The sequence below is a fragment of the Alnus glutinosa genome, chromosome 2 (genome assembly GCF_958979055.1).
Source record: "Alnus glutinosa chromosome 2, dhAlnGlut1.1, whole genome shotgun sequence".
In the NCBI taxonomy this organism is placed as follows: Eukaryota; Viridiplantae; Streptophyta; class Magnoliopsida; order Fagales; family Betulaceae; genus Alnus; species Alnus glutinosa.
This window is the reverse complement of record NC_084887.1, coordinates 19596258-19740436: the sequence shown is the minus strand read 5'-3', so window position 1 is coordinate 19740436 and position 144179 is coordinate 19596258. Positions and strand designations below refer to the sequence as shown.

General features: G+C 36.5%; 7 protein-coding genes and 1 long non-coding RNA gene across 9 annotated transcripts; 2 read left to right on the top strand and 6 right to left on the bottom strand.

Moving 5' to 3' along the window:
* Positions 1-18302: 18302 nt before the first annotated feature.
* Positions 18303-20290, top strand: LOC133861255 (zinc transporter 8-like). 2 transcript variants are annotated; one of them, XM_062296998.1, is made up of 4 exons: positions 18303-18388; positions 18510-19109; positions 19620-19769; positions 19872-20290. In XM_062296998.1, exons 2-4 carry the CDS (start codon positions 18513-18515, stop codon positions 20175-20177), a joined length of 1053 nt encoding a protein of 350 aa, XP_062152982.1. In that variant the 5' UTR covers positions 18303-18388; positions 18510-18512; the 3' UTR covers positions 20178-20290. The 2 variants fall into 2 exon arrangements, with proteins under 2 accessions (XP_062152982.1, XP_062152981.1); XM_062296997.1 differs by lacking the exon at positions 18303-18388 and having other exon boundaries at positions 18441-19109; positions 19872-20289.
* A 9508-nt stretch (positions 20291-29798) lies between these two features.
* On the bottom strand, positions 29799-30717 carry LOC133861555 (protein CYSTEINE-RICH TRANSMEMBRANE MODULE 9-like). The gene is made up of 3 exons (XM_062297342.1): positions 30442-30717; positions 30148-30301; positions 29799-30021 (listed from the first exon to the last, which is right to left on the bottom strand). Exons 1-3 carry the CDS (start codon positions 30482-30484, stop codon positions 29976-29978), a joined length of 243 nt encoding a protein of 80 aa, XP_062153326.1. The 5' UTR covers positions 30485-30717; the 3' UTR covers positions 29799-29975.
* Positions 30718-47830: 17113 nt separating this feature from the next.
* On the bottom strand, positions 47831-48673 carry LOC133861556 (uncharacterized). The gene is made up of 3 exons (XR_009899032.1): positions 48466-48673; positions 48161-48311; positions 47831-48049 (listed from the first exon to the last, which is right to left on the bottom strand). It is a non-coding gene; the product is annotated as an uncharacterized LOC133861556 (long non-coding RNA).
* An 8668-nt stretch (positions 48674-57341) lies between these two features.
* On the bottom strand, positions 57342-58953 carry LOC133861754 (protein CYSTEINE-RICH TRANSMEMBRANE MODULE 6-like). The gene is made up of 4 exons (XM_062297552.1): positions 58727-58953; positions 57945-58095; positions 57741-57806; positions 57342-57521 (listed from the first exon to the last, which is right to left on the bottom strand). Exons 1-3 carry the CDS (start codon positions 58752-58754, stop codon positions 57761-57763), a joined length of 225 nt encoding a protein of 74 aa, XP_062153536.1. The 5' UTR covers positions 58755-58953; the 3' UTR covers positions 57342-57521; positions 57741-57760.
* Positions 58954-63300: 4347 nt separating this feature from the next.
* On the bottom strand, positions 63301-94168 carry LOC133861553 (twinkle homolog protein, chloroplastic/mitochondrial). Its single transcript, XM_062297339.1, has 23 exons — positions 93830-94168; positions 93271-93504; positions 92902-93035; positions 82525-82580; positions 82371-82428; positions 82157-82264; positions 80534-80617; positions 79964-80044; positions 78709-78774; positions 78510-78626; positions 77609-77656; positions 77439-77524; positions 77228-77288; positions 75098-75280; positions 70269-70400; positions 69245-69306; positions 68131-68214; positions 67421-67552; positions 65194-65290; positions 64988-65122; positions 64840-64907; positions 64003-64091; positions 63301-63727 (listed from the first exon to the last, which is right to left on the bottom strand). The coding sequence occupies exons 1-23, from the start codon at positions 93987-93989 to the stop codon at positions 63723-63725; spliced, it is 2280 nt and encodes a 759-aa protein (XP_062153323.1). The 5' UTR covers positions 93990-94168; the 3' UTR covers positions 63301-63722.
* A 16017-nt stretch (positions 94169-110185) lies between these two features.
* On the bottom strand, positions 110186-113297 carry LOC133859585 (UDP-glycosyltransferase 82A1). The gene is made up of 2 exons (XM_062295027.1): positions 112603-113297; positions 110186-111206 (listed from the first exon to the last, which is right to left on the bottom strand). The coding sequence occupies exons 1-2, from the start codon at positions 113069-113071 to the stop codon at positions 110290-110292; spliced, it is 1386 nt and encodes a 461-aa protein (XP_062151011.1). The 5' UTR covers positions 113072-113297; the 3' UTR covers positions 110186-110289.
* Positions 113298-114198: 901 nt separating this feature from the next.
* On the bottom strand, positions 114199-116700 carry LOC133860341 (uncharacterized). Its single transcript, XM_062295967.1, has one exon. The coding sequence runs from the start codon at positions 116698-116700 to the stop codon at positions 114199-114201; it is 2502 nt and encodes an 833-aa protein (XP_062151951.1).
* Positions 116701-123780: 7080 nt separating this feature from the next.
* Positions 123781-138762, top strand: LOC133861548 (OVARIAN TUMOR DOMAIN-containing deubiquitinating enzyme 11). The gene is made up of 10 exons (XM_062297333.1): positions 123781-123932; positions 124891-125092; positions 129644-129717; positions 131058-131112; positions 131229-131303; positions 133710-133783; positions 133900-133948; positions 137282-137366; positions 138314-138370; positions 138465-138762. The coding sequence occupies exons 2-10, from the start codon at positions 124925-124927 to the stop codon at positions 138506-138508; spliced, it is 681 nt and encodes a 226-aa protein (XP_062153317.1). The 5' UTR covers positions 123781-123932; positions 124891-124924; the 3' UTR covers positions 138509-138762.
* The last annotated feature ends 5417 nt before the right edge of the window (positions 138763-144179 follow it).

Below are 144179 nucleotides of genomic sequence, written 5' to 3'. Positions count from 1 at the left end.
AATTACAATCAAGCTTCCTTCAACCCAAAATCTCAGCAAACTTCAACCAATCAATTTCAATTTCTAGGATTTACCAAATTTCAGTTAAACCAACAAATGGGTATAACAAAAACAACAAATAATCAATTTAATCTCAATCTATGATAGAACCCAGAATCTCACAAGAAGAAAATTTGAGAGAGAGAGAGAGACGTGATAGAGCAGAAGATTTAATTTTCTTTAACAACGTCAAACAATAAGTTTGGTTTCATTTTCTTATGGGCTTAAAATGTCACCGCTTCTTTTTTTCTTTAAGTGAAAACGTCATCGTTTTAAAGTACAGCACAGAAGCCGGATCCATAAAGCTAATATTGCAAATCTAAGGAAAATATTGTTCAGATCTTATATAGAGTTACACAAGAAATAAGTAATAGGTCGCTCAGGAAAAAAAAAAAAAAATAGTCTGTCATGACCCTAAACCCACACTAATAGGAAAGGACACACGTGGTACAAACTTTTATCCGATTTGATCCATTTTGAACAAACAATAGATATTTTATATGAGCATTCGGTAAAATAAGTTAAACTGGGCGTTTTTGGTAAACAAAATACAAAGCTTAAACCATACGTTTTTTGTAAAAAAATATTACACTTGTATTGCATCGTCTTTAAACTTGGTTTGAACTCTTACCTAATCATCAAAATGTCTGAAATTGTAACATAACATTGGTGTGATTTGTGATTCGTGAATTTTGATCCCTCTTGAGCCCCCTCCCTCCGCCCGTGCAAAGGCTATGTGTCTTTATATAGGGTGAGTAAGTCGGACGACATGAATCCAATACAAGGGAGAAAAGGAGTCCAATTCTAAGTACAAAACGTAAGGTCTCCAATACCCATAAAGAAGAGGAAAACCAATAGGCCCCACACATGTTGATGGTTGAAAAGTCACCCTACTCTTTAACAAGTACACTCTCATCCCATCTTTATCACATCATGCTGATGTGACAATGCTTAACAATCGTCCTTGATTTTTTTTTTCTACTGATGTTAATTTAATAGCTGATGAGCACTGTCACATCAGTCCAATAAGATGAGGGTATAGTATATATTATTACTTAGAAAAATGATTTTTGCACATCTATTGTACATCTTTTGTACATCACTTTTCTAAATCAACCATTTGATTTGTAGGACCCACGAGGATCCACATGTGGGTCCTACAGATCCAATGGTTGATTTAGAAAAGTGATGTATAAGAGATGTGTATGTATCATGTCTCTTTTACTTATGCTATAAACCATACTTTTATCTTACTATTATTCCATTTTGTTGACATAATGCTAATCATCCCTCGATTTTTTTTTTATTTATTTTTTTTTAAAAAAAAAAAAAAAACAAGGGGTAATCGAAGGGCTACTTCACTTTGTCATGTAAAAATAGTGAGATAATAATGAGTTAAAAGTACAGTTTTTAGTATTATTCATTTTCAAAACATAATTATACTTAGTATGAAATATATGGATTGGGTTTAGGTGCCGTAAAAAACAGTTTTTTTTTTTTTTAAAGGTCCACATTAAATTTACACCACCTTCTTGGATTTGCAAAATGTTCTCATTTTAAATTACGCTAGCTTGCCTTGATCTCAGAGAGAGCAATCATAAAGTTCATCACAAAAACCTAAACCGGCCATTACGTTCGGTGGACATTATCAGCTATCAACAAAGAAATATATACGTTTTTTTAATGCCATCTGGCGTTATCAAGATGCTCAACGATGAAGAAGTTTTGAAAGAGAAATGTTTTTATGGAACAATAAATTAAGACAGTATGAGTATGAGGAGAATCAAATACTACAAATTAAACACATCGTGAAAAGGGATTAGGATTTATTAACGCACAACACACTCCTAACTCTTCTCTAACACATAAGAGTTCTAGTGAGTGTATTGATAAGACTTCCGGTAGTTCACAACTCCTAGTGACAACCGGTTCCTAGAGATAAGAGTCCTTCTATTGAGTGAAAGAGTTTTACTTGTATTTAAGTTAGTTTTAGATTACTGATTACAGTTTGTATTAGATAAGACTTATCTCTAAGAGATAGTATTAGATCAGGAAGCTAGAAGCTAGAAGTTAGAAGTTATCTTGTATTCTATGTAATCTCTATATATATTGAATAGACGCTCACTAGATGAGCAAGCATTCAAAGCCAAATAATCTGTGTTTCTATATATATTGAATAGAAGCTCACTAGATGAGCAAGCATTCAAAGCCAAATAATCTGTGTTTCTAAATCCGAGCACTACTCCAAATGCTCCTGCCACCATAGCAAATCCATAATTTTTAGCTTGGTGCCAACGTGATCAGATGCTACTCAGCGTGCTCATCTCCACGCTTACTGAACCACTTGTTGTTCATGTTGTTGGTTGTGCTACCGCGCACCAACTTTGGACTACCTTAGTGTCCATGTTTGCCTCTCAAGCCCGATCCCAGGTAATGCAGATTCATTATCAACTTGCTACCTCCAAGAAGGGTAGCGCATCAATCACGGAATATTTCCAAACGTTCAAGGCTCCATGTGACAACCTTGCTGCTGCTGGCCAACACCTTAACGACTTTGAACGAACATCCTATTTCCTAGCCGGTCTCGGGACAGATTACGATCCGTTTGTTACCCCCATCACTAAACAGCTGGATCCTCTGACTCTCAATGAAATCTACGGCCATCTTCTGGCGCATGAGATGCGAATCGAACACCATTTCACTCTTTCTGAGACTGTCGTGCCTGCTGCAAATTTTTCATCATGAGGTGCACCTTCCAGCGGTCGGGGCTATCGCGGTCGTGGTCGCACCAACAATTACCGTGGTCGAGGATTTTTCTCTCCTAGCCGCGGTAGAGGAACCTCCTCTTACCCTGACTCAGGCCAATCTTCAAGGCCCATCTGCCAGCTCTGTGGAAAAATTGGGCACACTGCCCCTATATGCTATCAACGTCCTAACCCTGCACTTGCTGGACCTCCCTCCCAGTACCAGCCTGCTCAAGCCTATTACTCTTCCCCTACTCTTCCTCCAGAAGAGAACTGATACCCGGATACTGGTGCAACACACCACCTTATCAGCAACTTGCAGAATCTGAAAATATCCTCTGAGGAGTACTCTGGTCAAGATCAATTCCGAATAGGTAATGGTATAGGTCTGTCTATCTCTCACTCCGGTTCTGCATCTCTTTCTTTATCTCGTCGACAATTTCTCCTCAAACAACTTCTTCATGTTCCTCATATATGCAAGAATCTCCTCTTTGTTCGTCAATTTGCCCTTGACAATGATGTTTTCTTTGAGTTTCACTCTTCTATTTTTACTATTAAGGATTGCAAGACCAAGCTCTCAGTTCATCACGGCCCGCTTAAGGATGGCCTTTATCACCTCTTTTCGTCGCCAGTGCATTCATCTCAATCACAAGCACTCGTTGGTGAAAGGACTTCTCCACATAGTTGACACCACCGTTTGGGACATCCCACTCTTCGAACGGTCAACTTTGTTCTATCTAAATTTCAGCTTCCTGTTTTATCCAATAAGGCAACAGTGCATGCCCGGTCTATCCACAAGCAAAGGGTCACCAATTGCCCTTTTCAGTTTCTCAAACTTCTATTTGTAATCCATTAGACTTAATTTATTCAGATGTCTGGGGTCCTTCCCCATCTATTTCAATTAATGGAAATCGATTTTATGTTTCTTTTGTGGATGCTTTCAGTCGATTTACTTGGGTCTACCCTATTCAGGCCAAATCTGATGTTGTGCCAGTATTTATCAAATTTCAATCCATGGTCGAACGTCTTCTTAATGCTAAAATCAAATCTGTCCAAACTGATTGGGGGGGCGAATATCTCAACCTCCACCAATATTTTCAGTCCATTGGCATTCTCCATCGTGTTTCTTGGCCTCACACTCATCAACAACAAGGGTGTGTGGAAAGGAAACATCGACAACTCATCGATACAACCTTGGCTCTCCTAAAAACAAGCTCACTTCCAAAGAAATTCAGGGATGATGCGTGCTTAACTTCCTGCTACCTCATAAACCGACTGCCGACTCCCCTACTCAAAAATCTTTCTCCTTTTGAGAAACTTTTCTCTCAAACTCCGGATTATAAGTTTCTTAAGGTGTTTGGTTGTCAGTGTTTTCCTAATCTTCGGGCATATAATTCTCACAAATTCTCACTTAGATCCAAACCCTGTATCTTCTTAGGATATAGCACAAGTCATAAGGGCTATAAATGCTGCCACCCTGAAACTGGCCGCATATTTATCTCTCGGGATGTCATCTCCCATGAAGATGTCTTTCCCTTCTCCGCCACTACTCCAGCTCCAGTTCCTTCCTCTTCCAATTCTGTTTCTGTTTCATTAACCCCATATATTCCCAACACCCTAGCACTCTCAACTCCACCCACCAACCCTGTTCTCAATACACCATCTTCCCCTACTAGTGTCAGTATTTCTAGCTCTTCTATTTCTTCTGATTCATCTCTTGTAGAACCGAATGTGTCATCTTTGCAACAACCTCTCCGTGTACATCCTATACGGACCCGATCTCAAAATAATGTTAGGACCATCAGACAGCTCACTGACGGGACAGTGCACTACCCTCTACCTCAGGCATTTCTTTCTGAAGCTGCTCTTACAGAACCTACATGTTTCACCAATGCTATCAAGGTTAGTGAATGGCGCACCGCCATGCAAACTGAATTTAATGCCTTGCTCAAAAACAACACTTGGACACTTGTTCCTTCATCGGTTGCGAAGAATGTGGTTGGCTACAAATGGATTTTTAAGCTTAAAAGGAAGGCAGATGGGTCTATAGAACGTCATAAGGCCCGATTGGTTGCAAAGGTCTTTCACCAACATGCGGGCATTGATTTTGGTGAGACATTCAGCCCTGTTGTCAAACCAACTACCATACGGACTGTGTTATCACATGCCTATTCTGCTGGATGGTCTATGAAACAAATTGACATCCAAAATGCATTTATGCATGGTCTTTTATCCGAGGATGTCTATATGGAGCAACCTCCGGGGTTTGTTCATCCTTCGTATCCGCATCACATCTACAAACTGAAAAAGGCTCTCTACGGCTTGAAGCAAGCACCACGAGCATGGTTTGCTCGCCTTAGTGGGAAATTGGTTGACCTTGGTTTTATTGGCTCAAAAGCAGATTCTTCTCTGTTTATCTATCATACCGCAGCAGTCACTATGTATTTACTTATTTACGTTGATGATATTATTATTGTTTCATCTGTTCCCACTGCCATTGATGAACTCTTACAGCTATTAAGCACTGATTTTGCTGTTAAAGACCTCGAAAAGTTACACTACTTCCTTGGAATTGAAGTTATACCCGTGAAAGATGGTCTCTTACTTTCCCAGCAGCGCTACATTCAGGATTTACTCTCCAAAACAAATATGACGGAAGCAAAACCAATATCATCTCCCATGTCGTCTTCTGCAGCCTTATCCGCATTTACAGGTGATCCTATGGAAGAACCCTCCTTATATAGAAGCACGATGGGTTCACTTCAGTACTTGTTTCTTACACACCCGGATTTGGCGTTGCGGTTAATCGTGTGTGCCAATTTATGCATCATCCAACCAAACTTCATTGGCAAGCTATCAAGCGAATCCTTAGATACTTCAAATGTACCATCACTCATGGTTTGCTGTTACAAAAGACCTCAACAACTTCTCTTCAAGCATACTCGGATGCTGACTGAGCAGGATGCTCGGATGATCGGCGTTCAACTGGTGCTTATTGTGTTTTTCTTGGCTCAAACTTGATTTCTTGGAGTTCTCGTAAGCAGCCTACTGTTTCTCGATCTTCTACAGAATCTGAATACAAATCTGTTGCTAATGATGAGTGCCAAATATTGCATATGTAGACCCCTTAATTTGCATTTACTAAACCTTTAGTTTTGTTATTTTCTAATGTTTTTTGTTAGTTTAGGTATTTTAGTATTTTGTAGGTCATTGAGAGAAAATAATAGCTTTAAGGTGAAAGAAAGTACACTTTGAGAAGACCTAGAGGATGTGGTTATGTTCAACCAAATCAAGGAGAGGACTAAATCGGAATTTCTCTAATTGGAGTAAAAATCGGATTACAATTCAGATTCTGCACATGTCATAGTAATTTGTTCATAACTTTCAGCTCAAATATTTGATTGAGGTGAATCAAGAAGCGTTGGAAATATATCTCAATTTTATACAAATCACTGTGGAATAGTATTTTCCTAATTCGGACGTCTGCTATGCCAAATTTTCCCTGTAATAAAAGACCGCAAATCTGGACGGATTTGGAGTCCTTTTCCTTCTTGGATTGAGTTTTGAGTCTCCTATTCAAACTAGAAGACTAACCTCTGATTTTTCTAGGAATTCTAGGGCTTCTAGGATTTGTTTTCTCCCTATAAATAGACCTCTAAGGCTCAAGAAAAAAGGAGAGACGCTAGAGACCAAATATATTCTTTTCTTTTTAGTTTAGTTTTTCTTTAGTTTAGAATTTATTTTTCATAGTCATATGTAGCTAGATTTTCAACTAAGGTTGAGGATGAAGCCTCACCATTGAAGAGCAACAATATTTTCATGTAAGTTTATACTATCCGATTTTATTTGGTTTAATTTTTCCATTGTTTTACTTTTTTCCAATGTGTGGAATGATTCTTAGATATCTTTTCTGATTCAAGGATACATTTGATGATTTGAGATAATTTCACGTAATTGATTGCTTGGATTTTTATTTATCAAAACGTTGGATATTCATTGTGTTTCGTTCTACGGATACATTTGATGATTTGGTTTAAACCGGATATATTTTGTGATTTGTGCAAAGAACGGATTCATTGAATGATTTAATGATTTTTTGAAGCATAGTAGAACATACCTAAGATTTGTATGGTGAGAACTTCGGATGTGTATGGATGAACATAAGAATATCTTGCTATGATTTAGTGGGTGTGGATTCCAAAACCTTAGTATCTTTTCTTTTGTTTTATTTTACTTTATTTAGTTTATGTTTTCTTTTTCTTTTTTATCAAAATCTATTAATTTTTGGAACTAGGTTAAGATTTAATTAGTTTAGAAACAAAATTGTTTTTCAAGAACACAATTCCCTGTGGGATCGACCTCGCACTTGCAAAACCCTTTATTGTATACGATTCGTGCACTTGCGAGTACATTTAAAATTCACATCAGCTAACACGGCTGCTGAGGTGATCTGGATCCGATCTCTACTCAAAGAACTTGGTCTTACACTTTCTACTCCACCGAAGATATGGTGTCACAACATTGGTGCAACTTATTTGTCAATTAATCCTATTTTTCATGCTCGCACCAAACATGTAGCCATTGACTTTCATTTTGTTCGAGAGCTGGTTGCGCCCAAAGACCTAGAGATTCTATTTGTTCCAAGTGACGATCAACTTGCAAATGTTCTCACTAAGCCCCTGGTTTCAAGGAGATTCCATCATCTATCATACAAGCTCAACATCCGTGCACTCCCGTTAAACTTGAAGGAGGATATTAACGCACAACACACTCCTAACTCTTCTCTAACACATAAGAGTTCTAATGAGTGTATTGATAAGACTTCCGGTAGTTCACAACTCCTAGTGACAACCGGTTCCTAGAGATAAGAGTCCTTCTTCTATTGAGTGAAAGAGTTTTACTTGTATTTAAGTTAGTTTTAGATTACTGATTACAGTTTGTATTAGATAAGACTTATCTCTAAGGGATAGTATTAGATCCTGAAGCTAGAAGCTAGAAGTTAGAAGTTATCTTGTATTCTATGTAATCTCTATATATATTGAATAGACGCTCACTAGATGAGCAAGTATTCAAAGCCAAATGATCTGTGTTTCTATAGGATTGTATACAATTATTTGTCCGAATTTGAGATATATGACTATTTTGAGAAAATTCGGACAAATAATTATAGACGATCCTAATCCATGAAATATATATGGTTGTTTTGAGGGAGTCCTGTATTGTAAAAAATAATAAAGAAATGATTCTTTCTTTTTTCTTTTTTTTATGGTTCTTCTCCTATCCTCTCATTTTTCAAAATCATCAATGGATTTATAGGGTCCATAATATGTATTCCACACATGGTCCCACTGGCCCAATGGTAATTTTGAAATGGACAAGATGTGAAAAGGACCAAAGAATAATGCATAGCATGTCTCTAAATATAATCAACCTCTCTTACTTTATTAGTAACCATAAATTAAATAATATAGGGTAAATACAAAATAAATCCCTAAGTTTTAGCGAAAATCCTCAAAAACCCCTCACTTTTTCTTTTTCTTTTTTTCAACATTGAATCCTTTAGTTTTTCGCGAATTTGAAATAGGTCATTCCGTGAGTATTCCGTCCATTTTTCTAAGCTCCATTAGTGCCATGTCAGCATTTTCGCCACCTCATCTTAAAATATTATTTTATTTTAAAATATAAAATAAGAAAAATTGGGTTTGGGGGTGGCTTGCGGTGACCCCCAAGGCTTGGGGTGGCTTTCGGGCCAACCCTATACCCATTTGGGGGTGGCCCGAATGCCACCCCATGGCACTAGGGGTAGGGGTGAGCAACACCGGCCCGCACCCGCGAAACCGCCCCGGCCCGCACCACCCCGATCCGTGAATAACGGATTTAAGATGATTTTTGAAATGTGCAGATCCTAAATATTGCAACCCGTGTTTTATGGGGTGGGTTGCAGGATTAAAACTTTCCCCACCCGCACACCCACCCCGCCCCGCAATAGCTATACTTCTAATACCCATTAAAATTTCCCCCAAAAAACCCTAAGAGTCACAAACTATCTCGTATTCTCGTGAAAGTGTGAAACTCTCAGAGTTTGAAAATTGCAGTGCGCCTTTGAAGATCAAGCAGTTGCAGGCAGTGTGAATCACGTGATTCATTGATTTTGATTTGCTTTTTGGTGTGTTTGACCAGTTTTTGACTCTGATTTGGTGATTTACTGTAATTTCTCTTATGGGTATTTTATGTTTTTTGGATTCGAGGGTTATGTTGTTTGTCATGGATTTGGAGAGTAAATTCTTGGGGGAGTTTTGCTTTGGTTTTTGTGTGTAATATGCTATTTATGTCTTTTTTTTCCGTTGCCGATGAGCTGATGACTTAGACAAACTGTGAAATTGTCTGGCATGGGCTACAGAGTAGAATGTATATGGATTTGAACAAGTTAATTTATTTAACTATTCACTTGCTCTATTTATCAATTTGAATTTTGATTGTAATTGTGATTTTTTTTTTTTTTTTTTCATTCTCCTTTGTATAACTTTGAAGAAAATCAGCATTTTGCTTGATGATGATTAGTATTTTTTAAAAAAAAAATAGACAAACAGAATACCTGAACCCGTAGAATCCGCCCCCGATCCGTGCTGCCCGAGGTCCAGGGGATTGACCATTCACTATGCGGGTTGCGGATCCCGATTTTCTAATCCACTCATTGCAGGGCAGGTTGTGGAAAACATGTAAATCCGGCTCAATTCAATCGGCGGCCACCCCCAGGTGCCAAGGGTAGCCGCGCGGCCACCCCCGGCTACTAGAAGGTCACTCCCAAGGATTGGGGGTGGCTTTCAGGCCACCCCTATACCTAGGGGTGGGCAGAATTTACCCGTACCCGGGAAACCGAACCGACCCGCACGATCCGACCCGTCAAAGGACGGATATACGGCAAAGCTTTGAAAACACGGATTCATAAATTGATGATCCGTGTGTTTTGGGGCGGGCTGCGGTATTATTTTTTTCCTCATCCGCAGACCTGCCCCGCCCCACGTGCTATCTATACATGGTATGAAATTTCAGATTTCCCCTAAAAGGGCTAAAACGAAGCCTTGATTCAGTGATTCTCGTGAAACAAATTTTCCCTCAAACTAGAGTCGGCGACTCAGCGCCTCCCCATGGACCCCATCCATCCTCTGATCCTCAAACCAGATTTTGCCCCAAAAAAACCCTAAGATTCACTGATTCTTTCCAATTCTAGCCAATAATTTGATTTCTTTACAGTTTAGGGTTTGCAATCTAATGGGTGCTTCACTATTTAAAGCTTTGACCGTCGGCCATTGCTCATCTTCCACACAATTTATGCCTCGACGCCTCTGTGCTGAAGAAATCTTCACTCTTCAACTTCCACCGCCGGCTGTTGGTTTAGGTAGTTCAATCTCTCTCTCTCTCTCTCTCTCTCTCTCTCTCTCTCTCTCTCTCTCAAAAACAGCTCCTTTTCAAACTATATTATGATTATGCTCTACTGTATTATGTGTTCTGTTTCTGCAGAACTTGATCTGTTTAGTCAGTGTTTTTAGGGTTGTATGGCTCTGTTTCAGTGATGCAGTTGGTTGTTGGTTGCTGTTTTGTCCTTTGGTGTGAATGGCATGTGTTGAGTCTGTTGACAGTGTTGTTAGGTGAAATCCTTGTTGGCCTTTGGTGTGAAACCATGTGATAAGTGATAACATATTCTCTCTAAATTATTCAAATCTAATCCTAAAACCCCTCCCACTAGATCAATCATCAATGTGTGTTTTGTAACATGAAATAACTGAATGCTAGATATGATATATCACTGTTTAGTTATGGTGTTTTGGAGAGTATATATATATCCATCAATAACTGGATGAAGATGGGGTCTACTACAATGATTTCTACTTGTTACTTTTTTTTTTCTAGACCACCCAGTGATTTTCGCATTTTCTGGGCTGATTTCCACATATATACATTCTTTAGAAACTGATAAATTTGTGATGCAGATTTAAGGTCATCCATATAGTAGCCTTCTGGGGTTGTTGAGTAAGAGAACCCAGTGCCCACTGTTTTGGCTTTTGGTGTGAGTGGCCTGTGTTGTTGGGTGAAATCCTTGTTGGATTTGTGATCTAGATTTTATTGAACAGAGCATGTTTAATGTTTGATCCAAAAAAAATAAATAAATAACAGAGCATGTTTGATCTTTCTATTTGATATTCTTCAAAAAAAAAAAAAAAATAGAACATGTTTGAATCAGTTTGATGTTTGATGTTTCAGATCATTCTGCCATTCACTAGGTCTATTGTGTAGTCATTGTAGTGTGTGAATAACTGAATATGTACATCTTCCTAGCTGCTTTTGTATATTTTCCTCTCTTAAAAAATTTGATTTTGCTATAATAATATTATACCAGAGCATGTTTGATGTTTCTGACAATAATTCTTTTATATATTTCAGTTGATCTCGCCCCAATTCAACTTCAGTCTTTCAGTCTTAGAGTATCAACGGGTAACAAAATCTGATCTCATCTTGATGTGTTTTATTTTAATCCGTGTATATTTTGTTATAATATCCTTATTTACATATGTTCTTGAGGGCTTTTTGGAAAGATCATGTATGCTATGTTTAGAGAATCTTTAACATGTTAAATCTTTGTGAATTATGCAAATCCTAAATTTAATTGTATATGTAATCTGTTGGTTGGGTAACTTGGGTTATATGCGAATTATCTGAATTGTATATGTATTTGTTATGAATCCTTTTTATTTTATTTATTTTATTATATATATAAAGTTCAATATTTTATAAATTGTTGATGATTTTTTTTTTTTTTAAAAAAAAAAAACCAATTGTAGATTCATGGCTGGTAATGCGAATAATGGTGCTAAGACTATTGATTCTAGTGTTGGTGCTTCGGCTTCCCCTATTCCTACTCCTAGTCTTTTAGATAGCACTATGCCTCCCGTTAATACTGAAAATGTTGAATGCGTTGGTAATGTTGGTACTCAGAATCCTAATTCAGTTGAAGCTCTCCCACCAAAATCTAAATCAAATGTGCAAAAATCAATTGTATGGGAACATTTTACCAAGGTAGAGGGGGGTGATCCCGAAGATCCTAAATCAAAATGCAACTATTGTAGCAAATTGTTTAGTTGTCACCCCAGAAGGCTAGGTACTTCATCCATGTTATCACATATCAAAAATAGTTGCAAGAAATATCCTGCTAGGTTTGGCAAATTAGATAAGTCACAATCAACGTTGAGTTTTGATGCTAAGAATGAAGGACAAATGGGAGAAGGATCTGTTGGCAATCTTGTCATTGCGAAATATAATGTTCAAAAAATAAGGGAGGCATTGGCTAAGATGGTAATTGTGGATGAGTTGCCATTTAAGTTTGTGGAGGGTGAAGGGTTTCACGATTTTATGAAAACGGTTGAGTCTAGGTTTAAAATTCCTTCCCATTATACTGTAATGAAGGATTGTATGAAGATTTTTATATCTGAGAAGGAAAAGCTTAGGGCAATGTTTTTGACAACTGGTGCTCGGGTTTGTCTCACCATTGATACGTGGACTTCAATCCAAAACCTTAATTATATGTGTGTCACTTGCCATTTTATTGATAGTGATTGGAATTTACATAAAAGAATTATAAATTTCTCTTTAATTCCTAATCACAAAGAAGAGACTATTGGGAAAAAGATAGAGTCTTGTATGCTTGAGTGGGGTATCAGTAGCATTTTTACTGTCACGGTTGACAATGCTATTGCCAATGATACTGCTATTGAGTACTTGAAGAGAAAAAGTAGAGATAAGGTGGGCACCATATTGGATAATGAGTTTATGCATATGAGGTGTTGTGCACAAATACTAAATCTTATTGTAACTGATGGTTTAAAAGAGGTTAGTGACTCTATTGTGAAGGTTCGAAATGCAGTGAAATATGTGAAGTCTTCACCTTCAAGATTTGAGAAATTTAAGGCTTGTATGGAGAAAGAAAAAATTCAGTTTAAGGGTTTGTTGTGTCTTGATGTTCCAACTAGATGGAACTCCACATATAAGATGTTAGAAGCTGCTGAAAAATGTCAAAATGCCTTACATCTAATGGAGGAAGAAGATGGATACTTTGTTTCTACGTTGTTTGAGGGAGGGCAAGGGAGAAGGGGTTTGGGACCTCCCACTTTTGAGGATTGGGTAAATGTTAGGGTTTTTCTCAAGTTCTTAAAACTTTTTTATGATGTGACCATGCGACTTTCTGGTTCTTTGTATGTGACATCAAACATGTACTTCCAAGAGATTTGTGGCATCCAAGCACATTTACAAGCTTTTAGTGAGAGTGGAGATTATGTATTAAGTGCCATGGCGGAGAAAATGAAGATGAAGTACAACAAGTATTGGGGAGATCTTGATAGGGTTAACTTGATGTTGTTTGTTGCAGTTGTTCTTGATCCACGCACCAAATTGGATTCATTAGATTATTGGTTCAAAGAAGTTCTCAGTGTTGAGCAAGCAACTCAAATGATTACAAAATTGAGGCACCACTTGGATAAATTATATGACCACTATGACAACAATGGTGGGAGTTCCTCTCGGGTTCATAATGGTAGTGATTCGTCAACCACAATAGATGAAAGTGAGAGTAGTGACAATTCATTTCACTTCATGAGTAAGTTCCAAAAGTACCGGGCTTTTAAAAGTGATGTAGAAAGCAAATCGGAACTAGATCGGTATTTGATGGAGGATGTAGAGAAAATGAATGTTAATTTTGATATTTTGAATTGGTGGAAGGTGAATTCAACTAAATTCCCAGTAATTGCCCAAATTGCACGAGATGTTTTAGCAATTCCTATTACAACGGTTGCTTCAAAGTCGGCATTTAGTACTGGAGGGCGTGTTTTGGACCCTTTTCGGAGTTCGTTGGCTCCAACAACAGTTGAAGCCTTGTTATGTTCACAGAACTGGTTAAGATCAAAACCCATAAGCGGTGGCAATGATTATGATTCAGAGATAATTGATGATGCTGAAAGTTATAGGCTCGAATCAGGTAAGCTTTCTATTATTTAAATATTCACTTACTCTATTTATCAAATTTGAATTATGATTGTAAATCATTTTTTGTTCATTCTCCTTTGTAGAAATAACTTTGAAGAACGTCAGCATTTTGTTTGAAGATGATTAGTTGAAGATGCTGCCATGCAGGGTTTCTTGATTTTTGTTGCTGGTTTAGAGCATTCAATTGTTGATGGGACTACTAAATTACTTATTCAGTTCTTTTGTTGGCACTTTTAATTTTTGTTAGACCAAGTTTTTGTTTTTTTTTTTTTGTTGGGACTTTAAATTTGTTGGACTAAGTTTCTGTTCTTTTTTGTTGGAACTTTAAATTTGTTGGACTAAGTTTTGTTATTTTTTGTTGGAACTTTAAATTTATTGGACTTAATTTCTAATTTTTTTTATTGGAACTTTTTATTTTAAATTTGTTGGACTAGGTCCAAATACTATGGTCTACGTTTATAATATATGAATATGTATTACTTTTTAATTTACTTTGATTGCTAAATGCTAAGGAGCATGCAGATTCAGTGCTTCACCACCCCATTTATGGACTAATGGATCACATTTAGGCCTTTAAGGTGATAACTGGTAGAAAATAAAAACTGATTTTAATTCAATAATTTAGTAAGTTATTTTGGGCCTAGAAAGTTTTTTTTTTAAAAAAAAAAAAAAGAATACCCGAACCCGCAAAACCCGCCCCCAATCCGTGCTACCCGTGGCCCATCGGATTGACCATTAACTACATGGGTTGCAGATCCCAATTTTTAAACCCGTTCATTGCGGGGCGGATTGTGGAAAACGTGTAAATCCGCCCCAATCCGGCCCGCGCCCACCCCTACCTATACCCATTTGAGGGTGGCCTTCAGCACTGGGGGTGGCCGCACGACCACCACCAGGTGCTAAGGATAGCTGCACAGCCACCCCCAGCCACTAGGGGTGGCTGCGTGGGCACCGCCAGTGCCATGGGGTGTACTTTGGGCCACCCCCAAATGGGTATAAGGGTGGCCCGAAAGCCACCCCAAGCCCTGGGGTGGCCATGCGGCCACCAAACCCATTATTTCCTATTATTTTTTGAAAAAAAACAAAAACAAAAAATAATATAATATAATAAAAAAATAGTTTTTTAAGATGAGGTGGCAAAATGCTGACGTGGCACTAAGGGAGCTTAAAAATATGGATGGAATACTCACAGCATGACATGTTTCAAATTCGGAAAAAACTAAAAAGATTTAATGTTAAAAAAAAAAAGTGAGGTTTTTCAAGATTTTCACGAAAACCCAGTGATTTAGTTTTTTTTTTACCCAATAGTATAAATAATCATCCTAACGTAGATAACTGTTATAGACAGATAACTACTACTAGATTCATACTAACTCTTAACATGAGAGTACTTTATTTAAATAAAAATGTTACTTATCATCACAAATTTGAAAGATCTTTTATGGGAAAAATACAATTTAGACCTCTAAGCTACCAGCCATTCTCCAGATTGCCCCCCGAACTACCAAGGCTTGGACTTTGGTCCCATAAACTACCAAAACCTTTGAAAAAGACCACTTTGGCGAAATATCCCCATAATACCCATGCCACGTGTCATTTTTCTATTAAAACATATTCAAAATATTCAAAAAAAAAATTAAAAAAAAAATTAAAAAAAGATTAAAAAAAAAAACTAAAATTTTATTTCTAATTTTTTTTTTTTTTTTTTTTAAAAAAGATGGGTGTTTGGGGTGGAGTTATTTCCCAACTGTGACCCGATCTTCCTGACACCCCTTTGGTCACCGTTTGTTTACAACACCATGATGACCGATTTTATAACCTGGCTCGACGAGTTCCTATTCGCAATCATCAGCTCGCTAGTCTCGGCCGGGCTCAAGCTCACCCCGCTCTGGAAAATATCCTCCACCTGAGAGAAAAACTTGTGATTCTTGAGCCCCAAGTAACTATTGGCCAACGTTTTGAATACCAAAAAATCACAGAGATGAAAATAGATATGAACATCGACGAACAAGCTTACGGCCGTTGATTTCTCCATCAGAAACCAATCAAGGTCTTTCATGTTAGTTTGTGATTGGCTACATTCCGTTGGACAAAATCAATTCTATGTAATGATGCTTATTAAACAGGGATGATGTTATTTTTCAAAGTCTACATTTCAGTTATATGCTTCAAGAAAACTCTCTGCAGAAATCAAGATAATAAAGTTCAAGTCCCTTGCATCCGTCCGGACGCTCATCTACCAAGCATCATTCGTCCAGACGACAAGAACTTTCCATCCGAACTTCAATCTGTGTCCAAAAGCTTCAAACGGTTCCAAGTTGCATCCGTCCGAACGTTTCAGCAACACGTCCGGACGCCCTTCAGTGTTCGACAAGTAAAATGATTTCTTTCCAAAACATAGATATGAGAAGACAACTGCAAACCGTTCGTACGTCAGGTCTACACCGTCTGGACGCTATCCTTGATAAGGCAAGTCGTGTAGAAGACGTTCAACCGTCCGGACATCAGTTTACACTGTCCGGACAATCAGACCTTATTATGGAAATTGCGTGCAGCAGAAGTGCAACTGTCCGAACGCTAGGGCAACACTGTTAGGACGCAGCCCTATTCAGGAAAGAATAATCAACAAATTTGGAAAGCCGATTGCACAGTTGTCCATCCAGACGCTCTCAGCTAGCGTCCGAACGCCTCCTAGAGAAAACCAAATCAGTGTCGATTTAGGTCTTTTATAGCCTATAAATAAAGGCCTCTAGGCATATAATTTGCAAGAATTCGGTAGTAAATTTCATAGTGCTTAAAGAGTATATTTTAGGGTTATTGTAATGATCCGCTCACTCTCAAGCTATTGCCGTTGTGTGTTGCTGCTATGCTGAAATTAAAGTCTATCTTAAGGAGCCTTAAGGTAAAAGATTCCATTGAAGACCCCTTCAAGTAAGAGACTTCGTTGGGAAGCATTCATAATGGGTTTTGTGTCAAAGTAATAGGAATCGCTGCATCAGGGTATGTGAGTGTTACTTTCTATGTACTAGCTTTGTCTTCTGAATAGTGAAAATTCTGAGTTTGGCTGCCCCGAAGTGGTTTTTCTCTTAACTTAGTTTCCACTTCGTCAACAAAATATTTGTCTCTTTTAAATTTTGCAATTTAAATATTTTGTTGCACACTATCACACACTTAGTAAATTAAAAGTCAATTTTATTTTTCACTCCACAACAATTATAGACTTGTTTGTCATTTGTAACAAAACAAAATTCATACTAGAATCGTTCATAACATTCTAAATATCAATACCATAGACATCGAAGGATAGGAAATTAGCCATATCTGGATTTGGAGAGGGGAGGACGAGTTCGTCGAGCTGTAAGCGTGCATCGTGCCCAACGACGATGCTAGAAAAAAGCAATACGTCCTCGGGTCGATTGCAATATTTTTTTTAAAAATAAAAAAGAATTTTTTTTTTTTTTTAGTTTTTAATTTTTAATTTTTTTGATTTTTTTTTTTTTAATTGAAAAATGATACGTGACAGAGGTGTTATGGAATTATTTCGTCAAAATGGACATTTTTCAAAGGTTTTGGTAGTTTGGGGGGCCGAGTCTAAGCCTTAATAGTTCGGGGGTTTATCTAGAGAATGGCTAGTAGTTTGAAGGGTTAAATTATATCTTTCCCATCTTTTATTCTATAAGTACTACTATTAACCTGATAAGGGTTTAATAACTCCAAAATTTATGATTACATAATACTATTCCAATTGTTATAGTACTTAGGTAAAGACGTACAAACAAATTGTTAATTAACCCTTAATTTCCGACCTAAAAGGTGAACTACTGATGACCTAATTGCCTACCTAAACTATGAATAAATTAACTTATTAAAAGATTATATATTTGAATAGACTGTCCTTCCTTTCTCTGTGGGTGTGTGTGGTCTTAATGTCGACATTCTTTCAAAACTTTAAACTTATCCAACAAATCCAAAACTCATATTTTAAGATACGTACAATTAACCCCGTATTTCTCTTATTGTTTTATTTGTTACCACAAAAAGTGGTTTGCTAAAGAAGAAAATCTGTTTTTTCAAATCGCAGGTAAAATGATACTTTTTTTTAAAACGCAGAATTTTAAAGGCTAATTTGCGATTTTAAAGGCTAAACTGCAATTTTCCCAAACGCTTAACTGCGTTTTTAAAAATTTTTTTTTTTTTCAAATCGTACATTTTAAAATCGTTATTTAAAATCGCACTTTTAAAATCGCAAATTCATACGGACCCTATGCTTTTAAATTCCACATTTTAAAATTATTACTTTTTAATCGTACTTTTTACCTAAATATATTATGGAAATTTAACGCTGATTATCTTGGGATGTCCTCATTATTTCTTCAGCCTTAGCAAAGTGGCATTATTTTTCTTCGGCAAAATCTAAAAGTTTTCTCTCTAACTCTTTGTTTTTTTTGTTTTTTTTTTGTATTTCTTTCTCCTTTTCCAGCTCAAATTGAAAGTCAATGGGATAACCAAAGCAGGATTGTCGTCATTGTCAAAATCGCAGGGCCACAATGATTTCATGAACTCATATTTGTGTACTACTATAACTCTATAACTCTATAACTATATGTATGTATGTATGTATATATGTATCTCCCTCACAAACCCTTCTCATCATATTCTCTCAAATTGCATTTTTTCTTTCTAAATATTCAGAATATGTCAACTCTTCAACGATTCCTGTGCCTCCTCTTCCTACTCCCTTCCTTAGTCTTGGGAGATTGCACGTGCGAAAGCGACAATGAAGAGCGTGACAAGCGCCAGGCTCTCCAATATAAACTTGCCGCTGTTGCTTCCATACTCGTTGCCGGTGCAATCGGAGTCTGTATTCCGATACTGGGAAAGACTATTCCGGCTTTGCGTCCCGAAAAGGGCGTCTTTTTCATGATTAAGGCTTTCGCCGCCGGTGTGATATTATCGACCGGCTTCATCCACGTGCTTCCGGACGCTTTCGACAGCCTGACGTCGCCATGTCTTGATGAGAATCCGTGGAGGAGATTTCCGTTCGCGGGGTTCGTGGCGATGACGTCGGCGATTTTAACTTTGATGGTTGATTCATTTGCGACGTCGTATTACAGCAAATCTGGCTTCAACAAGGGTCAAGGAGGGATTGACGGCGAGGAGAAGGCCGTAGGGGAACAAGAGGGTGATCATCACATGCACGTTCACAGTCATGCAACTCATGCTCATGGCTCGTCTTCTGTTGTGGAGAACTCGGCTTCGTTGGACCTTCTTCGTCATCGAGTCGTGTCGCAGGTAATTATTTTCAATTTCCATATTTTTATTTAATTGCTTGTTTGACTGATTTGGTATAAAGGAAGCTAGGAATTTTTATTTACATGTCTTCCACCGCTCTTCTCCTAAATGGGTCGGCTACTTTTACTTATTTAGTCTTATGCCCATGTTTCGACGCCTATTAGCTCAACACGTGACATAGAGGCTAGCAAGTAAATCCAACACAAAATTTTACGCCTAATAGTTAGGAGTAAGAGGTTTGACCAGTTTAATTAGTTATATGAGTCGTCGGTTATAGTTCACTTATTTAGTCTATACTCATATTTCGACACGATCCTAACTCGATATGTGACATAGGGGCTAGCAAGTTAATCCAGTACAAAATCAGCAAGTTAGGGTTAAAGGGTTTGACCCATTTTATTAAATAAGTTGGATTACTGTGAATTGTAGTCGAATTTGGTTATTATTATTAATTTTTTTTCTCCTTTTTTGGCATGAAGAATAACTGGATTTTGACAAAACTGTACGTAGGTTTTGGAATTGGGAATTGTGGTACATTCAGTGATAATTGGAATTTCTCTGGGTGCTTCACAAAGTCCAAAAACATTAAGGCCTCTTGTAGCGGCATTGACCTTTCATCAATTTTTTGAGGGCATGGGACTTGGTGGATGCATCTCTCAGGTAATATATATATATTATACCTTAATTGACGAAAATCGATCAGCCGAATTTATTTAGCACATGTTTATATATACATATATGCATTTTTTTTTTTTTTTATAGGCAAAATTCAAGGGGGGAGCAACTGCAATAATGGTGCTATTCTTCTCTCTTACAACCCCAGTTGGGATTGCAATCGGAATAGGAATATCTAACGTCTACAACGAGAACAGCCCGACTGCGTTGATTGTTGAAGGCATTTTTAACGCAGCATCAGCTGGGATCTTAATCTACATGGCACTCGTGGATCTTCTTGCCGCTGATTTTATGAACCCAAGGATGCAAGCCAATTTCCTGCTTCAAATTGGGGCAAATTTTTCTCTCCTTTTTGGTGCTGGTTGTATGTCTCTCTTGGCCAAATGGGCCTGAGCTTGAGCTTCTTTTTCTTTTTTTCTGCTTGAATCCCCAGCCAGTGGCATAAATAAATAGGTTAACTGAAAATTTTTGTCAATGAAATTATGAAACATATTGTTTAGTACTTGATCAATCCATTCTTTTCTTCTCAGAAATATTGTTTACTTGGAAATTTTTATGAGTTTATCATTATGAATCAAATGTTTACATGCAATGTACGAGCTTGCATAGTCTGCATACAATTTTTACGATCGAGCAAGGAACATCAAAACTTTTCCGGCAAAGTAACCTTGGCTGAATAAGCATCCCCCATCCACCTCCACCCTCACCATTTTACGATGATGTACACCCAACCTTGGCCCAATTTATGGCCAAGAGTAGTAGACAATTCGCAGAAGTAGTTTCATGAATCCCCCAACCCGTTGGACTAGTATGACCGTGTGGAATGGTCTTTTTTGGAGGCAGCTATGTTAAAGATGGGTTTTGCAAGTAAATGGGTGAGTTGGGTGATGACATGTATACGGACAGTCTCTTACTCAGTGCTAGTAAATGGCAATCCTGTTGGAAGCATAAAACCTACAAGGGGGATAAGACAAGGGGATCCTATCTCCCCTTATCTTTTTCTCATTTGTGGTGAAGTTCTCAGTGCGCTTCTTCTCAAGGCTGAGGGAAAGGGGGTCATAACAGGGGTCCCAACCTCTCTAAGGGGTCCTAGGTTAAGCCACCTTTTCTTCGCAGATGATAGTGTCCTCTTTTGCAAGTCAAACAAGGTGGAATGGAGAAGGCTGCTTCGCATTTTGGGTATTTATGAGAAAGGGTCGGGGCAGAAGCTAAATATGTCCAAGACCTTTATTTTCTTTAGCAGGAATACTAGCCAAAGAAGAAGATCAGAAATTTTGGAGTTTTCGGGTTTACTAGAAGCACACCGGATTGATTCTTATTTGGGACTCCCTACGTTTGTTGGAAAATCCAGGACACAAACTTTTAAAGATATTATTGAAAAGGTATCAAAACGGCTAGAAAATTGGAAGTGTTCTTTTTTATCACAAGCAGGGAAGGAGGTCTTATTGAAGGCTGTGGTGCAAGCCATTCCTACTTATAGTATGGGAGTTTTTCAACTTCCCATTACTTTATGTAAGGAACTGAATCAGATGATGCAGCAATTTTGGTGGAGTCATATGTCGAAAAACTCAAAAATACACTGGATGAGTTGGTCAAAAATGGGTCGATCTAAAACAAAAGGGGGGCTTGGTTTTCGGGATCTTGTTATTTTCAACAAAGCCTTATTAGCAAAACAGGGCTGGAGATTAATGCAAGACCCAGATTCGGTGGCAGGCAAGATTCTAAAGGCCAAGTACTTTCCTCAAACTTCCTTTCTTGAAGCAAAGTTGGGATCCAAACCTTCGTACGTGTGGAGGAGTATTTTTAATGCTCAAGGGCTATTAATTGAGGGGCTACAGTGGAGGGTAGGGGATGGTCAATCGATAAAGATTTGGGGTGAAAAGTGGTTACCAACCCCTTCCTCATATTCTGTTCAGTCTTCACCACGAAGCTTAACTGGGAACTGTTTGGTGGCTGATTTAATAGACTATGACCTGAGGAAATGGAAGGAGGATCTCATTCAGGCAGAATTTGGGGAGGAGGAAGCAAAAACGATCTCAGGTATTCCTTTAAACCCATTATTGCCTGCGGACAAATTAATATGGAGAGGCACTGTGAATGGCGAATTTTCGGTGCGTAGCGCTTATCATTTGGGAGTGGAAGTGGAAGAATCAAAAAGGGGACAATGTTCAATTCCTGGTAAGGATAAAGATATTTGGAAGACATTGTGGAGTTTAGGGGCCCCTAATGTGGTTAAAATGTTTATTTGGAGAGCTTGCAATGAAGTCCTCCCTACTAGATGTAATCTATTTCAGAGGAAGGCGATAGAAAATAAAATATGCCCGTGCTGTGAAGTTGAAGATAAGGATGCTCTCCATGCCTTATGGTCGTGCCCAGCTGCCAAAGATGTTTGGGGGTGTTCTTCTTCTTGTTTCCAAAAATTTTGTTTTGCAGGAGCTGATTTTCAGAGTCTCTTTGCTTATTGTATGGACCGATGTACAAAGGACGAACTGGATCTAATGGCAACCACAGCAAGACGTATTTGGCTTCGTCGGAATGCTTGGATCTTTGAACAACGCTTTGAGCATCCTGATATTGTCTACAGTGAAGCTATGAAGGCATGGATGTCTTTCAAAAGGTGTAATATGATAGATCATGAAGTGTTTTCGAAGGTGGAAAGAAATGATGAGAACAGAAATAGACCGAATAAGTGGTCTCCTCCTCCTGCGGGGGTCTTAAAAGTAAATTGGGATGCGTCTATAAATGTGGCAAAGGATTGGGTGGGTTTGGGTATCATTGCTAGAGATAGTAATGGTCTATGTGTGGGTGCGAAATGTATCACGATACGGGCCCGGACGGATCCAAAAACAGCGGAGTTTATGGCAACACTACATGCGGTAAAATTCAGTAAAGAAGTGGGTTTTTGGGATGTAATTTTTGAAGGGGATGCGGCTCAAGTGGTAAAGGAGATAAAGTCTAATTCGTCAAGTTTTTCTAAAGTGGGCCATTTCATTGAGAGTATTTATTTGGAGAAGCAATATTTTCGGTCCATCAAGTTCCATGCTATCCCTCGTTCTAGTAATATGGCAGCCCATACTCTAGTAAAAGAGGCCTCTTCTAAGTTTGTAGATTTGTGTTGGCTGGATGACACTCCTATGTGTGTTAGTAGCATTGTTTTTAGGGAACAACCAAGTCCCTAAGATCCTTAGTTTTTTTGGATCATTATTTGATGTATTTTTCCAGATTTTAATGAGAGCAGTTTCTTCTCGTTCAAACAAGAAGGATGCTCAATGCGCGAAACTTTGCTAATCAACAATTCCGAATTTTCAAGGGACAGAATGATTCATGATCTCATGTCACTAATCAATTCATCACTAATTGGGATTTAGTAACATGTCGAAGTTGGCACGTCACTAAATTGTGACGTCGTAATTTTTGGACACGTCGCTACAAAAGACACTAAAAGATGGAATTTCATTACCGGAAAAGCTGTAGAGTAACATAAAGCAGAGTATCCCAGATGCCAATTTTTAAACATTCTAAACATCAGAATCTTCTAATACCTCATCCAACACATCATGAGGGTTTTGTTTCATCTGAGAAGTCCTTGATGTGGGGCTGCAGCTTCATATATGTTCCCTTTGCAAGGCTGGCATTCGTCACTTGCACTACGTCTCCCTCTTGTAGGAGCATGTTTTCCATCATCATATCTAGCAGTGAAAAAACAAAAGGCAGCACTAAATAAGAGGCAAAACATCAGGAGAAGCACAACAATTTTAGAAGATCAAAGAGAGAAATCAGTCCCTCATCAGGAACAAATTCTAGGACTCCACAATGACTAACTTGTCCAGCAGAAGGATTTCTTAGTTCAAACCCGACATGCATCAGCATTAGAAAACAGAAAGATAGGACAGGTTAAAAATAGATAAATTACTGACTTACCAAGGCGATCAAGAGCTGAGGGAGGCATAATAACTGGAAGCAAAAAAGAAACCTCACAAGTGATACTTCAGCTTTAAGAACTATCAAGAATTAATTAAGAGAAAATAACTATATAATTAAACAGATGATATTATCACAGAATTGGTCTAGCAGTAAACGTACTTTTATCACCCTTTTCCAAATGTGCCTGCAAAGATTCAGAGAAATAATAAATTTGGAATCAGAAAAAAATTTAAAAAAAAAAAAAAAAAAAAAAAAAAAAAAAAAAAATGCTCAACAACTATCAGCCCTGCGACAACCAAAATTCCTAGAAGGAATAACACCCAAAAATATCGTTCCCCTCCCCTCCATTCGGTTCTAGCCATGCAAAACTTCCCGCTACCAAAAACATCAACCCAAAACAGAAAACACCCAAAAATCATTCCCCTCTCTTCCATGACCTTTTAAAACAGTTTTCCTAGGTTTCTCTGAAAAACCAAACCAATTGCAAGGAGATTGCCTTATTTCTTAACCTTTTCGTTGGAAGCTGAGTATTGGCAACGTTTAGGAGAATCAGAAGCTTCGATCCAAGGGTCTTGATGTGCACAAACCCTAAGCAAGAGAGAAATTAAAATAAAAATAAAAATAAATAAAAACCCTTCGTTCAGATTATCAATACTTATTTTTCAAGATTCATTATTAAAATTAGTTGGTTAGTTCCAAAATTAGTGACGTGGCAATTTTCACACCTCACAAATTTAGGGACGCATCGTCACTAATTTGTGACGTGTTAAATATTACCATGTTACTAATATTTTAAATTTTAAATTTTTTTAAAAATACTATATTAACTTAAAATTTAGTGACATAAAATTTACCTCATCACTAATTAGTGACGTGACACATTTCACACGTCACTAAAAAAATAAGTGAAATAAGAGTAATTCTTTTATGCAGGACGTCAAACAGTCAAAAGTTCTCGGCCCTTTTTCAAAAAATGAGGTGAAATAAGAGTCATTTCTTATAAAAGACAACAAACAATCAAAAGTTCTCGGCCTGCCTAAAAAAGTAAGAGAAACGCTTGATATTTCAACAATTTCTTTAAAAAAAAAATTGGTTTTAACATAATGAGTCATAATCTTATGAGATTGTAACATATTTTTCAAAATAATAAATTTCATAGAATTGTGATATATTAGATTACAACCAAATTTCGAAAATAAATAAATAAATAAATGTTTGGCTATCTAACCTCCCTAAAAAAATAAAGTAAAATAAGAGTCGGTTTTTTATAAAAGACGATAAACGGCCAAAATTTGCCGTTTTCTACAAAAAGTTTTGAATTCTCGTTTCTAGAAAGATAAAGGATGGGGATTGTGTTTTAAATTCCGAAAAGAAGAAGTCTCTAGTCTTCTAAATCGCTCAGATCTCTCTCATTTCCAGTTGTCTCTCTCTCACTCTCATTTCCAAACGACTCCTACAACGTCAAACACATCAACAAAACCATCGTTGGTAAGCCTCTTTCCCTCACTTTCCCTTTACTTATTTTCCTGGAAACAAACTAACTCCACCTTCACTCCATCTTTCTCTCTCTGTCTCTCACACACACAAGCGCAACTCGGAAAGAAAGGAGAAAGAAAAAAGAAACGAAAGATTGAACGGATCAAGGCGGGGATTGCGTGCTCGATCATGATGTGACCGTCCTATGTGGTGAAGATCGAGCGGATTGAGGCAGACGGGCAAGAGGCCAACATAAAGGTCCATGTGCGATGGTACTACCGAGCGGAGGAGTATATTGGCGGCCGGCGACAGTTCCACGGCTCCGAGGAGGTCTTCCTCTCCGACCACTATGACATGCAGAGCGCCGACACCATCGAGGGCAATATTTTTTCAGCACATTCTTTCCATAATTATAGAGATCGTGATCAATGGGGAAGACACGGATTCGGGCGTCTTGCCATATCAGGTGATGAGCTAGTAATGAAGATTGGAGTTATTTCAGTGGGAGAATATAAGGAAATGAATGGTGGAATTAACTCTCAGAACGGTATTTTTGGCAACCAAGGCAAAAAGGGAGCGAAGGATCCTCTCCATTTTATTTAAAATGGAGATCGAGCATCCATTTAGTGATAATGATTATAGACTTGTTCCCCGCGCGGGGTTGTTAACTTAAAGGTACCAAAATTATTTCAGATTTTAGACATCCTTTATCGACTTTATTGACAAAACTTTCCTCTATGTTGCAGTAAAAGTTCACAATCTGTGAGGAATATTTAATTAGGCCAGACGAGATTTTACTTGGTTTGGCTGGTATTTAACGCATTTAATTAATTAAGAGGATTTGTAATTTTGTGATGCAGTACCATATATATATGTTTGAATTCAGAAGTATGACTATGTATTAAATAGACAAGCTTTCTATTTTGAACCGAACCTGTAGCTTTAATTTCATGTATGGCTTTGTTCAATTGGTGAATTGAATGATGAAATCAATGACTGCTTTGTCAACTAGGATAATGTCTGTAACTAATCATTTGCTTTATGATATTGTCTGTGTCTGCTATCAGAGGTGGAACCAGAATTTTTGGTGAAGGGGAGCCAACTTCAACTCCAACGGCAGAGTCAAAGCCATTTCCCAAAAACCCATTTCAACATTGATCTATGCCTTCTTTCATTGTATAGTTCAGCAAGGTAAAGAAAAAACTGTGCTAAGCAAATGGTACTACCCAGAATTCAGAAAAATAGCAAAAAAGCCAGCTCTTCAACTTTTGTTGCAGCATGTACACCTTGAGCTGTGCACGCCTGCAGGCTGCAGTCTTATTGCTCATAAACCCTTGTCTCTAGGCACATAAAAAGTGGAGATAGTTTCATATTTGACAGATGACATTAAACTTTTGGGAAGGCGAAGAGCAAACATTGGGGTGGCTAGACACAAAAACTTGCTAAAGTTAGAAGATGTTCAAAAATTGTAGGGGTTTCCAGGGCCTCCACCTTGCAGCGTGGCTCCGCACCTGTATGCTACAATAATGTCTGTAACAGTGAATTAAATTGGGTAGTTTTGGGGTTAATTATCAACTCTTAACAGTTAATTAAGGAAATAAGGATTAGTTCATCTCCAATATTTTGTTCGATTTCTTCTCTTTCTATAGGGTCTCTTCCGCGGCAATGCCAGCAGCCGTGTTTCTAAACATCCAAAAATATAGTTGGGTAAGAAACTGTTTAAAGCCAGCAAGTTCCTTTTTTTTTCTTTTTTTCTTTTTTTTCTTTTTTTTTTTTGACAGGAACCCAAAACAATAAAAATGAAATTTTACTTAGGGTCCGTTTGAGTTTGCGATTTTAAAATAGCGATTTTAAAATGTGCAATTTAAAAAAAAATTATTTTTAAAAACGCAGTTAAGCATTTGGCAAAATCGCAGTTTGACCTTTAAAATCGCAGGTTAGCCTTTTAAAATACTACGTTTTCAAAAAAGCAAATCATTGCCTGCGATTTGAATAAGCACTTTTATGCGTTTTCAAATCACAATTTTTTTAAAAACGCAGTTTCCAAACGATTTATTTTCTGCGATTTGATTTAAAATCGCATTTTTTCTCTACAAAATCTCAATCCCAAACGTACCCTTTGTGTGGTTATTAATTATTGCTAGATCTGCCTCCCAAATGAAGACAAGGAAAAGTTACCATGTGTTGAGATGGATAGATTAAATAAGGGAAGGACATTAAAACTAATGTTCTGTTTGTTTTGGCATAAACTTATTTTTGGAAAATATTTTGGACATTTTTTTTTGTGTTTGGAGAGGCCGTGAGGGAGAGAATAATGGTTAACGGAAATCATTTTCAGTTTAACAGTAAAAACTTCTTTAATTTTTTGAAAACGATTTACAGTTTAAACTTTTCATTTTTGCACACACTTTTGTGGGAATCCGCTACCACCGGACACTAAATTTTGTTGGTAACTCGACACTACCAGCGAAGATCCCCGAATTTTAGTATTTGATTGCCGGAATCCGAAAACGTTGCCGGATTCCGAAGGACCAGATTTCGGCCAAACTAGCCAGAATATGACCAGTATGGTCAGAATTTGAAAATTTCTGTTGGAATCCAGCCATCGTTGTTGGATTCTAGTGGAATAAATTCTGGCCAATCTGGCCGGAATCTGACCTGTACGGCCGGATTGTTCAGGTTCCTGCCAATTTGGCTGAAATCTGAAAATTTCTGCCAAAATTCGGCAGCCGTCGCCAGATTCTGGCGCACCAGATTCCGATCGGAATTTGGAAATTTCTACTGGATTTCGGCCAAACTAGACCTAATTCCGGCGAAACTAGCCAAATTCCTGCCAATTTAGCTAGAATCTAGTTCGCCGAAATACGGCGACTGGACATTGTCGGATTCTATTTTACGCCGTCAATAATTTTTTCGTAGAAGCCAAACGCTGAAAAATATTTTTAAAAAATTATTTTTTCTGAATATGGTTGAAAATATTTTATGAAAAAAAAGATTTTATGTCAAAATAAACGAAACATAAATGAAGAATTTTGTGATAACAACAAATTCTTAGTATTCGGGTGGAATTTTGTGGAAAGGGTGCTAAGTCTTCGTGGCTCTTTAGTTATAAAACAAGCTTTCTTTTTGTATGATGTTTATCATCTAATTAAATGCCAGAATGATTTTTTCATATAATGTTTATTGGGATCTGTTATTTTGTATGATTTTTAATTTGGCTATCAGGATCTGTTTATGAATTTGACATGTTTTTATCCGTATAACGGCACGATTAAACGCGCGATGTTTCTTGGCGTTTAAGACAGGATTTGTAAGAAAGCCGTCATTTTGTTGTCCTATCTTGAAGAACAAATGCTCTTGGCCCTGCTTTCGTCATATATCATGATCCGTCAGAAAGCCATCGAAAGCCTGTCATGACGATAAAGCATAAAAATGTCACGGCCTATCTTCGTCAGATAGTAGTCAAAAGCCCGTCATGACGATGTCGTTCGATCAAGAAGTTCTACGCTTTCTTTGTTAGGAAGCCGTCATGATCACATCATCTGCCAAACTTGCCAAGTGTTAGGAAGTTAGCGATGAACCTCTAGCTTTCGTAATGACATCGCAGGAAATTCTAGATGATAAAAATCAAATCTCTATCTCTTGTATTCAATTTTTCCTCTAGCTCTTAAGAGACAAGAACGTCCCCTTACCTTGGTGAATAATTTTTCGGTCTCAATCAACTTCGAATAACTCTAGAAGTTATTTCTCATTCGATCACCATTGTTAACCTCAAGTGATGTCTTCCGAAAGAGCTTGAAGCTTTCTACCATTTGGGCCTTTGTTCTTAATTTTGTTCAAACCACGTCATAGCCTTAGTCCACCAAAAAAGTATACTGAAGGGTTGGTGAGGAAAGACATACACTTAAAAAAGATTGGCTAGTTCGGAAGCAAACGGGAAGCTTGTTGTTATACATAGTCTTTTAGATTTACAAAATAAGGTTTTGTAAGTTTCTATGTTTATATTTTAAATCTTTTTCATGATAGTGATTTATCGAGTTTAGCTATTCCAGAATGATTTTTCCGATTGATGCATGTGTTTAATAGGTTTTTCACTTCATAACAAAAATATTGTTTCATGGTTGTGATGTTTCCTTATAATCATTGTCTGTATGTTTGTTTTGAGGGTTGAACTCGGCCTCATGTTCTTTACAAATTTTAATATCAACGACGTCAAAGCTTGTCATCGTTGATAATTATGATACCAGCAACGACAAGCCTTGTCGTCACTTACAATTTTGATGTCGCTCGATATATATATATATCAGCGACAACGTGTCTATTTTTTAGCGAGGATGACATTATTATTAGTGAATACAGTTTTGGTTCTATAATATACTTCGAGATGTCGTGTTTTGTTCTTTTGTTATGCCATATATGTTGAACAGGTGATTCCCTTTATTTTAGTCCCCTTGATCTAATTAACATTGTTACTCTTGTTGCTTTTCCTTGTAGATAAATTAATATGTTTCAGGTTTTGGTAGAGTTTTATTTGTTAGGTCGTTCATGGTGTCACATTAATTTGGTGACTTGGGAAGAAAAAAAATAATATATATATATAAACCAAGCAATAAATTAACCAATTAATGTGATTATCTATATAATAATAATATTAATAAACAACAACCCAAGAAGAAAATGAAGTGAAGGCCAATCACATGGTCGACTTTCACATACATAGAAAGAATACAAATTCCCTACGAAAACCCAACAAATAAATAAAATATATCGTCTCTGGAATTCTATGGATGATCAGAAGCACGCGTCCAGGACACAGCAGCAACACAAGGCAGCACAACTGCGCAGTCAACAAATTAATTAATAAGCAAATTAAATCAAAATGAAAAAAATGAATGAATCAATGAAGAAGAAGATCGAAGAAAAGAAATAGGATCATCAGGAGATAAGAGGGCTTATAGCTTACCATCCCTTCCAGAAGCCATCGCCCCTAGACTTGGTTTCCACCGGAGGAGGAGGATTCTGAGCATTAGAGTAGCCGTAGTCATCCTTTGTAGGATACCCAGCCGGTGGTGGAGCCACTACATAAGGACCTTGTGACGTTGGAAGCTGATACGCCGCTGCAAATTTTTCAAACCCACTCTTTCACTCAATACACAATTCAGTAATAAACTCATGAACAAAACAATTAATATTGGAACAGACCAAGAACAAAATTTTGGTGGAAAAAAAAAAAATTAAAAATTAAAACTAGCATTACAGTAATCTCTATTATCCTGCCCAAACTGACCACCAACACCCATAACAAGCTTATGAAGATCAAACTACTTTCCTCTTCTTCTATCTTACTTTCTTTTCTTTCTTTTTTTTTCCCCAAGGAATGAAGGAAATCAAATCAAACTCTGTATATGTGTTTAGAGATGTATAGCTATATATATATATATCAACCTGATAGCTAGGGATAAGATTAGGGTGAGATAAGTTTAGTAATTGCCATGGAATTTTAATTAAACTAATCCTAATGAGTTGTATAAAACCTATCTCACCCTAATTTTATCCCTATTACATAAACAAATTTAAAAAAAAAAAAAAAAAAAAAAAAAAAAAAAAAAAATCAAGAAATTAACCAAGAAAACATGAAAAATAGGCTAGCTAATCGAAACGGGCATTGACCAATTAAATACCTGAAGGCTGACTTGAACTCATCTTTGAAAGCGCGCTCTTCAAAAACCAACGAAAGATATATATGCGATAAGAGAAGATGAAGATGGAGAAAAGAATGGAGAATAAGGTTCGGGTAGACGGAGGTTTTTATACGTAAAGAAAAGCGATTGGTTGCTTCTTGGAACAACGACTGTACGCGTGGCGAGGTATAACAGAGACAACTGGCCGGTGGCACAAGCCAAATGTGCAGCTTCCTGTAACCGTGTCCAGGCTCTTTCTCTAATAAATATGTATATATCGCTGGCTTACGCGTCATTATTAGCGCGTCCTCATCAGCAAGCTGATCAACATACCAACACGTGGCCCACAATATCATATTTTTCAACGCGCGTTGGCATATGTGTCACGGAACTTTCGGTAAGAGAAATCCTTTTTGGCTTTTTGCATTTTTGTCCCTTCAATTATGTCTCACAAATGGGGCAGGTGTCCGTGTTCCTTAGTAACGAAGGACATCCTTTTTCCCGCGTCTTTCTGTTTGGTTCTTTTTCTTCGATCCCCACGGAAGATGGGAACAAATTGTGTGTGTACACGTGTCTCTGAATTATTTAACAATAGTTTTGTTACAGGTGTTACGCATGGTTAATTAGATTGTTTAATAATAGAGTTGAATCAGGTAAAACTAGCTAGAATTCTTCAATTGACTGCCCACCTCATTCCAACAAATGTGACAACGACTCTTGTCTTTATATTTCGTGAAAGAACGAAACATATAAAAATTGACTGTCACCTCATTCAGAAAAAGCAACATAACAATATATTTAGACTTTTCACATACTTACCGATTAACAACCCGCTGATCTATATTTTATAAAAACGCTATGTTCAACACAATTCCATCATGATGGGTGTCAAGTTAAGTGCATGTTATAAATATTCGCTCCAAATTGAGGGGAAGTGTTAAGGAAATGAATCTAATTAAAGAAGGAAAGCAAAAGCAATGTTCACTCTCTTAAAAATTATTTCATAAAAATTTAAGTTTCAGTCCAATTTAAAATATTTATACTTTTCCTCTATTTTTTCAATTACTCTTTATCCTACATTGAAAAGTTATGAGTTTTTTTTTTGTGCTTTATTAACATTTATCTTACTCTTATATTAGATTGGTTGTGTCACCAAGTGCAAAGTACTGATCGTCGCACGCACGCACATGTGTCGTTTATTCGCTTTGATGGTTAATTTAAACGCTTAATTTAGACGCACTTAGCACTTGCGCATTGTCACACACGAACTTATTATTTATATGTATTTTTTTGATGTGTACAACTGCTATTCTAATTGTTAGTACAGTTTCTGGTACGGTGACGTGTTGCCTTGTGATTCGTTGCCTTCCTTAATCTTCGCTCTCCTCGTAATCTGCAAAATAATAAACGGCTCGTCGGACTATGGTGGTGCCGACCGGACCCCCACTCCGATGCCTAAGTCAGTTCAAACTTATTTTCTGGAGAATATCAGTAATCTCTAGAGTTCAGAGAATCTGCTTGCTTTTTATACCTGACGCAGTGGTCTTATTTATAGGCTCACAGTTCACAGTTATAAAACTGCTAGAGTGCTTGTAGCATAATCTAATTAGGAGTCTGAGTCCTAGATCACATAGTCTTGAACCTTATCTTTCTAATTAGGAGTCTAGGTCCTAGATCACATAGTCTTGAGTCTTATCTTCATAGAATTCAAATTGGGTAGTAGAATCCAAACTGGATATGACACTCTCTTTAGCTAATGTCATTTTATTAGGTACCTTATCCCATATTTGATGGGATAGAAGTCTATCTTGAAATATTTTGAATATCCGTCTTTTTGGAGATAACGACTGGCCTTGTATTTAGGTCTAATCTGGCTGATCCAACCCGATGGGCTCAGCCCCTGATACTACCTTTGGCCCACATGTCTTTGGTGTTAATTATTTCTCCAACAGTTACCCCCCTAATTCTCTTATTTGAATTTAGAATGTAAGAGAATTAAATACCTCAATTTCTGAATCTGGATCTTCTATAATCTGTATCTTTGAATTGCCGCCTCTTTCAAAGTAATTATGACGAATAATGCCTCGAATCTTTGGAAGGATTAGAATTCCTGCTCCTTGTCGATCAAGAACTGCTGTCAAAGTTCTAATTGGACTCTGATCCTTTATTAGACTTCTAATCTGATATCTTCTTAGACTTCTGATCTGATCATTCTTCTTATCTGATTGGACCATAAGTCCTATCCCAATTCTTCCAGGGATAACTGATACCTGATTTCCCTGAAGTAGTTGCTAAATGTTTATCTCCTCCTTGGATCGGGTTGAGTGGATCCAACTTGTGATCTATCATAGTACTAATAGCAACTTCTCATAGATATCTTCTTCATAAATGCCTCTACATAATATTGTCGGTAGGGCCAAAGTTGTAAAAATGATTTCCTACTCTTGGCAGGAGATGGATCGGACTAATGTAGTTGATTATTGTGGTGAAATGCCACTCTGAGAGAACACTTTGCGTACGACTTTCCTGAGATCAAGGTTCTGTCTGACAAAAATGGTAAACCGTTGAAGAAAAGGCTTAACATACCCGAAGCTTCTTCCTCGGTAGCGCTTCGTAGACCGCTTCCACAAAAATCTCTCTTTGGGGGCTTCGGAGGCCCAGACTAGCGCTGAGACTTTGGTTGTCCGAGACTCATAACGACTAGGGGCTTCTGGTGGCCCGAGGTTTTGTGCTTGGCGTACTGAATCTTCTAATCTGAATACCATCTAGCTTGGTCTCACCTGTGAATATCTTTATTTTTGAACTTTGTAATGTTTGAATTCTTTGTTATGGAAAAACTTTCCATGACAAATCAATTCTCACTTATCCTCTAATAACTTGAACAAACAATCGGTTTGCGTAAGTTAATTCCGATGAGGGTAAGAAAAATCTTTTGTTTCAAAAATCTTTTTGTTTTGAACTCCGTGACTAGGAGAGAAAAAATCTTTTGTTTTAACCTCCGAGCTGAAGAGGGAAAAATCTTTTGTTTTGAACTCTGTGACTAGGAGAGAAAAATCTTACTTTGAGTTATCCTCCTTAACTTAAGCAAACAATCGGTTTGTGTAAGTTATGACCGAGGAGGATATGAAAAAATCTTTTAGAAGCGATGAACTTACTTGGTTATTTTTTGTAGAGGTGATATCCCCGTATGGTTTGTTATAGGGGTTGTCTCCCCGTATCTTTGTTCGAGTTGCTCCTGAGAGATCTTAATTTGAGAGTTTGGTGTAGCTTCGATGATTTTCCCTTTGTAGAAGCTTTAACTTTGTTGAGCTACCCCCCATAGCTTTAGTCCGCGACCGCGGGCTAAGTCGTTCGAGGCGGATAGTCAAGTCCTCTTGGTATCCTGGACGATGGTGTAAAAGAGATCTCGGAGTTCGGAGTGAGTCTCAGGGCTTCAACCTGTAAATACTTGAACTTTCCTTTTCAAATGTATCTTTTCTTTTTCATGTAAAAATTTTTTTGTAATGAACAAAATTTCAATGTTAATGAATGGAAGTCTTGAACTTTTTGACTTTCACTTTCCTTATCTTATTAGCCGTAGAACCTCATAATTTTTTAAACTGAATTGAACATCTTTACCTGGAAAAAAGTTTAAAGTTTCTCACTCAAAAAGTTCTTCCGAGACATATCTCGATTTCTTATAAATCTTACTTTTTATACTAGAGTTACCTCCAAAACTCGAACAAACAATCGGTTTGTGTCAGTTTTTTCCGAGGGAAGAACTAGTCTAATTTTTTGAAATTTAAGCTACCCCAAATATTTTGAACAAACAATCGGTTTGTTGAAAAATTTTACAGCGGAGAATAAAAAAACTATTTGCATCAAAGTGTTGAGTCTTACTTGATGATTTTTTAAAGAGGTTTTATCCTCATACCTTCCTGAAGCTTTTCCTTCCTGAAACTTTATAATTCTGCAGCTTTGTCATCCTAAAGCTTTGTCGTCCTAAAGCTTTTACCATCCTGAACCTTTGTCATCCTGAAGCTTTGTCATCCTTGAAGCTTTATCTTCTTGAATCTTTACTGAAACTCTTTCTGAAGCTTTATCTTTCTGAATCTTTATCTTTCTGAATCTTTCCTGAAGTTCTATCATCCTGAAGCTTTTTCATCCTGTTTACCTTTCTGAAGCTTTATCTTTCTGAATCTTTATCTTTCTGAATCTTTCCTGAAGTTTTATCATCCTGAAGCTTTTTCATCCTGTTTACCTTTCTAAAGCTTTATCTTCCTGAATCTTTATCTCCCTGGATCCTTCCTAAAGCTCTGTCATACTGAATCTTTCCTGAAGCTCTGTCATACTGAAGCTTTTTCTCCCTGAATCTTTATTATTCTGAAGTTTTACCTTCCTGTTTACCTTAATGAGCTACCCCCCATAACTTTAGTCTGCGACCGCAGGTTAAGTCGTTCGAGGTGGGCAGTCAGGTCGCTGAGCTTTACCTTCCTTTCTGAAATCTTTTAATTTCTTTATCTCTGAATGCTCCAATCTTTTAACGTCTGGAGACCTCCAACCGAGAGGTTTTCTTGTCTTGGTGTCCTTTCCATAACCATTTCGGGTCGTCCGAGGAAAGGACTCGGGCCGATTCTATCTTGGATGTTCTTGTCCTTCCGAAAACTTGCAATCCCGCCGTCGTATCCTTTCCATAACCCTTTCGGGTCGTTTGAGGAAAGCATTCGGGATATCTTTAACCTTATCCTTCGGAAACCTCCAACCGAGAGGTTTCAACCCTTTGTATCCTTTCCATGACCCTTTCGGGTTGTTCGAGGAAAGGACTCAGGTGGATTCTAATCGGGATATCCATCATCTTATCCTTCGGAAACCTCCAACCGGGAGGTTTCAATCCTTTGTATCCTTTCCCTGGCCCTTTCAGGCTGTTCGAGGAAAGGATTCAGGTGGATTCTTCTTTGAATATCCTTAGCCTTATCCTTCGGAAACCCCCAACCGAGGGGTTTCAACCCTTTGTATCCTTTCCCTGGCCCTTTTGGGCTGTTCGAGGAAAGGATTCGGGCGGATTCTAGTCCTCATCCTTCGGAAACCTCCGGTTACCTGGGGACTGTCTGTTCTTCCTTGCTCTCGGTGTTGGACTAACTGAGAGACTTTCCTTTTTTTCTCTGCAAGGTTGTCTCCTTGGCTCTCGGTGTTGGACTGACTGAGAGACTTTTCTTGTTTTATTTGTTGTAGGGGTTGTCTCCCCGTATCTTTTCTGCAAAAAGGGTTAACAAAGCACTGCATATACTAAAACAAAATAGCAAAATGCACAGTAACACTATATATCCTTTTCATCCGTCGAGATGATTTTGTGATCCTTTCACTCACGGCAGGAGTGAGGCCTCAACACACGAGTCTATTTTATCAAAAAAAAAAAAAAAAAAATTTCCTAGTTGATAAAAACCAACATTTATCCACAAATCATAGTTGTAAAAGAAGAGTATGAACTTATCTGGTGAATTCAATGAAGATGGACCGTCTTACTTGGAGCTCCTTATCCTGCACGCCACTCGATATGGTGCTCTTTGGGAGAGTTCCTCAAACTGGAACCTCGGCTCGGATTTGTCCCTCGGCACGTGACTGTGCACTTAGGAGGATGGCAAATCTAGAGGGGTCCTCAAAGTGTGCCATTTGGAACTAGGAGCTCGGGCATAGTCTCCTCGGGATAGTACCCTCGGAATAATACTCTCGGTATGTGTCATCTCGGTACATACTTTTCGCCTCGGTAGAATACCCTCGGATCAAACTTCTCGGATCAGTAAAATACCTCGGATCTAACTTTCCCCTCGGTATATCACCTCGGATCTAACTTTCCTAATATTCCTCTCTTTTTTCTTTTTTCTTTTTTGACATTTCTAGAATTCACATATTGAACACAGAGAACATCATAAATAGGATTGGATTAACCGGCTTTTGAATAAGAGAATGACCGAACTAGCAAATCTCGCCTCAAACAACCAGATCGGTACTAAGAGTCTTGCTTGCAGTCTTAGTAAATCCATATTTGGCATACAGGTTTTCAGGCTCGGTGGTCAAATAGATCATACCCACTGCTGAGGCCGTGCCAACTATATTGTTGACATAGCCTACACCTAAAAAATTGGGCTTCAAACCCATCACGAGAATCTGTTTGGAAATCCCAAGGGCTTCCTTCATTAATTAAGCCCTTTTGAAGAATAATCCGTAAACAATATATTTCAATAAAACCATGTCTGGTTGGGGAATCTCATTAAGTAGCTTATGTGAGGTCCACAGACAACTGAACTTCGCTTTGAAATTAGCCAAAATCTCTCTTCTTTCTTCTGACCGAGTCAAGGCCGAACCGCTCGGATCCTTCATCACCACCAAAGTCGTCCTTGCCTGAAAATCTCTAGATCGTTTGGGGCTCCAACGTCTCAGTGGGTGAAACCCGAAGTATCGTGGATTTACACTGAACGGATCCAATGACTGTGGCTACAACAGCGTTTTCAACTTTTCTGGCACCTCTTTCAAAAGCTTGACGTCACCCTAATTCTGTTCCACATCCTTTTCAATTCCCTTTGGTACCGAAGAACCTTTTAAAAACATCTGGAACAACACTAAACAGAGGAACCCAGCCATAGTACTGATCATTGGGCGTGATCCAGTTTTTTGAAAAGCAAAAACTTTAAGAACCTGTAATGGGCCTCGGTGTCCACATCTCCTTCCATTCTCTTCATCCTCGAGATCGAACCCAGGACTTTGGAAAATTTTGGTGATGGGCGACCCAAAGATCGTCCGAGGAAGCAAAACACGTACCAGTGTGTCTCGGTGAACCTGCAGGTATTTCTAGCAAAGCAATCCTCGACCCACTTCATGTACTCATCACCTGTTCATGGGCTCTATATGCAATCGGTAGTGGGTCTGCATCTTTTAGTGAGGATCAAATTGCCCAATGCGCACTGTGAAGACCTCTACAAAGCCCTCTTATCTGCAGTGCATCACGTTGAATCCAGATCGGGTAGCACTTCTGGAGCCGACTAGCCGAGGGTTCTTCCATACGTTCTTCGGGGAAGAAATCAGAACCGGACTGGGTTGGACATACCTGTCGATTTGTTTTTCTTGTTTACAAATTCTCGGTAGGTTCTGGGTGGAATGGAGTTTCGGTGGCACCTCGGTGGTCCAGTTCTTGAAAAAGACAGCCTCTCCGCTCGGGGCTCCGACGTCTCACTAGGCAAAACCCGAAGCGTCCTCTTCCCTGTGTGCTTGTTCAACAGCCACAGTAGATGATTGTACTGCCGAGCTCCGAAAATCTAATTGAAACTGACAGAGAGGGAACCATATCTGAAACTGACAGAGAGGGAACCATATCTAACGATGTCCCTCCATCACAGAGGCTCGAATTTCTTCTTCCCCATCTCCTCGGAACTCTGGGAGCCTCGAAAGTTCACGGTATCTAAGCTACGAAAAACAGAGCCCCGGGATTTCTGTTTTGATGTCCTATGGATCGCATCATTGCGGCTCTCGATATCACCTGTTCGGGGAGATCCGATGTGCAGTCTACCCGCAACAAATCTGGTGGTCACGGCGCTGGTCGATGGTCTCGGAGTCAGAGGGGAGGATCCGGAGCTGGACCTTCTCGGTTGTGGGTCCTTCGTCACCTGACTCGGCGTCACCTGTGTGGATCTTGTTTGAACCGAGGTGACTCGGTTTGGATCTTCCTGTCGCCGCTGCCTCGGAGGTTCAAAGGTGGAGTCTCTCCTTCACTGCTACCTCGGAGGTTCACGAAGGTGTTCTCAGGTTCGGAGGGGAGGATCCGGATCGGTTGGGCCCCAAGTCTATTCCATTTTTTTTTTTTTTTTGCTTTGTTTTGCTTATTGGGCCGACTCCCTGCCTCTTGACCCATCTTCTTCTTTTGTTTGGATTTTCTAGAAGTTGGAGATCACTTGGAGGAAACATCTGGAGCTTCTCTCTCTTTGATTTGTTCTTCAGAAACAAATCGACCCATCATCACTGAACAAATTATTGAGTTTGTGCACCCATGTAGAGTCGTTACTTCTGAGTATAGATCTAGAACATCTGTATACTGTCAGCATCGATTTGGTGTAATCAAATTCCGATCTATCATCACAATAATCTTTTTCTTCTTTTATAAACCCAATTATTTGTCTTGTAGTGCCAATAAAAAATATCAAAAATCAACAAGTATTAGAAGAGAAGCACCATTCCAACCAAAACTCATAGTATAGTTGAAAGGCTTCATGTTTTTTAACGAAGCGCTTGTAAACGTACAAGGCCACAATAATTATGGATCTTTGTCTAAAGAGAGTTTCAGATCTGACACTCCAAAATTTCTTATCATTGGATTTCATAATAGCACAGATAGTCATCCACACCATGAATTTCTTTCCACAATTTAACAAATCGAAATGAAAAGAAAAGTATGGACTTATCTTGTTTTTCTGACGAAGGCGAGCACTGATTCGATGCCAATTGAATACTGATACGTCATAGTTGAACGTGATCTACTATGTATGACTGTAGATCTATATAGATCTGTCTTGGTCTAGTGATGATCTTTGAAGGAAGAAACCACAGGCCAGTTTCAGCCATGATTTATCGCGTAGTCATCGTTGCGGATATTTTTTTTTTGCAAGAAACGATTCGTCGTTTCCCACAGACGGCGCCAAACTGTTGGTACAGTTTTCGGTACGGTGACGTATTGCCTTGTGATTCGTTGCCTTCCTTAATCTTCGCTCTCCTCGTAATCTGCAAAATAATAAACGGCTCGTCGGACTATGAGGGTGCCGACCGGACCCCCACTCCGATGCCTAAGTCAGTTCAAACTTATTTTCTGGAGAATATCAGTAATCTCTAGAGTTCAGAGAATCTGCTTGCTTTTTATACCTGACGCAATGGTCTTATTTATAGGCTCACAGTTCACAGTTATAAAACTGCTAGAGTGCTTGTAGCATAATCTAATTAGGAATCTGAGTCCTAGATCACATAGTCTTGAACCTTATCTTTCTAATTTGGAGTCTGAGTCCTAGATCACATAGTCTTGAGTCTTATCTTCATAGAATTCAAATTGGGTAGTAAAATCCAAACTGAATATGACACTCTCTTTAGCTAATGTCATTCTATTAGGTACCTTATCCGATATTTGATGGGATAGAAGTCTATATTGAAATATTTTGAATATCCGTCTTTTTGGAGATAACGACTGGCCTTGTATTTAGGTCTAATCTGGCCAGTCCAACCCGATGGGCTCGGCCCCTGATACCACCTTTGGCCCACATGTCTTTGGTGTTAATTATTTCTCCAACACTAATAGTCATATTTCTTAATATTTAACTGTTTTTCTAACTGTCAGAAACTTTTTTTTCAATAGTTATAAACTGTACTAAATTGCTATAAATTGCTTCTGTAATTTATAAAATATATTTTTTCCTGCATATTTTATGATCTTTTTTCCTTTTCTTCTTTGCTATTACAGAATTTCTTATTCAGAATTTGCAATCTGTACACTACATTTGGGCAGTATTCAATGACGTAGAGAGGGGGGGGCGGTTGCCCCCCCCCCCCCCCCCCCCCCCCCTCAACTCTTAAGAAACAAAATAAATAAATTAAGGTAAAACAAAAAAATAAATTAAGGTATTTTTTTTAGATGAATCAAATAAAGGTTTTTTTTTTTTTTTTTGCCTATTAGCCCTAGCAAGATTTTTTTTTTTTTTTTTCCTTGGCCCCTTCACTTTTATCATCTGTTCAACTATTGTCAAAACTTTTTCCTTTAAAATTTCACGGGTAGCAATGGACATGCCTGAGAAGGTAACAATGGAAGGATCTTTACAAAGTTGTAGAGTCTTTGTTCAAAGGAAACGAAAAGGGTTTAGTCAAGTAGTGCATTGGAAGAAGACAGTTGTGGATTTGAGGAGTCACAAGCTTGACCAAGCTCGATTTTCTAAGAATGTGTGAAAAAAATAACTAAGACCTTTTCTATTTTTATTTTTTATTTTTTATTTTCTGAATCTTTGGACAGCGGTTTTCTTTACCTTTTTTTTTTTTTTCTAAAAACTCTTTTCACTTTTGCTTATTGATTTTAATTTGAATGGAATAATAAAAATATCAAAACTGGGTTATGTTTAATTTACTTAAAATTTGCCTTTATATATATATACTTTAACCCCTACTTAAGAAAGAAAATTATTTGGCCCCCTCCCATTAAAATGTCTGGCTCCGTCCTTGACAGTATTGTATCCTGATAATATAATTGTTGTATTCCCTTTTGCAAAACTTATTATATAAGTGAAAGGCAATATTTGTCTAAGAGACAGATTAATATTCGTCTTACTGTCCAAGAGTTCAGTAATTTTTCCATACACTTTTTTATTTTTCTTTCATTAATATCTGTAGTTTCACATCTTTATTTCTAACACACTCACCTACCACACATCAACTGAGAGATGAAACTCCACCAGGAATTATGTAGCTCACCTACCGAGCTTGCAGAAAAAGGATAACATCTTCCTTTTTCAGCAATATCTTCCATGTATAGAATATTACAGTTAATTCGAATGTGATTATGTTTCCCAATTTTCTTGTATAAAAACCGGTTCATGTAGTAGATTAAACATTAAGAAATACAGATAGTTTGTACAAATATTTTGGTTGTTGTGTACTTAAGTCTACAGTTGACGATGTTAAAAGATTACTTCAAGAAGGAGATGTGTTATTTCTACATCACTTTGATTTACATTAAGTCTATATCAAGACATATTGAGTGTGGGACATAGTCATATGGAATCCACATGCATGAGTCTCACGCCCTATGTGTCTTAGTATAGAGTTGATGTACACCAATATGATGTAAAAAAAATTACTACCCAACTAGTAAACCAAGCAATAAACCAATTTGATTATCTACATAATAATCATAAATACTATGAGTGAAAATGCAAGCGGATAATAACTGCTTACATTCGTTATCCGCACCTATCCACTATCCGCACATGCGGTTACCAAATTAATCAATATATGCATAAACGAATGCAGATAAATTTAGGTTATGTTAGGTTTTTTCACTATCATATCAAAGTCATACCTCATTATATTTACATTTTGTTTTTCTTTTCTTTTCTTTGGTAACCTAAATCTCAATTACTCTATGAGACAATGACCATCTATGTCTGATAATCGCAAATTGTCCAACAAGTTAAATATTAATTTATTTAAGCTTACATGTAGTAATAACTACATTATTTAATCTTGCATATAGATTTAGATAGTAATTCAAAATGATCATTACCTCATATACGGATTGCAGATAATAACCGTATTTTAAAGATGTAGTTCGATGCAGATATTGTAAATAATCGCATTCGCATTCTAACCTCTAACAAATACATCCAAAGAGCATTAATTGCTCTCGCCACGTCAGCACTCTTGCAAACTATCTACGCGGGAAAGTTAACAGCATTATCATATCGGCGCGTGAGAGCACGCGCGTGACTATTCATCCCGTGTTCGGAGTGGGTGCCGGAGATGGATCGTTGGTGGCCGGTATTCAGGTTACTTCCTTTTTTTCTTGCGAATGTCTCTTATTGGATAATTCCTGTGGTTTTTTTTTTAATTTTTTTTTTTAATCCTTCTACTTTGTGGAGGGTTTTCGTTGTTTTTAGGGAATTTTTTTTGGAATTTACTGTGATTGAATGTGGTTGTAGAGTGTTTGAGAATGGCGGGGAAGCCTGGAAGAGGTAGAGGACCAGCGCGAGGTAGAGGAACCAATCCTGTAGGCGAGGTTATTGGTAAAAGTTCTGAGGAGATTCCTAATATTAAGGGATTGATGATTGAATCCTCCGAACTTAACAAGAACCTGTTTACGGATGCTAATTGCGTTGCTGAGAGTGTAGTTGGATGTGAAAGCCCTGTGCATGATCGTATTGATTTTAAGATTGACGGATGCGGTGCTTAATGTGAATAATGATGCATCAGAAATGGATTGTGAAATTGTCAGTGTTGATTTGGAAGAACAAGAAGAGCAAGAGGACTATGATAAGAATTGTGATCGTTGGCACCCTGATGGGATTTTGCTTGATAATATGGCCATAGGGTTATATATGATTCATGGAGCAAGGTGAATGCTCGGCTGGCCTCAGTCATTCGGGAAGGCCCAGTGGCATTGGCAAGTAGCCAGATCAAATAATATTGTTAAGATTCAAAGCAAATTGTCGTTGGTGGATATTGGAGAAATTGATCAAGCTATTTGGAGTTTTTCTAAAAGTGAAGTGTATAATTGCGCTGATACTTGGAGAATCATTTGGCAAAAGCAACCGTCTGCTGTTTGGTGGAAGCTAGTATGGTTTCCTTTGGCTATCCCTAAGCATGCTTTTAATGTATGGTTGGCTGCTCAGGATAGTCTAACCACATGGGTGAGATTGATTAAACGGGGCTTTAAGGGGAATGTGTTGTGTGTTTTGTAGAGGTGGAATCGAAGGAAGAGACCACTTGATCTTTGAATGTGGTTTTTGCAGAAGAGTGTGGGTGGCTAATCTGAGGAGTGTATGATTTCTGAACTTCTGTATGAATGGGATGATATTGTGGTGAATGGAGTTGAGTTCTGGAGTGGAAAATGATTGCAAGCTGTCCTTTTTTGTCTGGTTTCAAGTGCCTCTGTCTATAATATTTGGAGCGAAAGGAATAACATTAGGCATGGCAACCATATTCATATTGAGGAGCAACTTGTTTGGCAAATCTACTGGGATGTTAGAATAAGAATCTTGGATAGAGGTAGATTCTTTAGAAGTAAGAAGAATGGAGAAATGTACAGAAGATGGAATTCTGTATGAAGCAGGAATTGCTGTAGTTTCTTGTGTTTGCTGGAAAGTTGTTTCCTGCAAATTTTGTTCAGTTTCTTTATTGTTTGTAACGTTGGTTAGGGAGTACTGTTGGGTTAGCTCTTTCAGGTTTAGCTGTTGTATTGTTATGTCGCAGCTTGAAACTTGAATCTCTCGCTTATAGCTAAAGTGTATTGCTCTGTGTGTTTTCATCAATGAAATGCTTATTCATTAAAAAAAAAAAATTGATTATCTTCATAATTATAATAATAATAATAATAACATTAAGAAACAACAACACAAGAAGGAGAAGAAGAAATCAACCTCTGAAAAGAAATACAGTGGTGTAAAAATAACAAAACAATAAGAAAACGAAGTCAAGGCCAATCAGATGGTCGACTTTCAATTCACATATATAGAAAGAATCCAAATTCCGTATGAAAATCAATAACAATGGTCTCTGGAATTCTATGGATGATCAGAAGCACGCGTCCAGGACACAGCAGCAACACAAGGCAGCACAACTGCGCAGTAAACAAATTAATACACAAATTAAATCAGAATCCAAAAATGAATTAATCAATATTGAAGAAGAAAAGAAATAGGATCATCAGGAGATAGAGGGCTTAGCTTACCATCCCTTCCAGAAGCCATCTCCCCTAGACTTGGTTTCCACCGGAGGAGGAGGATTCTGATCATGAGAGTAGCCGGAGCCATCTTTTGTAGGATACCCAGCCGGTGGTGGAGCCACTACATAAGGACCTTGTGAACTCGGAGGATATGCCGCTGCAAATTTTTCAAACCCACCATCATCATCAGTCAATACAGAATTCAATAATACACTCGTACGAAAACAAAAATAAACCCCCCCAAAGAAAAACCGAACAACATGGAAAACAGCACCCAGAAACAGAGCAACATGAAAAACAGGGCTAGCTAAAACGGGATTGACTAAATACCGTACCTGAAGGCTGACTTGATGAACTCATCTTTGAAAGCTCTTCAAAAACCAACAAAAGATATATGTGTAAGAAAGAAAGATATTAAGAGAAGATGAAGATGAAGATGAAGAAAAGAATTGAGAGATTAGGCTTTATATATAAAGAAAAGGGATTCGATCGGGGGAGTCGTTGTTTCTTAGAAGACAACGAAAACGAGGGCGGCTTTACCGCGTGGCGCGCGGGGTACTACAAAGACGACTGGCCTGTGGCAAAAGACTAGAAAGGAAAGTTCCAAAGGTAAGCAGGCAAAAATGTGAAGCTACAATACTTTATGTAACCTGCCCCTTCAGTAATGTATTAGAGCATTTTACTATAACAGCTTCTTTAAGAGGAGATGAAGATGTAGAAAAGAATTGAGAGATAAGGTTTGACGATCTGGCTTGCATGCGGTAGTGAAAAGCTGCATGCTACAGTGAAAAACGGTACCGTTTTCCACTCAAAAAATTTGCTTTAAAAACTTAATAATAAAAAATTTATTAAAACTTAAAAATTAGAAGAAAAATAATAATAATAATAATTAAAAAGTAAAAAATATTTTTTGATGACAGATGTCACGGAACTTAGAAGATGACCTTTTTCCATTCGCCCCTTCAATCATGTCTCACAAGTGGGGAACCTATTCCTTACTCTTGCGTTTTCCTAAACGTTTTGTATGTGTCTGAATTCACCAAAACCTTGATATAAGTTCCAGATTAATGTTTCAATAGTTCACAAGTAGGGATCAGGTGACGGTTGGTGTAAATGTTAGGTTTTAGTCGTGTCGAGATATGGATATAAGACTATATAGGTCGAATTCATGAGCCTTAATCTTTTAATTTTTTGTATTGGGTTAGTGTCGAATTCGCGAGTCATGTCAAAAATTGACTGTCATTATGTCGCGTGTCGAGTTTTGGTCATGTCGAAATATGAATATAAGACTATATAAGTCAACTCTAACCCGACCCATTTAATTAAACTGATCAAACTCTTTAATCATAACTCTTTAATTTCGTGTTGAGTTTGTATCGAGTTTGCGGATCATGTAAAAAATTGTCAGCCTTAGTCAGAAGTGATAGACTACCTTAGAATAATTAATTTTAGGCTACATTTGTTTTGGTGTAAACGATTTAGTTATTATTGATCTTACCATTTTCTGCTATTTGTTTGTAACCATGAAAATGGTTCGACAAATATTTTTTGGCGTTTTGCTCGTACAGAAAATCAGCAAATATTTATTTTATTTTCATTCAATCATATTAACCTAAATATCAATTTTTATTGATAACATTAAAATATTAATATAAAACAACTAAAAAAATCAAACTAAAAATTATGATTAATTAAAATATAGACATGATAATAATAGGATGATATTAAATTAAGATAACGTGATGAATCATCTTTAGCCTTGCATTAAAGTAATATACAAGCAACCAATTCCAGCATCATGAATTAGGTTCTACAGTCTACTTGATCACAAAGACATGGCCGTTGAGGAAGTAGATGAGGTGGGGAAGACTATTTCAAAAGGATGTGAAGTGGAATTAGGTAGGATGGGTTCTCTCTAGTCCTCTTCTTACTTTGAATGCATGGTTTAAAAAGTACATCAAGATCGATGTTCACAAGAAATGAAAACAAAAGCTGCGGTATTAAAATCACCACTTATCTTAAAATATTTTTAATAATTTATATTTTAACACTTTTCTAAACTGTGGGTTCAAACTTTTCAATAATTTAATGAGACCCAACACGTAAAATATTTAATTAAAATGAGAGATAAATGACGAAGACAATGTTCAAACTTCGGACTTTCGCTCCAGTACCATGTTAAATCCTCATTTATCCCAAAAGATTAAACTGATAGAAAATGATTACATTTGTTGAAGTTGATGATGAAATATGAAATATATGAATAGTGGAAGGAAGAGAGAGAAAAAAAAGAACACAGTGAATTTTCAGGTGTTTCAGTTTTAGACACTTAGGTTCACCACTCTGAACTGCCCTTATAGCTACATTATGCTCTCATTGATTTAATTGTCTACATTACAAATGTTCTAGATTTGATTACAATTAACCCGTAAGTAGATAATATTTCAATATCAACCAAATATAATATATATTTTATATATTCTAACAAATTTAATCATTTAATTTATATTCTAATAAGCACGGTTTCAAATTGAATACTATGCTATTTGCAAACGAGAAACACGTGATGGTCTCTCAGGATATATAAAAAAGTTTTCGAAAAAACATAAGAGGCATCTCCAACAACCTATTAATTGGATAAAAAATTTCAAAAATGGAGAGAAGCCGGTTAGCGCATTTAGGAGGGGTAAAATAATCATTTTATTTTATTTTTTGGGCCATTGTACCCCCTCATCAAAATTACAAACGAAAAATCTATCCCTAAAAAGCTTTCTTTTGCTTCCTCGAATCCTCCTCACTGTTTAGTTTCAGATAAGTCAATGGACAGATCTTGAGGTGGCTGCAGAAATACATAAAAAAGAGACACAAGTTGATGGGATGTGCATGCGGGGATATGAAGGTTCTAGCCTTTTGTTTTTTTTTTTTTCTGCCATGGCCGAGAGGAGACAGGAGAACAGGGGCCATTTATTTTTTTAATTAGTTGCAGTTTTAGTAGGCGGATTTGGAGAAATATTATGTTTGATTGCTTGATCAATGACCCGCTGGTAGAATGGGACTCTGTTGTTAGTTCGGGTGCTGCTACTATGAAGGGAAGAAGTTTCAGAGCAAACTTATGTAGGCTTTGCTTTGGTGCGACTGTCTACCATCTTTGGAGACATCGCAACGATCTGCTTCATGGTAATACCCCGAGATCAGAGGAAGCTTTAGTGGCCCAGATCAAATGGGAAGTGAGGTCGAGACTTTTGGCTAACTGCTCAGCCAAGAAGATTGTACTATCATAGTATAGCTCTTGTTAATAGGAGGAATTTGCAGTCTTTGCTGCGCGTGTAGTTCTTGGTTTTGCTTTTTGTTCCTGCAGTAATAGGTTGTAGCAGGTTTGTTGTTCTTCTTGTCGGTGCTCTAAGATTGAGAGCTACTGTTCCAGTCTTCACTGGAGAGATTATTTTGCTGAGTTTGGTTTTATAGAAGTTCAATTCATCCAAAAAAGAAAAAAGAAAAAGAAAAATAAAAACAAGAACAACAAAACAAGGAGAAGAAACCAACCTCTGAAAATAAATAGTGGTGTCAAAATAAAAATAAAAAACAAGAAGAAAATGAAGTCAAGGCCAATCAGATGGTCGACTTTCAATTTACATATATAGAAAGAATCCAAATTCCGTATGAAAATCAATAACAACGGTCTCTGGAATTCTATCGATGATCAGCAGCACTCCTCCAGGACACAGCAGCAACACAAGGCAGCACAACTGCGCAGTAAACAAATTAATACACAAATTAAATCAGAATGCAAAAATGAATCAATCAATATTGAAGAAGAAAAGAAATAGGATCATCAGGAGATTGAGGGCTTAGCTTACCATCCCTTCCAGAAGCCATCGCCCCTAGACTTGGTTACCACCGGAGGAGGAGGATTCTGACCATGAGAGTAGCCGGAGCCATCCTTTGTAGGATACCCTACCGGTGGTGGAGGCACTACATAAGGACCTTGTGAACTTGGAGGATATGCCGCTGCAAATTTTTCAAACCCACCATCATCATCAGTCAATACAGAATTCAATAATACACTCGTACGAAAACAAAAATAAACCCCCAAAAAAAATCTCACCCAGAAACCTCACAACATGAAAAACAGGGCTAGCGAAAACGGGATTGGACTAAATACCTGAAGGCTGACTTGAACTCATCTTTGAAAGCTCTTCAAAAACCAACAAAAGATATATATGTGTATATCTTTGTAAGAAAGAAAGATATTAAGAGAAGATGAAGATGAAGATGAAGAAAAGAATTGAGAGATTAGGTTTTATATATAAAGAAAAGAGATTCGATCGGTGGAGTCGTGTTTCTTGGTACAGAACGAATACGAGGACGGCTTTACCTCGTGGCGTGGTATTGCAAAGACGACCGGCCGGTGGCAACAGACTATAAAGGAAAGTTCCAAAGGTAACCTACCCCTGCAATTATGTATTAGAGCATTACTATTAACAGCTTCTCTAATTTTATTTCTTAAATTTAAAAAATTAAGCTAATTTTGGCTTTCATATTCGAATAAATTTCACAATAGCTTCTTTTATTATTTTCTTATACCTTTTAAATTTTCTTCAAAATCAATTATAGGGAAAAAAGGAAGAAAGAAAAAACTTTTTTTTTTTAATCAAATATGTTAAATCACCACTTAAAAATCTTTTGAGACAAGTTGTGATTTAACAATATAAGAATAAATGAAGTTAAAGTGCTTCTCTAAATTTTAGGTAGCACCGTAGCTTTCCATTGGTTTAGGGAAGGAAAGAGAATCTACTAGAGGTGGATTTTTTGTAACTTTTAGCAATTTTTCCTACATTTAAGAAAGGGAAGAAAATTTAAACATCTGTTGCTAGTGTTCTTACAAGTTGCAAGTGTTCCTTAATCTGTCGCATTCCTAATGGTAACAAAGGACATCCTTTTTAAGGTTTCTTTTTTTCTTTTTTCTTCTCCACTTACGGAAGATGGGAAGAAAGTATGTGCGTGTCTTTGAATTAGACAATGCTAGGAATCATCTTTTTATCCCCCCAAAATTTGTGGCTTTTAAAATTACTGTTAAATCAAAATTTAATAGTGATTCATCCCAAAGCTAGCCAATAAGGATTTTAAAAGGCACATCAACTTTAGTAGAATACAAAATAAAAAATAAAAATGATTCCTATCATTATCGTAACATCGGCTTGTTACAGGTGTTACAGATGTTGGAGTCAAATTCATTGATGCATGGAAATATGAAATCTCTATGATTCGATATTAGAATAAAATTTAAATAAAACGAGATGAAGTTCATACGGGCTCAAATTGATTAAGACTAGTTCCATAGATTGTTAACACTCTGCCGTAAACAGAAATTAGCTACAAATCAGTCTAATAAAGTAACATATATTTTTAAAGCATATATGTGAGAAGCACATGTAATACTTTAGGATAACATTTCCGGTATATCTTCTTTTTTTTTTTTTTTCACCATGTAGGATGACAATTTATGGAGCATTTTTATATGCAATTTATGGCATTATAAAGCATTAAAATGCTTGGCACATGTATTAGTGTTTATTATCTATAAATTTTTTTTTTTTTTTTAAAAAGTATATATTATTTTATTGGTTTATCATATTTATCACTCCTATGGTGCTCATTTCTTTCAGGAGAGCATTCTACGTTGGGTGGCTCCCCAGGCAAAAAAATGGGGACCCGATGAGAAGAGAATTAACAAACTGGTGTTCATAGGAAGAAATTTGGACGAAACTGCCGTGAAAAAAGGTTACAAAGGTTGTAGGTCGTCTAGTATGATCAGCAAGAGTTTTGTTTTATTTTGTTTTTCATTTGGTGATTACTTGTGTTAGAATATATATATATATATATATATATATATATATTTGTATATTCTATATTTAGTTGATATTGAAATATTTTTTATTTACGGGTTAATTGTAATCAACCATATTTATACTTACTCATTACCCTATAAATAGGGATTTGTATTGTAAACAATAAAGCTAATGAGAGTACAATGTAGCCTTAGAGGCTATTCAGAGTAGTGGACCACAATCTTTTGTCTTTATTGCTTATGCTATTATTTTCATATTTTATTGATTCCCCACAAATTTTAACATGGTATGAGAGCCATTTTCCTGTGGAATCTGACATTCTCCACTATTTTTTCTAGTCTCCTTCGCGGTGGCCGGTGACTGCTCTAGAGTTCCTACCGGCCTATCATCCGATGCTTTACAAGGATCACAATCTTCCAGGCCCTTTGTCACATTCTACAACACATGTACGAAGAGCTTGGAAGGAGATCCACACAACCCCACCAGAATCAACCAAAACGAGCATGTCACGAGCCCTCACGCGCCTCTAGGTGCCTCCACACGCCCAGGGGCAGAGCCAACTTTTGCAATTTGAGGGGGTCAAATTGAAAAAAAATAAATAAATAAATAAAAATGGGGGGCAAAACTAAAAAAAAAATAAATAAATAAAAATAATAATAATAATTAGGGATAAATTTTAATTTTTTTTTTTGGAAAACCTTGGGTCTTGGGGGGCCAAGCCCCCTGAGCTTAGTAGTAGCTCTGCCCCCGCATACGCCGTCAATATGCTCCCACACGCCTCTAGAAGGTTTGGGTGCTCCATCCACTCGTTTCTCGCGCCACCACGAGCCAAACGAGAATTTTGTGCGTCTTCTTCACGCGCTCACATGCCGCACGTGCCTCAATTCCTACTCGTTACGCTGGCACATGCGCTGCATGGATCCAGTCAACCGGATCCGGGATGCACTACAGTGGGCTTCGGGTCAAACCGACCCATTTTGAATTCGATTCAATACCGGTTTCCAGTATTTCTCACATCAATTCACCGATTTCCACTCGATTCAGATCAGTTCCCGAGGATTACTCGTTCACCCCGATTCAAAGCCGGTTTAGACCTTTCTTAGACCGATTCAACCTAGTTTAATGCATTTTTGCTTCTATTTCAGCGGGTACAACCCGATTCAGCCCGATGTCATACCATTTTTTACCCGGTTTAATAAGTTCAAACCATCTTCAAGCTCATGAAAAGGAAAAAAAAAAAAAAAAAAAGAGCGGTCCAAACGGACCACAACATGCATGCCACGTGCGAGTCAAGTTTAGTACTCCGTCCCGATAATCGCCCAAGTGGGCTTATTGCTTTTGGTGTTTCAGGCACAAGTCGGCCCCTTTTTGGTTTGCCTATTGTCGGCTGGTACGCTCGAGTCTAGACGACTACATACGTGGATTTTAAATTTATAAGTTTTACCACTTCGCAATAATACGAATCAATTATACTATAATAAAGGTTATCGAACCACAAGGATTAAGGGGTTGATTTGAATAATGAGATATTCAAGGGAACATATTTAACTTAATTTAAAAATAAAAACAAAAATAAAGTTGTAGAATTGAAGCTACAACGAATCAAGTGATGAAAACAAAGAAAATGAAAACTAACTTAAAAGAAACTTAGGGTAATGATCGCATCAAATCCTAAACCAACGAAATGCTTAAAGTTTATATGGTTCTTCTTAACTTGCATGATATGAGCGCGTAATAGGCGTCAACCATTACGACGACCTCGACATGAAAACACTTTCGTTAAGACGTAAAAATAAAGCACATAGTTTCACATTAAACAACTCCACATAAAGATTAATCTATAATTGAAAAACGTTTACACTACAACACAGCTTACTACTCTATAAAACATTATAATAAGCATACACAATACATGAAAACCCTAATTAGGCCACAATGATAAGGTATCTAGTTTCACACCGATCTATCCCACATAAAAGTTACACTATAATTGAAAAATGTTTTAAACTACTAAAGGTGTAAAACGACCAGTGTTCCTTAGCATACCCTATAAGATAACTCTAATAGGTAAACATATATCATGTCAAATTAGAACCATTGCAAAATACATCGTTTTATTTCAAGAACGTTGGTTTTATTCAAGAATCCAAGAAAACTCATAAACAAGCAAATCCCTTTTTCATGAATAATTAGATTGGAATATTGATAACAAAACTTTTTAGCATAAGTTTTGATATCCTTTAATCTTATACAATCATGAAACATTTATCAAGAAAAATCTCAAGAACGCTTCATGGTTTTGGAAGAGATTTGATCAAACCCTAAGAAAGGGTTAGCTAGACATGAAGTAAACTAATCTAGGCATGAAATCAAAGGAAAACAGTAAAGAAAGCAAGATTGAAATAAATTAAGAACACTATATTAATATAATAAAATTCGGATTACAAAAGGAAATAAAAAGAAGAACAAAACCTAAGCTAGAACTTGAAATTTAACAAAGGAGGTTGCTCTCTGAATTTAAGCCCAAAAAACATGCATTAAAGGAAACTAAAAACACAAAAAATTAAGTGATACACCTGAGAAAATCCGAAAACCCCAAAAGATGCATGATTAAACCTAAATCCTAATCCTCGTATATATATAGAGAATTGGATTTACAAAAAGACTACAAGAGTTAATTCTAGCCAAGTATTCAGAGCAGTTTGGTATCCATTTCTATCCATAGAACTCAACTTTTGATTTGGATCACACAAAGATTTGGAAATATTTGGACCTTCTGGAAGACACGAAGTCGATCGATCGAATATAATGTTGATCGATCGAACTTCGATTGATCAATTTTATATTGTTCTGAGAATCGATCGATCGCATCTCGATTGATCGAAGTTGGGTTAGCTAAAAGTCGATCGATCGATCGAATTATTGGCAGTACAAATAACTGATCGATCGAAATGCCTTAGACAGTTATTATCTTTTCAGGATCAACCTTCAACTCTGAAAATGACCAAATTGCCCTTGATGTATTTTTTAGGTCTAATTCAAGTGTTTTGAACTAGATTTTAACAAAGACCTGAAAATAAGACATAACACAAAACTACAACAAAACATTATATATACAACACAAACTAGGTATAACAAGCGTAAATTAAGGGGTCTTGAATCGAATAATTCAAGACTTATCATCTGCACTTGGGCCTGTAGTCAACCCTTTCTTCGGTTTTTTGGCCTGTTGACGGCCGTTTTGGATTTTGGCCCAAGTTCGCCTAGTTTTTGGTTTATATTGAAATATTCTCAATTTACAGGTTAATTATAATCAAATCTTAGGAGTGTAATCAAATCCTCGATTTAATTATCATATTTGTACTTACTCATTACCTTTGTATTGTAAAAAATGAAGTTAATGAGATCATAATGTAGCCCTAAAGACTATTCAAAGTGGTGGACGTAAGTGTTTAACACCGAACTACCCATAATTTTCTTGTGTTATTTTCTCTCTTTTGCTTATGCTATTATTCACATATTTTATTAATTCCTCACATATTTTAACAATTTGGGTTTTGGAATGTTACAATTTTTCTTATGCTAGTTATTGATGCCAAGTTTTTATTTAAGTTCAATGCCATTGATGTTTCCTATGATTTAGAGTTTTGAACAATAAGAAATTTTGTTTAAACAACAACTTTTGTTGTAATAAATTTTTTATGAAATGATTAGTATTTTATTTGGTTGGAACACATGTTTTGGTAATGGTCATGTATGATGCCTTGCTGATGTGCCATAATCAGTACAAATTAAAGCAATTAGACACAAAAAAAAAAAAAAAAAACAAAAAAAACAAAAAAAAACGTTTATCAGTCATTAGTTAAAGTCGTCGCTGATGACATACTATTGTTTGTCAGTTCCAAGGTATCTTACTTACTAAGTCCTGGGTTCTTTAAAAGTGTGAGACATTTATTTGTCCTACAGTTTTAGCAGGTAGTAGCAGAGTTTGCATATTAAAGGTCTTTCATTAGGCTGAACAATGTTCACGAAGTCTTTATAAGGAGGATTAGTTGGATTTCTGATTGTTGTATTTTATAAGTACCATTCTTAGAGCACTAGCAATAATCTCCCTATATTGGTTCCATTCCCTAAATATAGGGAAAATTTCACAAAAACTCACAAAAAACGTCCCACAATAGTCACCCTAAATTTAGATAATTCGGTTGGGTAGCAACAATGCTACCCAATCTGTATTGGGTAGCAACAGTGCTACCCAATCCATTATTATATTCACACAAACTCTGCAAGACTGCAACGCATATCCTCTCTCCTCGTGCTTCTCTCTCTCAATTCTCTCTCTTCCCTCACGGACGCTCATGCGACTCCTCTCACCGCCACCGCCATACCCACCTCCTTCATACCCACCACCTCCACCATATCCACCCCCGCCACCTCCTCACCCACCACATCTCCCACCATGAACTCAATCTGGTACTCGAAAACCTCGCCCTCGCCCAGGATGCGGAAGCCCTCTGTGCGAATCGAGGACTAGTGCACGACCAGGTCGTCCCCTCTGTCATCGGGGGTTATGAACCCGAACCCCTTCTGGTCATTGAACTACTTCACCGTCCCGCTCAGCCTCTCGCCCATTTCTCTCACAAAACCCAAAGAAACTCTCTCTCTCTCTCTCTCTCTCTCTCTCTCTCTCTCTCTCTCTCTCTCTCTTCCTCTTTGTGACTATGTGTAAACTTTGGCGTTATAGGTGTGGGACTCCTAGGATCAACCAAACAAAATTACTTGGTGCGGCCGTCAGATCTGTGGAGGGTGAGGACTGCAAGGATCAGCCGAAGAGGTCGGTGTCGTTAGTGAATCCTAGAGAAGACGATGGCAGCAAGAGAGAGAAGACGAGAGAGCAAGAGAGAAGAAAAGAAATGAGTAAAAAAATAGAAGTAGGAAAGAGAAAAAAGAATAAAGAATAAAATAAGAGTAAGAAAAAGTATTTAATTGATATAGGAAAATATAAGGGAATCTATTGTGAAGTATTTTTTTATAGGAAAGCAAAAAGTAGTTATGTCCATAAATATAAGAAAAATGGTTGAGAGACTGCTGCTAGTGCTCTTAGTAAGGTGTTGTAATGTAGTTTAGATCATTGTATTTTCTTTTGCATTCCACTATCTCTTTTACTTTGGTAGATGTTTAGGGTAGTCTTTCCCACTTAAGTACTCCTTGTTAGTTGACTTGGAAATTTTTCCTTGTAGCTCTCTAAGTTGATTATTTCTATTAATTAATTCTGGTGAGTTATAAATAGATCCATGGGGACTTATTTACGTGGTCAATAGATCTTAAGAAGCGAACAGAATCAATTACTAATTTAATTAAATTCCGGGGGCAATACAACAAGCATTTGTTATTCAGCAGAATTGTCATTCCTCCTAACAATCCTATGATCTTGATCATCCTTCTCGGGTGTTGGCTTTTGATATGTCTTCTATAATCTTGGGAGAATTCTTTTCCAATACATGGACATACAGCTACATCATCAGTCCAGTCATTTATGGAGCTATGGAAGTAGATATTAATGGAGCCATTGTGGTTCTTGATGAATCCCAGTATTTTCACAACCTCATTTGATTAATTTTAATTCTTATAACCTTTATCTTTGATAAAGTTACTATCTTTTGGACCATCTTTGGTGCAAAAGAGTTCATTACTTAGTGTGTGTTGAATGGTTTTTCTTGACTTTTTCCTTATTATGGAACTGTTGTTGATGGAGCACCAATGTTGTGTGCGAGTATATTGTGAAATGAACTAATTTGCATCACCTCCTAATATGATTGTTATCCGGTCTTTTGATGTTAATAAGCCTGGCTTTGAGGTAGATGAAATAGGTTGGGGTGGCTGGTGGAAGTATTCTCATGGTATGTTTCTTCTTTATGAATTAATTTGTTCAAAATTGAGTACCATTTTAAGTGTTGGTCAGATGATGTTTGATGGTTTTTACATGGAGTTTTGTAAGAATGTTAGTGTATGTTATTAGGGGTATAAATGCGGATGCGGTTATTTGTATTATTCGCACTCGCATCCATAAAATGCGAATATCACTTTTAGACATCCGCATTCGTCTCATTTTTTTTACTATTTATATCCGCGCGGTTATTAAGTGCGGTAATTATCCGCTATTCATAAATGCTTTCAAAACTAATTTTGACCAGTTTTTAGTTTTTTGCCTTGTTTTGAAAATTTAATGCAACATCGAAAATATGTAGAACCCTCTCCCCTCCCTCCCCCCCAAAAAAAAAATTGATGGATACAACCTCAAAATATTAATAGTAATTAATTTTCAGAAGAAACACCCTCATATTTTTTTTATCCATGATTCAAAGAGCATAACAATTAAGCCAGAAAACCTTTAAAAATAAATAATAATAATAAAAAAAAAACATAAATTACAAATTCATAACATAAAAAACATAAATTGCATAAATATAACATATTGATCATAAGTGAATGTTGATGGTGTTGTATTGAATATATTAATTATATATATATATATATATATATATATATATATATATATATATATATATATATATCAAGGGCATGCGGATACAGTTAAATTTTTTTATAAAAATATAAAAAATAATGAATTTTAGGTAAACTTTAAATTGATTAGTTCTTTTAGAGTGATAGCGGAAATGTGGCTAACGCTTTTCTCTATGTCATTACAAATGGTATTAGAACCACCTAATAATGCCAAGGCATGTGGTACTGGAGCGCTGCATGACATGGCCCTGACAAAGACGTCAGGAGTTTAAGAGTGAAAATTTGTAACATTCCAGTCGCATATTAGAAAGATGAGTAGCCCACATAGAGTGGGTGATTTATAAAGATAATCATAAGTATTAAGTCCCACATTGCATAACTATTAGATGAAACTGGGCTTTATAATGAATTTTAGAAGAAAAAAAAACTCTAAATTGACTACTTCTTTTGAGGTAATAACACAAATATGACTAGCTTTTTTCTCTAGGTTGTTGCTTTTACTTGTTTCTTCTTTTGGGTACAAAGAACTTTTTTCTTGATTTGGGTACAAAGAAATTTGCAAATGACAATCTTACACACTTGCCACATCAGTTTGGGTGGTGCAAGTTGAGAGAGAGAGAGAGAGAGAGAGAGAGAGATAGGCATTGACGCATTGTGTACAATCTAAAGCAAGCAGTAAAGTACTCTACATACTACTATAATAAAGAACAACACATACAAGAAGAAGAAGAAATCAACCTCTAAAAAGAAATACAGTACTGGTGTAAAAATAACAAAACAAGAAGAAAATGAAGTCAAGTATCCTATCACATGGTCGACTTTCACATAGAAGGAATCCAAAAGTCTGTACGAAAAACAACAAATAAATAAAAGAAGATGAGAAATGTTAGATTTCCTTCTAGTGTTTTTTTTGTGTCCTTTTATGCTGACATGACACTTTCTTTTCTTTTTTTAATAAAAATAGGAGAAAAAAATCAACATGCATGTAGTTTTTCTTTATTAAAAAGAATGTGTCATGTCAATATAAAAAAAATCCCAAAAAAACATTAGAAGAAGCTCTAACATTACTCTATATGTCGATGATTAGAAGCATGCGTCCAGTGCACAGCAGCAACACAAGGCAGCCAAACTGCGCAGTAAACAAATACACAAATCAGAATGCCACTCGTTTAATCTGAAAAGTATATCAATAATATCCAACAAAATAAAATTTAAAAAAAAAAATGCATGAATAAAAGAAATAGGATTCAGGAGATAGAGGGCTTACCATCCCTTCAACATGCCATCGCCCCTAGACTTGGTTTCCACCGGAGGAGGAGGATTCTGAGCATTAGAGTAGCCGGAGCCATCTTTTGTAGGATACCCAGCCGGTGGTGGAGCCACTACATAAAGACCTTGTGAACTTGGAGGATATGCCGCTGCAAATTTTCAAACCCACTCTATCAGTCAATATAATACATAATTCAATAATAAACTTGTACAATAAACCCTCTACCTTGTATGTATTTAGAGATGTAGAGCAATATTCTTAGAAAATATTAGAAAACAGAAAAATGAAATGTTTTAAGGTGCCTTACAAAAGTCGATTTTCTTAAGAAATTATTTATCCCTACTAGAAAGGGTGTACAAAGGGTTACCACAAAAATATTTCTCGAGTTACGTTTTCCACAAACAAAACTAAATCCAAAAACTTTCATGTATATTGTCTATTTTAGCAAGAGACAAAATTCAAAATTTAAAGTACAAAGTCCTAAAACAGAAGAAAATAATTTTTTTTTTAATTTTTTTTTGTGTTTTTTTAAAACTGGACTGCAATATATTATATATATTGTATTAAATAGCAATTATTTACATTTGTTTACTAACAGTTACCTTATTTCATTATTAAATATTAATCCAACAATCATAAACTATTGTTTTAACAAATACTTAATTGTAACCATCAAATCAAATAATTATAAATAATTATTGAATAATATTCCGTAGATCATAATTATTTAATTTCAACCGTTAAATCGTTTATCCTAAACAGCATCGCCTATAAAATACCTGCAGGCTGATGATCACTTGAACTCATCTTTGAAAGATCTTCAAAAACCAACAAAAGATATATATTTGTAAGAAAAAAAAAAAAGGGAGATTAAGAGAAGATGAAAATGTGTAAAAGAATTGAGAGATTAGGTTTGGGTAGAGTAGACTAAGGTTTTATATATAAAGTTTCTAATTAGGAAGCCACGGAGGGCGGCTAATGGCTATAGCGCGTGGCGAGGTATAACTGTGACGACCGGAGTTTGCTCTATTTATTAATGTACGTATTTACTATTTATATCTGATTTCTTAACGCGCCATTATGAGCCAGTCCACGTCGGCAAGATATACACGACACGTGGCATACATCTTTTGTTTGTATTTCATCCTCAGATGACAGCTGTCACGGAACTTACAAGATAACCTTTTCCCTTCAATCATGTCTCACAAGTGCGGCGCCTATTCCTTACTCTTGGGTTTTCCGAAACCTTCTTGTACGTGTCTGAATTCAGCATAACCTTCGTATAAGTTCCAGATTAATGTTTCAATAGTTCACAAGTAGGGATCAGGTGACTGTTCGTGTTAAGTGTCGGGTGTGGGTCGTGTTGAGACATAAATATAAGATTACATAAATCGAATCCAACAATTTTAATGTTCTAATTTTGTATTGGAATCGTATCGAATTCGTGAGTTATGTCAAAAATTAAATGGCATTATGTCGCGTGTCGGATTAAAGCCGTGTAAAAGTATGGATATAAGATTGTATTGATTAACCCTAACCTGATCCATTTAATTAAACGGATCAAACTCCTTAACCCTAACCTTTTAATTATGTGTTGGGTTTGTATCGAGTTCGCGTGTCATGTAAAAAATTGACTACCCTAATCAACAGTGATAGGCTACCTCAGAATAATCAATTTTAGGCTATGTTTGTTTTGGCATAAACGATCTAGTTATTATTGAACTTACCATTTTCTGCTATTTGTTTGCGGTCTTAAAAGTGGTTCGAAAAATATTTTTCGGTGTTTCACTCATACAGAAAATCAACGAATATTTATTATACTTTCATTCAATCATATTATCCTAAATATCAATTTTTATTGATAAAATAAAAATATTAATATAAAACAACTAAAAATATCAACCTAAAAATTATGTTTAATTAAAATATAGACATGATAATAATAGGATGATATTAAATTAAGAAAACGTGATGAATCATCTTTAGCCTTGCATTAAAGTAATATACAACTATACAAGCAACCTAATCCAGCATCTTCAATTAGGTTCTACGGTCTACTTGATCACAAAGACATAGCCCTTGGGGAAGTAGATGGGGGAAGTAGGTTCTAGGTTGGGGCACAATAGTATAGTTTAAAAAGGATGTGAATGGGGAAGTTGGTAGCTTTGCCGTATCTAATCCTCTTTCTTACTTTAAATGGTTTTAAAAGCATCATCGAGATTAACAAAAAGTCAAAATAAAAGACAATACTATTAAAAACACTTATACACTTAAAATTTGATTCCTACACTACATCATCACAACAACCACACAACAACCCCTACACAATAGGGTGTGTAGGGCTTACCCTCATGTGAAGAGTTGTGTGGTTTTTGTGTTGGTGTTATAAATTTAACATTTTCCTATCCACTTATCCCAAAATCTTTTTGATAAAAAATTACTTCAACCATTTAATTTATATTTTAATACTTCTTTTAACGTATGAGTTTAAAACTATCCTATAATTAGTGAGGCCCTATAAGTAAAATATTTAATTTAAATTGAGAGGTGGATGACGGATACAATATTCAAACTCAAGCTCTTTACTTTGATACAATATTAAATCATTACTTGTCCCAAAAATTTATGCTTCCGTTTCGACGTAAAATGTTTTCCGCTGTAAAATATTTTTAGGAAAATCATTTTTCACAAAAAACGATTTCCCTAAAAATATTTTTCGACATTTGGCTCGTACCAAAAAATTACCAATGATGAAAAACATCCGGCAACGAAATTCCAACAATGGTGGCCGGAATCCTTCAACGGTGTGCCGGACTCCATCCAGTTTCGTTGGAATCAGGCAACTATTTCGGATTTCGAGCAATTTTACCAAAATTCAGAGACACTGGTCAAATTCTGCTAAAGCTCTGGAATCCGAAATCTGCTAGGCCAGATTCCGACGAGTGGCCAAAATCTAGCACCAGATTCTGGCAACTCTGGCCAGATTCCGGCAAACTAGCCGAAATTCGACAACAGCTGCCAGATTCCGGCGAACTGGCTAGAATCCTGCTGATAATGTTGGATTCCAGCCAGTTTGCCGAAATCTGCGTCGCTAGAATTCGGCGACAGTTGCTGGATTCCGGTAACTCTATCTAGTTTTTGGCAAACTTTTTGAAATCCAGATCACCGGATTCCGACAACGATGGCCAAAATCCAGCCAGTACCGCAGAATTTCGGTATTCGGATCGTAAAATTCGGAGACCTTCGGCTGCAAATTCGAGCTACCAACAAACTCCAACGTCCGACAATGATGGATTCCTACAAACATACGTGCAAGAATAAAAAATTTAAATTCAGAAAAAATTTTACAGTTTTTAAAATCGTAAATTGTTTTCAAAAAATATAAGAAATTTTTTCGGTCAAATTAAAAAATAATTTACGTTGAACATCATTTTCATCTGCACAATACTCTGAAAAATACATAAAATATTTTACATCCAACGAAGCATTAAACTGATAATAAAAAATAATTCCCAAGCACGGCTTGTGTTTGAAGTCATACTGGGTAGATCAAATCCTTGCAGTGTTTAGGTTTTCGGTAATTAGTCAATGGCAGATCTTGAGGTGGGTGCAGAAATACATGCATTTGATTCAACCTAAAAGAGAGACTGACACAAGTTGTCAAGTTGATGGGATAGATTGTAGGAGCATCCAAATTCTTTACTACTACTCCTTTAGAATGCTCTGATTATTCAAAGCAAAACAAAATGCTACTTTCTGGGGAAGAAAAAAAGGGCCTTCACAAATCCTACAATGGAGTCTATTTCAGTTGATGTTGCAATGCCGCTGGAGTCTTCTCCATGTCATCAGACCTTTTCTCTCCCTTGACTAATGAGGGGGCTACTTTGGCTCTTTTCAGATCAAAAACTTCAATTTACAGATGCTCCAAAAAACAATTTTTCTTTTTTTTTCCCCTAATCAAACGGGAAAAATGTTACAAGGAAGCGAAAAAACCAAGAGGGGTGAGCTTCCCGACAACAAACCCAAACAAAAATACAGTATAAAAAATTAAGATTAATAACTATGTTGTTTTAAGCATCCTTTCACCAATTTGTTTAAGCATGGTTTATTTCTCTACTAGCAGTATCTCCAGCAGTATTATGTAAATTTACCTAACCAAAAAGTCTAATTCTTTACTTTAACCACTGTTTTTTTCTATTTACACTCTAACAAGTTCTTTATTCTCTTCTCTGCTTTCTTTTAAATATTATTTTTCATTATTTTTGCTAATATATTCTTGCTAACACAGTAACACTCCTATTTTCAAACATTCATCTTTTCTAACGATCATATTTTCCAACGGTCTATTTTTCCAACTAGATTGCCAAAAAGTCACAAAAACGTAAATGCCACGAAGTCACAAAAACGTGTTCACTTTAAATGCCACAAAAGTCACAAAAACGTAAATGCAAAGAATTATTGTAGAGAAACAATAAATACATGGAAATTCTGCACAAATACATGCTAAAATGACTTCAAGCCTGCATATTCCTTGTGAACCATTTCAAACTTTGACAGTAACATATCATCCAAGAACCAAACAACATGAGTTGAAATATCTGTTATTGAGTTAGAGAAACCCAAAGCTTTGATTTGTAAAAATCAATGGAAAAAGATCATATCTAGTGCAAGAGAGATGAGAGTACCTAAACTTTCCGGAGAGGAAGAGGTGCGAGAACTCCGATGGCACGACAGTGAAGGAGCCTAGGCGGAAAAAGAGCGAGATTGTGTTGAACAACGTTCGAATCTGTGTTCGGGAAATGTCAGGGGTGTGAGGCAATGGAGTTGGCAGACATTTTACGCTCGGGAAAGATATCATCCTTGGTCAACCTAAAACGTTTTCGGTTCGACCAAGATTTTCAACCGCACCAAACACTCAAAATTGAAAACAAAAAAAAAAAACATTTTCTGGAAAAGGTTTTACACCCAAACAAACGGAACCTTAACGTTATAACCAAGTTCAATATAACAACTTGTGCCTCTATATGTCATTGACCTAGTGACTCACTACCCATTTTTTTGGCTTTTAGAACCTCTTGGAAATTTTAGTATCAGCCCATAAACCTTCTTTTGACAGAGGTGGGTTGGGGTAACCTCTTCAACTAACATTAGTTACAGGTGTTGGAATTGCATTCATTGGTGCATGTAATCTGTATGATTAGATTCTTTAATCAAGCATGTGTTGTACATTTATTTAATTGGCCACAACAATAGCCACGGGATGATAACCAAATTAACATGGCTACCATTGCTTGTGGCAGTTGTTCATTGATTAATTTATGCTACCAATCCAGACACTGGGTACATTGACTAATTGATGAGAAAAAGAAATTTGGTTGTTAAATATAACCAGATATTACACAAAATAGATAAGATAATACAAGTTTACACAACCTAAATCATATTATACAAAATTATAGATCATCAAATGATCCTTCTCCAAAAACAAGTCTCTAATCATCAAAAATTGCAACCCACCCTCCGGAATAGTAAGTTGACCATAATCTGATCAACTGTCAATGCTCAAATACTTCTGATTTTCATCTCTCACCACCATTGTTATGCACAAGTGAAAGCACCCACAGCCATTTGAGTTGGTGGAACTCTGGCATTAGAAAACTCGCCTCGAGTTGAGGGCTTATATTTCGGCCGATACGACTGCTCATACACTTTCTTAGTAATCATATCATCACCTCTCGTTGCCAGATGGTTCATCAATATCCATGAATTCACCAGTTACCCTACACAAGTACATCAATGTTGCCACCATTAATTTTTTTTTTTTTTTCTCCATATAACATACATAATAGAAGGAAAGAGGAGGGGGGGCGATATAACAAGAACCACCAAATGTGTGATCTGAAGAATATGCGTCCTCAGAGTGGCAACTAGGTTATGCACAATAACATGCAATGAGTTTGTTTCCCTCTCTCTCTCTCTCTCTCTCTCTCTCTTCTTTTTCTATGCAATTCAAAATCACAAGATCATTTGCTATATGATTTCAGAGAGTAGATACCAGAATTTTTTCTTTTCTTTTTGTAAGTGGTTTGAACAATCCTCACGTTGCCAGACGGTTCATCAATATCCATGAATTCGCCAGTTACCCTACAAAAGTACATCAATGTTGCCACCATTAATTTTTTTTTCTCTCCATATAACATACATAATAGAAGGAAACAGACAATTGGGGGGGGGGGGGGGGGGGGGGGGGGGGGGGCACGATATAACAAGAACCATCAAATGTGTGATATGAAGAATGAGTCTTCAGAGTGGCAACTAGGATTATGCATGATAACATGCAACGAGTCTTTGCAATTCAAAATCATAAGATCATTTGCTATATGATTTTAGAGAGCAGATACCAGAATTTTTTCTTTTCTTTTTGTAATTGGTTTGAACAATCCTCCGAGATCTCAAAAGAACTAATTAAATTATTTTACAATTAGGCAATACTTTTCACCCAGAATATTTCTCGAGGAAATATTCCACTGAAGAGAGAGCAACTATCTCTTCTCTAATCCTCTTGTTCCATGGGAAAATAGTTAAAGAGTCCCAAGGCCAGGCAACATGCTACACGCTTAGGTGTTGTAAAATAAAATACAGCTAGCATATGTAATGTAGTTTTTTAATAATTCAGATTTAATTTTAAGTTTCTATGAGAAAGAGAGTGAAATTAAAGCTGAACCATTGAAAAAACTACAACACTGCACTGTAATTTTTTTTTTTACAGCATCTAAACCAAATCCAATTGATAAAAAGTAAATGCTGACAATATATTCAATGATTTGCCATAAAAATTCAGTCAATAAGAGCTAAATCCACGAGACTGCAATAGCAAAGATTAAAATCATACCTATTATAGCACAAGAAGGCATCACCTATGGTTCCAGCAACCTTATTCCGAACCTTCCGAACACAAACCTGGAAGTACAATTTAAGAAGTTCACAAATAGATTCCAATGTGCAATAATACCAACAACAAAAACAAATATAGTACTCACTTGTACTCTATCGATAGGCCCAGCCTCTGGATCCCGATTACGATGAATCACAATGCCATTGTCACATTTATTTATAAAGTGTGCACTTCCGCTAATATCATACATATTAGGAGGACCCCCAACCCATTGGTGCAACTGTAAAACAAAGGGGAGAAATTAGAAAGGAGAAGATAATCTGGAGCATACCAGAGGTCATGGTGGCCAACCTGTCTTGGATGTGCTACAAACCAAACATGGCAAGAGTGATGTTGAGCAAAGCGTTTGACTTTGGTAAGCATCTGACTCACATACTCTGTCTCAGTCCTGTCAAATAAATAGATTTTCAATGGAATGCAGCATAACACGACCGTCCAGAGCAGAATAGTAAGTGTGAGAAGAGATATCACTACAGATTTGAGGTTCACTAGTAACACTTTTGAAGGGGACTGCTCGTGTTTCTTCTTCTAAATACAGTGCATATACACATCAAAAACCAGGAAACCAATACAACAACTGTAATCAAGGACAGCAACAGGGATAGAAAGAAAACACGCATAGTTCGGAAGACACTAAAGAACCATTCTGCTAGTTACCACACTGGTTGCCGGAGCAAACATCACAGATGAGAACTTGAAACAAAAGTTTTAAGTCCAAGCATCCTCCTTTTGGGCAAGGGTATATGGGAGAAAGAATTCTAAAAGAAGAGAAGATTTCATCCAGTAAGCCGGGCAGGGTAAGAACCACAAGCAATTTGGGGTATCTTCAACAGAGCCATGATCACTAAGTGTCTTCCTATGTGAAGCTAAAAATCCAAGTCATGTTTTTTTTTTTGATAAGTAAAAATCCAAGTCATGTTTAACTCATCTATAATGCTAAGCAAAAGAAGATGTAAAAGCTTCAGCTCCATCATGGCGGGCGAAAGCCATAACTTGATTTGAAACAGGGTGCAAATGAGCTGAGCTGATTGTGGAGCTCTTAGGGTCAGCACAATGGCTATAAAGACTCAAAGCTTGACTCAAGCCAAAATATCTTTCTTCAAGCTTTGACTGGATTGCTGCTTGGATAGCGCGAGACCTGTTCAAGCTCTGCTTGGTAATGGAGGTTGAATGGTCATCTATTAAAAGATGATATGTCATATATATAAAAGCTAAAGTTCAAAGGCAAGAAAGATAAGGAGAAAGGCATAAAGCCTACAAGACATAATGGGAAGTCATGCAACTGGCACCAGAGATTACACGAGTTAATTCTTTGCCATTTTTTATGTATGTTATGACATATACTACATGAAAGTTTCAAATAAAACTGCTAATGTAAAAGCCAAGAAAGCAAAAAGATATTATACTTATGCTTATTATGCTTATGCCAGAAGATTGTATGTTAACAAGCCCACACAGGTCAAGCTTGTGCCTGCTCATATGAAATAAGCTTAAAAGAGGACTTCAGTTTGGCTCATTTATTAAAGAAACAAGGCAGAACAAGTAAATTCTTGAGCTGAAACCAAGCTACTTAAGAACAGTTCAGTCCATTGTCAGCCCTAATTTCAAGCAGTCATAAAGACGCACAGATTTCCATGGATGATAATCACTCATTACTCTTCACAGACCTCAAAAATCACATATCAATATGATACAGACCTACATGGGGCATCTATGACTCACTGCCCTCAATTACACTTTTTTCAGTGTGCTTCAAACAGAAAATACTGTCGCCAGAAAATTAGATACCAGAAATATGATTATACATCATCTCATGATAATGCAAATATGCTTGCGTAGACACTTTTGGCATTCCAGAAAGTAGTTTGTTGACAAAACAATACAGGGAAGAAGAATAGAAGAAAATAATGAATTTGTGGAAAACCACCAGAACACCAATTAACAACTGACAAATAAAGTAGAGCTGATATGGTCATGCCAAATTCTCATATACGAATTCACCATTAGCATTAGAATCTAGTCGAAGGTTTCACAAGGATGAGGAGAAGGGTGAAAAGGCATAAATTAAGTTCGCAAAATTCTGCCCCATTATTTACTTGAAAGATCTATCCCAAGAGCTGATGGCACGAGATGGATTTGTGAAAGCTCAAACAAAGTCATATTCACCGCCCAAATTTTCCTCAATTATACAGTGACAAACTACATCATATGTATAGTCCACTTGCTTTTAAAGTATCCCAGGAATTATACAGTTTGATGTGATAAATCCCTAAAACAAGATCTTAGTTAAAAGCATACAGCCCAACTGAAGAAGGCCTTTCAAATATGAAGAACTTACAATCTAAATTTATGGCCAACACCAAAACATGAATTGAATCTATTATAATTGAACCAAATAGAAAAAACACTTATTAATCAGCAGTACCTACTTTTGGGGTCCATGGTTTAAACCTTTTGCCATCTTTCACAACAATCATTATCAGGCTAGCTCAATATGATAGATGTTGAAAAGACTCACTGGTTTGCAGAACGCTGATGATCAATCTCATTGTAAGGATCAATTACAAGTCCACGCACCCCATGCCTCAGAACAGCTGCTTTTGCAAGATCAAGAACCCACTGAATACTTGGAAGGGAATCATCCTCGCACCTACAGCACAGCCACAAACATAACCAACACGAAAAAGCCATTTTCATAGGCGATAAAATACCATCAGTCTTAAACTAAAAGGCAACAATATGATCATACCTCAGCATACAAAAGCATCAAAAGTTTTTGTTCAGGGACTTTTTCCAGTAAACTATTCATATAAGTGTCGATCCTGATTGGCATTATTATATTCAATGCTTTGTATATCAATATGATTATAGAATGACACTTCAGTTTGCTTAGAAAAGGATTTTCTTCTTCTAGAGAAGTTATTTTTGAAACACTATATACCACAGGTTCTAGCATAACTGCCCCATGCAAAAGCATCTTTTGAGAAGACTGATCATCTTGACATTAAAACTGTAGTGACACACTGATCATGGCTCTTTAGAAAGACTAATTTTGCTAATCTATAAATGCAAAAACCAGGGCAAGCACAACAGAAATATAGATACAATCCAGCCATGACCAAAAGATGTTCAGGTGCAGTCTCCCACTGCATAATCACTAATAACAACATATAAGAACAGGTAACATTCCCCTATAGCCTGGAAAATGGTCTTCAAATTTCTAGTTACCTTATGAGATAAAATGTATCACTCAACCATTGCTTCCCGTTCTCAAACTCCTCAACAGTCATTCGTTCAGCAGATCCACCATAGCTACAATTAGCCAAGGGTGCAATACAAAGTTAATGATACGCGTATAAGGTAAAGATAATGTATGTAACTTAAATATTCAACACATAAATGAACTATGCACGACAATAAGTTGGTTCATAAATGACCAACACTCATAGGTTTTGATGGTAGGAGAATTCCATAAAAAGAATAATTTTCGTTGTCAGTTATATAGACAATTACTTTTTTTGATAAGTAGTTATGGACAATTACTATTCACAGTAGACAAAATACCTACTGTCAAGAGACAGAAGACGTAAAATAGAAGCCAGTTACTCATTATTACTGATAAAGTTGCCTAGGTCTAAAGAACAAACAAGCATGGACCATCATGTATCATTGTGGCTTCACCATAATTGGGGAAAGGCTGAAAAGGAAGAACTAATCTACCTGGACTCAGCGCTCAGCTATTATATACCCAAAATAACTAAGTTTGAAAGAAAGAAAAAGGAGGGGGGTAAAATTCCCTAATACTTAAGAGCACTAACAACAGACTCCCTCAGTCCCTAACTCCCATTCCCCTCCCTAAATGCAGGAAAAACTCCTAAAATGCCCCCTGCAACAAACTCCCTTGGTGTTCCCTAAACCAAGGGAAACCCAAGGGAACGATTTAGGGTAGCACTTTTGCTTCCCATACCATCATTTTATTCAAAAAAATGATTTCTCTTTCTTTTCTTTCCCTTAGCATTTATTTGAAAGAATATTTCAATGGTATAGGTAAAGGACAAAAGAAGCTATAGTTTATTTGAATAGGAAAGCAAAAAGTAGTTTGGTTACATAAATTTAAGGAAAATCTGAGGAAAGCTGCTGCTAGTGCTCTTAAAGTGCATCCTAAGCAAACTAGACAGATTGCAAGAGGTGCACAGGAGGTTTTTTTTTTTTTTTTTCTCTCTTGTTTGGGAAGGTGGTTGTAGGTTCATAGGTATGTGCATTTCCAATGGTAACCTTACTGCTACATTTTACAAACCCTATCTTTGTAAAGCAATAATGAATGACATTAGAACAAACTCACCTTGCATTAAAGAAAGGCTTCTTTATGTGTTTCTCCAAAAGTTTCCTTGCATGTTCCCGAACCTAAAGATCGCCAAATAGAGAGGGATTGAGATGAACAAGGATACAAAAGAGTACCAAAGAGCAGCAGGACAAGTGTCAAAAGTTTAAAAGGATATTTAATATATGCCTTAGAATACTTTACCCAATTGGGCAACCCTGATTAAAAACAGTCAGAATTAACACTTTCCAAATAAAGAGTATGACTGCTCGCAGGGGAAAGGTAAAGACTAAAACCCCAAACCCAAAAAAAAAAAAAAAAAAAAAAAAAAAAAAAAAAAGGGTACGCAATATTTTTTTTGTAAGAAAGGATATTCTCATTACTCCAAGAGATTCTGGCATAACCAAGCTGTCACAGGTAAAAGGAGCAGCAGAAAGACTGTCACCAAGATATAGATATAGCTAGTAAGATCAGCATTAATTAAGTTTATATGATTCATGCACATTCAATACGATCATAAAAAGAAGGAATAGCAAAACACAAGCTTTTAAGTGCGAGGACAATAATAAATCATTATGAACACACCACAAAAGAGTGGTGGCCCCCAGGGAAGGGAGGAGAGAGGGAGAGCAATTTATCACAGAATGGTAGGATCAATCAATCAGCATCTCAACCAATTTCAGGTAATTGGGTGACATAAAAGTACTTGTATGTGTTGTCTTGAGAGAAATTCATAACATAAAAGTACTTGTATGTGTTGTCTTGAGAGAAATTCATAGAATAAGAGTTATCAAAGGTGCCATACAGCTAAAATAAAGAATAATACAGTGAAGAGTTTGTCAAAGATTTAATATGAGAAATTCAACAACATATACAATGCTTTCAAACATTTCTTCTGGTTGTCCAAGTGACACTCTCTACAAGTCATTGAGTACAACACCCAGAAGGGAAAAATTCCCACACATAAATAGAAACATAAACCAAGATCAGAAGATCCCATATAGCAAATAATTATGAAGTCAAATTTGACCATAAACTACCTTACCTTGTTCTCCATAGAGCAAAGAGCAAATTTCCAACCAGTACTTTCATTAAGATTGCACAAGAGAGCATCAATCCACTCACTCTTGCCTGAATTAGGAACTCCAGTTACTATTGTCAACTCTCCTGGCACAACCTGATTAAAATATTCAAATTTAGAACAAGAGCAGACTGTATCCACACCACTACTCACCAACACTACCACACATCCATTCATGCTAGTTCTTTGCACTGATCTATATAAAGCATATAAAGGAGAACTCCCTCAATGGACATAAAAAGATAAGCAATCACACACTTTGCAAATTCCAAATAGCCAGTATGTTCTAACCAACTCATCTACCTGATCATTAATCAAAGAAATCTTAGAAATGGATGGGTGGTGTTCTAGTGAGGTTAATGGATCGCATGGGGTTGGTCTTTGGAAATTTTTCAGTAAGGGTTGGGGGGAATTCTCTAGATACACTAGATTTAAGGTGGGGGATGATTCCAAGATTAGATTTTGGCATGATGTGTGGTTTTGGAAGCAAACCCGAAGGTAGCATTTCCAGGATTATTTAGTTTAGCTTGCTTCAAAGACACTTCTGTGGTAGATCATGTACAGCTTTCTATCGACTCTCATCAATGGAACATTAACTTAATCAAGGCACCGGATTGGAAGGTGGCTGTCTTCACCACTTTTTTCAATTTATTGTATTCCTTCAGACCGAGACAGGGTGGTGAGGACAAATTGTGTTGGGCCCCTTTCAAGAGCGGGTTATTTGATGTCAAATCGTTCTATAATGTTCTTGTTGCCCATAACAGTTACCCTTCCCTTGGAGGAGTATTTGGCGGAATAAGGTTCCCATGAGAATCACATTCTTTGCTTAGTCGGTCACTTTAGGGAAGATCCCCACTTTGAATAACTTAAAGAAACGGCATCTCATAATGGTAGATTGGTACTGCATGTGGAAGAAGAATGGGGAATCTATAGATCACCCCATACTCCATTGCGAGACTACTTATGCCTTATGAAGCTCTATCTTCGGCCTTTATGGGTTAAAGTAGGTAATGCCTAGACAGGTTGTGGATCTCTTCGATTGTTGGGGAGGGAGAGTTGTTCTTCTCAAAGGGTAGCAGTAGAAAGATGATCATGTCTTAAGTAGTGTATTTGGAAAGAAATAAATTATTGTAGTTTTGAGGATTGCGAGAGAACATTGGTGGAACTAAAGGCCTTTTTCTTCAAAACTCTATACCACTAGACAGCCGCCTTTTAGTGCCTTAATGTTACTAGCTTCAATGATTTTCCTGATCTTTTTCCGTTTTTCCATTTATGTGTCTCTTTCATATACTACCTATATATTTGGGTGACATCTTTTCGCTAAATGATAAAATTCATTTACTTATAAAATAAAAAATAAAATAAATCTTGGAACATTTTTCAACATCCAACAAGGAAAAGAGTATTAAAACCACAAATGAATTCATTTCTTATTACCGTACAATCAGTATTTTCAAATTCATAATCCAGACCCAATAACACAAATCTCTTTCAGACCTTAACTATAGAAAATCACCAGACCAACCATGGTTTGTAGATTTGGGCCACACAAGGGGGCTTTAGAAGCTCAAAACTGGCAATCATATGAGGTTCTTCAAAACAGGTATTCAGTTTACGTACAAACTACTATGAATAAAAGTTAAGGAAAAATACAATTTAGCCCCCCAAACTACCACCCTTCTCTGAATGGCCCCCCAAACTACCAAAACCTTTGAAAAAGCTATTTTGGCAAAATATCCCCATAATACCCCTGCCATGTGTCATTTTTCAATTAAAAAAAAAAATAAACAAATTCAAACAAATTTAAAAAAAGAAAACAAAACAAAATTGAAAAATGACACGTGGCAGGGGTATTATGGGGATATTTCGTCAAAATAGGCATTTTTCATAGGTTTTGGTAGTTTGGGGGCTAGACTGCAAGCCTTGGTAGTTTGAGAGGCCATCCGGAGAAAGGGTGATAGTTTTGGGTGCCAAATTATATTTTTCCCTAAAAGTTATTACTGCACATAAACCAGTATTTTAAAAATAAAAAATTTCATTTAACAACCTTCAGCATAAATCAAAGTCAAGTTTATTTTTCTTAATTTCAACTAATTTAGAGTGGGTTATGCCATGAATGGTGCTGGAGTTGTTGACTAGTTGGGGCACGTCGTTTGGGTATGGTCCAGCTAAGGAAGATTGGCGGTTAGTTCCGTTGTATTTAATGTGGTGCATTTGACGGGAGCAGAATGCGCGACAATTTGAAGATGTAGAAACATCGATGGTGGAGCTAAGAAAGCATTTGATTAACATGTTATATATTTGAATAGACTCTCATCATAATTTGAATGTTTTTACTTATGCAGACTTTTTTTTCAAAAAAAAAATTATTTTCTATTTGCTCCCTTATTAGGGGCACTCTCATATACTTCATGTGTATTATGGTTACGCCCATCTATGCTTTATTAATGAATTAACATTACCTATCAAAAAAAAAAACAATGGACAAGGATGTCTTGCCAACAAAGGTGACTTGACAAGAATCATAAGACAGCTAATTTTTCAACTTTTTTTTTTAATTTTTTTATAGGTAAAAAGATAAATTTATAAAAAGCGTAAAAGCGCCCCTAAGCATATAAGAAATATACAAAAAGGACACCAAAACATGAAAAAGAAAGAAAAATAAAAAACACCTGCAAAACCCAAGAACAAAAGGAAACCCAAACACCCCAATAAGAACCAGCCCACAAAACCCAGAGACCATTACACCACAGCAAGGGCACTCTTGCCTTTGCTCCGTCTAGAACCAAAACCCTTAGTATCATAATTAATTGGGCACTCAAAAGTTTTTCATCTCTTTACTCCCTCTAAACTTAGGAGTGGAGACTAAAACCTTTTGATGCTGCACCACATCAATTTGAGCCAATAAATCCAAAAAGCCCTTCACATTCCCCTCGTGGGAGACCCCTAGAGTATGGAAACAAAAACCAACATCTATCGCAGCCCCGAGAGAACCACCAACCCCTTCAAAAACATCTCCTCTCGAAGATTCATCCACCTCTAAGGAAAACGGCAACAAAGGAAGGCTCCCAAGCCTTGGCGGGGCACCAACGCCCCTCATCTTCAGACCCACAGACCGAGCCGAAGAGAGAGGAGACCCACCTACTCTGCTTGGGAGAAGGAAGCCATGCTAAAGAAGGCTAGTTGTGGGAGTCTTACTGACCGTTCTCCCACCAGGCTCCGACGAGGGCTGGGCACCATGAGGCAGCGCCATCGGAGCACTGATCGCCGTCAAGTCCTCATCAATCAGAGAAGGGTCCACTCCCCAAAGAGAACGAGAAGCTTCCTGATAAGTCCATCCTTTTCCTCCGCCGAGGGGTCAACATCACCCTCTGTAACCCTGCAACTCGTTGAACTGTACCTAGAGCCATCAAAAACACAATATTACCTAGGAAACAAAACGATTGCTTCTCCAAAGCAAAACAATCCACCGGATGCCGAACCACCATGGAGCAGACCAGACCCATTAGAAAATTCTCCTCCAAAACTCCCCAAGCCACCACCTACCGCATTTCCATCTCAAACACTGTACGCACCAACACGCTTCTTCCCGTAGCCCTTGACAGAGACGGGAGCCACCGTACACACCACCTCTGCAAACAGCATAGACCCATCTGCCTCACCCATCTTCTCATCATCTTCAAGAAATGCCAAGACTCTAGATAGCTCGCCTGAAACACGACTCCAGCTCCGCCCATCACGTCCTTCAAGAAACAAAACCAAACCTCTCCGGCTACCCACGACGTAGACCGCCACCTCCAAGAAACGGCTGGACCTATTCCCACCTCTCCACACAATAGTCACCTTAGACCCCTCCTTAAAAGACTTGATGAAATCTTCAACCCAGGATTTCGCAAAACCTCTTCCACCATCAACAGCAGCCACGCAGTACAACGTGAGCCCAAAAGAACTACCCCTGCGAAAGCTTTCCGCTACCATGAGCTTTGCAGACCCTTGCCCCACCAAGAACAGAAAAGATTTAGCCTCCACATAGAACCAGCTCTCCATACCCAACCACAAACGTCGACCCCCGAAAGGGATCAAAACAAACGTGCCACCACGCACCGCACACATAATGAATCAATCACATGTCAACCAAAATGTAAGAGCAAAAGCTGAAATGTATTCTTTGGGGTTGCAGATCCTCTCTTTTCTTGACACTCCTTGACAAATTTGGAGTAGTGAAAGAGTAGAGGAAGAGAGTTGATGGCAATCTGAGGCTGAAAGCTAGCGGGACGCGCCTACACGCGCCACCATTTGCAAAGGGAGGGAGAGAGGGAGTGAGAGAGAGGAGAGTGTCCTTGGACCCGAGAGTTCTAGAACAATGTGGTTTTCTAATTTTTCAACTTAATAAAAATGGAATCTTGCAAAAGATAGAATTCAAGTTTCAAATGTTCTCCTTTTGGTAAGATCTAACCTTGAACATTTCAATTTGAAAGAAAAATTTAAATCTCTTAGGTGGAGAACCCAAACCTAATATAAAAATCACGTAGCCCTATAATCAAAAGGAATCATGGTTAAATTGTTTTTTTTTTTAGAAGTAAATCATGAGGTTAAATTGTAATCATGTAAGAATTAACAATATGGTCACCGGAGAATACCTTAAATCTGAAAAGTTTAACAAATGGTTCCCATAAATCATTACTTCTGTTTTGTTTTTGTTTTTTTTCTTTTTGGCCACCATAATCGCATTGTGTTATAGCCAGAAAATGCACATATACTTCAAATATTATATAATGCAGGTTTCTACTTACATTATATAACTCGTTCAAAGACCTCCACCCAGTTGGGAGACCAAACTCACTTCCATGAGCTCGGTGATAGTATGCATCAATTTCATCAAAGTAGTTTCTAAAGTTGAACAATCCACGTATAGGGTATAATTCAGCATTCTCAATTACTTCCTTCAGTACATCAGCACCCAAATACATGAGAACCTGTGACCAAAATTACTAGGGATAAGGATTAGTATAGAGAAATCAGAGCAAAATAACCGAGATAAAAACTTAAAATGTCATTTCAGAACAAATTACCCTGTGAAGGCCTTCATAAAGTCAGATATGCTAGAACATGCAGCATGAGAAACAGAAAAGTTTTATCCCAAAAACTAACTCAATCTTATTATAGTAAGAATATTAGAGTGTGTTTGTATAAGTTTTCTAAAAGAGTTTTTAAAAATTAAACATGAAGTGTCATGGCAGGTCCATATTTGAAAACTTGTTTGGATAAATATGTTTGGAAAGTGTTTCTCAAAGAAAAAAAACTAAAAAGGGAAAACTACACTTACCGCCATCAATCTACTACCCAATGTCCCCTCCCTCCCATGAGGAAACTTCGTTAAGTTAGACGACAACCGCATCACGTGACCTACACGTGATGTAAAATATCCATTATGCCCCCATGAAATTTATAAAAATACAACTATACCCTTAATTTAATTTATAAAAGAAAATTCGCTTGGTGCTAACCAACAACCAAGCAATGGGTCTCACACAACCTGCGGCCTGCTAGTGAGTCACAAATTTTCTATTGCCTTCTTATGTTTTTCTGTTTTTTTTTTTCTAAATATTTTGCCTTTTTCTAAATTTTTATCTTATGCAAAGTATTTTTGTCATTTTGGTCGCATGAAATGTCTATTATACCCCCTCTGATAGGATTTAAAAAAAGTGGGACATTACAACCAGAGTGCTAGATTGGTAGGGTACATTAAACAAATTAAAAGATTGGTGAACATTTGTAGTTTCCCCAAACTGAAAAGTGTTGAATGTAATATTGAAAACAATTTTTCAAAACACAAAGAAGGCAAACAAATATAGAAAATTACTGAATCACAACCTGAATTTTGAGCCTTTATCAAATTGCTCCATGAGTTTCTATTTTTATCATTTAACTCCTTGAGTTTGTCCCCATCCACTTCTGTATAGATTCTGTATTTTTTTGACAAATCCCATACAGGAAAAAAAAAAAAAAAAAAAAAAAAAAAAAACTATACTCTTTTCTAAAAGAATAACAAAAAGAAAAAAATCAAAGTGAAGGAGGTGGCCCCCACTAGTAGAGGGGGTGGAACCACAATCCACTTCCGTATAGATTCCGTTATTTTTTTGACAAATTCCATACAAATTTCAATAAAAATAAAAAATAAAAAATTACAACTATACTCTTTTCTAAAAGAATAACAAAAAGGAAAAATTCAAAGTGAAGGGGGATGGCCCCCACTAGCAGAGGGGGTGGAACCACCCTCTCACAGAGGGGTTGCTTGCAGCCACCCCCTCTAACAAAGGGAGTGTGAGCCACCCCCACTGACACAAGGGGTGGGCCACCCCTATGATAGAAAGGTGGCTCAAAGGGTGCCTCTTTGCCAGTGAAGGGGCGGCCTCCACTTGTTACTATACATGAAAGACTAAACAATGTCAAAGGTGTTTTTCACTTGTTTTTGAAATACGGAGCACGTGTTTTCAAAAAATTCTTATATGAAGATGGGGGGGAAAGTTTTCTAAAAGTGCTTTTTATTGTCTTCTAAAAAGTGTTTTGTATTTTGTGTTTCGAAAACATATATTGAAAAGAGTTTTATGTGGGGATCACATCTAAAAACTTGTTTGGATAACTATGTTTGAAAAGTGTTTTCAATGTATAAAAAGTGAAGACGTTTTTTGAAAAGTCCAGCAAAACAAGCTCTAAATTTTTCATCGATGCATCTTTTATATAAAATTCCCACTACCCTGCCTGTGTGCTTCATGCATTACAATTATTTGCAGAAGGCCTTTAGTTGGTCATCAAGGGTACTTCTAATGAGCTAAAGATAAAATTCAAAAATATAATATAATATAATATTAAATGAATTCCATCAATAATTACATACATATACACATATATTAATAACTGACCTCATTCGCATCTTTAAAATGGTCTACTTCATTTTTCTTTGGCCAAGTTACGCGCCAGCATCTGCAACCACACGGTCAACAGAAGGTTATTGTTAAGAAGCCTTCAAAAGATTGTTTCAGATTTATGGTAAAAATAAAAAAAATAAAAAAATAATAAAAAAATAATAAAAAAATAAAAATAAAAAAGATATCTGGAGACATTCATGTAAACCTTTCCCTTCCAAGGCGGCGTGCAAGCTCTTCAGCTAAAGCTTGACCAGGTAGATCCCCATCAGTGGCGAGTATAATGCGTGATGCCTATCAATATAAATAAATTATGAAAAACTAAGCTTTATAAAATTACAAGTTCTAATTAAAAACAGCAGACCTATATCAATCAACCTTCTGTAAGTACTCTTTGCAGTTCCACAGATACTGATACTTTGTGTCCTAGTTTACAAAATACAAAGAAAGGCATCAGATGGAAATTTAAACATGGGCTGATATTACAACTATCCAATGACAAGAATGCAGCAGAAACACATATGTAGAGACTGCTTGCGAATGTAAATTAAGTGAGACATATCTCTCCATGTGAATGAAGCTTATACTATATTTTCTCATTCATAAAAGAACACAAGCAGCAAAAGTGAAGCTTATGGTACTGCAAATAAATATAATAGGGATTAATTACACAACCTCCCTCAAGGTTTGGAGGAATACCAGACTTGCTTCCTACTTTCAAAGTGACATTCCAACCCCTGAAGTTTGTAATCCATATTACAGGTACACCATTACGATCCCTCATGCGCCATTACAAACTACAAAATAGTCTTTTTTTCAAATTATATTCTCGTACACATTAACCTCAGACTATGGTTACTAACTACTTTGGTTAAATGATGAGGAAATTTAGAAAAAAAATACTAACAAAAAAAATTAGGGGCACAGAATGTCATTTCTAAAAATAGGAGATAAGTCCAAGTCAGAGTAATTTACAAAATAATGAACATATATAGATGTTGGAGTATGTGTTGTATCTATTAAGTAAGATAATTTTTTGATAATAAATCCTCCTCGTCATTCAACGAGGGCAACTTCAAAGTCAATAAATCTTCCTCGTTGAAAGAAATATGCCTCATGGGAGTATATCCGACATTTGTGGACACTTCAAAGTCAATCACAAAGTTGGTATTGGTTGAGTGCCTCCACATACACTTTCTTAACAGAAACATGACTAGACTTAACAATCATAAAAATCTTAATCCAACTGACAGCTCAGAATTTTAAGGACGACAAAAACCTTTTCTTCAGGTGGCAACTCCTTTCCGGAAACTGATGGAGGGGCACCATCTGGGACACTCACACAATTGCAGAACCCAGCTTCTTCCATCGCAAGCTTGTCCATTTCACCTTCAACCTATACTGATTAAGTTAAATAATGAACATGAGGTGATATCATCATGATTTCACCTAATATGACAGAAGAATGGAAGACATACAATGATGATTTCACTTTTTCCTTGAATATCATCGAGCCCATAAAAGATTTTTTCACAATCTGTTTCCTGAAATAAAAGCATAAAAATAAGAAAATCAATTCATTTCTACTTCAAACATCAAAATAAAAAAATACATGGGTAAGGGGAAATATAAAAAACATTAGAATCTCAAGTCCATGTTTAATACATGGGTAAGGGGAAATATAAAAAAGTTCACAGACCTAAGTAAACAAATATTAACATTTAATTAATTTCTGGAGTCCCTTTTCCACAAAAGACTCCTGATTAGACTACCATAGTCAACAGATGGCTTCCACTCAGATATTTCACACCAATTAGAAGCTTTCATCATTCAATCAGGCAGACTTTTGAGCAAATGAGATTTCCTTGAAAGAATTTCACCTATTGGACGTTTGACCAAACAGTCTAAAAGACATTTATAATAAATACTAGGACAAATATCAAATAACCACCTTGTGTTTTGGCCAGTTTTTACTTCAAGGCCTCGGTTTTGCAATTTTTTTTTTTTTTATTTCATTACCTCAATCTATCCATATTAATACGTGGCCTCCGTCCCATTTTCCGTAAATTGATAACAGAAAGTGTGTAAAATTACAATTATGCTCCCAACAGGAAATTACAATATTCTGTCAACCTCCATGGCTGATTTGTACCTCCTCCATTGTTCTCCACAGCCATGGTGGCTAACATTGAGGTTCCACCTCCATGGCCGTGGAGAGCAGCCATGGAGGTCAACCTATGTGGCCGTTGAGAGCCAGGACGTCCAACCTTCACCTCCATGGTAGCCATGGAGTTGGACCATGGCCGTAAAGGGCCATGGAGGACCATGGAGGTACCTTCATGGCCATAGAGGACCAGGAAGGAAGTCCAACCTCCGTGGTGGCCGACGGGTAATGCCAACCCAGCTATAGAGAGTTTTCTTTTTCTTTTTCTTTTTATCCTTTTTCTTGTTTTTAGTTTTCTCATCTAAACGGTACAATTGTAATCTCATATGTTTTCCATTATCTATTTGACAGAAAATGGGATAGGCTGTGAATTGCAAAAGTGGAATAACCTAAGGTAGTGAAAAAAAAAAAGGAACTAGGCCTTCAAATAAAAATCTGCCAAGTTGATTATATGATATCTTCCCAAAATACATGTTATAACATTAAGCATGCTTTTTTTACACTAAGCTGATAAAACATTCCATGTTATTATTGATTTAGACAGCTAGAGTAACAATTATTGCTCAAACCTGCCAAAAATTCTTCTTGACGTCCCGATACTTGCAATTAACAAGCATGTTATTTCGCCAATAAGTAAATGCAATTGCTATCTGCCAATAACATTTCAAAAGCAATCAGAAAAGACAATTGTTGTCACATTTAGACTAAAACAACCAGAATTGTATATTTGCCATGTGAACAGAAATAATCTTGTCCAGAGTTTACCATATAGAACTGAGTTTCATGCTTTCAGTTTCACATGATAAAAACTACACTCTTTTCTTTCTTCACAATGGACAAGAATCAAAGTGCCATTTTCTTTGAAATCAACAGATGAACTTATTTTCTTTTTTCCCCTCTTTAATTTTCTTCACCGTAAGTATCAATTCTAATTACTCATTGTTCAGAAAACTAACAAATATATGCTACTGGGGAGTTGGATTCTAAGAAATGAAACCAGACAGATGATCAAAACAACCCACACCATCTAAATCATTATAATGTGCACATAAATATCCTGTTCTAATCTAGACACAACTAAGGTCAACAATATGATAAACAGGTATCGGGTTTCCTTTCAATTCAGTAGTGACGTGGACCTGATCACCAGATCTCTTCTGCATAACACGATTTTTCTCCAGTGTTTCCCTTGATATTAATCTCTCAGAGAAATAAGCAACTAGCTGAAATAAGACAAATAAGATTATATTCAGTACATTGAGTAAGGCAAACAGAATAAATCTACTGAGAAGGTAGCAGGTGAGATCATCACAACCTAGTAAAATCTATACTAGAACTTGAAAGAAAAACAAGCATATCTAACGCATAAAGAAGACTTTTCGTCATATAGGAGAGAAAGGCTTTGATTTTACATTGCTTGCATTGCATACATTCATAGCCTTGTAACATGCAGTAAGCATAAAATAAAAGCAAACATGATAGATATTTGGCAATCAACTTTTACTACTTAATTCATCAATTAGATATTAATCATTGAATATAAAGAAAATAACAAGCATTTCAGGATAAAGAACTAGGGATATTTCCTCGAACTAAACATGCTAGGACTAGCTAAATGGAAAACAACAAACCAAAGTAGTAAGTGAAATGGAAAAACTAGTTACATGTATATATTGAACCCTCGTCCGGGGCCTCGCCTTCTCTTCAGTATTCCATAGTACAAAAATTGAAAGATAAGCAGAATAACAAAATCCCAATAAAAAATTATTCTTATAGATAGGTAATATATTACAAATTTCTTTTATGCCATATATAGCTATTGTACATGCATCGACCAAAGAAAAACGGTCTAAGAACGTGGTTACTACAAAGACTTCCATAAAGAGCAATTGGGTACATACTCATTCAACAATGCCGTCAGACAAGTTAGTCATACAAGGTTTCAAAGAAAAAGGTACTGTTAAGCATAGCTTAAATCATCCACAAGAATTCCCTGATTGTGAACTCTTAATTGTTATTAATCCATAACCACCCAAACATTTTGTTGGAAGAAGCATGAGACCCTCTTTAACAATTTAACTGAGTAGGTTCTTTAAGAGCAAATGTCAGCATATCAATAGTATTAGTCATATTCATCTATAAAGAAAACCAAGTAATATATACACACTGCCATATCAGAAACTGGCCACATAATGTTTTGAAGAAGAAATACAGACAGTACATTGCCCAGTGCCTAAACATTCAATTCTCCTCTACAACCACAACAATTAAATGCCTAATCAATTTTTCTTTTTTTTCTTTTCAATGTGCAGTGCTTAAACAAAATCTTGCATCCTTGGACATTGTCCCATAATGATTGTTTCTAAGAGATCCCATTAATGCAATGAATAACGTATATCTACACATTTACAACTCAATGAAGTCAACAAGCCTACTATTTGAGTTCAGAAGCATGGTGCTAATGTGCATATGTAAAATGCAGCAGTCAAAAGAATCATCTGGTAATTGCACATTGCTTAACAGGAAAAATAATTCAACAAACTAAAATTTTCCATGTAATCAGCAATAAAATGACAAATGTACCTTAGTAGGAAACCACTGCCATTATGTGTTTACCAATGAACGAATGTATTATTGTACAGAAAAATAGGTAAGCAAACTATTAGGGACAAATAACAGCTATGATAGGAACCACTCACACATTCTAAATCAACAACAATTTCACACAAGAAAGAGGTACAAAAACTTGAAACTTAAACAACCTCGTCACGAAGTGGTTCTAATTTCAGATTCTCCACCGTGATTTCTCTTATATTCTTAACTTTGGTTATTTTGTTCAATCCAGATAACGACCTGCCATCTGCAAAGGCCTGCAACCAAAGGGACAACACGAGCCAGTGACTCTCGCGTTTAGTTATTTTCAGAGGGCACAACTAGGAATAGATATGAATAACACAGATGAGAAAACTATCTTACTGTCGTACTGCCTTTCCATCCACATTTAGCACGGAAACACACCCATAAAGCAGAGCCCCTAACACTCAGAAATGCGCAGCATAAAAAATAGTAGCAATTGGCTAAGAATCAAATACGAAAAATTAATAAGATAGAAAAAGTACAAGAAGCATACCCATCTTCTGCAACAAAAAGAGATAAGGTCTTTTCCTCTGAATCCCCACCTTTGCACTAACATAACAAAGTTAAACAACAAATACATTCAAATTTAGTACTACAAACAAAAACTGTTCTCACTCAAAAAAAAAAGGCATTCCCAAAGGCATATCTAAGTTAGGATTGAAACAAAATTGTGATAGAAAAATGCACTCCAAGGCCAAAAGTCTCTGCTACATAAGAAGATTTTACAAATGTTCAAATATTTCCCAAAACCAGCTTAAATTTCTTTCATAATAGTTTTACAATTGAAGGGGCACCTTCCCCAAGCTTAGATGATTCCTTCTGCAAATCTTTCACACTAAAATATAATACCTCATAAATTGATTTCAGGATAGGCAAGGATAGAGCTGCAAAATTGATTAGTGTATCAACTTGATTTCAGTTTATTTTTATTAACTGAACCAAGCATAAACAAAAGTGTAGCTCTTATAATAAATGAACAAAACTAGTGTAAACTCCTCTTGGCTCGTACAAACTCGTATATTTTATATGTATTATTTTTTTTACTATAATTTTTAACTTTATAATAAGAAAACTTTAAGTGTTCAAAAAGATTAAAGTCTTATCCTAATGGGATAGATCAAGCGGGAATCCTTTTAAACTTAAGTCTTGATATATGTTCATGTGTGTGTGAGTCCGCATGCATGCACATGTGAATATATATGTACACTATTTTTTTTTTTTTATAAGTAATCGAAATATTATTAAAAGCGTAAGGCGCCCCAGGTACACAAGAAGTAAAAAACAAAACACCTAGCTAATAGGGGAAAAAAGAATAAGAAAATCATGATAACTAATCGCCAAAGGAGAAACAAAAGCAGTTGCCCAAAGATACAATATGTTGAAAAATAAAGACTAAATCTCCTAGTAATATATATCTATATATACACACACTATAAAATAGACTTAGATTCGAGATTAGATTGCCTAAATATGTAAATAAGGTTGTAAGATGTGATATAAATAATTCATTTTGTAATAAAAACAAATATATATATATATATATATATATATATATATATATATATATATATATATATATATATATATATATATATATTTATGATTTGTTATAAACACAAAGTAAATTTAATTTTTATAATTCTTTTTTTATATAAGTAATTGAGATATCATTAAAAACGTATGGCACCCTCATGTACACAGGAAGTATAGAAGAGAAGCCACCTAGCTAGCCGGGAGCAAAAAAAACAAGAAAATCATGATAACTAATTACCAAAGGAGAAACATAAGCAGCTGTTTAAAAATACGAAGTGTGAAAAAATAAAGACTTAATCTCTTCCAAAGTCCTATCGTGGTCCTCAAAACTCCTATCATTTATTTCCCTCCATAGTCACCAAAAACGGCACAAAGGCACTATCTTCCACACAGTTGCTCTTCGAATGCTACCAGCAGTCCACCAACAAGCATACAAATCAACTATTTGTCTAGGCATAACCCAAGACAACCCAAATCGATTCAATAAAACATTCCAAATGGCACAAGCAACCTCACAATAAAGAAGAAGATGGTCCACAAACTCCTCATTCTTTTTGCACATACAACATTATCAACCACAATGACGCGCCGCTTCCGAAGATTGTCCATGGTAAGAATCTTTCTAGAGCCCCCGACCACACAAAAAATGGTCACCATCAACGGAACCTTAGTCCTCCAAACAGTCTTCCGAAACCATCATGACAACCGATAACCTTGTAGAAGGATTTAACACCAAGCAACTCTCTTTTGGAAGGGACCCGCCGCAACTTGTCTTCCTTTTCCTTTCTCATTCTTACTAAATACAACATTCTGAAGAATGAGGCAAAGGCATCCACCTCCCAATCTTGAGCCGCTCTAGCAAAGCTCACGTTCCACTAAATAGCACCTCCAAAAAATTCCACATAAGCTGCAATAAGAGCATACTTTGCGCAAGCAATACTACATAAAACTAGAAATGCCTCCTTAAGGGCCATATCCCCACACCAACAATCATGACAAAATCTAACCGTAGTAATCTCCCACCTCAAATTTGGTGTGACTACAAAACTTCTCCTAACCCCACATAATATTCTTCCAGAAACCCACTCCATACGCCCCAACAGCCTCACTAGAACACCATCGTCCCGAAGAACTTCCACATTTAGAATCCACCGCCACCCTCCACCAAGCCTCTCTCTCAAGCCCATAACGCCAAAGTCATTTACCTAAAAGAGCATGATTGAACCTCATCAAGTTCCTAATCCCCAACCCTCCATCAAAGATCGGCATGCACACTTTGAGCCAACTCACCAGATGATATTTGAACTCTTCACCTAGCTCACCCTATAAGAAATCACGTTGGAACTTCTCAATACGATTTACAACACTCGTAGGGAGAGGAAAGAAGGACATGAAGTACATAGGTAAGTTGGATAGGGTGCTCTTGGTAAGGGTAATCCTACCACCCTTAGACAAATACAACATTTTCCAACTAGCCAACTGATGTTTTATCTTCTCAATAACACCATCCCGTATATACTTGGCCTTATAGGATGCCCCCAACAAAAGACTTTCAAGGGCAGGGGCGCAACCCAACAACTCAGAATCCTAGACAGCCCAAGCACATTATGAACATTTCCCACTGGAACCAATTCCAACTTGGCTAAGTTCGTCTTCAAACCTGACACAGCTTCAAAACATAAGAATAAGCTACGTAAATTGTGAAGATGATTTAGGTCGGCCCCACTAAAAAGCAAGGTATCATCAGCAAACAAAAGATGAGAAATATCAACCCATGTCCCCATAGAGAAACCAGACAACAATCCTCCACTCTCAGTAGCCAAAATATCCTACCCAACGCCTCCATCACTATGACAAATAGCATAGGAGACAAAAGGTCCCCTTGCCTCAAGCCACGAGAGCTACCAAAGAAGCCTATGCGAGAGCCGTTCACCAAAATCAAGAAACGCACTAATGAAATACAATGAGCTATCCATGAGAATCACTTTCCCCTTCCCCCCAAATAGCATAGGAGACAAAAGGTCCCCTTGCCTCAAGCCACGAGAGCTACCAAAGAAGCCTATGCGAGAGCCGTTCACCAAAATCAAGAAACGCACTAATGAAATACAATGAGCTATCCATGAGAATCACTTTCCCCTTCCCCCAAACCCGCATCTTCTCAGCACGTACAACAAAAAACCCTAACTAACATGATCATAAGCGTCTTTTAAGTCCAATTTACAAATAACCCCCGTTTCTCCAAATCTCATTCTGCAATCAAGCCATTCATTAGCAATAGGAATAGGATCTAGAATCTACCTACCTCGGATGAATGCATTTTGTGACTTAGAGATGATCTTCTCCAACACCGTCTTAAGCCTATTCGCTAGAATCTTAGCAATATTCTTGTAAATGCTACCAACCAAACTGATCGAGCGGGAAATCTTTGGGCCCGACAGCCCCAGGACTCTTCAAAATTAGGGCGAGGAACGTAGGATTAAGGCTTCTCTCAAACTTACCACTAGCATGGAACTCACAAAAAACCTTCATGATCTCCTCTTTCAAAACAACCCAACAAGCTTGGAAGAAAGCCATAGAGTAACCATCAAGGCCCGACACCTTGTCACCATTCATTGCTTTCACAACGCCCCACACCTCCCTTTCCTCAAACTCCCTTTCCAACCAACTAGCATCAGCCTCATCAATAGAATCAAAGGAAAGACCATCCACCATAGGTCTCCAACTGGACTACTTGGTAAACTTCTTATAAAACTGGACAATGTGCTTGTTGATCTCTGATTGGTTAGTAGAAATTATGACATCAATCAACAAAGAGTCAATGGTGTTCCTTCTTTTGTTGGAGTTAACCATTATGTGAAAAAACTTTGTGCACCTATCACTGTCCCTGCTCTACAAGACCCTAGATTTCTGCCTCCAACTCACCTCCTCCATGGGAATAGATCTTTCTAACTCACTTAACAATTTATGTCTTCTTCATTTACTCCTCAACCCCTAAGGCCCTTTCTTCTTCGAGGACATCAAAAACATTTAGCTCTTCTAGAAGAATCTTCTTCCTTTCTACATTGCCAAAAACCTCTCATTCCATCTCTTTAGGTCAACTTTCAAAGCCTTCTCTTTGCTAGCTAAAATGAAGCTAGGAGAGCCTTGAAAAAGATAAAAGTCCCACGGCCATTTCACCCTGTCCACAAAACCCTCAGACTTTAGCCACATATTTTCAAATCTTAAGGGCCTACTACCCCCATGAAAGTCACCACAGTCAAGGAGGATCGGGAAATGATCCAAACAAAGTCTAGGAAGCCTCCTCTATGACACGCCAGGAAAATGGGCTTCCTACTCTGAAGAGACCAGGAATCTATCAATTCTAGACCATGAGGAATTATTTGACCAAGTAGAAGTACCGCCTACAAGAGGGAGATCCATCAAGCCCTGCTAAAAAATGAAATCAAAAAACTCTACCATAGCTGAGCATAAACGAGCTTCGCCCGATCTCTCACTAGAGAATCTAATAACGTTAAAATTGCCCCCAATGCACTTAGGCAAATTCCACCAACTGAGTAAACCAGCCAACTTACACCAAAGAAGCCTTATATCCATATCGGAATTAGAGCCATAGACGCCCGCAAAAGCCCAAGTGAAATGATCCTCAACATTTCTAAAAGCGACAACCAAGGAGCAAACCCCCCACATACTCGTCGATTTTCTCTGCCACCCTCCTATCCCACATAATCAAAACAAAACCAGAGGCCCCTCTCTTCTAGTTCTTTGGTGCTCTTACTTTCTTGTATACTCTTCGTATACAAGGATTTTCCTCTTTCTTCAATAAAAAATTTTATTATTCATCAAAAAAAAAAAAACCAGAGATCCCTCTAGAATCCAAACAATACCAATCTACATGATGGCAACCCCACAAACTACGCACAACACTACGAGACATGACTTCAAGCTTAGTTTCTTGGAAACAAACAATGTCAACCGTCCACTCTCTAAGTAAGTTTCTCACCCTCATACGTTTATTCGCCTCATTCAACCCTCTCACATTCCATAATAATAGTTTAGTTCAAAATAAGTATATCCAATTCACTCAAAGGATATAATCTCAACAATAATTAAGTAACTAATAGTTGACACAAATTACAAAATATTAAAAAAATTCCAGATTCAGCCTCCTCTTTGGTGCTCTTGTTTTCTTGTATACTCTTCATGTACGAGGATTTTCCTCTTTCTTCATGTACGAGGGGAATGTGAAGGGCTTTGTAGACTTCATGACTCTAATTGATGCGGAGCATCGTCTAGAGGCTTCAGTTTCCTCTTCTAAGTTTAAAGGGAGTCGTGAAGTGAAGAATTTAGAGTGCTCGATTAATTATGATGCTAGAGGTTTTGGTTCTAGTAGGGGCAAGGCTAAGCGGCCTAATGTGATGTATTAGTCTCGGGGTTTTGTGGGCTGGTTTTGTAGGGGTTTTCTGGGTTTCCTTCTGTTTGGGTTTTTCGGGTATTTTTCCCCTTCCCCTCTCTTTCCTATTTTGGTGTCATTTTGTATACTTCCTGTATACTTAGGGGCATCTTTACGCTTTTTATAAAATTCTCTACTTACTTATCAAAAAAAAAAAAAGTTATTATTATTCATCAAAAAAAAAAAATAGCTTGAGGTCATTTCTGCGTATTACTCTTCATAGGAGTATCCTTGCCTTGGCAGTAACTAACCTGAGCTAAGCTGAGTATTAAAAGTTCATGATTGGTTTGTTTAATTTTGTTTGAATACGAGCTAAGCTCGAGCTTATTACTATACTAGATTTCCTCGCGACCATTGTGGAGGCTAAATCCCTCCGTTTTTCGGTCGTGAAAGGGTTAGCAAAGCTTCAAGTGGAGGAAAAGAGGAAAGGGTTCTCAGGGTTTGCTGTTTTGGGGACAAGACGCACTACTTGCCTATTGTCGCTGGTGGAAGAGGTGCTAGGTAATCCTAGGATCGAGGAGTTCGTCAAATCTTTTAGGGAAGGGTCTAAGGCGACCATCACTTGGAGAGGTGAGAATAGGTCGGTCGGTTCTTGGAAGTAGCAGTTTATGCCATGGGAGGCCAGAGAGGGCTGATTCTGTTTCCTGAAGGTCAAGATGGGCGGGGTTGGAGCCGTGTTTCTAGGGAGCTGAGCAAAGCTCTGGCCTTACTTGGAGCCACAGATGGGTCTCCGTGTTCTGGTGGTCCTCCGACAAGAAATAAGCTGGGAAAGGAAGCAGGACTTCCGTCGCTCGGGGAGGTGGTGCACTCGGCAGCAACTACTTTTGTCATGGATTGCCAGCCTTTGGGTCAGAATTCTGGTTCACAGGGCGAAGCAAAGATTGTAGTCGCAAGGCCGGTGGCAAAATGGTGCAAGTTGGAGAAGATTCAGCCACCGGGTAGGGAGATGGTAGTGATTCAGCAGGCGGTGGATTGCTCCACTCTGGAGAAGCAAATGTCTGATCCCTTGGGTAATACCCTTCGAGTTTCTGATGGCTCTAGGTACAGTTTGACGAAGGGCGATGTTGACCCATCGATGCAGGAGAAGGATCGACTTATCAGGAAGCTTCTCGATCTCTTTGGGGAGTGGATCGTTTGGGCTCGTAGGATTACACCGATTTTGGGCCTCAAGTGTCTTGGGCTTAAGCGCAAGGCGGGCTGCTTAGCAGCGGGCCGGGTGCTCAAGAGGGTTAAGGTGGTTTTTAGAAGGGCCCGATTTCGAGTAGGGTCTAGTAGATTGGGTTCCAAGCCCTTGTCCAAGAAGGATGTTTTGGTGGGTTCTGACGCTGTTGTGGTTTCGAGCTTGGTGTCTTCATCGGGTTTTGCAGTGGGTGATGGGAGGCTCTTGGGTACTTGTGTGATTCCTGGTATGTCGTCGCCAGTGGCTACCGATGGTCCTTCCCCTAGACCTGTTCCGACATATTTTGGGCCGGAATATCCTGTGAAAGCATTTGGATCAGATGATTCTGTGGTTTCGGGTTCTACGACTTCAGGTTCAGCGTTCTGTAGTTCTGAGCTTTCCATTCCTCCTGAAGGTGCCGGTTCCTACTTGATGGATGCCAATCTCTCTGTTTCCAAAGGATTTGCAAACCTTTCTAGGCCGGGTTCTTCTATTCCAGAGTCTGCCTCTGCGTCTCCAGGTGTATTGCTGCCGATGATCTCACCCTCTTCCCCTTGTACAGCGTTTTGTGGGTCCTCTGTGATTGCTTCTTCTTTCGAAGTGAGTGCTCCCCTTGGGTGCTCAGACTTGGATTCTTAGGGATTTTCTAAGGGGTTTTCTCCTGCTCCCGCGTCTGTAGTTGGGTCAGATTTCGGAATCTCTTCTTTGGGGGCGACTGCGTTGGGAGAAAGGCTCCACTTTTCTCTTCTAATTATGTCGGAGAATGGGGCTCCCATCTACCTGTCTTAATCCAAATCAGTTATGAGGTATCATCGGAGATCGACGGCTATAACTGCTCAAATGGATACTTCTCTGATTGGCGAGGCTACGTTAGCTCCCAATGCCCCGGTGACGCAGTTTTTTGGTGCTTCTTCTCAGGCCTTGGGCGGGACCGTGGTCCAGTCTTCGCCGAAGCTAGGTGGGGGAGTGGGCAAGTCTCCTCCGTCTAGCTTTCTTCGGCGAGGCTTCCTTCTCCCGAGTGTTCCCTCCCATTTGAGGGTTGCGCTTCTCCTATCGCTGAAAAGGAGGTGAATTTCAGGTCGGATGGCTTGATCCAATCTCAGAAGTGGCTTGTAGGTTTTGGCCTGTTTGGGGAGATTGTTGTGTGGGATCAAGGAGTTGAGGATTTGGTTGGGGAGGAAGAAGGAAAGGAAAGGCTTAAGTGCTGTAGTTTGAGTGCTCCCGACATGCCCTCGGATTGGGCATCGGATGGTGTTGAGGATGAAGATCTGTCCTTCTCAATTTTGGATGCCATTAAAGAGGACTTCCATCGAGTTAAAAAGGGTACGCGTCATAAGACTAAAGGTAGAAGAGAGTTGTTGAATCTGGAAAGCTCCATTAACTTCGGCGATGCAAGGGCGCTCTCTAGAAGAAGGAAAGGAAAGGCTTAAGGGCTGTAGTTTGAGTGCTCCTTGTGGGTTCCAGGTTGAAGGGCTAGGTCTTTGTGGGGTTTTTCTTGGGTTCTGTTATTGTTGCTTTGAGTACTTCTTGTGGGTTTTGCATTTAAGGGCTTAGGTCTTGTGGGTTTGTCCAGGTTTCTTTTTGTGGGGTGTTTTGGTTGTTCCTGTGTATACTCCCTGTGTACTTAGGGGCGCTTTATGCTTTTTAATAAAACATATCTTACTTATAAAAAATAAAAATAAAAAACCAAGAGAAACAAGAGCACCAAGAACTAGCTGTTGTTATAATCTAGAAAACAAATATGATCTACCAAATTTCCTAAAGAGAATGTAGGAACATGAGCAAGGGCCCAATCCAGGAGAAATCTCAGAAAGGAGGATTTAAGAAGTAGCACATTGGACTCACTATCCTCAAAGATCCAACAATTCCTTTCTCTCCAAATACTCCACATTAAGAGGGCTGGAATAACTTTCCAAATAGCTTCTCTAGGATGTCCATGCCCAAGGAATTCCCAACAATGGAGCAATTGAGGCACATTACCAAGTGTGACCCAAGAGACCCCAAAGCTGATAAGCACCAAGTGCCAGATATCCACAGAAAACTCACAATGGAGGAGAAGATGATTAATAGTTTCCTCATCCTTCTTACAAAGGCAACATCGATTAATTAGCTAAAACCCCCGCCTTCTAAGATTAACCACCGTGAGAATTCTACCCAGAGCTGTGGCCCATAAGAAGAAAGCAATGCGCGGAGGGGCCTTCACCTTCCAAATGCTTTTCCAGGAGAATGAACCAGGCTCTTCACTACTAGGAGAAGTTAACATAGTGTAGTAGTTTTTTGCTACAAAATCATGCCAGCTCAAAAGAGTCCACACCATGCTAACCATAGCTCCCGAACGCGCGTTTATAAAGTATAAAAGAGTGAGAAAAGAATCCAAAGATTCAATTTCCCAATCATGAACATCTCACATGAAATTAAGATTCCAAAGGGTGTGTGGACTGGAGCGATCCATGTACTCCGAAACCAAAGCCTCCTTGTTACGAGCTAAGGCAAAGAATTCAAGAAAAGAACACTTTAGAGCACTATCACCGCACCAATTATCATGCCAGAAACAAATGTGAAGGCCAACCCCATCTTTAAAGGAAATATAATTGGAAAAAGCTCCCCAATTTTTCCTAATATACTTCCAGAGACTAACCCCATAAGAACCTCACGCTTCCGCAGAGCACCACCCCCCTCTCTGAAGTAGCAGTGGAACAATAGATGATCCAGGGTTTCACCATCTTTTTCATAGATGTAACGCCAAAAAACAAGAAAAATGATTATTCATAATCAAAATCTTCTAAAGAGTAGCAGTGCAAGCATGAAAAGCTACTTTAGAAGAACTTAAGAACACCAAATCTCATTCAAGGGATGTTCTATGTCTAGGAACCCTCGAAGCCATATATGATAACACTTTAGTCAAAATGATTATTCCTAGATATAGTCCATCCCACCTCATCTCCCATAGACAAATCCCTTACAGCAATGTACATTTAAATATTACTGCAACGAAAGAAACTCAACAATCAAAGCCAGCCCCCAAGCCATAAAAGCCTTGATAGAAAGTAAACTCTTTTGGAAATGTCACATATAGGCTCATGTCCACTTTAGTGATGGATTATTTGTGTCTGGTTTGCAGAAAATGTATCCTCAAATTTACTAAATCGCATACATCGCATGTCTAGTGAACATGAAGATGTACTATTTATTCTCCTCTAATTTTATTGATTTACTCTCACATTAGATATTTGTTTTCCCACAAGTCACCAGAATCAAGAAAATAGTTCATCTAAGCACTAGATTCAATCAAATAAAAGCAGTACGGTTGAAATATCAATGGTTTTCTTTTTTCTCCTCTTCTCTTGGTGAATTAATTTTAAGTCTACTCAAGCAATAACAATGGTTATTCAAAGTGAAATTTCATTAGATAAAACTAGAACCTTTTCTTCACTACCTATATAGTCACCTAAGTTTGTTGCCATAATTCAACCCATTTCCTTTTCTGAAACCGGCTTTCAACGGCTAGGCTGCCAAGATTTCAGATAATATAACAGCATCAGAGTGCATATTCATTCTGTATACTTCAGAAAGTTAAAACTAGAAAGAAAATTGGAACATAGAAGGACAAATTTAATAAGCTTAACCAGACCATTAAATCCTTGAAATGCTTAAGAATCCAATTCCCAGAAAGAACATCTAAAACAATCAATATTATAGCAGCAAAACTAAAATGTAAAAGTGCATACTATCGGACACAGCAAGTGGTTGTATTGCCCCGGTTTACATATATTGCTGTCCATGCCAAGATTCTCCAGTTTCTTCTTCAGAATCTCCAACTCTACCGAATCAACCCTATTCTTAGCCGGCCCCTCCCAATAAACTTCAAAATAGACAACCAGTCATATATCTACATATTTTCTCTCACACATACTAAGAACAATATTGATTCTCTAATAAGTTTTGTAAACGAAAATGGAAATATGGTACAATATGAACTCTAAAAAAAAAGTTTAATGAATCCACTAATAATTTTTGCAAAACAATAACAGTATACAAACCCTCCAATGTAAATAATCCATAATAACATTCTCATAGGTGTCTTAAGCTGGAAATACCTGGACTTGGGGCATTGGCATGAGACATAGAAGAGAAACCATTAGTTTTGAGGGAAAATGGCTGATCTCTAGAGATGGGTTTCGAAGAATGGACAGAGAAGAGGAGTCTATGAGTGTGACAGAGGCGTCCATGCGAAGAAGGGGCTAATGGGATTGAAAAGGAAGTTGATTTCAACATGTTCTTGGAGCCCATCACCCAACCCTGGCTTTTGGTGTGACCGCCATTTTGAAGCCCTGTCATAGGTGTAAATGTACGATTATTTTTAATTTGAATTATCCACAATTCATTGCTCCTACATATATACGAAATATAACGTATTGCATAAAAATAAAAATAAAAACCCAATTTTCATTTCCTTTTCCGTTGTTTTATCTACAGCAAAACAAAGGAAAAAAGAAAAATTGGTAGCAAAACAAGAAACAAGAAGAAGAGGCGAAAAAAGCTCTACTCCGGGGCAGGAACTGAGGTTGATGATATGAAATATGATGTGTAAGCAAACAGGACATGAGGTGCTTTCAAGTGTTGGTTGGTGAGTAGTGAAACGAAGGAAGTAAGTACCTGGTGGAGAGGGGACCTTGGAAAAGGAAGGGGCGGTGGCATGAGAGAGAGACCGGGACCAAACACGGCCTAGTCTCCTGGGCGAGATAATAGAAGAGGAGGATGAGAAGAAGAGGGTGCACTGGAGAGGACGACACAGACACTGCAGAATGAGCGGCATTTTTTCTTTTTCTTTTGCCGCTTTTAGGGTTCTTTCACTCTTCCTTCACTGCGCTTTCCAACTTCAACACAGTTTCCTTCTATTTCTCGTTGTTGCGAAGCAGTCGATAAAATTTTCAGTGGGGTACTACCCTGAACTAACTGTGTCCCAAATTTCAAAAAGTTCTGTGAGGGGCTATTTTATCGTCCCTTCAACCTCTACTCTCAGAGTCATTCTACGGAGTAGCATTTTGTGCGCAGTTATTCCGCATTTTCCCTTGGGTTAACCAGCCTTTTATTTCAAAAAAAACAAAAAACAAAAAACAAAAAACAAAAAAAAAAAACAAAAGTGTGTGCGTCATATCATTTTCATTTTCCCTCTTTCACTCTCTCCTCCCAAATTTTTCTCCTCCCACCACCACCATTCAGCTCCGGCCACCACAAAGCAGTGTCGACGCCCCGACTCCTACCATCCAGTAAATCTCCCTGTTTGGTCTTTTAGATCTTTTTTTTTTTTTTTTAATCCTTTTTTTTTGCTATGTGTTGCTGAAAGAGCTCCTAGTTTCTTACTCCGAAGTTTCCTAGTCGTTCTTTTTGTTTTGGTCTTTCGAAATTTTCCTGCAGAGATTTTCTGTTTGTTTCTTAGGAAAGTTTCTGTTCTTGAATTTTATCAGCTACTTAAACTGCAGCTTGTCTAGTATAAATTGAGAAGTAAAAAAATTGAAACTGTATTTGTTGGGCTATTTTTTGTATTTGTTTTCCGTCCACTAAATTTCTAGAATTGGATTTTGTATTTGGTTCATTTTTGTATTCGTATTTAAATGAATCAGATATGTTTGATTTTTACTCTATTTTGTATAATCTAATTGTGTATCAAATCGGCCATTTTACCTTGAATTTATTGTTTATCATGATTTTTTATTTTTCATTTGGGTTGATTAAAGTATTCTAATTTTACCTTGGATTTATTATTTATTATTCAGTGAGTTGCTTTGCGTTTCTGATGCTGCTTTTGTTCACTATATTTTGGTTGTGCATAATACACTTTTGTTTCATTTTGTGGTTTTGTTTACTTGGGGAATGAGTACGATGATGATAATTTGCTTCCACATATTACGGTTGATGATGATCTGTGTTCCCAAGTTGTCCCTCAAAATGGTTTGTTAGGTTCTTCCTCTCTCATTAGTGCAACATTTGTTGAATGTTGTTTTGTTAAATTTTATCATTCACGATGGCTCTACAATGTTTGTTTTTTTTTTTTTTGTTATAGATGAAAATAAAATTGTAAATGATGTGGAGTCGGACGACAATGAGGACCAATGTGAGTGGAAGCTCATAGATGATGATGGAAATGTTCATTCGCCAATTTCACCTAATATTCAGCATAGTGATGTTTTTGGAACTCAATATAGTACAACTACCAAGGTATTTAAAAAGAAAAAAAAAATCTTAATGAGATTTAAAAGTTGGCTCGTATTATCTAAAATCTTGCTCATAATTTTGCAGGATATATAACCACGTGAGCTATTGGAAGGGTAAATTGGACAAGAGGAATGGAAGGAATGAAAATTACTATGTATTTTGTTGTTTTGGCATTTTTTTGTGTGTATAGACAAGTGAATATGTTTTGTAGGATATATGGCCACGTGAACTATTGGAATGGTAAATGGGACAAGTGGAATGGAAGGAATGAAAATTACAATGTATTTTGTTGTTTTGGCATTTTTTTGTGTTGTATAGACAAGTGAATATGTTTTGCAGGATATATGGCCACATGAGCTATTGGAAGGGTAAATGGAACAAGTAGAATGGAAGGAATGAAAGTCACAATGTATTTTGTTGTTTTGGCATTTTTTTTATTTTTTTTATTTTTTGTATAGACAAGTAAATATGTAGATTTTCATATGTAATGGTAGCTTGTCCCTTTTTGTTATTGCAACTAGTAGATTTCCAAGGTGTTGCAACTACCTAATAAGTTGATCCCATGTACTTTGTTGTGATGTTGAATATTGTGATAGGATGGGAAGAATATTATCTATTAAGTTGTCAAATGTTCTACCTTTCGAGTTCATGTACTTGTATTTTAGGTTTCAATGGCATTTTCTTAGGGTGAATGATTTGTGGGGGACAATTAACCGTCCCCCAACCTCCTCTTTGTATTAAAATACACTTATTTAATGAAAAGAGGAGGCAAGTGGACGACAGACCATCCCCTGCATATCAGGGCCCTTTTCTTAGATGGGATACAACAAATACAGAACATTAAAACGCACAAATTGGTTGAACATTTAACCAATTATTTGATGCACTGACAAAATGGGCATCCATCATTTTGATTTGTTGTTGCAAACTTTTTGGTGTTAATGAACTGTATATTGGAAGTTATATAATACTTGAAAGTTGATACTCAAGGAATGGAGTTCATTTGTTTTGTAATGGGAATTGGATGTTTAGTGCCCTACATTTGTGTTCAAATGTAAAGAAAATATGCACACTATTAAAACCTTTTAAATTAGTGCATACCTCTGTGCACTGATTTGAAGTTGCATAAAAGTGAACAATGTATACAATGCACATTCGACTATAGACTAAAAGTGAACAAAAAAATATACCAAAAGCCCATAAGCTTGAAATAAGGCAACATTCTATAATAAATATCAAGCTATCAGCATTACTCTAAAATGTCAAAACTATTAGCACTATAAAAAAATCCTCTCCCACCAACATCCAACTAAACCAATCAAAAAAATTGTTTGTCCCAGTTATATCTTTTGGCTTCTTGATCTTGTTTAAATCACATCATTGGAGAACTTGCACGTTGCTAGTGAAGAACTTGCATGTTCCACTAAATATGAGGCTTTATCCTGCATCAACATCATGAAGGAAAAAAATCATATAAAAGAAAACAACTTATATTCTAACATAGCTGAATGCTATATCATGCAACATAACTCTCCGAACATAAAGAGCATTGAGACTATTTAAAAAATAAACAGTCTGTCGGTCACACTAAGAGATGAAAATCTGTACTTCACCCAATGCCTAACTAGTGATAGTTTTGTGATCTCATGGCTTAAAGCAAAACCCAACTACCAATTTAACCCCATGCCAAAACTCATACCCATAATTTAGTAGTTAATGATCAACAAACATAAAATCTCTATCAAACTCACACCAATGGTTAAGTATCCGATTGCCAACATATACAAAATATTCTTAAACAAGATTAAGCTAAATTTAGTCCTTCACAAGGAGCATTTAAGATTCTGTCCCAATATGATCCCTAAGGTTCACTGTCCCCTTCACTTTCCAGGTTTCTTTACCACTAAAGAAAACAATATCCATATGGAAAACAATAATTTTGAGTTCCATGTTGAGTAGGTGGTATGATTCCAACAATGAAGTGAGTTTTTAAAGTTGTTTTTAGACCTTATGCACCAGACATGAAAAAATAAAATCTCTTCCTGAAGTTGTTAAAATACAGGTAATATTGAATACCTCTAACATTATTAGCCAAGGAGTAGCTCTTCCCAGAGAGCATGCCATCACTAACAACTGTATGGAAAATTGGTCAGACTTGGAAATCAATTAAAACAAGAGTTCAAACTATACATAACAAACATGGAATATAAATGAGAATCTTTTGATAAAACGCCCTGGTAAAGGTGAATGAGACAAGATGAAAGAGAAAGCACTAAGACTCAATTCACACATGATAGGCAAATGCCATACCCGATAAAAAACAATTGCAACAAGGAGGCTAAGAGTCATTCCAAACGATGATACCTACACAAGTGATTTTAGATTTTGTTCAATACGTATGTCCACAAATAAACATTTTGAGAGGAAAAAAAAATAGAAAAATTGTCCTGACACACAATAAAAAGTAGACTGGGCCCAGCTTTGTCCACCAACCAAGTAGTGATCCCAGTAACAATAACCTATTGAAAATAACAGGCCTATTTTAAGTAACTCTAGTAAGAACTTCTTTTGCGATGTTTGGATATCTACATGAAGCAGCACAAAATTTTATGTATCAGGGCATCTTTTACCTGAATAACACCAAGTCCTAAAGTTGCCACATTACTTAATGATACCCCTGCTTATATTCATGGCAAATAATTAAACCATCAAAGTCAAATAATGGAATGCAAGCCAATATACAATATTGTAGCCATGACTATAGCAAGGAAAACCATGATTTGATTTCTACCATTGATCTAATAAGGATGCATTTAGTTAGGATGAGAGAGCCAGAGTGTGAAAGATAAAATTGGTATGTAAATTTGAGACCTTAAGATGGGTTAATTCTATCACATTAAAGTGATCATGTAACATAACACAGTGAAGCATGAATTAGGCAATCTCAAACAAACAATAGATGTTTTCCTTTCCTCTTTTGTAGAAAATGATTATCGAGTAAACGTCAAAAATCAGATTTTTCATACAAATGTATCATACCGAAATCCATGTAATATTGTAAACCATCAGACTAACTCTATATATAAAGCTTTAACTAAATAACTAATAATACGATAACAGTTCAAAGCCCAATAAGAATCTTGGTCAAGAGAAATTTCCTACAGTTTTTTGCCGGTGAATCCATGTTTTGACCCAACAATAAGAATCTTGGTCTAAACCCCTATCATAAAGGGATAAAAATTCAAGAGTATAGAAAACAAAAATTAATCAGAAATTTCAATGTGTATGCTAAAGGGAGCTATAGATCTTATGGGTATCCAAAAAAAAATGGCCGATTGAATACACAACCAAAATCAAGCACCAAAACCCAGATGAGTGAACCCCCAAAAAAAAACAAAGAATCAAAAGAAAAATAGACTGGTGGGCGGAGGCACTGGCGGCGGCGGCAGCTACACGACTTGGTGGTGGCCGACGCTGCTTGGTGGGAGAGGGGGGAAGGAAAGAATTCGGGTGGCTCGTCCGGCTCGGAGCTTTTCGTAGACCTGGGGTGCTTTCCGTCCACAACTTGGAGCCACACGAAGGGGTCGTTCGTCGGTCGTCGTCGTGGTGGGTCGTCCGGCGTTTGGTGGTGGATGTGGGTTCGGCGGTGTACGGAGAATCGTATACCTGGCTCGTACGGTGCTCTGCGTCCACCATTTGCCGTCGAACTAAGGGATGGCTAATCTGCAGAGAGTAGGGAGAGAGGTCGCGACGTTCACAGTGGGAGGGAGGAGCTGAAAATTGTGGGGGGAAATTTTTTGGAAAGAAATGCGTTGGCAAACGCAAGAGACGAATTTAGTTTGATTTGATTTTTTTTTTTTTTTTTTTTTTTTAATGAAAGGTGGTCAACCCGAGTTGGGTTAACCAGGGAAAATGCGGAAAAACTGCGGACAAAATGCTACTCCGTAGCATTACTCCCCTTCAAAATATGAGGCCATTTGCCTGGAACCTCGGACTCTCTCGACTTGTTTAATTTCGACTCAAGCTCGCCTCCGGTATTAAATGGGTCGTCTATGGACATGTAGTTTTTTTTTTTTTTTTTGTAAGTTATGGACATGTAGTTAGGTTTCATTAAACAATACAAGTTCGTTTAAACTCGACTTTAAGTTAAGTTAATGTTTATAAATAAATTCGTATAAAATTTGACTCAGTTTTTTTTTTTTTTTTTTTTTTCGTGAATCGCATGTGTGTATATATATTTAAATATAAGTAGCATAGTCCATATGTATATAGTACTTTTTAAAGTAAAAAATTAAAAAAAAAAAAAAAAAAAAAAAAAAAAGAAAAAGAAAAAAAAAATAAAAAAAAAAAGAAAAAAAAAAATAGTATATCAAAAGGAAAAGAAATCAAAAGGGAAAGGAATGGGTTTCTTTGTAACGACTCACGAAAAAATACTAGTCACATCTATATTATTACCTCAAAATGACTAGTCTATTTCCCTATCTTTTCAATGTGGAACAGGAATGTTACAAACCCTCTCCCCATTAAACTCCTGACGTCCTCATCAGGGGCATGTTATGTAGTTCTCCATTGCCACATAGCCTAGCATTACTAGGTGGCTCTGATACCATTTGTCATGACCCAGAGAAAAGCGTTAGGCACATCTACGCTATCACACCAAAATAACTAATTAATTTGAAGCTTCCCTAAAATTCTTTATAAAGCTTAGTTTCACTCAGTTTCACGACTATCTTCATAAACCACACACTCTGTGTGGGACAGAGGTGTTACATCATTCCCACTATTCCGCTACAAATGGAGATGGACGGGAGGGGGAACAAAGAGAATATAGCCAAGAAAATTTTTGGTTGCGGCCCAAAGTGCTGCATTGTAGGTGCAGAAAATGAACAATTCTGTTAATTTTGAGAGCTTTCCATGAGTAGGAAAGCAGCAAGATCCTTCCCAAAAAATGGATTACATGGGGGCTAATAAGATAAACAACTTTGATGATTTGCCCTTCAAAATTTCGACAAGCTATAGCTTGTTTTGAGAAAAAGTCTCGGATTGCAATGTCAAAATTGACCTTATAAGTAATAGTAACAGGAGGCTGCCTTTTTTCCATTGGGAGGGGAGGGGAGAGGGGGGGGGGGGATATTTGATCTTCCATGCAGATTGATGCTCGAGGCAGACTTTCTTGATGGCAAGTGCATCAGAGACAAGACCTTCATGGTGTGCTTTGTTCCTGTTGAACCAAAGGAGGTCACAAGTCATTGAGGAAAAGATTTGGAACAAGTGGGTCTCCTCTATTGAAATGCCAAGAGACTTGCCCGAGAATAGGATGATATTGATCCATTCTGTCATGTTAAAGCAATTGAATGCAAGAGAGTTAAGTGACCATAAAATAATTTCTCCAGACCACTTGAGCTAAAAATGCAATTGAAAAAAGATAATGCAGAGAATCATTACTCGTTTTGCAAAGAGGGCAAATTAAGTCAGGTGAATAGGACCTGATGGAGGAAGAGATTATGGTTTTAGTGGGGATAATATCCTAAGCAACTTTCCAAAGAGAAAGTGATGTGAATTTTAAATGTACTCGCAAGTGCACGAATCGTTTGCAATAAAAGGTTTTGCAAGTGCGAGGTCGATCCCACAGGGAATTGTGTTTTTGAAGAGCAATTTTGTTTCTAAACTAATTAAATCTTAACTTAGTTCCAAAAGAAATTTGATTTTGATAAATAAAAGAAAAAAAAACATAAATAAAATAAAACCAAAAGAAAACAAAAGAAAAATACTAAGGTTTTGGAATCCACACTCACCGAATCATAACAACATACTCCATGTTCATCAATTTTAATCCAAAGTTTTTACAATTAAAATCTTAAGCATGTTTTACTATGCTTCAAACAGCTAATCAAAATATCACATGTATCCATTCTTTACACAAATCACAAAAGATATCCGGTTTAAACCAAATCATCAAATGTATCCATAAAATAAATCACAATAGATATTCAATTGTTTTGTAAATAAAAATCAAGCAATCAATTATGTGAAATTATCTCAAATCATCAAATGTATCATTGAATCACAAAAGATATCCAAGAATCATTCCACAAATTGAAAAGAAGTAAAACAATTGAAATATAAAACCCAATAAAATCGGATAATAAAAACTTACATGAAAGTGCTGTTGTTCTCCATTGATGAGGCTTCATCCTCAATCTTAGTTGAAAATCTAGCTACACACGATTATTGAAAATAAAAACCTACCCTAAAGAAAAACTAAACTAAAAAGAAAAGAATATATTTGGTCTCTAACTTCTCACACTTTTTTTTGAGGCTTAGAGGTCTATTTATAGGGAGAAAACAAGCCTTAGAAACCTTAGAATTTCTAGTAAAATCAGAGGTTAGTCTTCTAGTTTGAGTAGGAGACTGAAAACTCAATCAAAGAAGGAAAATGATTCTAAATTCGTCCAAATTTACGGTCTTTTATTGTAGGACACTTTTGGCATAGCAGACATCCGAATTAGGAAAATCCTATTTCACAATGATTTGTAGTAATTTGAGTTAGCTTTCCAACTTTGCTTGATTCACCTTAATCCGATATTTGAACTGAAAGTTATGGCCAAAATACTATGACATGTACAGAATCTAAAATTTAATCCAATCCGATTTTGACTCCAATTAGAAAAATTTCGATTTAGTCATCTCCTTGATTTGGTTGAACAAAACCACATCATCTAGGTCTTCTCAAAGTGTGCTTTCTTTCACCTTAAAGCTATTGTTTTCTCTCAATGACCTGCAAAATACTAAAATACCAAAACTAACAAAAAAAACAGTAGAAAATAACAAAACTAAGGCCCCGTTTGGTTCGTGGAATAGACCCCTCGAATGGAATGGTTATTCCTATGGAATAGTCATTTTTTTGTTTGGTATGGATCTATTCAATGGAATAATTATTCCCATTGGAATACCTATTCATTTACGAAGATGAATACCTATTGCTCTCAAAAATGAGAGAAATAGCTATTCCTTGAAGTAAATGCAATATTTTCCAGAAAAAACCATTTATTTTATATTTCTTTTTTTCTTTAAAAAATAAAAATAAAAAACAAAAAAACACATAAAAGCCAAACCCTTCACTGGCTGGCCGACCAGCCCATATATGGAGCCGGGGGTGGTCGCACCACCCCCGGAACACCTTGTGATGGACCCCTGAGGCGTTCCGGGGGTGGTGCGACCACCCCGGTCGCGGCCACCCTCGACGAGTATTTTAGGGGTGGCCAGGCCACCCCTGATTCTCTTCAGGGGTGGCTGGCCACCCCCTGCTCTTGGTGGGCGGCCAACCACCCACGTGTTTTCTTTCTTTTTCTTTTTCTTTTTAATAATTTGATTTTTTTTTTTAAATGTGGGTTTTTTTTTAGTAATTTTGATTGGATTCCAATTAAAATATATGAATTCTTACCAAGCTAAAGAGTTGGAATAACCACTCTATTCCAATAATGCTAACTCAACTCAACTCCATTCCAATAACCACTCCATTCCAATAACCACTGAAGTAGTCAATAGGACTCTAACTCAACTCAACTCTTATGCACTATCATTCAAAAGAATTTAAAAACTTGGGAGGACTGTTTATCATTTATAGAGTTTGCATATAATAGGACTCTGCATACTACTACTTCTTATTCTCCCTTTGAAATTGTTTATGGTTTTAATCAACTTACTCCTTTAGATTTGATGCCTTTACCTATTGAAGAAATGAGTAATTTGGATGGACACAGGAAGGCTGAATTGGTGAAGTCAATTCATGAGAGGGTACGACTTCAAATTGTGCAGAAGAATGAAAAGTTTGCTTCCCAAGCCAATAAAGGGCGAATGTGTGTCATCTTTGAACCAAGAGATTGGGTTTGGGTTCAAATGCGCAAAGAACGATTCCCAGCCCATAGAATGACTAAATTGCATCCTCGAGGAGATGTACCTTTCCAAATCCTTGATAAAATAAATGATAATGCTTATAAAGTGGATCTTCCGGGTGAGTATAATGTCTCTGCTACTTTCAATGTTTTTGATCTTTCTCCCTTTGATGCAGGTGACGATTCGAGGTAGAATCCTTTTGAAGAGAGGGGGAATGATGGGCACCATAGTTGACCGAATCTTAAAGATCCCTTGTATGTTCCAGATGGGCCAATCACATGGTCAAGAGCTAAGAAGATCAAAGAAGTAATGCAAGGATTGATGCAATCCACTTGGGCCAAGTTTGCAATTTTATCGAGCAAGACCCCAATATTCAAGATGAGCTTAAAAGAAGAAGAACCAGCTTTAATCCATGTGATACAAGCTACAGAGGGGGACAACGTAGCCTAGTTGTTTAGTGTAGACTCTTTATTTCATTAAGTATAGGCGTGTGGGCCTATTTTTATGTTTATATGGTTGTAGGTATTTAGGCCTATTTAATTCATTAAGTGGACTTCTTTCATTAGCTATAGACATGTAGCTTAGGATGTTTTGGGCTTGAAGATGTTCAGCCCATGATTTTAATTGATGTAGGCCTTAGTAGGCCTTAGGGTTTCATGAAGGGGTTTTAAAAAGACTTGTAGCCTCATTTTCTAGGGGAGTTGCACGTGAATGAAGTTTTCTTCATAGAGAATTTTCAGTTTTATCTACTTGTTATTGATTGAACTAAGAACTTATTAAAGGCAAACCATTTGTGGCGTTCTCACCGAATCTAGTTCTTGAAACAAGATTTCAACGGGTCTAGATTATCTTGACTTGATTCTTGGCTTTCTTGGGTAAGTTTCAATTTGATTGTGGGTTCAAGGGATTTCAATTCTACGGGTTCACATTAGTCTATGAAGTTCCCGAGGAAGTATTCACCACCTCAAACTGATCGAAGGGTTTTAATATGTTTATCCAATTGTTTCTCGGCTGCAGCCTGAAACTTTTTGAACCTTTCAAAAGCTTCAGGCTTCCGACGCATTAGGTAAACATAATCATACCTTGAATAATCATCAGTAAATGTAATGAAATATTCATAATCACCTCGTTCTGGGACACTCATAGGACCACATACATCAGTGTGCAGTAGCTCAAGCAAATCTTTGGCTCTATACCCTTTCGCAGAAAATGGTCTCTTAGTCATTTTACTCTCCAAACATGATTCGCAGAGTGAGTAATCTTGGAAATCCAATGGTCTAAAAAACCCATAATTAACCAATATTTGAATCATCTTTGAGTTAACTTAAACAAGACGTAGTGCTAAAGGTATGCTTCATTAGTAGAAGGAATCTTTCTTTTTAATGGTAAAGCATTATGAGTTGGTTCTAAAATAGAATTGTTAACAACAATAAATTAAGAGTAATAATATACAAACCATCTACAATGATACCATAATAGATAAATAAATTACACTTTCTTATTATCAATGTATCCCTCAAAATAGAGGTATAGCCACACTTACCCATCAATGCTCCCTTACTGGAGTACCTTCATCCATCTTTGTGTTCAGTAAAGATCTCATCGTCCCTGAATTAGCAATACAATTTTACTCTCCAAACATTTCCTTCAGAATGGTCATCATGCTAAAGGCATGATCTATATCTTGAAGTTGATGTTAGAGTACATTGGACACAGAGACCAAACATAGCATTTTCCCATTTCATTTGACCTTTTTTAGCGATCAAATTGCTATCTAACAGCCTCAGATGCGTTAATAGCTGGTTCAATGGAACTAGCATCGGTTAACCAATATTTGTGCACATCAATTGTAAGTACAATGTCCAAATTACGTTTCCAATCCACATAATTTGGACCTGTCAGCTTATTTTGATTCAAAATAGTTGAGAAATGACTAAATGAAGACATTATAGTTTTGAAATATTAATTTGAGCATATATTAAGCATATCATTTAGCATTAAATATAATATCTAAAACCTAATTGAAAACACATAATATTTGCAAATGCAACGACAACCTAATCCTTTAATTTAGAAAACACCTCCGAAAGGAGCAGGTCCCACTGCCAAGGCAAGATGCTTTTAATGAGCTTGATTAGGCGAGATTCTTTTTCATTATTAATCTTACTAAGACATTAAGAATTTGCAGCTTTTACTTTTGTCTCTCATCTTTAAGATAACATAGCTAAGAAGGGAGATTAATATCTCACATTAGTCAAGTATTATACCATCAAGTAGATTTGATGTGATTGTCAAGTAACTCCATGGAAGCATGGCCGTTCTCGATACATAACCATATCTCCTCTATCCCTTACTGGATATCTACCTGTGTAATCAGCAAAGCAAATACACACTCTGAAAGGAGCAGGGCTCACGACCAAGGCAATGTGCATTTACTTCATAATTACTTGTAGACTTATGATGGAGACTGCAATATTCAAAATCTTGAGCCTCTTTCCCACTTGATATTTTAAGAACATATGGGTTTTAAAACAATTGTAATCCTATTACAATTGAGACCTTGCCTTTTGTGTTTCTAAAAGAAAACACACTTCCTAATCACATGAGGAACTTCTACCATCTATCATGATTTCTTTATGTTAAAAGATCAATTTCCAATCCTTTTAATACCATTGTAATTTGTCAATTAAAACTTAATAGTCTTTCATTCCAATTTCATAAAGAAACATATATTGTTTATGTTTTACAAAGACAACAATCCATCCATGAATCAAATTCATGGTTGGTATGCCCAAGATACCTTAATTATATGTCAAACACATAATTAACCTCTCTTTTGTATTAATGATCAAAATAAATTTTTAAGGTCATTTATACCAACAAAAGAAACATTAATACTTTGCAAAATTTCATGCTCTTTATGCCTATAATTGAAAACCGTTTTCAAAAACAGCAAAACTTCATGAAATTCATCTTGTAAAATCTTTCTTTTGTGTTTATCAATATGTAGTACTTATTGACAACTTATTCCATAATCAAACCTTTTAAAATATTTGATTATGACACAAAACAGAATTTTACAACTTTTAAACATTCTGTATGATTTTTGAATTCCAGATTTGTCGACTAATGGTGAACGGATCATAATTTTTCCGATAAAAATCGAAATGCCAATCCATTTAGACCAAAACGTCAACCACAATTTTTCAATGCAAACAATTGCCAAAACATTTTTAGCAATTGTCTATAAGCATTTATCAAAAAATGTAATCATAATAGGCTTGCTATCAATACAGCAATATATGTTTTGAATGCAAAAAAAAAAAAACAATTAAAATAGCAAACAACCTCCAAACGACTTGAGATTTTCCAGTAGAGATCTTGACACGTTAAAGAACATCTTTCAGGTCTTGGAACAATTTTACAGTCTTTGGAGATCCACAGAAAAAATCGAATTTCACAAAAGAAAAACAGCCAAACAGATTTCTATGAACTATTTTCTTCACCATATTTTCTTTAACGTTGGCTCTGATACCACTTGTTGGGAATTGGTTTGCAAACATGTTTGTGCAGCGGAAAGTAAAATCCCCAAAGCTAAGTACGAACTTTATAAAGAACAAGTGAAGAACAATGCTATTTTAAAATAAATTGCAAAACATAAACACTTACTTGAATGTGTTTAAAAATAAACAGCCACTCATTGGCTTTATGGGCAAGATTAAGCTCCTTGCTTCTCGACGAAGAACGTGTGATGAACCTTTAGATCTTCTCACCAATGACTGATGATAACCAAGAGAGTGGGCTCTCAACTTGCTCTTCAAAATTTAAACTTATTCTTGAGAGTTAACTCAAGAATATTAGTTTTTAGTAAAAACTAAAGAACTATAGCAGTTGATTATTTTTTGAAGAGCTATAGGCATATCTATTTATAAGCTCTGAATACTAGAAGAGTGAGAGATTTAAGCAATGTGAGACAAGCTGTAGTAGGAATTAATACCTTGGCCCATGCGTCATCTGCTATCCATTTGGGCTTGGGTTTTATCCCAAGGTCCAATTTCCTCTATTGCATCTTATGCACAGTTTCTAACTAAATGAAAACAAGCAGCCCATCAAATAGAAAGCCTAATTTGGTTAAATTAAATCAACTTGGTGAGAGACTTAAAGGAAAAATAAAAACTAGTCAAAATAGTTCTGACTTATCAAGTCATTATTTAATTACAATTGATTCTACTAAATAATTATAATTGCACTCTAGCTTATATTTTTTTTTATTAAACCTATTAATCTTTTAAACTTACTTAATATTGACTTTTGGTTCCTCCATGAAATCTTCTGTAGTAGAATTAAAGCCAAGATACTGCAATTTAATTCTCTACCTCTTTTTCCTTAAGTCCCTTGATTTTATATATTATTTTCGTACTCGTGAAAGACTTATCACATGTACATTATACTTCAGTATCGTATACCAAAATGCTCCGGCCAAAGATTTAGAATAATCAAATCCATAAAATCAATCTCAATGAGAAATTTCTTATCATCTTAAAGAATGATTTGGATTCCATCTTGAGAAAAGTTTTTTCACAATGTTAATTACGATCACCCAACACATCGAGTATGCTGATCAACAATTTGATCTCATCTATAAATGCATCAAAGTGATCTACAGTTGACATCTTAGTCCACAATCCTCTTAGGATTTAGAATCAATATCATAAGTAATATTGAGAGTATGAGTTTTTCCTTTGATAGTATTTTAATGGAAAAAAAACTCCCAAGGCCCGTTCAGTGCATAACACCTACACATCAACCCGAAGTCTCCAACTTCGCCTGATGAAGATAAATCACAATGATTTGATGTGTAATGGTCTTCGCAAATGGAATGCTCAATTCTATATTATGGATTAAGACCTTGTGTGATAACCTTTTACTCACACCATAGACCATATTCAATGTAATTCAAGAGCATTTCACATGCAAAATATACGTAATCAATATTAAGCATGTAAAAAATATATCAGTGAATAACAACTTTACTCATAACAAACTTATGTCAACCGTACATTGAGATTTAAAGCATAAACCCCAACAAAAGTTAGGACCTTTTTGGGTTTTGAGGGTTCTGCCAAGAATAACGATTGATCGTCCCAAATATCAATTGATCATTTGACAATGATCAATTAGCATGAACGATTTAACGATCACAGAATGATCGAATGAGTAAACTATTAGAATATCTAAAAGTCAAATTTTAGGATTTTTAGATACGTTCTAACTTAGATGTATGATTAATAATAGAATCTTTCTTAGATTTTAGAGTTGGTGTTTTCAAGGGTGAGTACCAAGAGTAATTTTACGATCAAGGTGAGTTAAACTCACATGGATACTTGTCACTATTTTATGGCATACTTATTTTATACGTATCAAACATGCATGCTTTATACTCACATGAAATACTTTGCAAATGTTGTTAACTCTATCTTTTGTGTAAATAGTGTTTGAAAACAAGATGTTTCAATGTGTTAGTTTTATAAGTGCGTGCATGTAAAAGAAAATGATTTATTGTATCGTATGACATGGCTAGCAGTGTACGGATGATAGTCATTGGCTTACCATTATATGGGTTTGACCTTATGATCCACGTTCACTTTTATTGTTGTTGGCCTTAGATCCAATGGTTGTCAGTGATTAACGCAGCCATGTACGAATGGTGGTCACGCCTTGTAAAACCCCAAGCATTAATTAGGGTTAAGCACGCTCTAATTATAATTTAAGGATATTAGGATTGGTTCTCTAGTTGTAAGTGTGAGATTTTTTACTTTTAAGAATTTATGTGCTTGCCGAACGTTCAAATAAGACATTGAATGCTCAACAACGAACGTTCGATTTGGGTCTCAGATGATCAAGTGGGACGCCGATTGTTCGATTGTATCCCTAGCACCGAACGTTCAATAGTACAGCTGAACATTCTCTTAAAACCCTAAGACCGTTGGTTTGATCCTACACCGAACGTTCACTGCCTCATAATTCATGCATCTCATCGTCTCTTCCCAAGACAATCCATTTGCCAATTTTACTTCATCTCCATCCTCAACTATTTAGCCTAATAATCTTCCAAAAACAAACTACAACCTTCTATCAGCTACTGTTTAGTCTCCTTCTCAACCTTAAAACTTATTCCTCATTGTTACACGGTGTGACCCACAGATCATTACCATAGTATTTCCACCAAGGTCCATTCCAACTTATCGGCTGTCACCATCACCAACTTTGCAGTGACGAATCGATGCGGTAGGCGTAAGAGCCCCTTTCATCACCATTTTATCCGACTCCCACCCCTAGTTTAGAGTAAAGGTGAAACAACCTTGTCTTGGTAAAATATGTCGGTGTTTTTACAAATACGTTGCCAGGACTTTTCGTTATGACAATATACTAGCGTTTTCTATAAGACGCCATTAGTATAACTACATTTTCTAAAAAACACCATCAATTAAAAAAAGCCACAAGTATACTGGCGTTCTAACAAAAACGATGTCATTGTAAAGTCTTTTTCAAGAAATGTCGCAAATAATACGGTGTTTATGAGAAAACGCTACCAAAATAACATCATTGCCGCAACGTCTCGACTCTAATGACCTTTGCCGGCATTTTTCTATATAATGCTGCAAATCACACAACAATAATGGTGGGGTTTTTTATTTATTTTATTTTATTTATTTATATATATATATATATATATATATATATATATATATATATATATATATATATATATATATATATATATATATATATATATATATATATATATATATATATATATATATTATTGTTAAAAAAAAAAAAAAAAAAAAAAGCTTCGGTAGAAGCTGTTTTTATTGGTGTTTATTTTGATCGTTGCTATAAAAATGCCGGTAACCCGGTTAACCTCTTATCAAAGATTGTTTATCATGGTAACTCATGTTGATTTTTGTAAATTTGTCAACATTTTATTCTAAGATGAAAAGCTAGAAATTAAAGTCATGAACAGATTTAATGGGAGCCTCAAGTGACATTATCTTGAGCTCATCAATGAAGGCTGTGAGATTAGACATTGCTCCTGAATTAGCCTCCTCTCCCATTGTTCTCTCATATAGCCTTTTTAGCCTATTCTTCATCTCACTGTCCTCCATCACTTTTCTCAAGCCTTCCTCAAAATCTTTTTGTCCAAATCCATTGAGTTTCACCCCAATTCTCCATACCTCGACAATGTATTTGTCATTTATGAACTGGTCCCCTGCCACTGGGCAACACAAAAGGCTTTTCTGGCATTGTATAGCCTCCATTGTTGAATTCCACCCACAATGCGTGAGGTAGCACCCCACAGCCTTGTGCTGCAAAACTTCCATTTGTGGAGCCCATGAAACCACCTTGCCTTGCATCTTCACCATCTCCAAGTATCCAACCGGTAACCCTTCACGCCAAGCAGACCGGAGCACCCACATGAACGGCCGGCCGGATTCCGCTAACGCCGACGCCAGATTTCTCACTTTTTCTTCTCCGATAGAGTTGACCCAGCTTCCGAATGAGATGTAAACAACTGTGTTAGGCTTTTGCTTGTCCAGCCAATCTAAGCAACTCATGTCTTCTTCCCATAAACTAGGGTTCTTAGTCATTGCATGCTTACTCAAAGGTCCAACAGGGAAAACAAGTGGATGATCTTCAGAGCTGTTGACCAACTGATCAGTTTGTTTTCCATCAATGTATTCATCAGCAAAGGAGTTCACAAGGAGCCATCTAAGAGTCCTTGATCGGTCCAAGGTTCTTGTCCAAAACTTAAATCTTGCTTTTCTGGCTGCAAGACTTCCAATCAGCCATGGTAGATCTTCAGTAGATACCATTGGTTGATTAGGCAAGCAAACTGTACCAAGATGTTGGGGAATTCCTGCCAAAATATTAAAATGAAATTAAGTTGGAGAATGTGGAAAGATCTTTTCCATAAGGGTTAAATACGTTTGATCCCTCTGTGGTTTAAAGATTTTATTTTTTGCCCCTTGTGTATTATTTCGTATCATAGATGTTGCCTCATTTATGCCTTGAGTCACCCATTTTGGCTGGTGGTGTTGACGTGGACTTCCATCAATTTTTTGACGGAAGTTGAACGGAGGTATAATCTCCATCTTTTACCATAAATGATATACTATTTACGATACGAAATGAATCACAGGGGTAAAAAATAAAGTCTTTAAATCTCAGGTGATAAACACGTATTTAACCATTTCCATAAAAAACATGTACATCTTGACCAACAAAAAGATAAGCTAGCATATAATTATAATTAAAGACTTAGGAAGAAATCACGACAATTGCTTTGGTTGAGAATAAAGAGTCAATATTGTAGATATATGTTTACGATATTGTTGGTGTATATCAAACATCGATATACACATCTAATATCTTTCATTTACAAGGAGATACTAATTAATTTGATTTATTTTCTTAACATTTTTGATAATTACATTACAATTGATTCACCATGTATGTAAAATTTGTAGTTAAATTTTGGAGGTTTAAAAGAAAGAAAAAGTTAATTAGGGTCATATATGTGAGTAATGGTAGGGATCAGACCATCTATTTATCCTCCCAAATCGATGTGGTTCTTAAAATTATCATTAGATTTGAAATAGTAATTTTAAAAATCGCATCAACTTTGAAATACAAAAAAAAAAAGAAAAAAAGAAGAAGAATAGTCTTTAACATTACTCAATGTCATATAAAGCAAACTATTTAATATGAAGGTGCCGTTCTGCCCGCTAAAATAAATAAATTTTTTTAAAAAAAATATATCAGACCTTAGAATAAGGTTGTCCAACTTTGGTGTCATGATATTAATGGTAAACAATTAGTAAAAAAAAAAAAAAAAAAAAAGTGTACTCTAGGGGCTGAATCTGATCATGGCAATATATTAATGTGTATATGTTAATGGTCAATCTCTTATTAATTAGCTCGTTAAGAACCTTAATTTTGTATATATGCACAAGTCGGAAATATCTTCCCCATGTGATACCCTGTATGAACTTCGATCTGATCTGTATTGCTACTTAAAGAAAGAAAAGATCATATATTTTATTTCAACAATAATGTTTTCTTTACTTATTTTATAGTTTTCCTCAACAGTACTTGACTAGCAATTTGCCAGCTTACTTATATATATATATGTACGCGTGACAACCCAAGCTAATTAAAGGCGGCCAAGTACTAGTAAAGCCTGCAATAATAAATTAACTAATAAATGCATTAATTTGACCAAGCAAAATAATGCAATCTACTTAATTAATTACCTGCATCAGAAACAAGACCCGTCCGGACCATGTCTGGTATGGCGGCAATCAGGCGGTACGTGGCAAGCATTGCCGGCCAAAACCCGGCGACAGGGACCCGGCACCGGTTGGCCACGTCAATAGCCCACGATGCCAACAGATCAACAACCATACACACGACCCCACCATCCTCATCAAGCTTGTCAACCATGGCTTCCAAATGAAGAGGCATGTTGTTCTCCATAGCCATCTCAATGGCGAAGAAGTCACGAGGAGTGTCCCTGTCCAAGCCATCTGGTATTGGCAAGCACAGAATCTGGTCCGTAGGCTTTACACTTGACACAACCTGATGGTGGATGTGCTCCGGGGTGATCATGATGATGTCAAATCCATGGTTATGGAAGGCGGAGGCTAGCTTGAGCATGGGAGTAACGTGTCCCTGCGCTGGATATGGAACCAAAATGATCTTTGGCCTCTTTGAACACTTCATATTTCTCTATGGTTTGTTGGCATTAAAGGCCTGTATGCGAATCCCAATATATAGAAGATCAGAGCGAGTAAGGAAGAGAGAGAGAGAGAGAGTCAACTAAGCATGTGCGTCAAGATGCATGTTTAGAATAAGCAGCTTTCATGGCCTATCCTTTTTTCGGACAAGTGTTTCTTGCTCTGGAGCAGACAAAAGGCTTGCCCACACATAGTTGTGTGGTCGAGGAAAAAGTGCAAATCTTTTCCTCATCTCTTCTTAAAGTTGGAAGTTAGGCGATCGGGCACCCATACATAGCTTTCCCACACGTGATGATATTGCAGGCTATTAATTGCTATCTATATATATATACACACACATATACATATATGCTGCTGCCTATTTGATCAGACATTTTTTAATTTTTATTTGTTTTTTTTTTTTTTTCTGGGGGTGGTGGGGTGGGGGGTAAGTACGTGATCGGCAAATTAATTACATGCTATAATTTTTTGCCTAATCTTTATGCAGATGGCAACAGAATTATTGGCTGAGGCTTGGGGTCTATTTATGTATACATTTTGCACCTTTTTGTTACTTTCGATAAAATAGAAGTTTCTTGTGGGGACAGTTTTCCGGCTGCTGGACATGCACCAAGATATTAATAACATGCAAGATAGAAAAGATGCAAGTAAGAACAGCTTGCTAGTGTGTGCCAGCGAGGATAACTCCAATGTTTAAGTTGATCATCAACACAATCCAAAAAAAGACAATATCAATGAACGTAAAGTCTAGATCGAGTTTTTTTGGAGGAAAAAATCCTTCATACTTAGTTGGAGTTCCATTATATAACCTTTAGACTTAGCAATTAGAACTGTGTTTAATTAACCTAGCAATTGTAGCCGCGATAGATTTTCATATGTCGTGGGATTCTTCGGTAGTTGCAAATACGTCATGACTCCTTGGCAGTGGCGGACCCAGGTAACTGACATTGCAGGGGCCAATAAATATAATTTAAAATAGAAATTGAATAATTTGTCACACAATATGTATCACAAAAGTACATTATAAAAATTCATTATAATCTGTGCCAAAATTAATATATTAGCAACAAAAACATGTTGGCACTAGTACAAAAAGACAGAAATATAAAGTGTTCAAAAACCTAGTTTACGTCCTTTTAGAGAAACAAAATCATCAAGTATCGAATCTAAATTGAAGCTCTCAGCAATTTCCCTTTCAATATACACAACTAAACTATTTGCAAGAAATTCATCTTCCATTTTGTTGCGAAGTCTTGTTTTAACAATTTTCATAGCTGAGAATGCTCGTTCGGTAGTCGCTGTAGACACTGAAAGAGTCAAAACAAGACGAATCAATCTATCAATAAGATGGTATGTCTTTGATTTTCCTGTCTCTACCAATTCTTGACATAATTCTGCAACAGAAGACAAATTTTGCAACTTCAAATCATTATGCACATCAAGCTCAAAATACTTCAACTGGAATCCCAAATTAATTTTCTCCTGCTCAGAAAAATCAAGAGGATAATACACCTCTGCAAGACTACATATATCATCAATTTTAAATGATTTATAACCATCCTTTGGATCCAAAGCTGAGCTAAGTGTCAAAAGTCTGACTGCCCTTTCACCAAACCTACAATTAAGCTCTTGCAGTTGAAAGTCTATAGCAGCATTGAATATGTCAAAATGATAATGATGCTCCACTGTAATGTGATTCCGTTGATTACGACCTCGACCTTCAATATAACGAGCACTCAAGTTTGGGATGTCAATTTCAAATTTCTTGGAGAAAGAGACAACGCTCTCAAGCAATTTCTCCCAATCATCATCTCTCAGCTTTTGGATAAGCTTTTTTGCAGTAGAAACTGAATTAATAGCATTCAAAATGTCTTGAGATTTTTGCTGCAAAGCTTGACAAAGAACATCAGTGATACCCATAATTTCCTTCATCAAATGTAAAATAAAAATGAATTCGAATGATGTAATCATTTTATAAGCAGCATTAGCATCTCCCCGTTGAGAGTAATTAGCTCCTTCTCTTCTAATTAATTCAAGCACTGAACAAGTAGCATCAAACATACTTATTAGGCTACAAATAGAATTATAATGAGAACCCCAACGAGTATCACCAGCTCGTTTCAAAGTGCCAATTTGGTTAGCTCCTTTTCCAGTTTCAAGATCACCAATAGCTCGCATATGTGCAATTTTTTCTGCTTGAGCAGCTTGTAGTTGATCGTGACGTTTACATGAAGTACCAACCATATTGATAATGAAATTCAAATTTGTGAAGAACTCATGAACAGAAACCACTTCTCTAGATGCAGCAACTAATGCTAATTGCAATCGGTGAGCAAAACAATGAACATAGTATGCATAAGGACAATCATTAATAAATAATGCCTGCAATCCTTTCCATTCACCACGCATATTGCTAGCACCATCATATCCTTGTCCACGAATATTTTGAATGTCAAGTCCATGATGAGAAAGAACATCAGATATTTTATTCTTGAGAGTCAATGCCGATGTATCTTTAACATGAACAAGATCAAAGAAGCGTTCTTGTATAAAACCATATTTGTCAACAAAACTCAAAACAATAGCCATTTGTTCTCTTTTAGACTCATCTCGTGCTTCATCAACAATAATACAAAATTTAGAGTCTCCAATATCTTCACGAATTTTATCTCGCACTTTACTTGCCATGACTTGCAAAATCTCCTTTTGAATTCTATGAGAAGTATACTTTGCAGATTTAGGAGCATTTTCCAAAACAACTGTTGCAACTTTTTCATTATATGATGCCAAAATTTTAATCATCTCAAGAAAATTACCTCGATTTTTTGAATCAGGAGTCTCATCATGACCTCTAAAAGCACATCCTTGAAATGCAAGCCGCCGAACAACATCAATAGAAGTTTTTACACGTAATCGATTATTTTGAATTTGCTCAGTACTTTGTGCATTCAATAATTTATCGATATGCTGTGATTGTTGTTTTAAATCCTCACAAGATTTCACAGCATTATTATGGGGTGAACAAGGATCCTCTCCAATATGAGTCAAAAAGGCACATTTCTTTCCATCGTGAACCTTTTTCCAATTTCTAAATCCCTTGGTGATAAATACATCCCATCCATGACGTCCAACTGGTTTCATTGTAAAAAGATAACATGGTAGACAATATGCGGCATCCGTAGTAGGAGAATACTCAAGCCAAGATGAAAATTGTGTAAACCATGAAGCTTGAAAACGACGGGGATGATTTTCAGGTCCAGAAAATGGATAGTCTCGACACAAAATTTGATATGGACGTGCTTTCAAATAAGCCATTCTTATTTCATCACGTCGATTGACTGGATAGTCCCACATCGGAGGACGTTTTCCTGGATCCCGTTCTATAGAAAAACCATCAACTTCGTTAACATTAAGCGTGGAGGGTTTAAAAGGAATCTCTTGAGCTTCCACAATTACAGATTCATAAGGATGTTCTTCAACTTCAATCCTTTGAGATTTAAGAGGACGTTCTTTGAGATTTGAAGTTTCAGCATTAAAATTCAATGGTGAATTACTTTCTGGAACATCAACTTCTTTTCTTTTGAAGAATGACTCGATAGTTTTAAACTTTGACATGCTTGATGAACCTAAATTTTTCAAATTAAATTACAACCCCATAAGATACAATCAAACTATCAAACAAAACAAAACAAAAAAAAATAAAAAAAATTATCAGAATCTAATAAGTAACAATCATTGAATCATACAAACTAAAAAAAAAAAGCCAAAAAAAACAAGAGTCTATATAACACTAAACTAAAAATAATAATATGAAAAACTAAAAACTTCAAAACTAACATCATTGATAATTTCATATATAACCCAAAATCAAAAAATATTCTGAAAATTTGAATAGAGAAATTACCTTGTAGACAAAAGTCACAAGATCAGCACAAGTATAATAGAGAAGCAATGCCCAAAAATAATGAAAAATCTCTTGTCCTCTTCCTTCTTATGCTCTTCAAGACTTCAACACCTGCAAATCAGCCAAACCTCAAAACTAACATTTTTAAAAAAAAAAAGAGAAAAAAGTTTTTTATACTCATTGAACACTAAAAAAAAATACCTCAAAAAAATGTTAAACTTCCACACTTCAAAGTTTCTGAGTTTCACACTTTCACTCTTTCACTTCAGCTTCTTTTTCCACCACATGTCCACAGCCACAAAACTCACGGTACTCACCCAGCAGTCACCAGCAGTGGCGCAGTGCAGGCTCTTTTTTTTCGTTCGTTCGTTCGTTTGTTCTTTCGTTGTTTCGTTCTTTTTTTTGTTTTGTTTTTCATTCGTTCTTTAGTTCTTTGTTTAAGAGCTTTTACAGATTTTTTTTTTTTTTTTTTTTTTTTTTTTTTTTTTTTTTTTTCTCTTCTCTTCTATCATTTCATTCTTGAGCCGTGCGTGCTGCAGGGCAGCAGGTCTGCAGGTGAGATGGGCTGTGCGTGCTTGATGTGCTGCAGGGCAGCAGGTGAGAATCGTGAGATGGGCTGTGGACTGATGAAGCGACTGATGGAGTCATTGGAGTGTAACTGTGTAAGCATTCCAGATTAAAAAACCATGCTGAGGGTCCCTTAAAAAGAAAAAAAAAATCTATTAGATAGTAAAGATGATTATGGTGGGGCCAAGTTTGAATTAAGCTTAGAATTTAGTATAGTAATTTTTTTTTTTTTTTTTTTCTCAGGAGCCAGCAGGGGCCGTGGCCCCTGCTGGCCCCAACGCTGGTCCGCCACTGCTCCTTGGGATTCTTCATTAGTTGCTACATGCACCAACTTTAAATCACGACATTTCACTGTTAATGCCTTTATCATGTAATGTCTTTTCCCTTTTATGAATCATGCCAAAACAACCAAGTTTAGTTAAATACAAATACCCAAAAAAAAAAAGAAGAAGAAAAGTCCATCATAAAAGATTAAAAGTATTAGATACAGCCACAGCCACAGCCACAAAAATGTTGCAAATTAACATTAAACTGTAAGATTTTATCTCTATATATGGCCTATATGCCACATAAGGAAGCATTTATTAATAATTTAATAAATAAATAGTATATACGGTATTACGGTTAGGTAATTTAATTAATTAAATTACCGTAATGGAATCGATTAATTGATTTAAAATCAATTAATAATATTGTTTCCTTGATTGGAGGAACAATACGGTATTTACCATATTTGAGGGTCCCTGACCTAGCCTATAAATAAACAGCCTGTGTACACCATCAGTACGGCAATACAGTCATAGGCATAGGTTAGAAGATCCCTCAAATAACATTTTTTGTTCTTCAGATGGATCGTAAAGACGCTTGAGCAAATATGGCTAGAGGTAAGCCTGAATCCTGTTTTAATCGTTTTCCGCTGCGCATGTTAGATTAAGTAATATGTTGATTAATTTCTAACATGTGGTATCAGAGCAACCTCTATGCTATTTTGTTTAGCATTAAGTCTTTATTGAAGTTAATATTTTTGTGAAAAATAATTTATTTGCAATTATATTCATCGTTCACGAACGATTGAAAAACATGGGTATTAGTTTTTTCAACATGTTGTTTGTTCCATTGTTTCGTATAGAACAAAATTCAGCCTATTATTAGTATTGTTTTACATGTGCTTTAAGAGTTTTGTGATAATAACCAAGAAAATAAAAAAGTTTAGCGTGCTATGAATTTAGTACACAGGCATGATGGTTGAGACATTTGTTGAAAGTCTCAATCTTGTCGATTTTACAGTTAGACTGTAAAGATACTCTGCGGTAATTCTACTATAATCTTCTTTTATAAGAATAAAGAGTAGAAGCAGAAGTAAATCGACATCAAGTATCTCAGTACGAGAGATAACATTAAGAGACATAAATGGTCTATTGAGCATATAAGTACTGAATTAATGATTGCGGATCCCATGACTTAAAGTTTACCGGTAAAGAAAGAATAAAGTCATGCGGAATATATGAGACTCATTAATTCATTTTCGCTTGGTTTGTCTCTTTTTGGTCTATAGACATAAAGTTATTATAATAAAGATTTTGTGTACATTTATTATTTTATCCATGAGAATAAATAAAGTTGGACCCGAATGACTTATAGGAAGTTCATTCATAAAGCTTGATTATCCATAAGGTACTCATGTAAGGAGTGTTTTACATTGTGATACATGGAAGGGACGACCTAATTTTATAATGGTTTTACCGCCATGATTCGTGTGAAACATTTCTTATCTGAGTGGGAGGATTCCATAAGTGATTGGCCAAACTAAAGAACCTAATACCATAAGGTTATGTGTCATAAAGGCCAAGTGGGAGAATGTAAGATTTTATCTCCATATATGGCCTATATGCCACATAAGGAAGCATTTATTAATAATTTAATAAATAAATAGTATATACGGTATTACGGTTAGGTAATTTAATTAATTAAATTACCGTAATGGAATCGATTAATTGATTTAAAATCAATTAATAATATTGTTTCCTTGATTGGAGGAACAATACGGTATTTACCATATTTGAGGGTCCCTGACCTAGCCTATAAATAAACAGCCTGTGTACACCATCAGTACGGCAATACAGTCATAGGCATAGGTTAGAAGATCCCTCAAATAACATTTTTTGTTCTTCAGATGGATCGTAAAGACGCTTGAGCAAATATGGCTAGAGGTAAGCCTGAATCCTGTTTTAATCGTTTTCCGCTGCGCATGTTAGATTAAGTAATATGTTGATTAATTTCTAACATAAACACGTATGTATTGCCGACTTTAAAGAGCCAAGAAGTGATATAAAGTTGAGTGCGAAAGTTGTGTGACCACTGAGCATTATATTACATCTTGAAGAAGAAATGCAAACCATATATGTATATGTGCACGTGCTTTTCATGAAAATATATATATACCAAGATGCAGTCGGTAGGTTGCTGCCTTGTGGGCTCTGCAACTCTCCCGCCCACAAATTGAACAGTACTATCATAACGTGTACCAACAAACCTAACACACTGATTTCTACGTGAGTAGTTTATTTCTCTTTTGGGTGCGTGGGTTTTTTAAAAAATATTTAAAATTGTAAATATCGAAATAGTTTGTTTTTTGAAATTATATTTATATGGTTTAGAAAATTAAGATAAAATTAGAAAAAGTTTGATAAAATCTTAGTAGAATTTGAATTCTAAAAATCAGTATTTGAAAAATAAAAGTCACCCAAACATTCCCTTAAGATTTTGGGAAAAAAATAAAACTAATAATTGTAAAATAAAAATGTGTTTTTAAGCATTAAATATCATATCAATATGCCCAATTGTGGTCTATGTTCTTGAATCGGAGCTTGTTGTATTGGCTGCCTCTCCCCCCAAGTGGTGTAATTTGCTTTTCAGTTTATTTGGGCCCTGCTCATTATAAATTTTGGCCCCGCCCCTTCATTTTTCTCATCTCTTAAACTGGTGAGTGCGTTTCAGAATCCAATTAAATCAAAAACGAAAATTGGAGCAGAATTTTTCGGACACCAAAAGCGATGCAAATGGACGAAGCCGAGATAAAAAAATAATATAAAATAAATATAAAAATCTTAAGTTAATTTAGAGTCTCACCAAAATAATGAAGATGATAGATTGAACCAGAGTCTCACCAGCCTTAGCAGAATCTCACAACTAAAAGAACAGAGGAATTACACTTCAAAGAAACAAATGTCTTTTCTATAAATCATGATCTCCCTATTACAAAATAACATTATGCTTAAGGATTCGTTTGTGTTGGGAAAAATATTGACCTTCTCGGGCGTTGGGCCCAACCCGAGAACTAGGCCCACTCTGGTCCACCCGACCAGGCCCAAATATTAAAGAGAGCATAATCCACCTGAGCCCGTTAAGACCACTTGGGCCCAATCTGTCACAACTGGCCCGAATTGGCGACCAAAATGCTAGTTGATATCCACATCTGCGTATATCTCGGCAGTACCCGGAATCTAAGGGACACGACGCACATCATGAAACTTGATGATGCCTCCGAGGTAAGCGGAACCCGGAATATCCGTTCATCCGGGGCCACATCTCCTCCAACCGCCTCGTGCACGAATTGAGAGGCTAATTGAACCGCTCTTCAACCTCTATAAATACTAGAACCTCTTCAGATGTTAAGGTACATGCTAATCAATCTTTTTGGCATTATTCTGCGCATTTATTCTCAGAACCATACACTCACTTAAGCATCGAAGCGGGGTTGTCGGAACCCCCCGACGCAGCCTTGTTTTTCAGGTGGACCAGGAGCAACCAAGACAAATATCTAATCGACATGTCACCTACCGGAAACTGTCTCAACAGTTTGGGTTTGCGATTTAAAAATTGAGATTTTAAAATGTGTGATTTGAAAAAGTAATTTTTAAAAATGAAGTTAAGCGTTTAGCAAAATCACAGTTTGGCTTTTAAAATCGCAGGTTAGCCATTAAAATCAAGGAGATGTTTTTTTAAAACGCAATTTTCTACGTTTTCAAATCGCAATTTTTAAAAAAACTCAATTTCCAAATGATTCATTTTTTACAATTTGGTTTAAAATCACTTTTTTTTTTTTCTACGAAATTATACTCCTAGACACACCCTAAATAGTCTAATAGACTAACTCTAACCCTAACCTTAATGTAATGACTTTGGGCTAAGCCCATTATTCAATTACAAAAAACTTAAAACATTGAATCAAGCCCATCATTAAATTTCAAATAAAACTAATAATCTAAATAAACTAAATAACTAATTTATTCTTGCTTCGTCCGGCTTAAAAAATAAAAAATAAAAAGTTTTGTCAAACTAATTCAAAATGCTTCAAATTACCCGTCAAAATGTTTGTCTTGGAAAGATCTACAAGCTCGAAAAATTTTGTAACAAACGGACGTCGGGAGGGGTTTGAAATGGGCCCAAAAGCAGACTGGGCTGGCAAAAAAAAAAGTATTGGCCTGGACTGACGTCACTAAGTGACGCAATGCCTTGCCGTTATTCCAGGGCATGGGCCCTTTGATGGCCAGATGTGGGGGCCATCTTCCCCTGTAACAGGGGGACTTTGTCCCAAAGGGAGAGAAGGAGAGTTTGGTGCGCGGGGGAAAGGAAGAGAGAAGAGAGAAGAGAGAAGAGAGAAAGAAGAAGTAAAAGAGAATATAAGAAAGGGAGAGAGAATAGAGAAGAGAAGAGAAGATAAGAGAAGAGAGGAAGGATGAGGAAAATGAGGAAATGCTATTTTTATAAAATAGTCCAATGAGTTTTTTTTTTTTTTTTCCTTGTCCTTTTTAATTTTAATTCATTGTGGAAAAATTCTAATGACGTTTTTGTAATGCCCAATTAAAGTTGAAAATTTTATAAAAATGCCTGAGTAACATCAAAATATTTTAATAATATGATTATACATATTTGTCATAATGCCCGAATAGCAATATGATGATATAGATGTGTTGTTACTAGTTGCAGGGCTAGAATTTTGATTCAGGGGTCAAGATTAAAAAAATATAAATACCGAAATAAATGAACAATCAATTAGCATATTCTTTGAATCATGCTAGACTAAAACGGCGTTATGTTTTTTCAAATTGTGTTTAAATAAAATAAATTTTTAATCAATTGAGATTATCCTCAATTTAAAAAATAAATTTTAGTTTTTAATATTTTTTAATTGAAAAATGACACATGCTAGGGTTATTATAAGGGTATTTTAACAAATTAGGTCTTTTTGAAACTTTTTGGTAGTTTAGAGGGTCAGAGTCCAAGTGTTGATAGTTCAGAGATTATCCATAAAATGGTTGACAGTTTGGGAGGTCTAAATTGTAATTTTTCCTAAAGGCATTTTCAGGAGTTTGTGCCCTGTTAAGTCAAGTGCACGACACGTGGTATGTTTTCTATCTAAAATGACGGGGAGACTTAACATAGTGGCCATTTTCAAAGGAGTTGGTAGTTTGGGGGGCCAAAGTCCAAACTTTAGTAGTTTAGGAGGCCAACCGTAAAATGACTGGTAGTGTGGGGGGCTAAATTGTAATTTTTTCTTAACTTAAATATGGAATATTTATGTATCGAGTAAAGAGAATGCATAATACCATAACTGCGTGACATGGAGTTTGCTAAAATTCATACTCGGTGTTTGGAGATCGTTGATGAGATCTTCATGCCTCGTCAGGTGATGAATCGAGGCAAGGTCTTTAGGTGCCTTGTCGAGTGAAGACTCGGGACAAGGTCTTTAGGTGATCCTGTCGGGTCATGACGTTTGGCATCCTGACCGGCAAAATGCATGTCAAGTCAACTGATTATACTACAAAATGTTGAGAGAATAAAAAATAGTATTTCTCAAAATATTATTAGTTTGTTTTGGTCTATGAGTAATGTAAGAAGTCTCAATTGTATTCCTCCAAAAATGATAAGAATTTTATAATCACTATTGAATTTTGATCAAATGATAAATTTAAGGCTCGTAGCATTACTCGTGGCTCTACTATTGGCCAATCCGGTTGCATTTTGTAGATTGGTAAGAGAAAAGAAAAAAAACAAGGAAAGAAAAAGAAAAAGAAAAAAGGATTCCATTTTGTAGACGCTTACCCATATGTGGGAATTGCCGTGGGCCGTGGGCCGTGGGCCGAGCGGTGCGTACATAATAGGCAACACAAAAGAGAGAAAAAATAAAATAAAATAAAAGAAGTTGCGGTCATGTCTGCGTCGGTTTATTGTCGGGGAGAGAGAGAGAGAAAGAATGACGTGATGACGTCTGGTCCAAGGCTTAAAGCGTTAGTCATAACCATCATTTTTTTCTAGAATAGAAAATCTGCGACGCTTTCTTTCTTTGCCTTCTTCCGCTACGTTTCACATTTGGGTAACTAATATTTCTTGGTTATATTTAGATTGTATACTAATTCTAATTGCATTTCTTTTTCTGTTTTTTTTTTTGATAAATTCTTATTGCATTTCTTCGAAGTTTACCTCTGTTCGCTTGCTCAGAAACAAATGAAAAGAAAATAATAGAATTTGACAAAAAAAGGAAAAAAAAGATACGAAGAACTGAATTTTTTTGGGGTGGAGTTTTTGGAATTGAACACTCAGCTAAACTAAGCTAAATGATTCTATAAAGCATAGCTGAAAGCACAAACTTATTTGGGTGTTCTTTGTTTTTGGTTTTCTTTGATTTTCTCCCTTCCAATTTTACTTCTGGGTGTTCTTTGTTTCTTATTTGGGCATGTATTTCTAATTTTTGTCGGGTTTGTTTGACTAATTCCCAGACTGGTCTTCTCTGTCGAATTGCTTTCCTTCGTGGTTTATACTCTGTTTGGTCGCTGAGAAAGTGAAAGCGAAAAGATGATAAGATTATAAGTTTGAGCCTCAGTTGAAGAACTCAAAACAACCTAATAGAAAGTAAAATTCATGTACTGGATGTCACTTTTCACTTTTCTGTTCTTTCATATGTACTCTCAGCAACAGAATAGAGAATTCATCAAGAAGAAAAAGTAATTGATTTTGGGTGTCCATGTTTTCTCTATAACTTTCGGGTTTTTATTTTAGCAGAGATGGGTATTCCTTATTTGTTTCGATAAGGATCTGGGATTCTGGGTTGTGGTCTTTTTATTTTTTTATTTATTTTTATATGTATGTATTTATCTATGTATGTATATGCTCGTAATGGTTTTTTATACTCTGTATGGTTTATTTTATATTTCTGAATATATGGATTCCTAATAACCTTTGTTGCATGCATGTATGATTGTTTGTACATATATGTGGGTCCTTTATACATCAAGTTAATTTATTAAATTATTTTATTTTGACATGTTCTTTAGGCTGGTGTCAGCTATCCGTTTTAGTTGAGGTAGTATGAATGAAAGTTACAGCAATGCAAGTGCAAGCTCGAGCTCGAGTTTGAATAGCAGCTTCCAGGATACAGAGGATGACCAAACCATTGCAAGCATCTTAGCAGAAGAGGAAAATTCAAAAATTGATGGCAGGCTTGGGAAGAGACTCTCCCATTTGGATTCCATCCCGGTATGCTGCTCACTATATCTATATTTTGTATTGTTTCTCTTTTAAAGCTTTCTAGTACAGAGGAATTTTGTTTTCTATTTGTTGTTGTTGTTGAGCATACAAGTTGCTTCACTTCATTTTTTTTTTGATAGGTAATTAAGTTGCTTCACTTCATTTTTTTTTTTGATAGGTAATTAAGTTGCTTCACTTCATTAAATCTCAATGCTTAATGATTACTCTTTGCAAATGCCTTCTTGATTTGAAATTGTTTAGAAACATGTTTGCCATGTAAATTCGGCCTTCTTGATATGCTTGTAGCAGTTTTTTAAGCATCTATAGCAATCTATAATTGCCGTTTTTTGTCTGTGAAATTATCTAAGAGTGGGTAATATATTCTTTCACAAAGCACATTGTCAGAAGGGTAACCATTGAAGCTACTCTTGAAGTTGTCTGGTTTTTAGGTGAATCCAAACTTCAGTTTTTAGACTAAGAGTTCATGTACTTCAGTTTTGTCTAAGGGTGGTAGAATTACCCTTATCAATAGTACCTTATCCAACTTACTTACGTACTTCATGTCCCTCTTTCCTTTCTTTACGAGTGTTGCAAACTGTATTGAAAAGTTTCAACGTGATTTATTATGGGGTAGGCTAGGTGAAGAGTTCAAATATCACCTGCTAAGATGACCCAAGGTTTGTAGGCCGATCTCTGAGGGAGGGTTGGGGATTAGGAACTTGCTGAGGTCTAATCATGCTCTCTTAGGTCAATGGCTCTGATGCTAGAGGTTTGAGAGAGAGGCTTGGTAAAGAATGGTGGTAGACTCTAAATATGGAAGTTCATAGGGAGGTTGGTGTTCTAGTGGGCTTGTTGGAGCATATGGGGTGGGTTTATGGAAGAATATTAGGAGGGCTTGAGGAAGGTTTTGTAGTCACACCAGATTTGAGATGAGAGATGACTACAAGGTTAGATTTTGTTATGATCTTTGGTGTGGGGATATGGCCCTTAAGAATTCCTTTCTAGTCTCACATGGCATTGCTTGCGCAAATGATGCTTATGTTGTGACTCACGTGGAATTTTCTGGGGGTGCCATTTACTAGAACGTGAGCTTTGCTAGAGCTGCTCATGATTGAGAGGTGGATACATTTACCTTATACTTCATGATGTTGTATTTAGTGACAATGAGATGGGAAGGGAAAGACAAGTTGTGGTGGGTCCCTTTCAAAATGGTTGTTTGGTGTTAAAGCCTTCTACAGTATCATGGGATAACATGATGGTTTTGTGTGGTCAGTGGCCCTAGGGAAAATCCTTACCAGGGACAATCTTCGGAAGCGATGCATTATTGTGGTTGATATGTGTTGTATGTTCAAAAGGAATGAGGAATGAGGAATTCGTGGATCATCTTTTTTTCCATTTTGAGGTTGCTTGTGCAATTTAGAATGTTTTCTTTAGTCGATTTGAATTGTCTTGGGTTTTGCTTAGACAAGTAGTCGATTTGTATGCTTGTTGTTGGACTGTCGGTAGCACTTGGAGTGCAGTTGTGTGGACGATGGTGTCCTTGTGCCTTTTATGGTGTCTATGCAGGGAAATAAATGATAGAAGTTTTGAAAACCGCGATAGGTTTTTATTTTTCAACACTTTCTATCTTTGAATAGCTGCTTATGCTTCTCCTTCGGTGATTAGTTATCATGATTTCTCTCTCTCTCTCTCTCTCTCTCTCTCTCTCTCTCTCTCTCCTATTAGTTAGGTGGCTTCTCTTGTACATTTCTTGTGTACATTGTGGCGCCTTACGCTTTTAATGATATCTCATTTACTTTATATATATATATATATATATATATATATATATATATATATATATATATATATATATATATATTAGATGAAGTGCTATTACCATTTCCATATTAATTTTTCAATTTCGGAAAATGTGCTAGGGCCAAACAATATCCAACCGTTCTAACTTGATGATGTATAAGTGGCCAGTGCGATATTTGTTATAAAGTTTTCACGATGTCAAGTAGTAAGATATTGTTCATGTTGTCAATTTTTGAAAGATGCAATAAAAAAATTAAAGTCTATCAACCATTTCTTATACCTGTTTTTCTTTTTGTTAAAATAATCATTTCCTTGCTTTCTTCCCCTTATCCATCATGGACTTCGTGGGGATCCCTCGTACATGGTGAATAACCAAATTCCAATTGAAATGAAATCCTTAGGACAAATCAATGCAATTTAGAAGGACTCAATGAAAGGACATCAATTCAAATCTTGGATTTTCGTCTTGGGTTATGCTTAGACGAGTAGTCAATTTGTATGCTTGTTAGTGGACTGCTGGCAGCACTTGGAGCTTTTGTGTGGAAGATGTTGCCTTTGTACATTTTGTGATGTTTATAAAAACACCGTGAGACTTTGGAGGAGATTAATTCTTTATTTTTCAACACATTGTATGTTTGGACAACTACTTTTGTTTCTCCTTTGGTGATTAGTTATCATAATTTTCTTGTTCTTTTTGCCCATATTAACTAGATGGTTTCTCTTGTATATTTCCTGTGTACCCAGTACCTTTCGGTTTTAATGATATCTTGATTACTTCTATAAAAAAAAAATTCATAGATTTTCTCATCTCCCGAATGGGTCTCAACTCTTGGTAATTCAGAACTTAACTTGAAAGCATATACCTGGGTGTTTCAACCGGGTACAAATATCTAAATTTTATTTTTTAGATACTTTTCAGACCTATTGCCGATACTAAGTAGCAGCCAAAAATTTGTATCCATTTTTCATGATATCATGCATGGATTAGAGGAAAGATATGTTTACATTCCAGAGGGGCTTTGATTGGAGATACCGTTGTTTTTAGTACATAAGTTCCTATAAAAATGGGAAATGGTCCGGACCTCCCGTGGGAATGATTTGGAAGATCCAAAACGAAAAATAGTGGTATTTGCTAGCAACAACATAATGGAGGCAATCAATGAATATAGATTGATCTGAAATCTGACCTCAAAGTTAAAATGCCACTTTGATATAGTGAAAAGAGAGTTTTGTTTCTTTAGGTGGAAACCCTTGATGGTTCTGTGGTCCATCATGAGGTCACTGTTACTACTAGTCTAATACTTCATACGGTGTTCTATGCGAGCTTTAGTGAGTTAATGGGTGATACCTATTGAGAAAGTACGTGACAAAGACTGGTGGACCTGGTGGTAGCACTTGGAATGCTTTTGTGTGGAAGATGGTGCCTTCTTGCCTCTTATGGTGTCTTTGGAGGAAAAGAAATGATATAAGTTTTAAGGACCGCGAGAGGATGTTGGCGGATCTCGAGTCCTTTTTCGTTTTTACTCTTTATACTTGAACAACTACGCTGGTAGCTCCGTAGGTGCTTAGTTTTCATAATTTTCTTGTTTTTTTTTTTTTCTCCTTTTAGTTAGATATTTTTCTTGTATACTCCTTGTGTACCTGAGTAGCGCTTTTTTTTTTTTTTTTTTTTTTTGAGAAGTAAGAATTCATTAAAAAGCGCAGAGGGGCACAACCCTAGTACATAAGAAGTATACAAAAGTGCCCATAAACAGAGGAAATGAAAGAACAAGAAAGTAAAAAGTCTGCGAACAACAAACTACCCGGGCTATGCGCTTTTATTTTGATTACTTATATATATATATAAAAGTACCATTTGGGAACCGCAGTTGTAATTCAGGCTAGATCTTCACTATGACCAAATACAGTTTTCCCTTGGCCAACTACAGTGTTTCCTTTCCGTGTAGAAGGACAATAATGTGCTGACTGAGATTTTTTCGCTCAGCCATCTGGCTGAATTTTGCGCTGCTTTATATGCATCTATGTTCTTTAATTGTAATAAGTAGAAAGCCAGTTAGATCCCACAAATTTGTCGTGTCTGTGACCAGAGCATGAGTATAGAAATTACTTACTTTTGCCAACATGGTCTTACTGCCTCATCCATTCAACACTTCATCTTGAAGTTTCGCTGTCATCAGCTTGTTTTCATACAAATCCTCATTTTATGAACTACTGAAAACGAATAGGGGAGGGGAGGTGTCAGATGTAGGATGATTATGTATAAATTATTCTATATTGGTTCATGGTACTCACAGTACGGGATTTTCATGATAACTTGGAATTTTTCATTAATGAGTATGATTTCTATACAAATCCTCTTTTTATTTATTAAAGTATGTTTTCTTTGCTTTGTTTCCATGATATTGGCGAATTGTACGAACAAGTTGGAGAGCTTGTTGATGGTGACTCTGATTGTTATTCCCTCTCCAGTCATCCATGTATTAACAGTACTTTAGTCTAGATATGTGAGTTGTTTATGTGTGTAGGTATTAGGTCACTCTGCTTACGATATTTAGTCCGTCAATCTTCCTTAAAATTCTTATGAACTTTTTTCCTGAGGTTCTGTTACACCCTTAAAAGTTCTAGAATGAATGAATGAATCATATATATCTAATACCTTCTTAATTTGTTGACTAGTTTTGGCTGAGAGGCACAAAAATAATCTTCTGTCATTTGTCTTACTGGATAACTTTGTTACTTATGAATGGTATATGTTGGCAGCATACTCCGCGGGTTAATGGGGAGATTCCTGATGTAAATGATGCAACCTTAGACCACGAGCGGCTGTTAGAAAGGTTCTGACTCTGTCTTCAGCTCTATATGCAATTCCTTATTGATTGTTTTTTTGGTAAGGTGTGTTACTTGTACTTAAAAAGAAATGGTTCATTTACATGCTATAACTTGCCATGTGAGAGTATTTTCTTTTTTAAAGTTCACTGCTTTAGTGTGCATGGTAAAGTTAACTAATTTAACATGTTGTGTATATATATATATATATATTTGTATATAGGTTGTTCGTGAGGTTGCACTTTAATTAAATGTCAGTTGATGGCAGCACTCCATCTTACTCTCGGATTTTTCAGATTCTTTACACTTAAATTTGCAATCTTAGGCGAGTTAATGCCCTTCCTCTTTTCTTGTCTTTCCCTTTCTTTTCTCTCTCTATCTCTTCTTTTTTGTTTTGTTTCTGTTTTTGTTTTTCTGATGAATAAATATTACTTGTCGAAAGTGATGCTTGGGCAATATGAGCCACCAGAACCCAAATTGGCTCTAATACCAAGTAGAAAAGAAAGAAAGAGGGAGAGAAGAAGAAATTCTTATTCGGTAGTAATTTTTCCATACGATTACATAGGTTTAAATAGATGAAACCTATAGACCAATATGGAAAGAAATAAAGAAAATATAACAATTAGAATAATAATAAGGATAAATCAAGGAGAATCAAATAATAACATATTGGTAGTTTCCATCTTCAACAACCTTGTCACAAACCTGAACAAGTAATGTTATTTTGTTCAAGTAATCAAATACACTACAGGGTGAAGTCCTTGTACTGAAAATTGATGATAATGTCGATGACTGTGATTGTATTATTGAAATTCAAAAGACACTATCAACGACAATTTCATGTCAGTATCTTGCTTCACTTGGGCTTGCACTTTTTGACGCCTACTGCCTTGGGCAATCTAAGTACCTAGCACCTTGAGAGCGGATGTTGGCTTTGATTACCTTTTTTTTTTTTTTTTTTTTTTTTTTTTTTTTCTGAAAATAATAAAAAAAAAAAAATCTTTGAACTGACACTTTTGATGCAAATTTCTTGTTTTAATGCATATATAGTGGCATTTCGTTAATTGTTTTTCCCTTAATTCCTTTTGGTTAGCTTCTTATGAGATTACTATGTTGGCAAATAATACAAAATGTAGCTCATAGAGCATCTTAGCAATGTTTAACTTATGAAATGCGATTCAATGATTGTTGAGTGTGTAAATGCTGGCAAAAAGAAATGCTAACAGGCATGATTGTTGAAGAGTTGACATTAATAATTCATTGTCTGGACTTCTATACTCTGTAACCTACATGTGCATGTAATGTGGTTTGTCTTTTCTAGGTGATAATAAATTTTCTTTTTTCATAGGCTGGTCACATATGGGTTAGCTGAACTGCAAATGGAGGGTGATGGGAATTGTCAGGTTGAATGAGTCACCGATAATTTCTTTTTCTATCAACTCATGCTTGCCCCTTTCTTTGGTTATAGTTTTTGCATCTTGATGTGTTTAGTGAAATATTTGTTCAAAATATTGGACAGTTTCGAGCTTTAGCAGATCAGTTGTTTCGCAATGCAGACTATCACAAGCATGTAAGAAAGCAGGTCATCAAGCAGGTATAGGAGATAAACTTCACTGATACATCACTTCTTTAGCTAATATTATGTGGACATTGTAAACATTATTAGTTAAGATTTGATGGATACTCAGAAGATTGTTTTCGTGGAGCAAATATTCATATCTATTAATGGTTCCTTTGCTTAGTCTTGAAATGGTGTTGACTATCATTGATATTGGGGGCTCTATGTTCTTATTTTTGAATATATGGTGATATTAGAGCAGATTATCAATTTGGAGGTGGGTGATGTTGACCTGGGATATGTCGGTGTTTTGATATGATACAATCATCATCAGGTTTGCAAAGGTGAAAAATGGGGGAGATTGATGAGGGAGCATCTAAGCAGCCTGCAAAGCCAAGCAGGACCACTAGTTAAATAGGATTAACCCCCCATCTAGCATGAGTCCTGTCTTTACTTTTGTCTTTTTCAGTCTCTGCTTTGTCTTCTTTAATGTTACTTCTAGTATATTTATGTACCTAGCCTTTTAAGAAAGTCATGTGCCTAGCATGTGACTTTATTGAGTTTTCATTGCTAAGATTAGAAAGATATATGTGCAGTGATCAGCTGAGTGCGTATGGTTGTTAGAGACCTAGTATAAGTGGCATATTTTTAAGTCTTTCCAAGGATGTTTTGCTTGCTTATAAAAAATAAGATGTGTTATCTTTACTGTGGTCTCTTGAACCCGGATTTTAGATTCTCGTTCAAGTCTTTTGCTATAACCTGATGCTATATTGTTGGGTTTTTTAATGCTTTTTGAGTTTGAGATTTTGTTCTTGGCGAGAAGATCTGTTGATTGATGTTCTCTTGCATTTGATAGTGAGCTTTCAATTCATGATGGAAGAGTTTTACTAGAGGAGATAGAAATATGGATTGGAAACTCTTTTGGGATGGGTGAGGCTGGGGAATCTTGGAGCACTAGGTTAAGGTAAGGAGCTAGACTATGATTAGGGATACCCCTTGCAAGGGTGAGATGGATGACAGGTGTAGTTCAGCAAACAGCTGTAGGGATAAGCCAGCAAGATAACTCAGCTTATAGTGCAGTAACAAAAGACTAAAAATATGAAATTCACTAATTAACTTGGGATAGGTACACGCATACAATTTGTAATAGCATACACACTTCTAGAAAGTGGAGTATTGCGTACTCATTATGATTCATGTCTTACATGTCTTCTCTGGACTGGGACTGCCAATAGGATTAAGTTAGTCCAAAGTCTTGACCCTTTTGGCTCAAGGTTGTGTGCACTACTGTGAATTGAATTTTGACTGGGGTTGAGCTTGGCCTGGGATTTTAGACCCAAACTCGAATTCAGTGCAGCCCTGTAAATATTTTTAAAATATTAAATATTATCATTTGTAACAACATATTCGACAGTTCGTGTTGTCTTATTGGTTGAGTGGTGGGTCTGCGAGGTCATGGGTTTGAGTTGTTTTGCATGCAGACCTTAGTGCTAGTGGGTTCGTTTGGTAAAAAAAAAATAGGATGCTTTTTGCTTTTTGGTTGTGATGTGACATAAAGGTGAAATTAGTTTTGATTGTTTTGTGTGTTGAATTGTTCGTTAATGCTTTTGCTTTTTTGGTAAAAAGCAAAAAGCTGTCCTCAAAAACATTGCCAAATGAGCCCAGTCTTTCTTTTTCTCAAGAGTTTCCCTACCACAGTCCAATGCCATCTTCTTAGCAAAGCTCCTTTAATCACCAAGGGCTGCGCTTGGGCTGGAAAGACTTGAGAAATTTTTTGCTGGCTAGGCCTGCTAAAAACTTTGTCCATCCTGCTGACCTCAGATGACGTGTGTGGCTTAGTCAGGCCTTTAAACAGGCCTATTTTGGACCTCGCCTGGATAATACTTTACATTGAATGCCTCCTTTCTGTTGATAATTCATAACTACTGTGAGAGATGCAATTCTAGCTGTTGATATGGGATGGTTAGATTCATTTGTTGGCAATTTTACTCGTAGTATTTCATAGTTTTTGACTGTTCCATGTTTATGCAGTTTTGTCTCAAGAATGTTGTTGATATGGGATGAAAACTAGATTCATAATATCAAGAAAAGTGACACCATGTCTACATAGTCAGTTTCCATTGTGACTTTTTTGGAAACCCCCCCACCCCCCCCCCCCCCCCCCCCCCCCCACTTTTTTTTTTTGGTTTCTTGTTTCAACTTTCACTTAGTCTGTATCCTCGTTTGAGCAATATTAACCTATGGCCCATCAAAGTTTTGCGTATTTTCGCTATACCTTTCAAAATAATGCAAATGTATCTGTTTTGATAAGTAAACAGTGCAATTTTTAAAATATAGAGTAGAAATAGGCCTACCTATGTTTGTGTATCTACACTTGTGCCAATTTGAATATTGTGTGAGGGAAGTAAACTCTGATTTAACCTTATCTAATTTCCCCCCCAGCTAAAGCATTTCAGAAAATTATATGAAGCATATGTCCCAATGAACTACAAAATCTACCTAAAGAAGATGAAGAAGTAAGACATCTGCACAGATATTCCTGTTGATTTTGTTGCAAAATTATAGAGCATTTTGTCATTACTTGTGAGTGAACAGTAATTACATTTTTGTATAAATATTTGTATTCTAATAGATCAGGTGAGTGGGGAGATCATCTTACTCTACAAGCGGCTGCGGACCGAGTAAGTTCAATCTTTATCATTCATTTTTATTACTCTTTTTTTGTTGTCTTGGAGAAAATATGTTTAGCACTATTTTCATTACATCACAAATTTCTTTTATTATGTTGTAAATGAAACAAGTGTGGGTTTTGTTTCCCTTCAGGGAAAAAACAAAATGTCAATATGCTCGTCTCATTGAAAGAGCAGAAGGGAAATAGTAGGGTGGAAAAAGAAAAAAAGGGAAAACATATATTGAATATGATATGGAAGATTGCTTGTGCCAGTAAGCCTTGTGTTATTATGAAGCTGACAAAAAGTTGGTCGGAAAATCCATCAGCTTATTCCCTCTAAGATGATGAGAGAAAATGAAACTAGGGATTTTTATATTGTCTTTGTTCTCCTTAGATGTTTAGTAACTTCACCGAGGAGGTATTATGTTCTCACTAATGACAACCAAACTTGGAGGAGCTGATTCGAACTCAATGTCTATAGCCTACTGTGTGTATCAAGAACCACAAGAACTGCAATTGTTGATGATTACAGAAGTATTGATTTTTTTTATTATAAATAATTCATTTCATTGAAAAGTGCAAAGGGGCACAACCTTAGTACACATGATGTATACAAAGAAAGTCCCCCTTACATGCTAAAAAAAAAACAAAAATCCACGAATTCAGAAAAGTTAGAAAATTGAGAGATATTATGCACCACAGTCCAACTAAAAAGTGATTTGACCAGGTTGTTTTTGAGCTCTTCCCTTATCTTCTCACAATCTTCAAAACATCTAGCATTCCGCTCTCTCCATATACTCCACATTAAGCACAACGGTGCTATTCTCCACACCACCTCCAGAATCATGTCCACCATGAGAAGCACGACCACCTTTATCTCCAAGTCCCCCATGGGAACTACTAGAACCGCCACGGGTGGCAATAAAAGCAGCACGATCTCCATTACACTCAAAACTCAACTGAGAACCAGTATCAGAAAGAGTAGTGCCTTGAATCCGAGAAAAACCCTCAAGAAGAGATGGGAGCTCTGAACCACCCAAAATCTGCGCACAAACACTTATACTCAGGTTTCAAGTCGAGAAGAAACCGAACCACATCCACGTCTTGACGTTGCTTTTCCATAGCCTTCAGGTAAGTGGAGAGTGGCTGATACATGAAGTGGAGAGTAGCTGATACAGTGATACATGTTTCTCTCCTTACATATAGCCACAACTTGACTGTAGTACTCGTCCACAGTCTCTGTATATTGCTTACACACCCCATAAATTCGGCTGATATTCCTGGCACCAAAGTATATATATCCGAGTTGATCCCAAATATCCTTAGCAGTAGGAAGATAGATGCATGAGGATCCAATGTGGGCCTCAATACTGTGATCACCTTTCTTCCAGCTCTTGCTGTTGTATTCAATGTAAGGGAGATAATTTGATTATCTTCTTGATTCCCAAAGGCTAGTGGAACTAGTGTTCTGAGGCTTATCTGAGGTTAAGTGATCATACAAGCCCTTTCCTTTGAGAAATACTTCGACAGAATAATAATAATTCTTCCCATTCAACTTCACAGGAGTCATAGGAGAATTAACTAGAGTCGAAGGAACAAATCTGATTTAGTGGCCATAATGTTGATCGAACTCACCAATCAATGCAACAACAGCAACAAATACACCAAATAATCACCACAATAATGCAACTAACAACCACCCACAATAACCCTGCAAAATAATCACAAAACCCCACAAACAGTGCTGACATAGGCCCCAAAACAGCTTGAACCGAAGCAAATCAGCCAAAATATTGTAGAAGAGAGAAACCGGTTGAAATACTGATTAACCACCCGAAAACAACGTAATCCGGACTGAACTGGCCAAAAAACACCAAGTAACAATGCAAATTGACTTGAACTGGCCAAGAAACACTGCAAACCGGCCTGAATCGGCCGAAAACCACCGAGAATTTATCTGAACCGGTTGAGAAACACTGAGAACTAACTTGAACTGGCCAAGAAACACCAATAACCGGCCTGAACTGTCTGGGGAACGTTGAAAACTAAACTGAACCAAAGCTATTCTTATCCTCAAAAAGGATATCCTTATCCCCGAGATATGGAATATCGAGCACCAACAACCAAACAGGGATCCTCGTCTCCATCAACGTGTCGGAAACTTATCAGCAATGGTCAAACCTTGCTGGAGACAACAACCATGATAGCCACAGGACCAACCAACAACCACAAAGCAAACTTTTCAATGACAACCCAATCTGCCCCTGAAGTACTTAACCACTGCAAAACACTCTCCGACCATCATAGACATAACCAACCACCACAGAAACCTTCGATCGACACAACCATACATCCTGATAGATTGTTTCTATACATGGTAGAACTCATACCACAACAGCTACAATACTGGTTCTGCCATTTACACCAAAACCACGGATGATGACAACGACATCACACCACTGATGATGGTGATATGGCACCATCTACCCCAATCATGGGCATGAAGCCCAATTTTCAGAAGTCCATGATTTGTAGCTCAAAACAGAGAAGGAAGAAGCAGAGGAGCAGAAGCAATCAAAAGGTGTGCACAGTCAAACCCTAGACTCTGATACCGTGTTGTAGGGTTTGCATGGGAAGAAAATAGAGAAAGAAGAGGCTCTATTTTCTACGTATCCTCTCTTACCTCATAATATATTGTAAAATTCAAGACAATGACCAAAATACCCCTGTAACTAATCCCTATCACCAGCATATTCTTTTGACCCTAACAAACTCTTCTAACACTTAAGTTGGACCTGCTGCCTATACTTAAGGGAACAAATGTCGGCTGATGGATTGTTTCATATTTGCCCATGTTCTGACTTCACCGAATCCATTATTTATGTAAAGTTCTTGTTGCTTAAGCTACCAAAACCTGGCTATCACCTTAACTTCACCTTAGTAAAATATACAATTCAAACTTCATTCATCCCAAACAAAAAAAAACAACTCTCTGAACTGTGTACGCAAAATTGAAAAGTTTCAGGATTGCATTCACCATAAAGAGCGGGCATATCTAGCATGAGTCCTTTGTCAAAATTTTCTTGCCTTATTTATCCATAATCTTTATTGGTAAGTGATTTATAGACAGTGGCTCATAATGTTTGAGGTTGTTAGATCTGTCCTTTTAAGGGACAGAGTTCATGTCGTGCTTTCTTTCTTTTTTCTTGTGTTTCATTATTATATTGTTTGGTCTTTATTTTCACGGATTTAATGATTTCTTAGTGGTTTTGTTCCTTTCCACTTCTTAGTATTTAATAATTTCTGAGGATTGGTTTCTGACTTATAATGACATTCTCTCTAGTTTGGAGCCAAAATTTGTTTAGTCACCTCTTTTCGAGACACTTGTTATATTGAGATCCTTCCCAAAGACAAGAATCCAACCAGAGGTAAATATTGTGTAACCAGATTTATTTTGAACTCCTGTGGTTTATTTTCAGCTACATTTTTTGTTATCTTTCTATTTTAATCTTATTTTTGGTGTTTACTTGACAACTATGTCTGTTGGCTGACTGTTATCATCAACTTACCATCTGTAGTACTGTTTTACTAAATTTATTTGCCATAACTTTAGGGACATGACCTAATTTTTGAAGTAAATGAATTTCTTAAATGTCAAAACTCAAAACTCAAAATAATGCTCCACAAAACGACAGTTGAAAAATATAAAAACTTAAGTGAGGGAGTAGAGAAGAGTTTCTTTCAAAATGGATCCCTGTATTGTTCAATTTCTAGAAGTTGTTTTGGTTTTAGTTTCGATTGTTATTGTTCGTCCAGGAGACCAGACAGCCAACAATCCTTTCACCATGTAATTGTGTCCGTGAAGTCACTCCAATATGTTCCTTCGTTATTGGTGAATAACTTGAACTGTTAATAAGTTTCTTTATAGGGGACGAATCTTATGGTAGCATACCCAGAAATATTATACAAGGCAGACTAATCTCATAAAACGAGTGAATGGTTGACCACAATAGGTTATTTCTATAGCTACAATGACAAATGATAAAAATGTGCTCTTCGGGGAATAGCACAAGTGAAGCGAAGTAGAAATTTGATTAAAAGAAATAAAAAGGTTAAATATTATAACTGAAAGGAAAGGTTGCTCAAGTCATTGCTTCTTCATGATTTGCATCAATTATTCATTGGCCGACTGTCTTTATTGCTCACATCTCAAAGGAGTGCATTGACCAGTAGTTTACCAATATATCTTATGGTAATTCTTATTTTTGCCGTGCAATATATTTAGATACATTTTAGTATGGTATTTTCAGAGTGGTCTACATCTAAATTTGCCTACTTTCATGTAATAAGGTTTCTATTTATTTTGTCTTGCCAGAGCTGTGGCTGAGCTTTTGGAGTGAAGTGCATTACAATTCATTGTATGGAAGTGGAGGTGATGAACCCAACTATCATTTACTAGCAACTTAATATCTGCATGGTCCGTTGACAGAAAAGCCTGATTATTCTTTTACTGGATCTCTCTACAGATGTTCCCACCAGGGTTGCCAGAAAAAAGCATTGGCTTTTCTAGAGTTGAACTGTTCGTTTGCTCCCCAATACTGGCCAGAGTTTACTTGATCCAAATGTAACTGGAGGGCATTGCGCATGACTCCAATTCTGCCTTTGTGTTATTTGTATATGAAAATGCATTATAGTTTGATTCTGTAGCTTCAGTTGTAACTCTACTTGATAAGAGGATCGCTGAGTCAAGTCTGCCATGAAAACTTTTTACATTCTTTCCCAATTAAACTATATTGGAATTTTATAAGCCTTGTATTTCAAGAAGCAGACTTTTTTACATTCTTTTTTTAAAAATAAAAAATTATTTTTTTTATGAGCGAGTAGCAATCCCCTAGAATTTACTTGAAGAGCCATTTATTTATTTATTTATTTATTTATTTATTTTATTTATTTTTTTGAAGAGCCTATTTAGGACTGTTGAGAAGAAAATGAAAAGAACATTAATAAAGAAGGGCTATTTTTCAGGCTCTTGCAGCCCTCATTCCATTTCACGTATATTAGCTGCTTTACCAATCGATGAATTAACTTGTGGAAAAAGAACATCATCAGGAAGTACTAAACTAAAAGATAAAAAAATAAAAAAAAAATAAAAAAAATATTAAGTAAAATTAATGATCAACAACTGACAACGATCCTAGTTGCAAAAATTGTTGATGATCTGTAACTCATTAAAAGACTGACAGAAGCACCTGAATAATATTCCTATCAAACTACTCTTAGTGGTGAGACATTAAAATATCAATTATATATGTTAGAAAATTAGAAAATATTCTCCATATTAGGGTTTATTCCCTCCCTTAATTATTCTAGGGTTTACTTGTCTACCACTCTCCTCTATAAATAGAGGCCACTTTAATACATATCAATATCTCATTATTTTCTCCCCGCTTCCGCTCTCTTCTTTCTTTCTTTTTTATTTTTTATTTTTTATTTTTTATTTTTTCATATTATCCTATCATATATTTCTACATGGTATCAAAGCAACCAATATATTCCCTTATTGGCGCGTTCTCTGACGATCTCGCAGACGTTCACGCATGTCATGCGCTATCATTGCCATTGTCGGTGCCTTCCCTGGCTTCACCCCAGCTCATTCTAAAATAATAATCCTAGAATCGAGCTTGCAAGGTATAGTTCTGTCAATCTGTGGAAGGTACGTTGCCAACAGCCGCTACACGCAGATTTCCTTCTAGAAGAGTATAAAATATTACTAGGTGAAACTGTGCTATATATAGAATTTTAGGAAGCTCCAAATTGGCTAGTTCTTTTGGGGTGATAACGCATATGTGGCTAGCGGTCTTTCTTGGGTCGTTCCAAAAACTATCCAACCATATTGAAATGTTTTACATGCCATAATCTATTATGCATATTTACCGACTATAAGCCGTGTGATTTAAAGTAGATTCATATATGTACCGAATGTTATACTATGATTTACACTATTTAAAGAAAGGAAAATTTCATTGAAAAAGGATTTTAAAAGAAAATGAGTTTAAAGGAACTCTATTAAGGAAAGTCTAATTTCTGAAAATAAAAGGTCAGATTTAAAGATTTTTGAAAAGGGTTTTGTTTGATTTTGACCCATGAATGAGTAAACGTGTAACAACCCACTCCAAGTGGTATGAGATTGTCTGCTTTGGGCCAAGCCTGCAGGATTTTGTTCTTGGGTTTGACCCCAAAAGGCCTCGTATCATTTAGAGAGAGAGCATGCTCTATATAAGCACATCCTCTTTCCCACACCCAAGCGATGTGGGATACCACTAGGAGTGGGAAAAACCTGCCTAAACTTACAATACTTGCCGCCTGCTGCCCCACCCCGTAAAGTCTGAATTTTAGTGTTGAAATCGTAGATCTTGGTAAGAATTTGCACTATCCGTGTGGGTCGAGGCTGGTCACGGGTACAAGTTTTTAAAAATCCTCGGGTACCCAACCTGCCCCACTTTTTTAACCCTAAAAAACCCTTACCTAACTTCTTGTCTTCTCCTGTGCCGCTCAAAAGAATGATGAAAGTTAAACTTTCTTTCTTCTTTCTTCATTTTCGTTTAGAGTCAACCTAGCCGAGTCGAGCTTTAAGATTTCAAAACTGGCTCATTTATGAGTCGAGCTTGAACTTGAGCTGAGCTATGAAATGTGTGTTCAAGCTCGGCTAGTTTAAAACTCGGTAGAGCTCGAGCTCGTTGAGAATGTCATTCAAGCCGAGCCAGGTATTCAACAAGCTTGTCTCAACTAAAGCTCGAGCTAAGCTGTTAAATTTTTTAATGTGTGACCAAAGCGAAGTTCAAGCTTGAGTTTGTGAACATCATATATACATTTATTTATAGCATAAATATAATATGTAATTATATAAGGCATATTATGAAATATAGTATATAACTGTTGTTTATAAGTAACAAATTAACAACATGTTATTATATATAACTATAGAGTATAAACTATAATATATGTATAATGTGAGTAAGTAGTAAGTCTAATATACTATATATAACTAACTAACTATAGTATAAGTATAATATATAACTATTGTGAACCATGTGTGGTGTGATGTATGTTTATATATATAGTTATATACTAACTATTCAATATAATTATATTGTTATATACTAAAGACTATTATCAAAGTATTATAATTAATATGTAATACTATATTTACTTAGCTATTATATAATATGCTTATTTAGTATATACTCTTTTTTTATCAAAATAAAATATAGACTATAGTTAACTTATATATATATGTATATATATATATATATATAAATATAAGTAACATTGTATAACATATATTACTTAATTACTAATATACATGCATGCTTAAATTTATATAACTCGTTTTTAGTAATACACACACACACACACACACACACACACACACACACACACACACACACACACACAAGAGATATGAATGAGCTAACAAGTCGAGTGAGTGATCTGGTTGTGCTTTAAACGAGCTGAGCTCGCAAGCTCCTATCGAGTTTTGTCAAGCGAGCCGGGTATGTATCACTTACTAATCGAGCAGGTTTCTACAGTATCGAGCTCGAGTTCGAATTGGGCTAAACCGAGCGGATTGTTGAGCGATCTGGTTGTGCTTTAAACGAGCTGAGCTCGCAAGCCCCTATTGAGTTTTGTCAAGTGAGCCAGGTATGTATCACTTACTAATCGAGCAGGTTTCTACAGTATCGAACTCGAGTTCGAATCGGGTTAAACCGAGTGGATTGTCAAACAAACTAGTTTATTTGTAGCTGTATTTTCGTTCATCCCTCCGCTCACCTCCTTTCTTCTTTCTTCATTTTTGTTCAACCCTCCCTCACTCTTGCATCGCTCAGATTTTCTTTCTTAGTGGGACAAGGTTTACATTAACCAACCACTAAGGTTTCTTGGTGATAACTAAAAACCCAAGTGTTGGTGTTTGTTTTATCAAACAAACTTTGCTAATTGGACTTGGGAAGAGTTCCAAAGCCATAGGTTGGGAGCAGCTCATAATTGCTCTGCCACTTTGAAGGGCAACCACAAGCTCACAGATGACGTTCTTCAAGAAGCAGTACTTGTTGTTATAAAATTCTTCTTTTGAGTTCATGAGTTTTCAGATTACAAACCAATGGTTTAATATATGGAATTGATAAATTCCCGACCTGCTATGCCTAACCCACAATACCTGTCCCATTCAACTTGCTCCGCAAAACCTGAGACCTGATGGATATTGTTCACTTAGCCGAGCCACGGGTACGGTTTTTAAAAACTGGCAGTGGTGCGGGTTCGGTTACAAAAATGGCCAATACCCAACCCGCACCCACCCCTAGACACCACAATCACCCCCATTTGGGACCCAACGTCTTCGCTGGAGACCTTCATGGGCTTGTACAAGCTGTCATCATCTCAAGCTGAGCTCCGTCACTTATAGCATATATAATAGCCCGCTCCAAGTGGTATGATATTGTCCACACATGGTATTGTTTTTGGGTTTTACCCCAAACGGCCTCATATCATTTAAAGAGAGTATGCTCTATATAAGCACATCCAATTTCCTACACTTAGGCAATGTGGGATGCCACAAAAGGTTAAGCACTTATAATTTTGATCCAATGATAAGAAAGGGTTAAAATCTTATCTTTATGATCTAGTGATGAAAGGTGGTCAAACTCTTATCTTTTTGATCCAGTAATGGAGTGGTTAAACTCTTATCTTTCTTAGCCAGTGATGAGAGGGGGTTAAAATCTTATCTACGTTAGTCCAGTAATGAGTGTGGATTAAACACTTAGCAAAATTAATCCAGTTATGAGGGGGAATTAAATGCTATTGATACTGACACATGATTGAGCGAGGGTTAACACTCGACAATATTATTATGTAAACAAGCTCATAACCCGTGCTATGCGCAGGATTCTTCCTTATAATTTAGTTTCATAATAAAAAATAAAAACAAAATGAAAGAAGAGAAGCATACAAAATATAAATAAAAAATGAAAACTGAAAAATACTAATATAATATAATAGTGTTATCTTTTATGTATTACACAAAGTAATAAAAAACTACTCAATAAACATAATATACTAAAAAATCATCATATCCCGTACAAAAAACAACCATAGGAAACTCTCTCACCATTATTTTCTTGAATTTAGTGTAAAATTTACAAAAGATAAAAGAAGCAATTTGAATGAAAAATAATATATTAATTACATAAAAAATAGGGGAAAAAAGAAAGAGAAGAGAAAACGAAATAAGAGAACCATAGAAAATATAGACAAAAAATGAAAAATAAAAAATACTAATAGAATAGAATAGAGTTTTCTTTTCCATATACTTTTCCGGTTCATATGAAACCTTGAAAATCAATATTGTCTATCAATTAAGCACGTTAACAATGTGCATTATACAGGGGAAAAAAAAAAACAATGTAAATTAAAAAATCGTCATACCTTGTACTAAAACAACAATTAATGTAAACTCTCTCTCTCTCCATGGTTTCCTTGAATTCAATGTAAAATTTAGAAGAAAAAAAAAAAAGAAGCAATTTGAACAAAAAAAATAATATAAATTAGGAAATAGGGACAAAAAAAAATGTAAAGAAAGAACAAAATCTTAGAAAATAAAGTAAAAAAAAAATGTAAAAAGATAACCACTAATATAATAGAAAATAACTATTTTTTTTATATACTTTTTTCAGTTCCAAAGAAATTTATAGGTATAGAAAGAAACTACGGTCAAATAGATATTTTTTAGGGGTAATTACCTTTTTCCCCCATCAACTACCAGTCATTGTCAACATGCCCCCATGAACTGACACCTCGACCAAAAGAGAGCATCCAACTACCAACTTTACACACTTTGCCCCCTTCCGTCAGTTTAATTCGTAAAAGGACATAAATGCCCTCAACTTTTTTAAACAAATTAATTTTAATATTTTTTTTATTAATTACTGTTGGAGGGCATTTTGGTCTTTAAACCAAAATTAACGCCCAAAAATGGAATATTTTGTCCAAATTAACGGAATTCCTTGACAGAAGGGGGCAAAGTGTGTAAAGTTGGTAGTTGGATGCTCTCTTTTGGTCGAGGTGTCAGTTCATGGGGGCATGTTGACAATGGCTGGTAGTTAATGCGGGGAAAATGTAATTACCCCTATTTTTTAATTTGACCATCATTCTTATATATAGCGTAAAAGAAACTACTTTTTCAACAT

What these genes read in the sequence shown, in the direction of transcription:
- LOC133861255 (XM_062296997.1), top strand. Translation starts at nt 18,441, where the DNA reads ATGTATCTCCCTCACAAACCCTTCTCATCATATTCTCTCAAATTGCAT. An exon ending in GTCATCGAGTCGTGTCGCAG is followed by an intron (nt 19,110 to 19,619) that starts GTAATTATTTTC and finishes AACTGTACGTAG; the next exon opens with GTTTTGGAATTGGGAATTGT. An exon ending in TTGGTGGATGCATCTCTCAG is followed by an intron (nt 19,770 to 19,871) that starts GTAATATATATA and finishes TTTTTTTTATAG; the next exon opens with GCAAAATTCAAGGGGGGAGC.
- LOC133861555 (XM_062297342.1), bottom strand. Translation starts at nt 30,484, where the DNA reads ATGGGTGTTGGTGGTCAGTTTGGGCAGGATAATAGAGATTACT. An exon ending in GCAGGATAATAGAGATTACT is followed by an intron (nt 30,302 to 30,441) that starts GTAATGCTAGTT and finishes AAAAATTTGCAG; the next exon opens with CGGCGTATCAGCTTCCAACG. An exon ending in GATGGCTTCTGGAAGGGATG is followed by an intron (nt 30,022 to 30,147) that starts GTAAGCTATAAG and finishes TTGACTGCGCAG; the next exon opens with TTGTGCTGCCTTGTGTTGCT.
- LOC133861754 (XM_062297552.1), bottom strand. Translation starts at nt 58,754, where the DNA reads ATGAGTTCAAGTGATCATCAGCCTGCAG. An exon ending in AAGTGATCATCAGCCTGCAG is followed by an intron (nt 58,096 to 58,726) that starts GTATTTTATAGG and finishes GAAAATTTGCAG; the next exon opens with CGGCATATCCTCCAAGTTCA. An exon ending in GATGGCATGTTGAAGGGATG is followed by an intron (nt 57,807 to 57,944) that starts GTAAGCCCTCTA and finishes TTTACTGCGCAG; the next exon opens with TTTGGCTGCCTTGTGTTGCT.
- LOC133861553 (XM_062297339.1), bottom strand. Translation starts at nt 93,989, where the DNA reads ATGCCGCTCATTCTGCAGTGTCTGTGTCGTCCTCTCCAGTGCACCCTC. An exon ending in GCAAAGAGTACTTACAGAAG is followed by an intron (nt 77,525 to 77,608) that starts GTTGATTGATAT and finishes TTATATTGATAG; the next exon opens with GCATCACGCATTATACTCGC. An exon ending in TTGTAGCACATCCAAGACAG is followed by an intron (nt 65,123 to 65,193) that starts GTTGGCCACCAT and finishes TTTGTTTTACAG; the next exon opens with TTGCACCAATGGGTTGGGGG.
- LOC133859585 (XM_062295027.1), bottom strand. Translation starts at nt 113,071, where the DNA reads ATGAAGTGTTCAAAGAGGCCAAAGATCATTTTGGTTCCATATCCAGCG. An exon ending in GGGTCTTGTTTCTGATGCAG is followed by an intron (nt 111,207 to 112,602) that starts GTAATTAATTAA and finishes ATATTTTGGCAG; the next exon opens with GAATTCCCCAACATCTTGGT.
- LOC133860341 (XM_062295967.1), bottom strand. Translation starts at nt 116,700, where the DNA reads ATGTCAAAGTTTAAAACTATCGAGTCATTCTTCAAAAGAAAAGAAGTT.
- LOC133861548 (XM_062297333.1), top strand. Translation starts at nt 124,925, where the DNA reads ATGAATGAAAGTTACAGCAATGCAAGTGCAAGCTCGAGCTCGAGTTTG. An exon ending in TACAAGCGGCTGCGGACCGA is followed by an intron (nt 133,949 to 137,281) that starts GTAAGTTCAATC and finishes CATTCTCTCTAG; the next exon opens with TTTGGAGCCAAAATTTGTTT. An exon ending in AGACAAGAATCCAACCAGAG is followed by an intron (nt 137,367 to 138,313) that starts GTAAATATTGTG and finishes TTGTCTTGCCAG; the next exon opens with AGCTGTGGCTGAGCTTTTGG.